Genomic DNA, 144,179 nt, shown 5'->3' on the forward strand with positions numbered 1-144,179 from the left:
TTTGAAAAAAATGACGAAATGACAAAAACAAAGGGTTATAGCCCATGTTTTTTGAAATTTTGAAAAAAAAAGTTAGCCTCGTTTCTCATCATTTTGGACCGTGGGCTATAGCCCATATCGTACAGCATACTATAGCGCGCAGTTTTTCATCATTTTTGAAGATTTGAAAAAAATGAAAAAATGACAAAAACGATGGGTTATAGCCCATGTTTTTTGAAATTTTGAAAAAAAAAAAGTTAGCCTCGTTTCTCATCATTTTGGACCGTGGGCTATAGCCCATATCGTACGGCATACTATAGCGCGCAGTTTTTCATCATTTTTGAAGATTTGAAAAAAAAGACGAAATGACAAAAACGATGGGTTATAGCCCATGTTTTTTGAAATTTTGGAAAAAAAAGTTAGCCTCGTTTCTCATCATTTTGGACCGTGGGCTATAGCCCATATCGTACGGCATACTATAGCGCGCCGTTTTTCATCATTTTTGAAGATTTGAAAAAAATGATAAAATGACAAAAACGATGGGTTATAGCCCATGTTTTTTGAAATTTTGAAAAAAAAAAGTTAGCCTCGTTTCTCATCATTTTGGACCGTGGGCTATAGCCCATATCGTACGGCATACTATAGCGCGCAGTTTTTCATAATTTTTGAAGATTTGAAAAAAATGACGAAATGACAAAAACGATGGGTTATAGCCCATGTTTTTTGAAATTTTGAAAAAAAAAGTTAGCCTCGTTTCTCATCATTTTGGACCGTGGGCTATAGCCCATATCGTACGGCATACTATAGCGCGCCGTTTTTCATCATTTTTGAAGATTTGAAAAAAATGACGAAATGACAAAAACGATGGGTTATAGCCCATGTTTTTTTAAATTTTGAAAAAAGAAGTTAGCCTCGTTTCTCATCATTTTGGACCGTGGGCTATAGCCCATATCGTACGGCATACTATAGCGCGCCGTTTTTCATCATTTTTGAGGATTTGAAAAAAATGACGAAATGACAAAAACGATGGGTTATAGCCCATGTTTTTGAAATTTTGAAAAAAAAAGTTAGCCTCGTTTCTCATCATTTTGGACCGTGGGCTATAGCCCATATCGTACGGCATACTATAGCGCGCCGTTTTTCATCATTTTTGAAGATTTGAAAAAAATGACGAAATGACAAAAACGATGGGTTATAGCCCATGTTTTTTGAAATTTTGGAAAAAAAAGTTAGCCTTGTTTCTCATCATTTTGGACCGTGGGCTATAGCCCATATCGTACGGCATACTATAGCGCGCCGTTTTCATCATTTTTGAAGATTTTAAAAAAATGACGAAATGACAAAAACGATGGGTTATAGCCCATGTTTTTTGAAATTTTGAAAAAAAAAGTTAGCCTCGTTTCTCATCATTTTGGACCGTGGGCTATAGCCCATATCGTACGGCATACTATAGCGCGCAGTTTTTCATCATTTTTGAAGATTTTAAAAAAATGACGAAATGACAAAAACGATGGGTTATAGCCCATGTTTTTTGAAATTTTGAAAAAAAAAGTTAGCCTCGTTTCTCATCATTTTGGACCGTGGGCTATAGCCCATATCGTACGGCATACTATAGCGCGCCGTTTTTCATCATTTTTGAAGATTTGAAAAAAATGACGAAATGACAAAAACGATGGGTTATAGCCCATGTTTTTTGAAAATTTGAAAAAAAAAGTTAGCCTCGTTTCTCATCATTTTGGACCGTGGGCTATAGCCCATATCGTACGGCATACTATAGCGCGCAGTTTTTCATCATTTTTGAAGATTCGAAAAAAATGAAAAAATGACAAAAACGATGGGTTATAGCCCATGTTTTTTGAAATTTTGAAAAAAAAAGTTAGCCTCGTTTCTCATCATTTTGGACCGTGGGCTATAGCCCATATCGTACGGCATACTATAGCGCGCCGTTTTTCATCATTTTTGAAGATTTGAAAAAAATGACGAAATGAAAAAAACGATGGGTTATAGCCCATGTTTTTTGAAATTTTGAAAAAAAAAGTTAGCCTCGTTTCTCATCATTTTGGACCGTGGACTATAGCCCATATCGTACGGCATACTATAGCGCGCAGTTTTTCATCATTTTTGAAGATTTGAAAAAAATGACGAAATGACAAAAATTATGGGTTATAGCCCATGTTTTTTGAAAATTTGAAAAAAAAAGTTAGCCTCGTTTCTCATCATTTTGGACCGTGGGCTATAGCCCATATCGTACGGCATACTATAGCGCGCCGTTTTTCATCATTTTTGAAGATTTGAAAAAAATGACGAAATGACAAAAACGATGGGTTATAGCCCATGTTTTTTTAAATTTTGAAAAAAAAAGTTAGCCTCGTTTCTCATCATTTTGGACCGTGGGCTATAGCCCATATCGTACGGCATACTATAGCGCGCAGTTTTTCATCATTTTTGAAGATTTGAAAAAAATGACGAAATGACAAAAACGATGGGTTATAGCCCATGTTTTTTTTGTTTGTGCTTTGAATCTGTAGTCTATAATTCCATGGGTACAAACCCCTCTGATGTTTTCCCAACAACCACGGATTACTTGTTTTTGTGAGGTTACTGTTAGGGCTAATTTGACATGAATTGGTCCACGGACCCCCATACCATTTAATGGAATTTATATCTCTGGGACCCCCAATTTATATTGTAAAATCAAGGAATTAATTTAACTCTAAGGGTGTACAAATGGAACTTTCTGGCGGATTCTTTAGCTCAACGGCCCTATAGTGCTGATGAACCACTTCGAGGTAATGACATTTCTCAACGCGCTGTGGCGCTGTTCTGATTTTCACTGCCAACAGACTTTTGTGTTTTTCCTCTGCTGTTCTTCTTCATCACCTTGTAGTTCCTTTATCCAGGGCTTAAAGCCAAAAAGAATCCCAAGACTGAAAATGTTTTTTTGCAAATCTACACTGATGCCATTAAATGACCCCTATGAAATCCTCAGGACTGAAATCAGTCCCCAGGACTGAGAGCTTTAAGCCCTGCCTTTATCACAGCGAACAATCAAACCAAGCCAATGACTAGCTGACTATCTCGCGTTTTTGGACGACATAGTAAGACCTGGATTTATATTATATCTACATGTTGTACCATATTATTGTACCATATTATACTTTTGAGTATGTTTGCACATTGCACGTCTTTATTAAAGTAGCTTCTCAGTCCACCTTAAGTCTTAAGACAAATTATAATTTTAAAAAACAAATATTGTAGGGATTTGGAAACTTTTAAATTAGCGTTTTATTTCTGATTGTGATCATTTGCAGAGTGATTTTTTCTTCTTCTGTGTAACAGTGAATGAGAAACACTGTAAGCAAACTGTATGCCTTTTTCTTTCCATTGAAAGTGTACACTGTTATATTAGCAATGATTAATTATTTTTTTTACTTCAAAGCCTAGTCTGTATTATTTTATTATTTTATAACTTTGATGCTATATGGAGAGGGCCACTATATTTCCACAATCACTCCAGAGGGGCCACATTGCATATAACCTACTGTCGTGGCAAAAATAGCCGATCTACAAGCTCAACCTGTTTTGACCCCTGAGTCGCATTGCGACGCATTGCAGGCTTGTAGATCAGCTATTTAAAAAAATGTCTGTATATTATACATTTCAAAACTTTAAATGAGACATACAGCATTTATGTACTTTTATGCACATTTTGAATTCTGGATTTTTACTTGTAACAAAGTACATCTATACGCAGTATTGATACACAGCAGATCTATTTTTCAATAGCTAAAGCATAACATGATGCTAACACCAAAATGGGTTCCCGTTCAGAATGGGTTAAATAAATACTTTTTGAAAAGTCTATGAGGAAAATGAACGTTATTCTTTTCCGGGTCTCTCGTCGTCATGAAAACTGCAACGCTCTATAAGGGTTCATTTGGTTACCAACTATCCATCATTTAGCTTGGGACCACCTAGCTGGAACCCTCTCAAGGACCACTGGTGGTCCCCGGACCACTGGTTGAGAACAACTGATTTAGATCATTAGTACAAAACACACATCAACCACATTAAGCCCTATATACAATTCGAAGATTGCTGATCTACAAGCATGCGATGTGACACATTGTTGAGTTTGTATAGATCTGCCATTTTCAAAATATCTGTATACAATTTATACATTTGAAAAGGTGTGTGAAATGGGACATTCTGCATAATAATTGCGACCGTAGATTACTTTGAAAACCTGCAAAACCCGTGGCGTGACCCATCAGTCACTCCACCATTTACGGGCATCAGTCCGTCACGCCTCGTGACACAAGCGAGAACAGAGCGACACGGAGGCTGCTGTGACACTCCATATATGGGCATCGCATTGGGACTGGATTACCAAGAAGCCCTGAGAATTAAAGCTGCTAGAAGCAATATATCTCAAGTAAAAGTAAAGTAAAACGCAAAAAAAAAGTCTCTCTGACACATCTAGGAGCCACAATCCTCATTCAAAGATGCTCCTAGAAGCTTTGTCATTGGTCGAAAAGGCAGTGGTAGAAAACACATTTTTCCCCCAGTGCCCACCACAAAATGACTGGAAAATGAAGGGAAACTTCACCCTTTTTACAAAACAATATATGTTTAGAAGATTTAGAACACTTTCCTGGGGGTCTTTATGAGTGTAATATGTGGTTTTGGATATTTTAGATTTTAGAAGTGAACCCAGTGTCTCTGATGTCATGGACACTGGGCTCACTTACTTCCTGGACTACATGTTGTCTCAGTAAGACAGCCCTCCCTCTATCCACATGGAGGAGCGGTGCACAAAGCATTATGGGAATTGTAGTCCAGGAAGGAAGTGAGGTGTCGATGCAATCAAAGACAATGGGCCCACTGCTCAAATATTAAAACCACATATTACACACATAAAGACCCCACGGAAAGTGTTCTAAATCTTCTAATCGTCATTAACATATTATGTTTTTGCAAAAAAGGGTGAAGTGTCCCTTTAATATTCACCAAAACCAGAGCAGAACTCCCACCACGAGACTCTGGCAATCAATCAATACAGTTGCAACAACTATATTAAAGGCAAGTATTTCATACAGCTCAAGTTAAAACATTGTGAACTATCCGTTTTTTCTTAAACGGATATCAATGCTTCCAAGTTCCATGTCGAAATATGGATTTCAAAATGTACTTGATTAAAACAGCGCAGACATGTTATTTATTATGAGCTACTTTCTGTCAAGAAATTATGTGCAGGACAGGTAGCTCTTGTTTAAGTCACTGAACGGCCCTGCATACCATTGCACATAATGCAGGAGGCAGCAGCACGGCCAGTTAACAAAAACGAGTGCTTCCAAACTCCCAACACTTAAAAAATAAACTCTGACCCGTCTGAAGTGAGTGGTACTGTAGCCTACTGTACTGTGCTGTACTGTACTGTATCTGTCTGTTAGGCTGTGCAACAGTGACACCTGGTGGTGAACACACTATATATTTTCGTGCTCACACACACACACACAGGCCATCTTACCAATACCATAATATGTTAATGGCAAGGTGCTAACAAGGTGCAACTTCCCATAGACAGCCCATTCATCCAAACATAAAAGTCCTGTCTGATTGTATTACACAACATTTTTTCAAGTGCTGGAGTTTGGGAGTGCTCGTTAGATATCACTCAACTGTCCTGCGTACGACCTGTTAGCACATAATGCAAGAGGCAGCAGGACGTTGCTTTACTGAAAACGAGTGCTTCCAAACTCTGATGGAAACATGGCATCTGCAAAAGGTCAATTGACCAGACCGCGGCCATCTTGCCATCAGAGTTTGGAAGCACTCGTTTTCAGTAATAGGCTGTTGAGTGATATCTAACAAGCACGGTTTCGATGGTCGAAACTGTGTCTATCGGGTCGCAACTCGAACAGGGCTGAGTCGGCTAAGCAAACTCTCGCAACGTTCGACGTGCGCTTTAGCCCGCTCTGTGGTGTCTCTCGTGGCTCACTTGAGACGGCAACCCTCCGTCACGGTCTGAAACTGTACTTTATCCCCTACTACTAGTAGGAGGCGGGCGGGACCATTACTCAAACCCAAAGAAGAGTCCATGTAAGTGTCCCCATCTGGTCCGTTAACTGAAGTACTTCGTCCTGAAGGCTGCAGCCAGATCTCTGTAGGGTGTGGCAGAGTGGGTGGAGCCAGGAGTTTGTAGTTTCAAGAGTTTGTGGACACGAGGAGAGCGAAGGAGTAGGTTGTGGCTCAAACCTTCAACACTAGAACTTAACCAATACAGAGACAGACACTGGAGAAGAGGAGGAGGGGAGGGGTGAGGAACAGACAGGAGAAGAGGAGGGGGGAGGGGTGAGGAACAGACAGGAGGAGAAGAGGAGGGGAGGGGTGAGGAACAGACAGGAGGAGAAGAGGAGGGGAGGGGTGAGGAACAGACAGGAGGAGAAGAGGAGGGGAGGGGTGAGGAACAGACAGGAGGAGAAGAGGAGGGGAGGGGTGAGGAACAGACAGGAGGAGAAGAGGAGGGGAGGGGTGAGGAACAGACAGGAGGAGAGGAGATGAGAGGAGAGTTAAGTCAGAGAATACAAAGAGCTTAAAGAATTCAAAGTAAACATTCATTTGATAATGAAAACAAAAATCTGTTCCAAGTCAAACACAAAAGCCTGTCTGTCTGTCTGTCTGTCTGTCTGTCTGGTGGTGTGTGTGTGGGTGTGTGTGTGTGTGTGTGTGTGTGGGGGGGGTGCCTGATTGCTCTATCCGTACTGTATATCAGTTTATCAGAGTTGGAAGATCGGATAAATAAGAGCATGGAATAAGGGTAACCGTTTTGGTTGGCACATTGTTGATGGGGCGAGACGCAGCGTGAAGCTGATAAACAGTGTGTGTTGTGTGTGTCAGTCCCACTGCGTAGCTAGCTTAACACACACATCCACTTACCGAGGGCACTGTGGATGCTATAGGGATCATGATGAGGGAAGCTCCTCTGAAGATGTTGGTGACAATCTTCTGAAACCTGGACATGTCCTTCCTCTGAAGAACAAATACCTAGGAGAGAGAATGACATTAATATACTGTAGCAATACCCCCCCCCCCCCCCCACACACACACACACACACACACACACACCCCAGTTCACCTTTATCACGATTCTTGGGCCATGATTCAATAAGATCACTATTCTTTGTCACGATTTTGTGATACAGTACATTGCTATTTTGATTACAGTGCGTTTCAAAAATCCATAGCCATAATAAAAAAGAAAGAAAACAAGAAAAACATTTATACGTGTTATAAACGTAAATCAATACAATATTTCACTTCAGGATGGAACTCATAGCTGCCGTCATTGCTCTACTACAGTGCGAAAAAACCTCTCTTACCTCCACTATAAAAAGGCAGACAGGAAGTATCCAGGTGGGATCAGGAAGTGTCAGATTAGTCAACCACAACAAAGCCTCCTGTCGACAGCTCGGACCACCATGGTGGTCCGTGGCTCAGATACTGAATCATCATGTGTCTTCAGCTATCTCGATTCCCCATACAGTACACCTAGCGATTCTAGCCAGTTGTGCTTTCCACATCAGCATCTTTCTTTAGCACATCCATGTGGTTGCAGTGGCTAATCCCATCCCCCTGCTATTGTGTCTGCATGGTTGTCATATTCATGATTTCAGTATATGGGACTCCATAACAGTAAGTAGTACAAGTAAGTAGGTCAAAGTGCCTTCTTATCAGAGTCAGAGGTGCCCAGGATAGACATGGCATAGTCATAGAGGGTATGCACAGGACATCATCATCATACCCGGAAGTTATGCGGGAACGCCTACTGAGTGGGGGAAAAAAACACTTTCTGGCCTTGACAGCTCATACCTCCAAACAGAAATCTGATTGCATTAAACAACGTTAAACTCACTTTGCTTTTGCCACTCGATTTGCCACTCACTTTATGCATGCACATACTCTATTGTGGTTGAAAGTTGAGTGCTCTACTGAGGGTGCCTGCACCAATAATGAGGGTCTAGACGACAACATACAGTATAAGAACATTCCAATGTTTCAAATGTTAAAGAAAAAACATACAAATAGACACAAGTTTGCCAATATACTAGTGTGAAATGTTAAGGTACAACAAACTATTTTATAATATTGCCTCCATCTTGGACATATGCAAATTAGGTGTCCAGACACACCCAATCATAAAGATAAGTATTCCAAAATGTTTCTTATCGTCAAACATCCTGAAATGGACACCAAGTTTGCATTTGTAGCTCATCTGGTTCAGAAGTTATAGCCAAAACCATTTTCAGGTGGCAGCCATATTGGATTTGGCCAATATGGCAAGGTCATCGGCTCAGGCCCCCTAGCTAAATCATTAGAACATGCCCTGGACTACATCTGGGCCAAATATGGTGCTTTTAGACTGATTAGCACGACATATCCCTAAGGGCCTGGACTAAAGAGGACAATTGTCACTATATCAATGATATAAAACTGGTTTCTTCACAATTGATCTTAAATCAGAATATTTCATTGTATTCCCCATATATAAAAACATAAAAGAGGACATTTCAGTCTATTTTCTACCATGTTTAGTCAAACACAATGTCTTTTATTATGTTTCAGCATAGTGGTGGCCGCCATCTTTAAAGGGTCCATTTTGAGGGCTTAGCATCCATTTTTGAGCTTGGCATACAGCAGATTTGGATTCAGCAGACCTTAATACCCCTAGAAAACATGTATGCCATACATTAACACGATTTGCCTTCGGAGTTTATATATTTGGGAACGTGACCCAACCCAGACTATTCCCTTCAACGTATTTTTTCCCACCCTCCACTCCATGGAAAACAAAATCAATATAAACACACAGCAATTAAGAACACATGTTTATTCATTGAATAAAATACCATATAAAAATCTATATTTGTGTCAAACACTCTTTGCTCAAAATGAAAATAATTGGAAATCATTCTCAATAACATAGGCTATAGGCCCATGGCTTTTGTATGATCCAATATAATATGTTAGCCTATACATACACAAATAAAACACAATAGGCCTACAAAACACAATAGGCCTATATTTGGTGTTTGATTTTGGTTGGTGTTTGGATATTTCTTTCCAAAATGTCCCCCCCTCCCAATAAAAATAATGATAATGATAATAAGAATAATAATACATTTGGCAAATGTTTTTTAAGTATAGGCCTAAAGTGTTATTAGGCAACATTCGATAATAAAATTGCTTCAAAACCTGTATAGGCCTAATGGCCTTATATATATAGGCCTATATTCAGTGATTTGGGGGAATAAACAAGAAGTTGAAGGATAACATTTAGTCTGATGTATAATGCATGAAAGTTCATGCAAATTTACATTACTTAAGATAATTTTTCATTTTGGACAAAGTTTATTTTGACTATATTACATCGAGTGCATGATGTCCATCCGACTGAAACAGCAGCCTATACAAACTCGGCTAGGCCAAAAGAATAATAATAATAATAAAAAACATGACAGTACCCCAGGTAGTACATTTGGAATGATGTTCTTACAAGCATCAGGCTTAATATAGTTCTCAATAACACAGTTTTGAAAACAGCTCGGTGTATAGGCTAATGGTTGCTTTGGCATTCATCCATGGTTAGCCTATGTGTCATACATGGGCAACTGGCGGCCTGGGGGCCACACGCCCCCCCCCCCCCCCCCCCCCCCGTCGTCCCCCCCCCCACCATCACTTAATGCGGCCCGTAGGTTAATATCAGAATAGTGATATATTATTGATTTCACCAGTTACAATTCCAATCATGCAAACATGACCCACTTTAATGACTTTTTGTCCAATGTATTTGGATGTAGTTCGCAAAGTTAACATAACTATAACTAAATGCATTTGAAATTAAACGAAAGATTACTTTTCAGGATTCCAATTAAAAACAAATTCAGGTTCTCAATTCAAATGTAGCAAAAAAATTGCTGGTCTACAAGCTCAAAACGCGTCAAAGTGCGACGCGTTTTGAGCTTGTAGATCGGCTATTTTTTTTGCTATGACAGTAATATGCAATGCGGCCCTCTGGAGTGAGTGTGGAAATATAGTGGCCCTGCATAGTCAAAGTTGCCCACCCCTGGCCTATGTTAAACCGTCCCCTGTAGGGCCTGTAGGGGTCGCAAGAGCTCTTCGATTCACCAGCAAGCTCCTTTGAAAGGAGTTTCTCTCCGGGCATGGTTCTACCTCCAGTCGCAATTCTGAAGTCATCATCTCCAAAAGAAACGCAATCTGTGGGGAAACGCATGGAGATAAGTGGACGTCATAAAAACACAAGAGGAAAAATATATAGAAATTAGACCAATTATTGAAATTTTACAGTTTTAACTTCTAAATGATCATCATCCTAATGAAGGTGTCAAGGACCCCAAAGAAAACAAGCCATAGGCCTATATGCTTGTGTTTAAATCACTTTCCTGTGCTTTCTTCTGCCAACAGTTAATAGTATAGGCTATTCATTCAATCAATCATCAACACTTCGCTTAATTGCATTGGGCTATTATCAGTGGTGCATGGGCAATGTAGGCTATAGTAGCTAGACCCAGTTGATAGCCTGGTCAAATATTAGGCTAGGCGGCCTATACTCAACAGAACTATGAAACAATACATCAGATGAATTGAGTTAAATAAAACAGGACAGGAGCATTCCATTCGCCCTATTCAAAAGTACATGCTTTTTAACTTTACCAATAGGCCTAGTATAGAAATTGAAATGTAGTGGTAACTATAGCCCCCAGCCTGGGGGCTATAGTTACCCACTACATTTCAATTTCTACTATTGGTAAAGTTAAAATTAATTTCAAAGCCCTGGGGGCCCCATGGGGCTTTTTCCTTTTTGTGTTATCATTTTAGCACCATTGTATAATCGTACCTTTAGACTACTAGGCTACTATTGCAAACATGTTAATAAAGTAAACTAATCAGGTCTATATATAGGCTATAGCCTACTCAAAAAATAAAAATTGTAGCCTATATAGCGGAGGCAATACCTATACTGCTCACCTTCATCGCTAATTTTTAAAGAAACCGATGACATAGCCGCAGACGCCTTTGAGGGACCTCCAGCAGTACTTCTCAGCAATCTTTTTGGCCCCACTCGGGCCCGCCGGGGCAGCAGCGGTGGTGGTCGTCGTCGACTTGGGTGTTGTTGCTGTAGTAGCAGCAGTAGTGGGCTTAGTTGTTTTCAGCCGCAGCGTTCTCCTTCTCGGAGGAGTGGGTTTCACAACCAGCTGCTTCTTGTTCTGGCGAGAGTTGGCACTCGGTTGCGCAGGTGCTGATGGCGATGATGTGGAGGACGAGACCGACGAATAGGCGAGGACCATGCGCGCGTCTTCGGGCGCCTTCCTGCACATCTGAGGCTTGACCACCCGGGGCCCCTGGCACGCGTTCTGCAGCTTGCGCAGGCCCCACATCATCTGCGAGAAGTAGTGGCGCGGGTTGTTGTTGTAGGTCCGACACGTCTGCGGCTTGCCCACGTAGTCGCAGTAGTAGGTGCGCTGCTTGCCCCAGCACGAGATGCGCAGGCGGGTGGTGTCGCCCTGGCCCGTGACGGTCATCGTGCAGTAGTCGTTGGCCTTGCTGCTGAACTTGATGGGCTCGTTCCAACCCTGCGCCTTGACGACGACGGACGCCGGGAGGAGACAGCAACAGGCGAACAGCAGCAGCGGTTGGACGGTGAGCTGAGTCCAAAACATGATGGCTGGGGCTCTGTGCTGTGCGTATAGTGGATTCTGAAGAGAAGAGGAAAGTATACCGGAGAGACTCCCGATCCCTCCCCGCTATTTATCGTCTGCCCTCTTTTTTTCTTTACAAAGGACGGAATTCAGGTGGGGGGGGGGGGGGGGGGGGGGGGGGGTCAGACTAGAAAAGGCTATATAAAAGGGGAGGAAAATAGTCCCCTGGCCTAACTAACCCTTAACCCCCCCCCCCCCCCCCCACACACACACACACGTCAAGGTCAGGACCCCTCGCATTTGAAAAGATTTTGTGGCCAGGGAACACCACCATTATACGAATATTTACGAATACCCTCCTTAAGGACCCCATGCGGTGCCCAGATACCACTTTGAAAACCACAGGCCTATAGGCTATATACTGTAGTGTACCGTCAGCAGTATGAAGCTGCAAAATGTTAAATTAGAGCTTTTTCTTTTCTTTTTGCCATGCTTATGTGGTTGGTAGTACACTGTGTTTCATTCAAGATGCTTAGAATAAGTTAATGTATATGCAGACTGCCCAACTGCATGCTGAATGATGCAGCCTACAGGGCTATACTTTCCACTCAGAAACTTTAAAATACTCAACCACGAAGTGAAATGTTTTAAAACCGGTTGCCCTTAACATACAGACAGGGGCAATCACTGCCGAGCAAGGAGGAAGTAATTACCGTGCTAATTAAGCCAGAACAAGGAACAGAGGCGTCTACGAATGTGCCACACTTGAGCCAGTGTGTGCCTGCATCGAACTAACACAGGCGTGTGTGTGTGTGTGTGTGTGTGTGTGTGTGTGTGCGTGCGTGCGTGCGTGTGTGTGTGTGTGCGGGTGTGTGTGGGCCGTGGGGTCAGTAGGCTACATGTCTTTGGCAGCTTTATTTTCACAGCAATTAAGTCATAATGAGAGGAAAGGGGTCTCATTGTGAGCGACGTGGGGGGACGGTGGGGGTCAGTGAAAGAAGTTATGGCGGGGAGTGAGTCTAGATAAGATAAAAAGCCAGTCTGTGGACGACCACTTCCTCATGGTATGAGACGACTCACTTCCTCATGGTATATACCCCTCTTAGTTTGCTTTAAAAGCCAAGCCGATTTAGATGTGAGGAATGAGTTGGTATATGTTTCTGTGGCTGTGTTTTTTTGTTTTGTCATTTCATGGGTAGCTTGCTGCAGTGGAGAAACCTCAGAGCCGCGCTTAGGCTACACAGAATAAGATAATCATCTCTTATTGAAAATAGCAACACACCCATAATGCAGTACTGTGCGTCCTGCCCGCCGATGGCAGCACACCATAACAGAGAAAAGAATGCGCGGTCTTGAGTTATAAATTCTCATACGCCGCCCCATGCGTATGCCAGCTGTCATATGGTGAACGCTGTTAGGGGAACTTCTATAGGACTGGTTTTGCCCCCCCCCCCCCCCACACACACACAGCCCTAGGCTATACATCTCACTCTTTTGCTACGCATATATGGCTATGTCTGTAAATGCACAACTGTATGTGTGCACACACACCAATAGTATTGTTTTTTGTTGTCCGTCATGTTAATGTCAAAATAATTCAATCTAAATGCCTAAATCTAAATTCTAATCATGTCACCCCCAAAACAAACTCATTGGCGATTCAGTATTCTCACAAAACATATTGAAAGTGTGGAAATAAAAAGGCATAAGAGAGAATTCAATTGAAATTGAAAGTATATTCACAAATTGTACACAGTTTTCCACCACATAAAAAATAAATTCTCTCCATCCATGCCAATGCCACAGTTCCACTCATTTACCATTGCCTAATAGTGTCCAACTGTCCATTGATAAGTGTGTTTTCAAGCACTTGGTAATGAGTAGAAATTGTACATTTTCAGGGTCTTATGAAGACAATGTAAAGTACTACATCAACGATAGTCCTGTCAAAGTGTGCACACAGGGGAAGTTAAGTACATTTGCTGATCTTGATCAAGACAGAAAATCTGTTCGGTAGAATCTGGCACTGCGATTATATTACTGCCAGTTCCCAAAGCAACCAAACTTCTTTGAGGCAATTTTCTTGCATAAAAAGGGGCATTTACTGTAAACTAACTTTTTTCACGATTTCCAAGAAACGTATATAAAACATTACCTAGATTTGTTTTTCATGATAAAAAGCAAGCAGAGTTTAAGAATCAAATGATCATCAAATCTGAAATTACAACGGTAGATATGTCTTTGCAGTATAAAGGCGCGTAAACCATAAAGCCTTCATTGGAGTTTCTGCATTTTGATTGACGACATATTTGGCTACTTGTCCCAAGTATGAGATTGTCAAATGTTTTCTCATTATTATTCTGCTGACAGTGATACTGCGATAGTGATATATTTTAGTCTGTAAAGTGAGTGGAAGATGGGTTAAGTCCTTGGAATGGCCTGTCCAGTGTGTCCAGAGGACATTGTTAGCGAATAATACACAATATCACATAATAGCTGCTGAATACATTCATCCTTTTCATGGCTTAAAATGTATCCATAGCGGGGATTGCAAAAAAAGCTGAAACAATATATACAGTATGTATATAATTGAAAGACAACTATGACCTGAGACCTACGGTAAAAATAAAATTTGGCTTGGAAAAAAGTACTTCTCCGCTTGAAAAAGTTTGACATCAAAGCAAGAAATATCTTGATTAAAAATGCCTTGTTAGTGAGATTAACATGATATTTTGTGTTACCGTTAATCGATGAAACACCTACAGAACGCGCTTCGCTTCTGACACTGGTTGTCGTGTGGTTAGAGCGTTTCGGCTCCAAATCAAAATGTGGTTTGAAATGTGTGAAGGGCCACATCGGTTGAAATGCTACGGTAGACAAGACATACTCTGAAAGGCATCCAGTTGTTTGCTTTGTGCCCTGAAACCAGCAAAGATAACAAACCCTGGCTGTCGTACAATACTGTCAACATAAAAAAGCATGTTATATTTTTGAAAGTTTCTTTCAAATGATCCCCTTCTGAGCTCAGCTGTAGCACGCAGCTCTTAGCTCACTACACCTTACTGTCAGAACAACTTTGTTTGACCTTTTTAAGACAAAATAACATATAGTCAAACATATTTCATCACTATATGTTGCAATAGCCAAGAGTGACCATCCCACAACGTACAGATTCTGTTCCAGGTGTCCTAACAAATTGTCCTTCGGCAACACAAGACTCCCACTTGCTCCTCGGGTACAACGAGGAAAATATCCAACATGGGGGAAAATGCATTCATGTTGCATTGAAAAGTCCCTCAAATGTGTGCTTCTCCGAACTATAATGTCTGCTTGTGTCTGAAAACGACACACAAAATGGTCAAGTCTGTCCTCGGTCAATTTGCCATGACCCCGCAGCCACTGTTTCCACAGCACAAACAAGTACAAAAACAAAAGTTAAAAAGAGCCTTGATGCGTATTTAGAGTTTTGTCATGTCCTCGCACTGAATGTCTTCTCTGCCTCTTATTGTGTCCAAACTTGTAAACACAGACACCACAGTATCTCTAAAATAATTAAAAATTAAGTGCAGAGGACCACTGGCTCAGATTAATTCCATGGAGGGTGTTGTGGGGGTAGAGTGATGGGTGACAGTGTCCAGTGTCCGGAACCTCTTGGGGAGAAATGGGCAGGTGTACTACAATATGATTTTCTTTTCTTCAGGTGATTATTGAAGACAGTGGAGAGAGAGAGAGAGAGAGAGAGAGAGAGAGAGAGAGAGAGAGAGAGAGCGCAAGCAAGGGACCAGCAGCAGAAAAGTGGGTTTGGGATCGTCTTCTGCAGACTGGGTGTGTTGTTCTGTAGAATCATCATCCGGTGTCATTGTTTTAAAATGGTAATGGGGATAAATGGCTTTGGTTAATAAACCCGGAAACACACAATATATATATTTTTTTTTACAGACTATTTTATACTATTTTATTCTTTGTTTGCGAAAAATACTGTTTTCCTTTGTAAGCGGACAACTGGGAGAGTGAACACTAAATCCTGAATGTTCATTTCATTCTGAACCACAGGAAAGTAAGACCAGTTCAACTCTACATACTCCATACAACCACCTTTTTAGTTAACCACTTTGACCCTGGAGTCCATATTTTGGCCATGTTGTCAATATCGAGGCCACAATTATTTAAAGATTAAAAAAACAAAAGTGTCGCTACTAGCTAGTAAGGCGTAAGTCTTAGTTATTTGCTGTGTGTTTGGTTTTGGTCATGTCTATTATAAACATGTATTGTATTCATAGACGATTGTATTTTAAGCACAGCTGTAAACCACATCTCATTGGGATAATACAATCCTAAACATGAACTAGACAAAATGACAAGAAAAGCTTACCTTCCAGTTTCAGTTCCAGTCTTCGAGGACACTGTGGTATGGCAAATTGTGGGTAAAACAAAAAACAATTTAATCACCATATTTCAGAACATTGTTGCCCATTGCTGTATGTAATGCCACAGTTCTGGCTGGGCTATGAAGATGAAACATATGAAAGTGCAGTGAGTTATGTGTTAGTATTGAGAGGGTTTTCCAAGGAGAACATTCTTATTCACTACATTCTTATTCGCTACACAAATCACTACTGTGTTCTACAGTAAACGCTTTGTTATTTTTAAGATTGTTCAGTATTAAATCGGTTTTGGGAAGAAGCTTTTGTGGTTTATTGTTTAGGATTGTATCGGTATAATTTAGGTTGTTACTTGTTATGGAGAACCTTTAATGACAGGCCTTTATCTTTGCGACAGAAAGGAACATTAAAAGTAAAAAACCAAACAAAAATTCAAACAAAACAGGTTTTTGGTTTTGTTTTTACTTTCCTCAGTCACTTTTAAGCAATCAATCATTAGAATAGGCTTCAAAATGGTCCCTGTAATATTTTTGGTTGCAATATTACTTCAGTTATATGTAGGTTTATTTGACAGCAACAAGACGAAAAAAAAAAAAAACGATGTTTCAGGCAAAGAATATGAGACACAGTTGCACTGTATCCATCCATCTATCTATCTGACCCTAACCTCGGAGACCACAGGCGTTTTAATCTGACCCTAACCCTATCCAAAGCACTGTATATACATCCATATCTGACCACGAGGGCTCAGACAAACTGTAAAGAAAGGTTAGAAGAACAAACATAATGGGAAGGGGGGGGTCATAAGCATATAAGTACAAAGATACCAAAACAAAACAGGAGATAATAGGCATCCATGGAATGAAGAAAGGCTGATGACAAACAGCGACATGAGACGAGAGCTGTGTGAATAAAGTACGGGGTAGGTGAGTAGTGAGTACAGACAGACAAGACACACACAGACATCAAGTCATTATTATGAGGGTGATGGTGGTGATGCAAGCAGATGTGGAGAAAAGGAAAACAGATCCCGGTGTGAGTGAGTGACGACGACGATGGCGCAGTTGTAGTTTCTTTAAAGTACCTTTCCGGAGCGGATGTAAAAGGAACGACTCTCTCTACTGTCACCAGTCAATATGCCTCGGTGGAGCAGATGCCCGAGGGAACCTGTTCATAGTGTCATAGGCAGGGATGCTACGGTTGTGACACACACACACACACACACACACACACACACACACACACACACACACACACACACCATCAAAAGCCAGATAGGGCATTCATTCATTCAACTGAACTGCCTTGATTGTTTTGTTAGGGCAACAGTCATGTGATAATTGTACCAGGCAGGGGGAATTGTTCCAACGACTATGTCATGTGTCGACATTCTGAAATGTCAATTTGTTTTTTGGCACCTGGGACAATTTTCACATTACACACACCGGCTGCTCTCCCATGAGCCTCAGCATGGCGCAGTTGTTATAGGGCGTGCACAGCAGTCGTAGCCATTTTGTGGTGCCACAAATCAAAAGCCCAGTCATTTTTCCCCATAGAGATTTCTGAAAATATTTATACATTTATTTATAATAATTATTTTAAGCCTGGAACCAAGCCACTCAGGCTCTTGGTGAATGGTGGCCATAACACATTTGATTCTGTGTCACCAAAATATTTGAGCCTGGGTGGCTTGTTTCCAAGCTTAAAATAAGTAATGATACAGTACGTAGCTTGCGGAGTTAGTTCAGTCAGATATGCCCGAGGGGTTTCATGCTGTGCTCAAAGGGCGCATACATATACTCAAGGAGATAATATGCTGCATTACTCATTCGCTGATGTGGCAGTCAGCTGACCAATTGGGTGGGGTATTTAAGCTCACTAGACTGCATGCTTCTTCCTGCCTTCCTTCTGCATATGGTTCCTGATTGTTATGTGATGTTTGCTTGTTATTTCTGTTCCCCATGGGGGGGTTGTTATTGTATATCTAGCTCCCTGCTCTTGATTTTGTATCGCATCTCTGAAAAAAATGTAGATGGTTGTACTGCTAGCTAAAGGCTGTGGGCTGTGTTGTTCCACTTCCGAAAGCCCCCACCTTCCTGATTAACCCGGAAACAAATCAATCTCCGTAGCATCGGAGTGAACCAGCAGCAGAGACGCAGTCAAAGTATTTGAACACTAGATGGCAGTAAAGAAGTTAATTGTGCCGAGCAGGGAGAAAAATGTAGCAGAGCCGAACGCCAAGATAAAATATTATATGCACACTTATTGTATTCTCATTCTATAATAAATATTGGTTACATCTATTCGTGAGTTATCCGACTTAACTATCAATATTTTCAGAAATCTATTGAGAAAAAATAATGGGCTTTCGTTATGTGGAACCACAAAATGGCAGTGCTATGCCCTATAGACAGGTCAGAGAGCAGAACACCTGGTCTCTCTATTCCAAGGGCTTAAGAGTGGTTAAACAGCACCTAATTCAAATTGGAATTATTTTGAGGGTATGCCGTGCAATTAGGTTTCATTCCAAAATGCCATACTCTGTACTCTCAAATCCCCCGAAAATGAAAGGCAAAGGTTGCAAGAAGAATCCAAAAGTACCCCCAACACCACAACCACCACAACAACTTTCCATCAGAGCAGACATTGTGGAACAAATCACATCAATCCATGCAATAAAACAAAAATGTCAAAACGCCCAATTAGTCGAAGTGATGGAATATAATTATGGGAACAAAAAGCATCTAGTGACTTGGTTTCCTCAGACATTTTCTGTGTGTGTTTTTGCTCTCTGCCTGCCTGCCTTCAGAGTAATTTGTCTAATGATGCTTAGACAGCCTGATCCAAAAAAAGTAAAAAACATGTTAGAACAAGTAGACAAAACAAGCCGGCATTTTAAGTTGTCACACCAAAGCATTCAGAAATGCTTGCCTCTCTCTGAATAAAAGGACCAGGTGTACATTCATTGGAGTTTCAGTTTGTCTGACTCTGGACAAGAGGAAAACAGGAGGATCGATTTTCATTCCACGTGCAGAGCGAGCATGCAGTGGTTAGTGATGCAGCAAAGACCCCAATACACACTTAATCGATTTTTGCAATGACATATTTGGCAAACTGAAAAAGGTGATTGTCAGACCAAAAAAGTGGGCCAACTATAAATTCATAGCAAAAACCAAACATGCCGTATACTGTGGGAGTGTAGTGCGATATTTTGTACAATAACTAAAGAAAATACCAGGCACGTCGCCAAAGAAAAACACTGGCATGTACGTGTCTGCAAACAACAGATACATTGAATGTATGTTGACTTTTCTGGATGTAAAAGAATGGCTGCATATCAACATTTCCACATATGTCGACTCAATCCTAGATGTCTATATCGCGTACTACTGTATATGCCATTTCAAAATAGATTATACAAACAAAGTACATTTACTGTACTTGAACAAGAGTACCGGTATCTGCATTTTACTTTAGTATTTTCTTTGGGGGGGAAACAAGACTTTCACGTTTCAAATACAAATATTGTATTCTGAATTGACGGCACCCCCGATACCAACACTTACATAGACTAATGACTTGCAGCTATATATATTGGAAATAGTGAAAATAGCAGATCTATAAAGGTCACAGCGTGTCACATCGCGAAACGCCAGCTTTGAAACCCTGAGGATCAATGTATCTGTGGTTTGAAATTAATCAATACACATACAGTGGCAATGTTTCTTCTGTGGCATTTGGATTGGAAAATGAAAAGAGACACCGTTTTCTCATCGGGGGGGGGGGGGAACTGTTACTTTTTATAGTCTGAGTGTTCCATGGTTACAGCTGTCTTATTGTTCCATGGTTGAGGAGTGAATAAGGATGCAAAGCATCGCGCTGACCTCCAGATGTGTGTGTGCTTGCGTGATTAGTAAACCCCCTGTGGGCATGCATTGTTTGTGTATTCATCTGACTAACCCATTAATAAGACCCGAGGCCGATTCTACAAAATGTCTTCTAAATCCCAACAGTACATATATGTTGACTCAATACTCAAACAATTTCATGTCAATGACCGCCCAAAGCATTTGGCCACGGACCACCCTCCCTCCGCGGGGGGGGGGGGGGTCACTGGAACAACATATTTTCAGATGGTTTCAGATGGTCCTCAACATGAAAATGTTTGAGAATGACTGACATAGAAACATGGGTTTTTCTGAAAACTCTCAGGATTTAGAAGACATTTGTAGAATCGTCCTCAGGTCTAAATGGGTCAACACATGGCCGATCCCCAAACTATCATGCATGCCCCCACTTCCAAACAACACGCATGCAACACCATTATACTATAGTATTTACCTTGTTGATTATCAGATTTGGGACACCTTGTTGTAAAGGCTTATTATGATAACCATTATTACCAATTTCCATACTGAAAACACAACATTGTATACAAAAAAAGGGAATGAAAAAAATGCATGATATACAGTATGGCATGCTGTCAAACGCTTATTTTTTCCTTCTCCTTTAAAAATCACTATAGGACTAGTATCAAGTGTCAGGACATAATAAAGGACATTTATAAAGCCTTTAAATATAATCTATAATATTAAAAAAAAAATCTTACACCATCTTACAAAGACAGGCGGATATGGTGCTTTCGTAAGGTAATGATGATTATAAGAGCCCTTGTTGAGTTCAGTAAAGGGGGCACCTTTTCCAAAGATAGCAAACGACAAGAAGCCAAACCACCCACCCAGTTAAGAGCAATATTACTGTAGCATAGAAAACAAAGACATTAAGACCAAGACCAGCACCAAGAAGAGAGGTTCAGTAGTTATATGTACAACACACAACACACCCAGAGAGAGTACCAGTCACTGACGCAACGATGCGCAAGAACGGAAGCAGAGAGAGAGGGAGTTGGAAATCGTTTTAACGAAGCTTACGTTTTCATGGGTAATGTCTCAATGCTATAATGATACAACAAAAAAAAAGAAAAGAAAAAGAGATGTAAACATGTTAATGAGATGTTCAGCGACAGACGTCATGTACTACCAACACATGTTGCTCTGATGTGCAGCAGTATTGATAACGTCATGGATCAGCAGGTGACGTCTCCATTGTATTTGTGCACCGGGGGGGGGGGGGGGGGGGGGGACTGGAGGGCAGAGGGAGGGTCAACTGCAGCAGGAGGACCCATGATGATAAACATGCAAATCCATCAACTCCTTTCTTTCTTTTTATAAAGTGCAGAGTGCTTTTGAGAGAGAGAGGAATGAAACAAGAACAATATGAATGCAAAAATAAATAAAGCCACGTCGGATGGAAGATGGAACCGGTAGAAAATGGTTATCACAAAGTGAAATGCCACGTCCCCGAAACAGAGGAACTACAAAGAAGAAGAGTGGAGGAGAGAAGAGATTAAAAAGAGTATACACGTCTACATGGTACACACACACCTACGTCAGTGTTTCCCAAACCGTTTCATGTCAAGGACCCCCCATTTGAAAAGATATGCCAGGGACCACCCATAAGAGATGATTTCTAGCAGTGATTCTCAACCCGTTTAATTTCAAGGGCCCCCTGTTTGACATGCATTAGGCTACGGACCCCCATTTAATGCAAATTCTATCCCTGGCACCCCCAATTTATATTGTAAAATCACTTTTAATTTACAGTTACAGACCCATAAATGTCCATTTGGGTCCATTCAGCTGGGGACCCCCTGGAACTCCCTCAAGGACCCCTGGGGGTCCCTGGACCCCACTTTGGGAACCACTGATCTACATAACATCATCGTCAAGCAGATTCTTTTTATGCAAAGCTTGTATAGATCTGCTATTTTCAACTAATGTTCCCCTCAGAATAGGGATGCGAGGGTTCAAGTGAACCCTGGACTTTAGGGTCCAGGGTGAAGTATGAAGCTGGACTTTAATTGCCAAATTGTTTTTTTTGTTTGGACAAAAGTGCAGTTAGACTTAGCCCTAGAACGGCTCTTGTTGTTACATACAGTAAGTACAGTATTTCACATACAGAGCCATAGAACACCCAGGTGAATTTCTGTTCGGGTTCAAAATGGGCAGCCTAAATGTGATAAATGCTCCGTTTGTACCATAAAATAATTCCAAAGACGTGGTGTGAAAAATGGTCCTCTAGTTTTATATCCATGTGAAAGTTCTGGCACAAAACGTGTATTTAGTGAATTATCTCCACTTTTTCAAGAGATGCACACGGACATCTTTCTCTCCGGACGAGGGGGGCCGGAACAATCGATGAACTGATTTTACAAATACGTCCTGTTTACGTCATCACCAATTGACCAGGGAAACACAAAAGTTTGCGGTCACACAATTGGCAGGTGCTTTGCGATAGGTGCTGGGTAATTAATCACACCACCTGCCAATTGTGTGACTGCAAACTTTTGTGTTTCCCTGGTCAATTGGTGATGACGTCTGCGGTAAACAGGACGTATTTGTAAAATCAGTTCATGGATCTTTCCGGGCCCCCCTCGCCGGAGAGAAAGGCGTACGTGTGCATCTCTTGTCTCGTTTTGTGCCAGAACTTTCACATGGATATAAAACTAGAGGACCATATTTCACTCCACGTCTTTGGAATTATTTAATGGGTGAGTACAAACGGAGCATTTATCACATTTATGCCGCAAATGTTCATATCTACCAGGATCTGGTGCAAGCGATCTATGCCTGAGATACATGACAATTTACGAAGTATAATTAAATGATCACAGGCATTCTAGGTCTAAGTTAGACTAAGCCAGTGGTTCCCAAAGTGGAACGCACTGCGACACGTTGTGGGCTTGTATATCGGCTATTTTCAGAAAGCGAAAAATCTGCCATTAGGATGGCACAAAGGCCCGCCAAAATACATTTTAGTCGACTAAAACCTAAAACACTAAAACATTCCAGGTGACTAAAATGTGACAAAAATTAATGAAAACGTTTCAAGAGACTATGACTAAAACTAAAATGGAAATTTGATGCCAAAAACAACAACACTGGGTCCAGTGTAGCGTATTCATTTACAAAAAAATTAACATTGAAATATGGATATTAAGTTTCTTTTCAACAGCAACAATATAATATTATCATTGAAGAAAGATAGGTAGAGTGAATGCAACTTACTCGTCGTAAACATCCTCCGTGTCCATTCGGCGGTAGTACTTGGCTAGTTTCACTCCCAGGATGATGCTGGGCAACAGGAACAGAGTACTGAAGCCCAGGCCCATCCAAAATGTATTCTGTTACAAAAAACATACACACACACATAAAGATGATGACACAAGTGACATGATGCCCTCTCGTCGTACAGTATAAGGCCTCACTCACACCTAAGAGACACGCAAGACACACTTGTGTCCTGTGTGTCATGGCCGCCTCAATGCATTTCCAATGGGAGTCACATGGTTTGGGGAGGGCAGAAGACATCCATGCAACAAGGTTGTGTCATGAAACCATGTCATGAAGCCATGACACAGGACAAAGTGTGTCTTGCGTGGCCCAAGGGCTACATTTTCGTCACCGCTAAACCCCTTATCCCTTCAACTTCTTTGCCTTTTTTTTTTTTACTATTTTGAAAAACATTTTTGAATAGTTCAACTAGCCATGTCATGTCATCCACCTCTTTCACGTATCTACAATGTACTGTCTAATGAAGCACTTTACTTTTTTTATAAATCCACATCTATGTCAATTCATATTTCAAATGTTATATCTGTCAGATACTTAAATATAAGCCGTATAATTAGTTCTTGCAATATAACACAACAGCTTCTGAACCATCTGTTTAAATTACTGGTTTTGTCTTTAGAAGGATTGCTTTGTGGGTTTTACAGACGCATTCTGTTCCAACTCAATGTCAATTAGCCAGAGGTGGGATCTGTAGGGGCTGGAAGAGGAGGGGGTTTAATGAGCAGCTTCCTGACTCTGTAGACCCCCCCGGTCTACAGAGTCAGGTCTGGGCACCACTTATCTAGGAGGTCTCACAAATCTAGGAGAATTTTCCTGCAGAGCGCTAATAAGAACCTGATAAAAGAAAAAGAGCTCGCACATCCACTATAAAAAAACCAAACCAAAATGCATGAGGACAAACTGATCAAAGGGCAGGTAAAAAGAAATAGAGTCTGCACACTGGAAAGTGACTTTCTCCCGGTCGGTTGAATACGTTTCGACCGACATTATATGCATGGGGTCTTCACCAGAATTCTGATGACGACCCCATGCGGGTCGAAATGGCAATAAACTGACCGTGAGCGAGTCACTTCCTTTCCAGTATGTGTGGACTCCATTTCTTTTTACCACCAGCTAAGGACTTGACCCCTTGACTTGCAACTTGACATAAAGCCAGGGCCATTTTACATAACACTTAAGTTAACTGGCTTAGGAAGGAAGCTCTCTCTGTTTATGTTTGCAGTGTGCATAATGTATGTACATATGCATGTGTTCGTATGTGTGGAGAAAGTGTGTATATGTTTATATGTGGTCTAGAGTAGAGGTCAAAATGTACAGAATCTATTCTGCACTTTCTCTGTAAGCAAGCAGTGTGTGCTTTTCTGGGAGGGAAACCCCCTTATCCGTCTCTCAAACCACACACCACACATACCATACATACATACAGTACAGTACATACATACTGCACACAGACAATCAGCTTGCAGACACTTTGTGATTGCCACACCAACTGTACATGCAGGAACCGACCCATCTTGGTTTTAAAATATAACATAACATTACATAGGCATCTACTTAACCTATAGTTTCTTGTTACCATATCTGGCTAGGACATTTGGAGGTAAACCGTGTGTGTGTTTTCATGTCTGCAGAATGTACATGTGTTATGTCTGGACCTGTTGTTGGAACACGCTGTACTGTACATACAGTTTGAACCCTCTCTAGGAGACTTGTGCCTTTGACTTAAAAACACACAACGCCTCCCGTTACCATAGACGGCGATATGGGGGCCAGTGGAAACAGAATGCACGAAAAAGGCCGCGAAGAAGAGCCATGATCGGACCGTGTGAACCGGAAAGTGCGCACACACACACACACTTGATGTAATTTTAACGTTTTATGACTGATCATAAACACAAGAACATTGAAGTGGACACAACAAAGCACAACACATGCATTCCTTTCCCTTCTAACCACTAGCAAATCTGTCACTACTCTGCCATCCAACCAAAAGCACCACAATAGATGTTTTCGTCGAATAAAACTAAGACGAAAAATGTTCGTCGACTACGTTTTTCCACTGATGAAAACTAAATGGAAACTAAATGAAAATTAAGCTATGATGACTAAGACTAAATGTATTGACAATTTCGCGCTGTGACGTGTTGTGAACTTGTAGATCTGCTATTTTCAGCAAGTGTAAAATCAGCCATTACGACGGCATCAAAGCCAAAATACATCTTAGTCGACTAAATCAAATGTAGATTTAGTCGACTAAAATCTTATGATATTTAGTCTACTAAAACTAGACTAACACTAAAACATTACAGGTGACTAAAATGTGACTGAAATTAAATTAAAACTATTGAAGAGACTATGACTAAACTACAATAAAAGATTCCTGCCAAAAACAACACTGGTGACTATAGAGCTGTGCTTCTAGAAGTTGGGATTCAGAGGATCTCTGAGGTCATTAATTATTACCATGGAATCAACCAGGAAGCTGCAGGCTATGATCTCCACCGTGTCCATCATGTTGCTCAAAGGCTTGCAGGCTGCCACCTCCATAGCAAGCTGGAGCAGAACAGGGAAGAGAGAACAGTCATACATAATGGAGATAATATTTTGTGCAGAAGTCAGGTGTGTTGTGATGGATTTCTAGTGTAACTGTACTGCATGAAAGTCCTGTTTTGGTATTTGTCATTATTCCTACTGCATACCAGACCGCGTTAAAGGTTTCATGACATTAATTTTTCATGTATTAATGTTTTTTCTTTTAGGTTGTATGACCTCAATTACACCCAAAAACCTGAACTGCTGAACATTCAGTGGATTTTCTGTGGTCTGGAGTTTTCTCTGGGGTTTGGAAGCATTTTGAGCTGCAATGAAAACAGGCAAAACAGTGAAAACAGTGACATCTGCTGGCAAATCCCATTGACATATATGGGATTTGCAGGCTGTGGCATCACAAACAGCAGGAAAAACTGAGCACTCGTTTGTTTTTGGGTGCAATTGAGCTGAGAAAACCTAAAAAAATAAAAGAAAAATTATAAAAGCTTTCTCACAATCCCTTTAATTTCTTCGACTAAAAGCATGATAGCTGACTACTTTTTTTTCACTGACGAAAACTAAATAAAAACTGAGCTATGACGACTAAAACTGAGACTAAATATATTGACAATTTCGTCAACAAATAAAACGTAGTGTATAGACTAATGTTAGGGAGGGACTAGTAGAGAAGAGATCCAGTAGAACTAAAAGACAAGTCATTTTATGTTTCGTTTTACTCTGTTGTTGTGCTCTGGAAATGGCTGATCTACCAGCTCACAGCTAGCTTCGGCATGCAAGTGTGAATCAGGCATTATGACGCCATCCATGCCTGCAAAAATGCATTTTAGTCGACAAAATAACTGTAGATTTACTTTAAAACAATTAACAAACATGTTTTATTCAGACTACGACGATTGTGTGCACATCTCAATGCCTATATTTAGGCTGCTGGATGTCAGGCATCAAGGCAAACATCAAGGAAGAGAAAGAGCATCCGCACACTATAGTTCCTAGAGCTCAGAGACTTACTTTATTTAGAGGCAACAAATTGCAACGTTTCGACCTACAAGGCAAATATCATAGTCATCATCATTATCATATTTATTTTCCTGATGAAGACCTAGTAGGTGGAAACGTTGCAATTTGTTGCCTCTAAATAAAGTAATTATCTGAGCTCTAGAAACTGGATGTTCTTTTTCTTCCTCAAAGTGAACACTGCTACCAAACCAGTCCTATACTATGGACAAAGCGTGGATTCTGTGAGGTTGAGCGTGCCGCTTTCTCCCCGCAGACAATTGCCTGCAAACTTGGCACAACATCGGTCATGGACTCATGGTCAAACTGATTACACATACTGACGGATTCATTCTATACCCCAGAACAACTGAACGGAGCAAATATATTCTGGGTAAACAGCTCAAGATGGCCTTTTTCAGATTTGTTTTGCATTTTTGCAGCAGGATTTAGCAGAAACCATCATGCCACAAAGCCAAATTCCTGGACTTTATAGAGAGTGACATTGTTATTGGCCCCACTCTATATTTATACCCAAACATGCAAAGCAGAGGGCGTTTCCAGGAATTACATGTTGGGCAGGCAAGATGTGTTATCGTCGTCGTCTTCCCCCACAATCAAAAGCACTCTTTGAGTGCATTTGATATATACCTGCCAGACAAGTACGCTACAAAGGCTGAAAGGCATGCATTTGCATTCCAATGGGTGATTGAGGGTCGTGCTCTACGCGCAACGGCCAATCAGCTGCCCGATAATAGTTCTCAGGTCTGGTGTTTGTCCTCTCTTTTTCCTCAATGTATGGATTTTGGACCTGTCCTCGCCTTATTGTAGATACGCCACTGAAGCAAAGCTCTTTTACCACAACACACAAACGTGCTATATTGCAGTAATCTGTGGGCACAACATGCATGTTGTACATCTTTTGTGTCGTTATACAACATCATAGCTAGGCCTGTCACAATTATTACATAATCGCCTAAACACAATTATTTGAGATACAGTAATCATAATTATTTGACGTTTTCCATGTTGAAACATTGTCATATATTTTCAAACATTTTCCAAAAAAAGATTGCAGATCTACAATCTCAAACTGAGTTTACAATTTAGGCATTTAGCAGACGCTCTTAATCCAGAGCGATTTACATTAAGCAAGAACAAAAAGCATGGGAATACATCACATAAAACATTTATCATGAAACATGCGTAAGCTAAGAAAGTAACAGTGGAATATCTATATAATGAAACTATACATGTAAACTATACATCTATACTACTATGCTATACATCTGTACTATGACTACATACAATGCAATTATAGTGCTGTCTACATAACATGCTATAAGTCTGTATCAAATGCTATCTAAGTCTACAGAAATGCTATCTAAGGGGGTGGGGTAAGTTTAGCTCATATATTAGCTATTTTGATTACGAAGCCTAAAAGGCAAATATATTTTATTCATTCGTTCCAATGACCAACGCGAAAAAACACAATTAAATCGTCAATCGCAATTAATTGTGCGACAATTAATCGCCAACTTAAATGTGTAATGGTGACAGCCCTAAACACAGCCTGCTTTGTTAATGAATTACTACTCCTGGTCTCTATACTGCCTCCCCCTGGTCAGCCGGGGCGCCTGCTGGAGGGGAAAGGAACTGGTTGGAATAACGTGTCCAACCAGGGAAACTCCTCAGGTGTAAAAAGGAGCGACTTGGTCACTCATGCATGAAGGAGTTCAAGTCCGCTGCTCTCCCCAGGTTGGCAGAGGGTGTGTACTTAGAGTAAAGTTCTCAACGGGCCCAAAAATTGTGGCCCGGCCCGACCCTACCCTACCCTACCAAAAAATTACCATAATGTTAAGCCCGAAGCCCGAAAAAAGCCTGAAAGAAATAAAAGAGAGAAAAAAAGCAGCACTAAATTGTGGATCAGCAGCGCCGTGTTTCAGTGTGAAAGTGAGAACGGACATCAACGGATTTATCAAAATAAAGGATGTATGTAACTCAAGTTAGAAGAGGCTATTAATGTTCCATAACTTCCATTTCCAATCATTCTAATGAATTCCATACAGTGGTGGTGGTGGTGGTGACTGGTGAGTAAACACGAATAGCTGCTGCAGCTCCCTCCCTTAGTTTCCTCTGAAGTGAAGTTGCTTTACGTGTAGCGCTATAAGTTATATATCACCATCATGGATCGTTTGGTGACATTGATTAATAATTAGGTTTTATTCATCGCAGCCAGCTGTGTTAACGAGAGTCAGTGCAACATGACGAAAACCCGACTCTTCTTCAGCTGTGATAATCCGATTGATTTTATAAAATATTTAAGCATTTGGCAACTTGGCAAGTTAACTGGTGGAAGTAGCTCGTTTTGTGCGCAAACCAGAGGGAAACCAGCGGTAGCAAGGCTGTTCTCTCTACTGTAGGCTACTGCCTGCGCGCAGTGCAGGACTGCGGGGCAGCTAGCTACATGCTGCTCTGGCCTCGTACACACATGCTGGACAGACATGATCTGTTCTGTCTGTGTTTCATGGCCGCCTCTGGCTCAATGCTTTTCCAATGGAGTCACGTGGTTTGACATGCGTGTACGAGGCCTCTGAGTCTGAAATGCCAGTGCGATGCAACCCCCGTCTCCAGTCCTCCTCCTGTCACAAGTGAATCGCCTAGCGCAGCCCTCTTCATAATAAATACATACAGTACATGCATACACAATCACGTTACAAAAATAACAGAATTGCTATTTTTAATATAATAACACTCTTTTAAAAAAAGAAAGAAAAAAGAACAAATTCGCGGAAAATCACAGAGCCCGAGGCTCGGCCCGGCCCGACTAATTAGCACATTTTTTGGGCCTGGCCAGGCCCTAAAACATCGGGTTGGGCCGGGCTTGGTCGGGTTCGGGCAGAGTTTGAGAACTTTACTGTAGAACCCAGGATCACATTAGATAATTGATACAGGGGTGGAAAAATGGGTTCCAAAATCGTGGGATCAAATTTATTAGAAACGAATTAATTACTACTAGATACTTACGGAGGTCATGACCCAGTCTACGTATTGACGGAAGTAGCCACGGATGGTCTCTTTGTATTTCCCTGTTTCCTGAGGAAGATTGGGAAATATATCAGTGTTGTTTTCGTCGACCAAAACTATGACAAAAAAATGTTCGTCGACTACCTTTTTTCACTGACAAAAACTAAATGGAAACTAAATGAAAACTAAGCTACGATGACAAAAATTTAGACTAAATATAGTGACAATTTTGTCAACAAATATAAACTAGACTAAAATGTTAAGAAGGGACTAGTGGACAAGAGATCCAGTATAAGTAATTTTACACTTGGTTGCATGCTGAAAATAGCCGATCTACAAGCTCACAATGGTGAGCTTGTAGATCCGCTATTTTCAGCAAGTGTAAAATCAGTAATTACGACGGCATCAAGGCCAAAATTCATTTTAGTCGACTAAATCAACTAGATTTAGTCGACTAAAATCGTATATTTAGTCGACTAAAACTAGACTAAACAATAAAACATTCCAGGTGACTAAAATGTGACTAAAACTAAATGAAAGCTATTCAAGAGACTATGACTAAAACTAAAATAAAAATGTGCCGCTAAAAACAACACTGAGTTAAGACTTTATCCCTGCATTGAATGGAATCATTCTTTACTCCGAAATCAAGGGTAATGGAATGGATGATGCATACCTGGTTGATCAACTGCGTTGCATTTTGAGAGATGAGATACTGGGCGGCATCAATGGCATTGAGGACGACCAAGACCTTATTCTGGAAAATTAATACATGAAAAAGAGAATTATGTGTGTTGACCTTAAAGGAGTAGCCTTCAAAATCGCCTTGAATTAATTGTTTTGTTTTTGTCATATTCCTAAATCAATAATTTGAGGTCATCATCGGTCAATAGGAGACTCAATGTATGCGAGTTAAATATAACTAAATATATTCAAATTATTGGCTTATAGGAATGCAACAAAAATAAAAAACATCTATATGAATTCAAGACGTCATGGAATGTGTAATTGATAAGAAATAAGTCATTTTAAGCATAACTATAGAAAAGTGTTGGGAAGCAGGTATTTCTTTATCTCCTACTTTTGGAATTATGTTTGAAGATAAAGCAATATTACACGAGAGGGGGTGGTTTAACGTCATTAATGCACGCCTGCGATGCAGCAGGAACGATCCCGCAGAAGTGCATTAACATAATCGGTGCCGAGATGCCTTCAAAATAGGAGCTCTGGGGTGCCGGAAAGACATGGCCGCCCTTAAAACTAAGAAAATCGCAGACAGATGTAGTCACTACGACCACAAATGTCCCAAGAAGCTAGCTAGCCTAGCCACCGAGTTTGCTGCGCTCTGTGAGAACAGAGCAGCTGAATTCTTTGTTTTGATTAGGTGTGGAGTGGTGCTCGTTTGAACCACGGCTAGAAGGCTGTTTCAATCAAATCAGAATGCTTCCTCGAATCGACCCATTGTATAATGTACTGTATATATTATTTTTGCACAATGAATTTCACACTAACCGGCAGATCTGAAGCAGTCCTCTCCAGAAACCTCATGCTCTGGTTCAGTGTGCTCTGTAAGAGGACATTATGAACACAAATAATGCAAATTAACATTACATTAGACCTGCTAGGGAAATTGATGGAAGGAAGCAGTACTCCTCACATTCTCTTAAAAGGATCCCTGGCTAATAAGACAAATATGCCTTAAAACATTATATACTTGCCATCTACAACAAAAATAAAATAATAAAAACACCTTAAATATTTTATTTCTTTCATAAATAAAGAATCTTTCACTCAATAGGAATCGCTCCCGTCGCAAGTTGATGTCATATGCCCATTATGGTCTAGTGAAGTCCTATGGAATGCATGGAATGCATGTGCTAATAAAAACAACTTTAATACTTCCTAAGGTTAATATGAGCATCAAAGCAATATTGTAAATGCTTTTTATTAGCGTGTGCATTCCAGATATTCCATATAGAGCTGGACTACGCATGGACATATGACATCATCAACTTGCGACAGGAGCAGTTCCCATTGAGTGAAAGATTCTTTATTTATGAAATAAATAAAACATTTTGTAATTTTAGTTATAGAGGGCAAGTATAATGTTTTAAGGCATATTTGTCTCATTAGCCAGGGATCCTTTTAAAGTCAGCTTTCACTAAAGACATGTAGAGCAAAACCCGTTTCTGGTTGGTTCCAATAATGAGAGATGTCCATGCAGGGACTTCCCGTACACATGCTAATTGGTTTCATGCAAACACACAAAATACAGCACAAGACTACATCGTACAGCACAACTGTCATACTGTACTGTATACCTGTACATAGTGTAGGTTTCATTATGCAACACACGGTGGAGGGATTACATAATGGAATGGAGGGGACACCGAACACAGTTTGACTCAGGATATAGCTGCTTACCCTCGCTCTGACATATTTCTGGATGTCGGAATGCGGTTTTAGCAAATAACAGAAACGAACAAAGAAAACATCTGAGATGCAATGCAAATGTTGAAGTCCGTAACTACTTAAACCCTATATATGCGAGCTTAAATATCTTCAATATCCTCCGAATGTTTGCCTATTTTCGCAAACAAGATAGTGGAAGTACTACAGACCCCTCGGAGATGTCCCCAAATGTGCAACCCGCTTTTTGGGGACAGACCCACGGAATGAGAAACCCATCTCAGAAGTTAAGTCAGTCAAAAAGCGGATTACTGATAGGTCCGGACACAAACAGTGGTGGAAAGTAACTATAAGTACTTTTACTTAAGTACTGTACTGTACTTAAGTACAATTTTGAGGTATTTGTACTTTACTTGATTAATTTCCAGTACTTCTACTCACAGAAGTAAAACAGAGCCAAGATTTTTACTTTTACTCCTCTACAATTATTTGAAAATGTTTCTAGTTACTTTGGAGATTTAAATTTCTATTAGAAAACTTAAATTAACCACTTGAACCATATACATTTCGGCCATTTGAAAATAGCAGATCTACAAGCTGTGAGCTTGTAGATCTGCTATTTTCAAAAGATTCTGTACACATTCTGAACTTGTGAAATGGCACATTCTGCACAATGAGTACTTTTAGTACCTTTGTACTTTTACTTTGTACATTTTCAATTCCGTACTTTTACTTGTAACGAAGTTCTAAATTGCAGTATTGGTACTTTTACTTAAGTAAAAACAATTGAGTACTTTTTCCACCACCGGACACAAACATCTGCCAGCTATTAGAAGATTGATTACCATGGCCTTCTCCATCGGGAGGACCTGATGACTGTGGATCTGCCGCAAGCTGTTGGCATGGTCCTTCAGAGCGCTCTGCAAACTTCCCTCGGGCTGTCAATACAAAAACACACGCACGCACGCACACACACGCACAGACACAGTTCATGTAATTTTAACGTTTTATGACTGATCATAAACACAAGATCATTCAAGTAGACGACAACAAAGCAACAACAAGATGCTTTCCTTTCCCTTCTAACCACTAGCAATCTGTCACTATTCTGCAATCCGACCAATAGCACCGCAAAATACGTCATTTAGACTGAGTGACTAGAGAGCTGTGGTTCTAGAAACGTGGGGTCCAGTGCAGGGACCCTAACTAACTAGGAAACTACCGGTAGTTGAAAACTAAGCCACGATGACTAAAACTAAGACTAAATATACTGACAATTTCAACTAAAATGTTAGGAAGAGACTAGTGGACAAGAGATCCAGTATAAGTAATTTTACACTTGGTTGCATGCTGAAAATAGCCGATCTACAAGCTCACAACGTGTCGAGTTTGTAGATCGGCTAGTGTAAAAACAGCAAGTGTAAAAATCAGCAAGTGTAAAAACAGTCATTACGACGGCATCAACTAGACGACACTCAACTATATCTATCGATGAAACCGAACGAAACGGACCAATTAGTCAAACTTCAAGCATGTCTTAAAGACATAAAGAGTTGGATGGCCTGTAATTACCTACTCCTCAACTCTAACAAAACGGAAGTTATCGTGATCGGCCTATAAGCCCCTAAGAGACAAGCTAGCCGATGAGAACTTTTCTCTATGGCATTACCTTGGCCTCCAAGGCCACTGTAAAGAATCTGGGAGTTACCTTTGATCAAGATTTGTCTTTCAAATCTCATATCAAACAAATCTCAAAGAATGCCTTTTTTCACCTGCGAAATATTGCAAAGGTCAGGCACATCCTGTCCAAAAATGACGCAGAAAAACTTGTCCACGCATTTGTTACCTCAAGGCTGGACTACTGCAACTCGCTATTATCAGGCTGCCCAGGCAAGTCTCTGAAAAGCCTACAGTTAGTTCAAAATGCTGCGGCGCGTGTGTTGACAGGTACCAGAAGAAGAGACCATATCACTCCTTCACTGGCCTCCCTACACTGGCTCCCGGTCAAATACAGAATAGAGTTCAAAGTTCTTCTTCTCACTTACAAAGCTCTCAATGGTCAGGCACCACAATATCTCAGGGATCTCATTGATCCCTACAAACCGAATAGAACAGCAGTGCGTCTACAGTATGCAAACATGCTTACTGTCCCAAAAATATCAAAAGTTACAATAGGAGGCAGGGCGTTTAGGTCCCAGGCACCGCAGCTGTGGAACCTTCTCCCGGCTTCGGTCCGTGGGGCTGACACGCTCTGCACATTCAAGACTAGGTTGAAAACCTTTCTCTACGACAAAGCCTATAGCCAGACTTGTCTCCGGGTCTAGCTGGATACCATGGTCGTACATTGTTGTGTGGGTTTGTCTCCCAGCAGTACTTGTAATATACACTATATAGGCTCCAGTAAGGCCTGCCACTAATCCAACATCCGGGGAATCTCTCCCCGGAGTCTCTTTTCGTCCTCCCCGTCGCAGTTCTGTGGACCTCTAATATTAACCCCCAACTGACTGCCGAGTGTGACCGTGGATCCGGCCTCTTCATGGAGCCCACCAGAAGTGTGACCAGATTTGTGGACCAGACCCCACCTGCCTATTCTCTGTCTTTTTCTCTCTCTGTCTATCTCTCTCTCCCTCTACCCCCCCCCCCCCCCCGACACGGTCGAGGCAGATGGCCGCCCACCCTAGAGTCGGGTTCTGCCTGACGTTCCTTCCTAAAGGGGAGTTTTTCGTTACCATTGTCGCAATATTGCTTGCTCTGGGTGGATCTTTGTTGGTTGTAAAGTGTCTTGAGACAACTTGACACTATAATAAAATTGAATTGAATTGAACTAAAACTAGACCTTAACACTAAAACATTCCAGGTGACTAAAATGTGACTGAAACTAAATGAGAACTATTGAAGAGACTATGACTAAAAACAAAAACAAGATTTGCTGCCAAAAACAACTGCACCAAAGTTCCAAATGCACCCTTTACTCTCAAAGTTATAGTGGGTCCCCTGGGGTCAAAGTTGTTGCCACTGCTATGCCACCAGAATGTGGAATGCCTTACCAACAGCTATAAAAAAGTGTGACACCTAAGCAGTCACACTTTTATATGAGTCCTTTATACTGATAGCTTTTGTTGTTCATTGTTGGTTTGTGAATGGTACGACATGTTCCATCTACGTCTAGTAGTCTACTATAGTTCACATTTACTCTGTCACCCATATTTGCAGGTCGTTCTGAACTCTAAACATTGTCTCACTATCTCGTTTAGATAGTTTTGTTTTTGGCACATACATGTATCAAGTGTGGCAGCACATTTTGATTTTAGTTTTAGTCATAGTCTCTTCAATAGTTTTCATTTAGTTTCAGTCACATTTTAGTCACCTGGACTGTTTTAATGTTAGTCTAGTTTTAGTCGACTAAATGTCATAAGATTTTAGTCAACTAAATCTACAGTTGATTTAGTCGACTAAATTGTATTTTATCGCAATGTAATGTATCGTAATGACTGTTTTTACACTTGCTGAAAATAGCTGCAACTAAGTGTAAAACGACTTATACTGTATCTCTTGTTCAGTGGTCCTTACTGTACTTTAAGTACATTTTGATGCCGATACCTTTGTACTCAAGTACATTTTCAATTCCGTACTTTTTACATCTTGACATTTTTAGATTGGAGAACTATACTGGACGAGAGGCCATGCGGGCCAGATGGACAGCAGATGGACGCCAGCAGGGCGTATACTGTAGGTATAGGGGAGGATGAGGACGAGGAATGAAGAGTGGAGGACACACTTTGAACAGGGAGGGTTAATAGCCCTGACAGGACCCTCGCTCTGGACTCAAAACGACTTCAGGAAATGAACCAGTGCCGTGTTTGTTGCCCCCCCCCCACCAGTGTCACCTTCCCTGAAGGCACGGAGCATTCAAACTGCTCCCAGAGATTAGGTCTGCTTTCCGGTCAGTATACAGCAGTACAGATCACGGAGGCACATCAAGGACCCCCACATTGACCCACGGGGGTCAAATACATACTGTGGGAAACAACATAAATCTTCTCTTTTGGGTGTCCTCGCACAAAATCTTTTCAGAACGGTTCATGACAAAACACATGAATTTGGGGGTCCTTGACGTGCAAATGGTGGGCAACCACTGGGCTTACACCCCCAAGTTAGTGCAGAAGAGAGGTTTGTTTGGTAACAAGGTGGTCTCACCATGAGGTCTGTCTGAGCCTCTAGCTCATTGGCAAATGACAGCAGGTCCACCTCTGTGACTCCTTTGTTGACCTGGATAAACATTGAAAATAAAGCAGAAAGAGGTCCATTTTAGTTTTAGTCCACACAGTGCAAAGAGAGAGCAGCACATTCACACACGTTCCAACATTTGACCCTACAGCAGTGTAGCTTTCGTAGACTAAAACTATGACGAAAAATGTTCGACTACCTTTTTTCAGACGAAAACTACATGAAACAAAATAAAAACGACGACTAAAACTATGACTACGTATACTGTCGATTTTGTCAACAAATAAAAACTAGACTAAAATGTTAGGAAGGGACTAGTGGACAAGAATCCAGTATACCGTAAGTGAAAGACACAAGTCATTTTATACTTGTTTGCATGCTGAAAATAGCCGATCTACAAGCTCACAATGCGTCGCAGCGGGACGTGTTGTGAGCTTGTAGATCGGTTATTTTCAGTGTAAAATCAGTCATTACGACGGCATCACCTGTCCTGTATCACCTGTAGATCACCTAAATCACCTGTAGATTATTATATGACCATGACCATGACTAAAACTAAAATAGAAATTTGCTGCCAAAAAACAACACTGCCCTGCAGTACCGTATGTGTCAACGTGGCCACTTGAACTTTAGCAACAAACCGTAGCAAAAATAGCAGATCTTGTGAATCGGCTACACTTTCGACAAAGATATTTGGAAAACAAAAAAAAAACCCAAAACATTAATATTTAGTTTCATCCAACATACTCTCACCCTGAAGTGGGAATGAAAGGGTCAAGATTTCTGACATTTTGTTCTATGAACAAAACTACCGTATACCAAACTATGTCCCTGTGTCATAGCACAGGGAGTGACAAGTCCCTCCCTGCCCAGTCTGGTCATACAGTATACTCTCTTTGCTTTGGCAGAGATATACTTTTGGATATAATAATCACGTGTCAGCATTCGTGGACACATGGCAGTGTTGCTGCAGCATGATGCAAGCTGACGGGACGCAGAGCATGTCTAGTGTCTGCTGTGTGTCAGTGGAACTGACAGAATGCAGTGTTCAGTCACTGGCAGGCCTTAACCTACGGACTGCTAAAGAGCATGATATCACATAATTACTACTCATTTTAGAGACCTGTCCAGTACCACTAAATGGGCTGTAAGTTGGCACAAGTTTGTGTGTGTGTGTGTGTGTGGCAGTGTTCATTTTGACAGCAGATTTTGATTTAGTTTAAGTGTACATAGTCATAGTTTTTTTTCAATAAAACGTTTTAGTCATGTTCTATATTCATCTCGAAATCAACACTGGTGCGTGCATGCGTGCGTGCGTGTCACCTCCTCCAGGTAGTCTGCGTAGTTGATGTCGGACAGGCCGGCGTCAGAGAAGGCCAGGAGGTTCTGCCTGCCCTCTGCCTCCAGCAGCACGATTCCCCTCAGATCCACCCTGATCCCATCCAGCCGAGCCACCACATCCCTGGTGAACTGGACACAAACCACAGACAATCAGTCATTACTTGATGATTAATTGCCATACTAATTAATTCATTTATTAATTGCAATTAACAATTGAACTGTGAGCCTTTTAGGCCTTGTAAACGATAGGTATAACACGGTAGATATGACAATAACTTAAATACACAAAGAGGTTACTGACAATGACCGATACCAATAATTAAAATAAATATATATATTATGGCCAAAATACAACAGGTCCATATTGAATATTTTACACCTGAAATGCGTAAGAAATAGTAGGAGTAAATAGTGTAAATCTACAAGCCCACAATGTGTTGCTTCTCTTCTGTGGCAGAAGAGCATAAAGCCAAAGAACACCTCGGTAGTCGTGTTGCACAGGTCGTTAGCCATTCTTCTTTTTGGCAACAAAACAATGTGAAAATGTTCAAAACAACAAAACAAATAGAAACCCCGCCCCGTGCTTAACCATTTAGACCTGAGGACCATTCTGCAAAAACGCCTGAATTGTAAATTGTTAAATTGTACGGCAAGTCGCAGGCTGACCAATTTGACTGACTAAGCGATATGCAATTTCACCACACACACAAACAAAACATCAGTTTCCTTTCCCCACAATAGAAAAGTCAGCCCCGAGTCAGGTTTTTGCCCGACACTATAAAGAGAAAAGAACAAAATGTTGGCATCAGTTGTTATTTACTTAGATGACAGTGTTGTATAACCCACGAGTCATGCACTGCAATTCCTTTTACAAGCTGCCAATTAAATATCTTCTACCACATGTACAAATCGTCTGAAACGTCCACTTTGCAGAAACCCTAGTAGCAAAGATGAAGCCAATGGCCTAAATGCAGCACAGCAGGGGTCCTCATCCTCGACAGGGAGCCTGGGACCCCTAGGGGGTCCACAGAGTAACTACAGGGGGTGCACCACGAAAATAGACGTTCTACCTAGAAGCTTGGCTATTTTCGGACAGTTGGTAAAAGGAGCAGATACAAGTACAGAACGGTCAAGTTGACTAAATCTTGGCGGGGTTGAAAGGTTAACCGTCTGAAAATACACATCAAAGCACTGGGGGATGCACAGTTGTGAACACCGGCCCGCGTAACTATAATACAATCTCCACCACACATGATAGTGAAAATGACGGGAGCCCACAGCAACTCTTGCACCCAGCACTCCCTCGGGCAGTCATTTCGTCAGGGCATAGGACTCACATTCTTCAAGTTGTAGGTTGTTCTGGCTTCGGAAAACAAAACTCCTCATATGTCATGTGTATAAACCGATGACAAATGACCAGTGTTGACGTAGCATCAGAAATGCCAGCCGTTAGCTATGACTCTGTATAACCAACAGAGACATTTTTTAGCAGACGGTACTATCGACTGGCGTCCTTTACAATAACAGAGGCTGGATAATATTTGCAAACTGGCAAAGACCGTTGCTAAACGTCTTTGGTGAACAGATTAGAGCTGGCTTTGAGTCAAGTAAACACTCTAATGAGAGTGTGAGATTAAGAGGTGAAGGTAATGCTATAAATGTTTGTTGTTTTTGGCACCAAGGAGCTGTTAATTCATCACCAGAGACAAAATGGAGAATGTTGTCTGACTCACAGACGGTGCCTGTTGATTATAATACTTGTCTATACTTTCACCCTGCTGTCCATTTCATTGAAGGTGTACACATAATAACCCATTTAAAAAAAGTCTTCTAAATCCTTAAAAGTTTTCAGAAATGTTTCCGTCAGTGGTGCTCAACCTTTTTCATGTCAAGGACCCCCAGAATTATATGTAATTGGCCGCCAACCCCCATCTGAAAATATGTTGTTCCAGGGACCTCCCAGAAGCAAAGATTTTAGTTAAAAACGTTCACTGAAAGAATATATATTCAAAGATTTGTGCCACATTTTCACGATTTTTCAAAAGCTTGTAGATCTGCTATTTTTCCAATAGATAACGTTTAAAAGAATGGTTAAAACACCAAAAGGGGTTCCCGGTTAAATCTTTTAATCAATTCAATCAGGCTGGCAAAAGAAGAGAAGCAAACAGCGCCACAGTGCATGGGACCAAGTGCTAGTCACTGCTCAGAACTATGCACCGTGGGGGTCACGGTGGCACAGTTGGTAGTGCTGTCGCCTCACAGCTAGAAGGTCCCGGGTTCGATTCCTGCTGGGGATGCTGTGGGCGCTGAGGGCGTGTTCCCTCCTCCGTGTCATCAGTGCCCATACCCGAGGCGGGGTTGGCGAAAGGGCCTTTCTGTGTGGAGTTTGCATGTTCTCCCCGTGTCCCCATATAGGGTAGGTACCCTCACAAAAACATGTAGTAATCCTGGTCTCTAAACTGCCTCGCCCTGGCCAGCCTGATGGAGGGGAAAGGAACTGGTCGGAAAATAACGTGTTCCTTCCACGCGCTACGTCCGGCCGGGGAAACTCTCCCCTGTCAGGTGAAAAGAAGCAGCTTGGACTCCTCATGCATAGAAGGAAGCATGAGGCCAGTCCGCTGCCCCCCCCAGGTTGGCAGAAGTGTAGCGCCCAGGATTACATTAGATAATTGACACTGGGTGAAAAAATGGGTTACAAAATCGTGGGATAAAAATATATATATATATATATAAATGAAAAAAACTGTGTGTGTGTCACTGACCAGTGTAGCATTGAGGAAGGAGGAGATATTGAAGATCTTGTCCAGTCGCATAGCTGAGTAGATACCTTTGTTCTCCTTGCAGTCACTGAGAATGGCGAGCACACACACACACACACACACACACACACACACACACACACACACACACACACAAATGATAACAGAAAGAAAGCATTGGTAGTTTCCATATCTGCCGTTGTATTGTAGTCAAATATCTGCTGCCACCCAGTGGAGACACACAGAATACACTACAGGCATAATTATGATCAAACCTTTCTGTCATAAAAGAGCAGAATACACTAGCATGATGAACTTTGACCCCAGGTTATAATAACTCATTACTGAATAAGTGAATAGGAATAACTGGTGCGGTAATCATACAAGCAGTATCGAGAAGAATCAACTTCCATTGTTAATTAAACATCACACATCCAAACTTTAGTGCTGGTGTCACGCATAAATGTACATCTGGGCCTCCGAAGCACAGTGGTATAAATGTTAGCGTTCCTCTGTAAGCGATGACAGAAGCAGACTCATTATTTCTCGTAGATGAAATGAAAGATGCTCGGTCACTGTAAGCAGCCTATTAATCCAATTCCTAATGATGAAAAAATATTTGACATAGGGAATATTAATTAAGTATTCCTTATATGTCACTGTATTACGACTGGAGCTAGTCTCATCTAAATGTGTATTAAACCCATTCTGGGCAGGAATCCCTTTTGGTGTTTTAAGCATTATGTTATGCTTTAGCTGTTGAAAAATAGCAGATCTACAAGCTATGAGCTTGTAGGTCCGCAAATCTTTGAATATATATTCTTTCAGAGCGAATCTTTGCATCTGGAGGGTCCCTGGAACTACATATTTTCAGATGAGGGTCGGCGGCCAAATACATGTATATAATTCTAGGGGTCCTTGACATTAAATAGTTTGAGAACCACATAGGGGTTTTCAGAAAACCGTCAGGATTTAGAAGACATTTAGAATCGTCCTCAGGCCTAAATGGGTTAATTTATTTGGACAAATAGAAGCGCCTTCTCTCTGTATGTGTACAGTATTGGATAATGATATGTCCATACACAGTACAGTGTGTTTGTTCACCCATTTAGAACTGGTACCTAATACGTTGTTGTTATACGTTTCAAGCTTTCATTTTTGTTGCCGTTATTGGACAGAAACCTCACATCTCCAATTCTACATCATTATTCTAACTTTTTGTGTTTTTTCGAAAATGCGCTCGGAACGCGGTGTGAGCTTGTAGACCTGCTACGTTTGATGCTGTATGTGTGACGCTGTAGTAGCTTTTTTTATCACATTTAGACCTGAGGACGATTCTACAGATGTCTTCTAAATCCTGACAGTTTTCTGAAAAACCCATGTTTATATGTCAGTGGTGCTCAAATTTTCATGTCAAGGACCCCCAAGATTATATGTAATTGGCTGAAAATATGTAGTTTGCTATATTATATAGCAAACAATTCCTCCGAAAACTTGAGTTGCTACAGTATATTACATTACAGTACATGAATATATTTGGACGATAGTTTGAGTGTATTATTGGATATCAGCTCCAGTGCTACAGTATTATGTTCAGGTAAATGGGACACTGAATCTGACCTGTACAGACTCTCTAGTGTCAGCTCCAGATCAGAGTCGTTGTACATGTATCCAGGGACAAAGTTCCTCCACTCAGGTTGCACCATGTATGGAGTGTCCACCACCTGGGAGGAGGAGAAAAACAGAAAGAAGATCATGTCATTTTGATAAAGGTCAGGTGGCTTCTTCCATTAACAGCAGATCATCATCACCCTTGCTGAATAGAGCAGCACTATAGTTAGGTTCTGTCAACGATACTTACAATTTAGGTATTTAGCAGACTTAACTCATTTAGGCCTGATGTCAAAATTACAAAAACAGTAATCATGACAGTTTTCTGAAATACCTATTGTATATTTCTATATCAGTGGTGCTCAATATTTCATGTCAAGGACCCCAAAACATTTCTGTATTTGGCCGCCAACCCCCATTTGAAAATATGTTGTTCCAGAAGCAAAGATTTGAGTTAAAAACGTTTGCTCTGAAAGAATATATATATTCAAAGAGTTGTGCCGCATTTTCACTTTCACCGCAAAAATAGCAGATCTACTTCCACTTCCCACCCAGAATGGGTTAATCCAGAGCGAGTACAGCACAAGGTAATACATCATACATAGTAATTAGTAAACCAAGAACCCATCTAGAAACGATATACAATCGAACAATCTATAATCTCTTCACTGAAACTATACACAGTGACTATAGGATGCCAGGTCTACAGATGACCTGGCATCTGTCTAAAAAACGTGCTATCTAAGTTACATTTTAGCCCTTTGCATAAGCCTGCAAGGTCGTCAAGGCCAGGGCAAGTGCCACACTTGCTGTACATAGCCGATCTACAAGCTCACAATGCGTTGCACTGCGATGCATTGTGAGCTTGTAGATCGGCTATTTACAGCATGCAACCAAGTGTAAAATGACTTATACTGGATCTCTTGTCCACAAGTCCATTCCTAACATTTTAGTCTAGTTTTTATTTGTTGATGAAATTGTCAGTATATTTAGTCATAGTTTTAGCCATCATGGCTTAGTTTTAATTTAGTTTTTATGTCGTTTTTGTCAAGTGAAAAAAGGTAGTCGACGAACATTGTCTTCTTAGTCTCAGTTTTAGTAGACGAAAACAACACTGCTTTGAAGCTCTGGTAACCTGCCTGGAAGAGCTGCTTTGTGTGGAACGATTCACACACCAACTTCTCCATGTTGCCACCGACCAGGAAGATGGCCGTCACCACTCCCATCAGCACCCAGGAAAATATGAAGCTGAACCCCACACCGCTGCGGGGATATAAACGCACAGATATGGACCCTAATTAATACATTAAAATGTGCTATATTATAAATACGTTTGACATGACTTGACTTGTTGACCATTATGCATGCGACAAACCTCATGGATCAAAGGATAGCTGAGATCTAGTTACTGTAAGATGTCTCCCAAAATACATGCTTAATCTTTTATCTTTTTAATCTAGCACTTATCTTTTATTGATATAGATTTTTTTTCTTACTTGATAAAGTTGGCTCCATCCTTTTCTATACGTGAAGCGACTTTGGGAAAAGCGCGATATAAATCTGAGCAATTACTATTATGCTCTTTAGTTCAATTAAACAGCGGATTTCCCATGTGTAGTGATACTTTAACGGATTTATGAACTGTACTGTAGCCTGTTTGCAGAAGTCTGTTGAATGCGTCTACTGAATTGAGAACCAAAGTGGAACTTTGATTCAGAGTTCAATCATTTCACAGTCAAATAAAAGAACCAACCATTCTTCTGGCAACAGTTATGTAAAATCTTATCATAAAAAAAAGAAATCCCTCTGGTAACTTCTAGTACATCCACTAGTCAACCTTGTAGGCCTCAAGATCAGGTAGATGAATGCACACACACACACACACACACACACACACACACACACACACACACACACAATAGGTAGTTCGACTAGTCAACTAGTCAAAATAACTAGAAGTGAATGCCCTATAACTCACGCCATAATCAGTGTTCCCCCCGTGTTGGAGATGCAGCCTCTGGTCGTGGGCGAGGCGTGCTTGTCGTATCCCAGGGTGCCGCAGAGGAGGCCCAGGTAGTTGAAGGCCAGGACCAGCACCACCATGCAGCAGAGAGCGATGCACCCGATCCACCTGTGGTAGCACAGTAGCTCACAATGTTTTATCTTTTGCCAGGAATGTTAAAAAACGGTACTTGAAGAAGATCCACATATTTACCTGTAGAAGTCTATCTGGTCGATTTCCGGATAGTAGTCTTCGATGGTGGAGTGAGTGTGGCTGATGAAGACTGTAAAGTTCCCCAGGCAGCGCTGCAAGGGGAAGACCCTGGTGACGTTGCTGACGTTACCGCCAATGTCCTCGACCAGTTCCCGCACACCTGGGAAGACATGGAGGAGCGCAGAGACGGGGGACAGACAGACGTGCATGGGCGGGGGGGGGGGGGGGGGGGGGGGGGGAGAGGAGGAGGGGGACGGAGACAGAGAAATAGATGCAGAGAAAGAAAGAAAGAAACAGACGGGGGTTGGGGATAGAAAAATAAGGGGGGAAAAAAAGAGGAGAGTTAGTACGAGAAACAGACAAGATTGTGCTCCGAAGGTTTATCTCCACTTAAAGGAGAATTTCAGACTGGAAGGCTTTTCTTAGCTTTATTTGTAGTTGTTACGTCCACACCAAAGAGGTCCAGGTGTTATTTTGTGCAAAAGCGCATTATTGGCTGTTTCCCCTACCATAAGCCCTCAATGAATTTAATTGCATTGAATTGAATGGGGCATTGGGGTGTTGTGCTAATTCACTCAAAAATCTATTTACACTTTACTACTTATTTCGATGGAAATAAGCGAATTAGCACAAAAACCAAGCACCATTGAGGGCTTATATTAGAGGAAATACCTGGACCTCTTTGGTGGGGACATAACAACTACAAATAAAGGTAAGAAAGCGTTCTAGCATGGAATTATCCTTTAATGCACAACGGAAATATGCAGAAGAGACCACTTCCGCCCGACCAAGGTTTAAATCAGGTTAGGAAGCGAAGACCGTACGGTGGACTCCAAGGAAAGAAACATGCGCAATTGAGACCAGAAAATAGATATGGCACAAATGGCCCAGCAGATGGCGTGATGCCACTGAAAGGAGGGATGCTTGTACATATGTCACTCATTAACCTAATCAATCATTGCCTTTTACCTTTTATATTAAAGTTTTAACAGCAAGTGGGTAAGTAAGTCCCAGCATGGATCATCACACAGACAGTAATGTTGGTCGGTACATGACGTGACATACCGGTATGTACAACTACAAGGCAAGCACCCCTCCTTTCAGTGGCATCACGCCATCTGCTGGGCCATTTGTGCCATATCTATGATTTGTGCATGTACAACTTCCTGGTCTCAATTGCGCATGTTTCTTTGCTTCCAGGGAGCAACATGGAGTCCACCGTACGGTCTTCGCTTCCTAACCTGACAGCATGAGTACAGTACAGCAACACTCACTTCAGACTGGTCTGATTTTATTTTTTGAAGCACATTGAGTCTGAGCTTGTCTTGTGAAATGTGCTGCTATATATAAATAAATGTGACGTGACTTACCTCCTGCAATACTTCTGGTCTGGTCAGCCACCATGGTCGGGGTGTTGTTTAGAGAGGAGTAGCCCTGTGGTGTGTACAGAAGGATATCCACATTAATGTGCTGCCAGGACGGAAAATGTAATGCAGAGATTAAGGATTAATAATCATTTAATGTTGCATAATGTCTTTGAGCTAGACTACACACTATTTGTGTACCAGTATTATCTGTTCTGTCCTATGTGTTTTTGTTCTTTAAGTATAGGGAGACCAATTCTGTTATTCCCCCATAGTTAACATAATGTAATATTTCCCCCCCCCATCATCATGCATGTTTTAGTTTTTTATGATCAAGGACTCAGTCATTTCAGGTTTTTCTTGCAGTGTGTGCTAGGTAACGCCTCACCTTCTGGATGATACTGGACAGGTCAGTCCTCAGGAGGTCAGTAACTCTTCCCAGCTGAGTGTTCAGGTTGTCTAACTGAAACGCAAAACACACTGGTCAGTAGGGATGGAGCTCAATAACTGATAAAAACCCAATAACCCAATTGAAAACTCTAGTAAAAGATACTGGTTCTGTTCAGTATCGTCTCCCGTTTTTCCACAAAATGTAGGCTCGATAAGAACCCGGCTCGATAAGCCTGATCGATAAGGTGCTTGTTATCAATAAAGATCTCCATCCCTACTGGTCAGTGGTCCATCGATGTAATACAACGTTCAAGCTCAGAAACAAAACCATGGCGAGACATTTTTAGGGACATTCATTATGTTTGTTAGACATCAGTCATTGTAGCATTGATTGTACTATCTGTTGTATATCTGTCATTGTTAACATTGATTTGATTGTAATGTTTGTTGCACAGTGAGGTAATAGTGGTCATTTTCAGAATATTTTGATGGTCAATCAATCGATTGTGTGTTCCGGCTTGGATCAATGGAACTAACGTGGTATACTTTAACCCATTAAAACTGACATTTTAAGATTTTAGCTTTTAAAAAAGTTTGCAAATCTTTGAATATATATATTTAAGTGAACAACATTTCAACTCAAATGTTTGCTTCTGGGGGTTCCTGGAATGAGATCTTTTTAGATGGGGGTCCGCGGCCAAATATATATAATACCACTGATGATCTCATTTTACATTATCATTATTATTATTGTTATCCATAAAATCTTTGTTTATTGCCAAATATTTGTGGGCCCACTTGCAATACCCTCACAGCACCAGTGTTGTTTTTGGCATTGATTTTAGTTTTAGTCATAGTCTCTTGAATAGCTTCCATGTTGTTTTAGTCACATTTTTAGTCACCTGGAATGTCTTAGTGTTAGTCTAGTTTTAGTCGACTAAATATCATTAGATTTTAGTGAAGAAATATGTGGATTAAAGGACCCAATGCCAGTTTTCGATGGTGACGTAATGACGATATGTTTTAGTGTTAGGAGGATTAAAGGTAATACTCCTACAGTATGTATACATGTATGTAATCTGGCACCCTGCCGTATCAGCCACAAGTAGTCATTACTGAGATTTGACAGTTTGTAGCGGTCGAAAGTACTTGCACGCTCTGCTTGCGCACTAGTAGGCCATTTATGGCCTACTAGTGTGCAACAAGCAAGTATGCACTCGACAGAGTGCAGTTCTAGTTAGTATTAGTTTCAGTTGTCATAGCTTAGTTTTTAATTTAGTTTCCATGTAGTTTTTGTCAGTGGAAATTGAAAAAAGGTAGTTGACAAACATTATTCGTCTTAGTTTTAGTCGACAAAATCAACACTGCACGGCACTTTTCCATCGATCCTTTGTGGAGAGTGCATTGACATTTTGTTTTGTTTTCTGGTATGGCTCATTATCATTGGTCAATAAGAACAAACTCCATAAAATCATCAACGTGTCCAGCAAAATAGCTGGGGTACGATTTGAGAGTATGACCTCAATGTATGTGACCCGGGTACTCAGGAAGGGGAAAGCTATTACTAGGGACAATACACACCCATTACACAGCCAATACCATATTTTACCATCAGGGCGACGGTACATGGTACCTTCTCTGCAGGCTAGAGCCTCAAGATCGTTTGTTCCCATAAGTATAGGACTTATGAACAAGCAGGGCCCATCTTAGTTCTGTGCATAAAGTGTGATGTGATGCCTCTTGGAACTATGACTGGTGGCCTTCTGTTGGCATTGTTTCTTTATTGTCAATGTACTGTGTGATCTGTTTTTTCTGTATCCTGATGACTGCTGTGCACAAGACAAATTTCCGAAAGGACAAATAAAGTATCTATCTATCTGCACAGCCCACAGGTTGTGGGCTGTGCTACGTGTACTGTACCACTAGCAACCCTGCAGTGCCGTTACCCGGGAGAAGTTGGCACCGATGTGGAGCTCCTCCAGCGAGCGGCGGATGCCGTCGCAGAGCTGGGCGGTCGTGGTGTCCGACTCCTCGTCGCGGCAGCCCGAGTCGTTGAGGGTGCGGCTCAGGCTGGAGCGCAGTACGCTCAGGTTGAAGTTCAGCTTCCCCGTCACTTCCTGGAGAAGCTCCAGGGACACGCTGGCGTTCTCCAGCGCCTCGTTGCTCTCTCGGATGGCTGCACGGCACAGGAAAGTGTTACTTTATAATGATGAAAGGATCACATTATACACGTTTCCTTTGTGGCTTCAAGACTTTTCTTTGCAACTGCATTGGGACAGAACATTTTAATTATTATCTCACAACACATCATTATTATTACTATGTTTTTTTATTATTTATCTGGGCAGGGGGGCAATTTGTTGAAGAAACATTACTTTCGATGGGACCTGAATGCAGTGAGCTGCCACAAAGCAATGCATAGTGAGCAAAGAATGTTTGACGAAGAAAGAGAAAGAGGGAAGAATAGGAAAGGGGAGGAGGGTTAAAGACAGACTCAGTAGATTATCCCCCCCCCCCCCACACACACACACACACACACACACACACACACACACACACACACACACACACACGTCACACACGCAGGTACACACACCCTCTAACAAACACACAATAAACAACCCGCAAACACACACAGATGCACCTAAACCTTAATTAATGCGTTATTTACACTTAGTGGTACGACGTGGTCGCGATGTAATTTTGTCGACTAAAACTATGACGAAAAATGTTCGTCGACTACCTTTTTTCACTGACAAACTACAGAAAAATCTAAGCTATGACTAAAACTAAATATATTGACAATTTTGTCAACAAATAAAAACTAGCGCTGCAACTGCAACGCGTCGTGAGTTAGTAGATCTGCCATTTTCAGCATGCAACCTAGTGTACTGTAAACTCATCATTATGACACCATTAAGGCCAAAATACATTTTTTATTGACTTTCTTATTCAAAAGACTATGAACTATGACTATAACTAAATAAAAATGAACACAGCGTCGTACAACAAAGTTGAAATACGGCATTACGGTCAAAACGCCACAGAAGGGTAGTACAACTGGGGCCTGGTAGAGAGGGTCTGGCGTGTCAAGGCCATTGTTGTGTGGTGCTATATTTATAGTTCAGTGTTGTGTGGTGCTATATTTATAGTTCAGTGTTGTGTGGTGCTATATTTATAGTTCATTGTTGTGTGGTGCTATATTTATAGTTCAGTGTTGTGTGGTGCCATATTTATAGTTCATTGTTGTGTGGTGCTATATTTATAGTTCATTGTTGTGTGGTGCTATATTTATAGTTCAGTGTTGTGTGGTGCTATATTTATAGTTCAGTGTTGTGTGGTGCTATATTTATAGTTCAGTGTTGTGTGGTGCTATATTTATAGTTCATCGTTGTGTGGTGCTATATTTCGGCTAGATCTGGTGATGCCATTAATGTGGAAAGAAATGCCTGGCGTGCATTAAGATGGCACAATGGGCTCTGATAGGCCCCGTCAGCCTTAGGGAAAAACCACACGGGAAACCAATCACAGCAATAGCACTAGGTGTCAAAGGTCACAAGGTGCAGAGGTCTGAGGGGATGACAGGTCACTGTTCCGTGACCGTTATCGTGTCGTTACCTTTCAAGGCACTCTGCAGTTTTCCTTTTTGTTTGTTTTTTTTAAACCACAAAAAAATATTAGGAAAAATAATGAAAAAAGAAACGTGGATATTTCTGCATTCCGTAACTCAAATAAAACAGTGGTTCTTAACCTTGTCAGACCCCCCCCCCCCCCAAAATAAATAAATAATAATAATCATACTTGAACTAAGTACCCCCCAACCTAACAAGGGTTTGATTCGGTTCCACAGATAAATATTTTGAAAATAGCTGATCTATAAAGATCGGCTAATTTTCACAAAATTGGCCTCTTTCTTATATTATTTGACAATTTGTACAATGTTTGAGCAGTTTTTATAGTATACCCCTCCTCCCCCAATCAAATCAACCCACAGGCTGAGAACCACTGAAATAAAGAATAAGCATAATATGAATAAGTATGGAAATGTAGAGACTTAGTTAACTGTGGTGGTACCTCCAGCTACACTGAGTGCTCCTTCCAGGGCGGGCAGCACTTCCTTCTCCAACTGGTCCTGTATCCTTCCGCCCAGTACTGGACCTATATCTGTAGAATGGAAAAAATCTCGTCTTTAGCGAGGACGTAACATAACGGCAAAAACACACATGCAAAACCTCAATTATTTTGGGGGGTCAAATTCACACAAATTTAAAATCTTGTGATGAATGTCTAGAAAATGTTTAATTTATTATTGTGAAAGATATCCCCCAAATGTAAATTAAAAATGTATTATTTTAACAATTATAAATGTGCATACAATTTGCATTTTTTTAAATAGTAATATATTTTTTTACATAATTTCCTAGTAGTCCTAGTAGTAAAAACTTAAGTAGTAGTAAGGATGAAATTTGCAAGTAGAAATTCATCCGGGTTTTACAGGGTTAATGATTATATCGGGTTTGAGTATTAATTTATGATTTATTTTCTCTAATATTAAGGTAATTTTTGCAGTCAGTTTTAATTGGGGAGGGGCGTTTCCGGCGGTCCCCAGCCAAAAACGTTGAGAACCCCTAGGCTAAGGCACCCTGGGCAAGACCTACACTGTAGAGGCTATCATTCGTTTGGGGTGGAAGTTGCGGGATTTTAGCTCAAGTATCGCCCAAGGAAATGACGTTGATGCTTTACAAATCAGTTTTTCTCCACGAAAGTGCTGTGATTGGTCGGAAATATATCGTATCCGGGGGAAATACAGCTGACGGATGTTCCGGATGATACATCCGCCCATAACTTCTCTGCCTTACGTCGTGACCAGGTTTTTCTTTTCGCAGATAAGTAAGCCTGGGCGGCGGCGGCGGTTCAGGGGTAGAGTGGCCGGATGGTAACCGGATGGTAACCATTAAGGTTGCCAGTTCAAACCCGGGCTCCCCCAGAGTTAGTGTGGAAGTGCACTTGAGCAAGACACCAAACCCCTAATTGCTCCTGATGTGCTGGTTGGTGCCTTGCATGGTTTCCGCCGCCATCGGTGTATGAATGGGTGTGTGAACGGGTGAATGTAATGCACAATCTATGTAAAGCGCCTTGGATAAAGGCTCTATATAAATGCACGATTTACCATTTACATGATTCAATAAACAGTGCCCCGTCAGACACGAAGAGAAGCCAGTGAAGGTCTACTTACTATCAAGGTCATATATGACTTGGTCCCGCGCAGTGGCATATTGGGATATTAGGTAATCGATTTGCTGTAAATCAACACAAGAAAAACAGAGCAAAACAGGGTTTAATGATCGACAACGTTGAATAGTTCTGTTGTTAAGAGGCATCTGATTTGCATCCTCTAGTCTACAGTATTCACATGTATACACACACTTCAAACATGTCGACGCAATACAGGCTGAGCCTGCTTTTCACTCTCCCATGTGCCATTCAGACAAACAGACGGACAGAAAAACATGACGCACAATACTAAACAAAATGCAGGGGTCTTCAACAGGGGGTCCGGGACCCCTAGGGGGTCTGCCAAATATGTGAGATTTTGTCTCTTTTACTTTTACACTAACCATGCACTTGAACACCCCTATTCTGGGGGGAACATTCACAGGAATAAGCAGCTCTACAAGCTGACAGCATGTCACATGCGTGATCTACATTGTAGATCTGCTTTTTTTAGGGAAGAAGTTTGATGTAGAGCTAAAAAAATAAAATACCAACACCAAGTACAGAGCCAATGTCATGTTTACTAAGTATTGAGGTTTTATAGGTGGTTAAATATAAATAAATATTAACATGAATCTAAATATATAAACACATACATTTACACAACACTGATGATAATGCTGTCAAACAGGTCTATGAAGCCATCTATGAAATCTATAAAAGAAAGTTGAATTTGCAACACAATTTTATACAATATGCAGTGGGGGTCCCTGGTTCATCGCTCTCTCAGCTAAGGGGTCCTTAGCCTGGCTGAAAAGACATTGAAGACACCTGATCTAAAGGATTCATCACATTTTAGTGTACTTGAGTGAACTTTTATTTTGTCTTTTTGAGTGGTGCAACCACTCCTATAGACAGTGGCTGGCTGTGTCCGAGCAAAGAAAATAGTGTTCTAGCGTTTGTTCACCACCAAGTGTCACTGTTTCACAGCCTACCACACAGACAGACAGACACACACACACACACACACACAGGCCAGGGAGGAGGGCTTGTACAGTACATTACAGTACAGTGCAGTACAGTACAGTACAGCTAACTCCAGACGGGTCTGATTTTTTACAACCAAATTGGATTACTGAAAAACTATGGAGCCCCTCCTTGCATGTACGTATAAATGATAATGAACCTTTGGATTTAAGATCGATTATTCTGGTATGGGTCCCCTGCTGTCATCATTAGCACCATATGTCCTGGAAGGAAAGCATTACTGTGCAGGGAACATTCATACTATCTGAAAATAGATTAAAAAAAAAGGCAATACTGAAAATAGGGAAGCCCGGGCCAGGCCGTACCATTGGTGTGTCGTTGGCGAACGTATGCAAATCTCTCATGTTGGTGTTGACCAGTCTTCTTATGTTTCTCATCTGAGAACTCAGGTTCTGGTTGGCAGAATACGCAATTAGCACTCCGATCCTGTACCCCACACACACACACACACACACACACACACACACACACACACACACACACACACACACACACACACACACACACACACACACACACACACACACACACACACACACACACACACACACACACACACACACACACACACACACACACACACACACACACACACACACACACACACACACACACACACACACACACACACACACACACACACACACACACACACACACACACACACACACACACACACACACACACACACACAAAAAAGAGATCAAAAACAGGTTACATTTACCTCAATTCCTCTTCACAATAATCTCAATCATAAATCCTCCAAAACTATTAGGACTATCTGGAGCTGATCCATTTGTCTGAGGTTTAAGAGAGTTAACAGTTGAATTCAAACCTCAAAGCAGCAGCGAGGAGGCCGGCCTCCTATTCCATGTGGTGTTAAATACAGTTCAGTGAAATCATGATGCAAACCAACAGCATGTGGCCCTAAAGCCTCTAGCAGGAAACACTGCTGGTGAATAATGGAAAGGTTTCCAGGTCACAGAGTTATACTTATTATGACACACAAACAGCGGTGCAGTGCAGTCCATTCACCAGCAGAGATCAGCATGCACCATCACACTAAAACTCCCAAAAACCACCTGTTCGTCCTGCCTAGAGAAGGATGAATCACACACACTACAGCAACATTCATTACCACCTATCCCCTTCTCAAAGGAGAATCCTATCTCACATGCACTACAACAACAAGCCCTTGAGCTGTTACTGCTGGGTGGCTGGATGAAGGATGCTGGACCAAAGGGAACCTGCGCTCCCGAATCATACACAGTGAACACACATTGATATATGTGACTCTTTTTGATACAGAGGGCTGTATTTTGCGTGTCTTAAGTACCAGGTCTTATTCCCTAACTTGAGTAAACTAAAGACCTGGAGGCGTGATCAATGCTCTTTGGACACTCAGAATAGCCAAATGGCATTGATCACGCCTCCAGGTCTTTAGTTTACTCAAGTTAGGGAATAAGACCTGGTACTTAAGACACGCAAAATACAGCCCAGAGAGTCACGGTGGCAAGACTAACTGTTCAGGAGAGGAGAAAAACTGTTTTTTTTAATTCCCTGCTTTCATATGACATGAAAAAAACAAAAAAGAATAATAATCCAATGACTGTCTCCCATTCATGGTGGGTCACATATTTGATTTATTTTCAATAAGTCATGTTGAAATAACACTAACATTATCCCAGACTGTCGGCAAGTAATCATAGATGTTTTGTTTCGATATACAGCAGAAAAAGTAGTCAGGAAAAAAATATATATATAGTTTAGTTATTGCTGCTATCTGTAGAATCCAAAGCCCCTGAGAGAGTGAACACATTCAAATGAAATGCAGACACACATGATTGCATAATGCACACCATTAAAAAGGCCTACACTTCAAACGGACCTGGGGAGCTCGATCGCTGCATTGGCTTAATTAGCTTCAACAACATCAAGGGAGAGAAGACAGCCCATACTGGTAAGCAGTTTCTATGACTCACACTCTCCCATCCCTGATCCCAGCCCAGCACCACCTCCCAGCCAGTGCTTGCTTGCGTGGTGCGCGTTTGTGAGTGGATCCGTCCGTAGGCACTAGGCAGGCACATACCTCATACTTTAAACTAAGCATTTAAAGTATGAGGTATAAAGTACAGCAGCCTTGTGTTCATAAAACAGAAAGATTGGGTATTGGGTAAGACTGGCGTTATGTATCTTTCAGGACCTTTCACTGCTTCGTCTCAACCATTACTCAATGGCTCTGGTCTCAGCCACCGCGGTGGATATTTTGACATTCCGTTTTTTTCCGTTAGTAAAAAGCAGGTACAGTAAAAGAGGCAGACTAACATCAGTCACTCTGCCGTTCACTATAGTAGAAGAGGTGGGCCTGGTGAGGGTTTAAACCAAGGGGCCAGTGAGGCTTTCCAACGTTGACTGCAGGCTGACCCGTGGATTCATGACGAGGAAACCCTGTGCAGCTGGGCTTTAACATTGAGTGCTCGGTTGCACTTCCGCATTTGGGCATTAGACGGTCCTCCCGGGTGCTTCAAAACGCCACTGAGCAACTTCCACTGACATGAATAGCGGGGGGGGGGGGGGGGGGGGGGCTACGTCGAGTCCGCCTACAGGAAATACGTAAGCCATGAGACCCGTTCCTGGATTTGTATATAGGCCCTAGGTAAAAAAGGTGAAAAGCTGCCTCATGGTGGCGCTTTAACAGGCCGTTCTGGAAAATTTGGGGCAGAGGTTCATCGTTGGCATCCAGGGAGTGAGTGAGTGAGTGAGTGAGTGCGTGCGTGCCTAATTCTCTGTGTTACATATGCTCTGTGACAAAACTTAAAAATGAAAAATACTGGTTCGGAATGTTTTATGCACGAGACACATTATCCCAAATAGCCTCCAAATCCAATTCCCACCCCTCATGAGTAATAGATACCTATTCCAGGCACGTGAATATATTCTACGTCCGAGCATAGACATGGTAACGCCCCACCTGCCTCTGATTGGCCTACCGACACTGTCCGTCTTGCCCCCATGGTCTTGCCAGACCTGTCCTGTCCTCTGAGAATGACAGCTTGGCACGCGCGACAGGCTGCTGCAGTAAGTTACTAAAGTTAATAAAATCCAAGCTGTCATTCTCTTGTATTATATCGTACTTATCGTATTATTTCCCATTCCCACCACGGAGTAAAAGTAACCTCGCGGCATGTATCCTCCACCTCGGAGGATGGTCTGGTGCGTGGTGCGGCTGGCAGTGTCGCTAGGCCAATCAGAGGCAGGCGGGGCGTTACCATGTCTATGCAGATCTGATACTTTTTATACTTTTGTGCAGCGTTGGAGCACGATCCAGTTGGCATTAATTTACGACAAAAAAAACCCCGGAAAGTTACAAATTATGGAGATAAACAAACGATAAATGATGGTTTTGTGATATGCTTGACTTGTTTAACAGGATGACGCTCACTTCTGGAGATGCTGAGGGGAATAAGCAGCTTTATGAATTATGTCAGATGACGCACAGACAGGAATAACAATAGCAATGACTCAGGCCCCATTGGGGCTTTGGAAAGCGCAGATCAATTGGAAGATGAATCATTGTGTATGTAAACAAGGTTTAAGTACGCTTGTTTGTGCATGTCATTGCAATGGGGGGGGAGGGGGGGGTTAAACAGTTAATCAAAGGAATCAATTAAATCGGTTATGAAATGTATATTCAATGTTGTGAGCTTGTAGATCGGCTATTCGATTTGTCAGTGGCGGCAGTGGCTTAGGGGTAGAGTGATGATGTTTATAGAACCTGTCGTTTCTGTAAAGAAACTATTTATCATTTGGTCGATTTAATAGCCAGATTGATACGGTCGCGAGTCACCGCAGTGGGGGCAGCCATGTTTGTTGTTTGATGCCAGGGGGCTGATGGCCAATCAGCTGCTGTGATCAGATTTTCGATCGAAACTGACGCCGCCATAGGCAGCGTCACCAGACCTGAATCGCCAGGACATATTATTTTTAATGGTAGCGATTCAGGGCTGGAGCCAGGCTAGCAGTTTATCCCTTTAAAGAATCAATAAAGTGTCATTTATTTGAGATATTACCTATAGTATAGCACATTGGTTATAGATAGTTGAAAAAATAAGTTTTTCAGAAAACTGTTAGGATTTAGAAGCCATTTTTAGACACCGGTTCAGGTCTTAATGGGTTCAATTGATTATTTATTTTGCCCCTATACAACACGAAATAGGCCTTGCCTTTTGCCAGGCTGCATTGTGTGCGTGTGCGTGTGTGTGTGTGTGTGTGTGTGTGTTTAATTTCATTATGTAAGTGTGTGTGTGTGTGTGTCGGTGCGAGTGTGTCTAGGGGTGTGTGTGCAGGACAAGCAGAGTGCAAGGCCAGTTGATTCACACTCACAGGTGTGTTACACCGATAGAGCCATCATTCACAGAGCGTTGCTGATGCTGAGGTTTTTACTTTTCAGTTTTCACACCCGCAGACTAACTTGACGCTACTGTACATTTAAAAAAGCATAACATGACTGTCGGGTGGAAACCTCATATGTCCAAAACGGTTACGTTTCAGGTACTTGGGAGAGGTCGCACAACTCGTAGTCCCGGTGCCAAAAAATACTTTTAATTTACCTTCCCGTGGTCAGCGCCTCCCTACTCTTGGTGTGCGCTCCTACCTTTTTGTTTGCTTTGATGATTTAGTTACAAGACACAAGTTCTAGATATTACTTTTTACTGGTTAAATATTTATAAAACCCACAGACAGAATTAAACATTTTTTTCGACATGTAAATATGAAATAAATGCTTAAACATGTAGCTAGGTGTAATGTTAGAGACCACAGACGTGAACCTTTCAAGCCTGTTTTCTCAACCCGCTGTTTTCTGTAAGACAGTCACATTACTCTATAAGCCACATCTCCAAAACTGGCGGGTCAAACTGAACAACCAATATGTCAATTTGAAGCTATGATTCCCTGCTTTCATATGAAAATGTAATTAATGAATTAAAAAGGAAAATCCAATCACAGTCCCTCATATCTGGTCAAATACTGTATGATGCTAGAGAGAGCAGTGTTCATTTTCAAAGCACATTTTTGAATCAGCTTAAGAGTTTCAGTCATCTGAAAAGTTTTAGTCGACTAAATATCGTACGATTTTAATCCGTCTCGACAAAAATATATTTTGACAGTGCCGTGACAGCGTAGAATAATGCCAGACGTTGTTGCATGCTGAAAATAGCGGGCGTACTGTACAAGTTCACAAAGCGTCACATGTTGTGAGCTTGTAGATCTGCTATTTTCAGAGGCAGCACAACACCCAAGCAGCAGGGTTTCTTGGAGCAGTGCGTGGGCCCCACACCACAGCCAGGCAGCCATGCAGACACTGGAGTGGAGCCATCCCCGTCAGGGCACAGAGGCAACATGGCCACCGCACAACAAAAAGACTATTGTGAGCTTTTTCTGTCCCCCTTTCTCACATACACACAGACGCACTTCATACAACCACATCCAACTATCACACTCTCAGCCATCGTCTTTTTCTGTCACACATGCACAAACCTCCCTCCCCCTCTCTCTCTCTCTCTCTCTCTCTCCCCCCCACCCCCCCCCAGAATCGGGCACGCCGAGTGGAATCTGCTATGAAACAATGGCTCATTGAGGAGGTGCGTGTAACTACAGTAGTTGTTCCTTTAGTACAGTTACATACAAGTAAGACGCACGAAGCGAACTCAGCTCGTAAAAAAACAACAATTAGAATAAATGACATACTTTTTTTTTTTAAGTTGTATTTTTCTTCTTTATGTGTGTGTGTGTGTGTGATCTGCGCCCTCTGGTGGTGGGTGCCCTCTGGTGGCGGGCGGGTGGTGTTACAGCGTGACACACAGACAGACAGTTCTGCCTGGGTTATTATAGTAATCGCTCACAGATTTTCGCAATCAATGCATTCGCAATTACATTTAATATACTACCATAGACTATAATAAAAGTGAAATGATACAAAATAATAAATGCAATGGAACTAGAGCCTGGGTGGGTGGCCTACCCAGGGCTACGAGCTTGTAGGTCTGCTATTTTTGAAAAAATCGTGAAAATATGGCGATTTAGAAGACATTTTATAAATTTTGACGTCAAATAGTAAATGGGTTAATCCTTCATCTGTAGCTGACAACTGATTTGCTCAGCCATATGGAGTTATAGGTGCATGACTGTAGCTGCTGGCTGTTGATCTTAATAAGTGCCCAAGGGAGTTCCTCTACAGCAGGTCGCTCACGACAACAGACCGTACTCCCAGAAAGGAACTTGACACATTTAGATGGAGGTATAGGAGGTCTGTCTGCTCATTGCTTTATTTTATTTTAATATGAACTACTGTACTTGAACCCTCGCATCCCAATTCTGGGGGGCGAACATTAGCCGGGGGAAAAAAACAGCTCACAAGTTAACGCATCTGGCTATTTTCTGTGAAGAGGTTTGGTGTAGAGGGGGGAAAAAGAGCAGACCGAGTACCGACTGAGCCAAGTGGTCAAGTATTGAGGTTTTAACTGGTTAAATGTCTGAAAACACACATTTAACATGAATCCAATATGTAGTCCCTGTTTCATCTCCTCTCTCAGCTAAAGGGTTCTTGGCCTGAAAAACATTGCAGAGCACTGATCTAGACGGTCAGTGTCCAGTTTGATCCACTGATCTAGACGGTCAGTGTCCAGTTTGATCCACTGATCTAGACGGTCAGTGTCCATTTTGATCCACTGATCTAGACGGTCAGTGTCCAGTTTGCCACAGCCATATAGCACCGTGGCTGCCCACTTTTGCGTGCCCAGTGTTGATTTCGTCGACTAAAACTAAGACGAAAAATGTTCGTCGACTATCTTTTTTCACTGACGAAAACTAAATGGAAACTAAATGAAAACTAAGCCATGGTGACTAAAACTAAGACTAAATATATTGACAATTCCGTCAAAAAATAAAAAACTAGACTAAAATGTTAGGAAGGGACTAGTGGACAAGAGATCCAGTAAGTCATTTTACACTTTGTTGCATGCTGAAAATAGCCGATCTACGCGTCGCGCTACGCGTCTACACGTCACGCGATGCGTTGTAGATCGGCTATTTTCAGCAAGTGTAAAATCTGTTATTACAACGGCATCAAGGCCCGCCAAAATACATTTTAGTCAACTAAATCAACTGTAGATTTGGTCGACTAAAATCGCATGACACATAACACTGAAACATTCCAGGTGACTAAAATATGACTAAAACTAAATGAAGACTAATATGACTAAAACTAAAATAGAAATTTGCTGCCAAAAACAACGCTGTTTGCGTCCAACACTGGCGCACTTAAAATGGTGCATTTATATAGCGCCTTTATCCAAAGGGCTTTACATAGATTGTGCATCAATTCACCCATTCACACACACATTCATACACCGATGCCGATGGCGAAAACCATGCAAGGCACCAACCAGCACATTAGGAGCAATTTGGGGTTCAGTGTCTTGCTCAAGGACACTTCCGGGTTCCCGCCACTCTACCCCTGAGCCACCACCACCCCACTTAATAGGTATACGCTTTATTTAATGTCTCTTGCAGCCACTGTGGGGACTATGAGCCGAATCATATTCGGGCCTCAGTGCTGCTCTGACAACTTTGAGAATTATTGAATGAATGCCCACAACATGGCACACGAAAACTCTGCACACAATACCTTCAGCATCCAAGCCAGAGCAGCCCCCTTCACCCAGAATCTAGGCCACCAAACTGGAGGCTGGGTACCGTTACATGGTCTGGTGGGTCCATAGCTTTATTTGCCAACGCTATAACAATGGCCTGCATTCAGCTGGGCCGCTACTCTGTAGGTCAGGACAGTGTGCTGACTGAGTGGCCGTTCCACCACCTCTCACACTGCTGCAACAGGCCAACTGTTCTCTCACTCTCAGGAGGAACATTGTAGTAATCCCATTGACAATTACAGTACAGGGCTGCAGCCAGTGATTATCTTGCCAACTGGTTTTTTTTGGGTATTATTTGATTACAGGTATATACCGTTGGCCTACTGTATGAGTCTAATTTAGACTCATTTAGAAAATAAATTCAAAGCATTTTCTTCAAAGAATAAAATGAACCCATTTAGATCTGAGGACAATTCTCCAAAATGTCTTCTAAAACATGACAGTTTTCTGAAAAACCTGTTTCTATATAATATAAATATTTCTCAATGTCAAGGAGCCCCAGAATTATCTGTATTTAGCCGCCGACCCCCATCTGAAAATATGTTGTGCCAGCAAAGATTTTAGTTAAAAACGTTCGCTCTGAAAGAATATATATTCAAAGATTTGCACCACATTTTCACGATTTTTCAACAGCTAAAGCATAACATAATGCTTGAAACACCAACAGGGGTTCCCGCTTAGAATGGCTTAAGAAGACAATCAAAAGAAATTCCATAAATTGAACAAAACTACAAGCTCAAAACGCTGTGAGATCTGCTATTTTCACTACTGTAGCTTGGGTCCCGGGACAAATCAAATTTGTCTTTTTGGTCACAGGCTAAAACGTTTGGGAACAACTGATAAGACTACAGTACAAAATTATAGTAAAATGCACTAATAAAGTGCAAAATGATGGTAATGTCCATCACATGTTATCAGAGACCAAAGACACATCTTACAACCTCATTAACAACCAAAGCTATATTTAAATCATTTTCAAAAGGAGCCGATCTCTCTACAAGTGTGCTTAGAAAATTGGGGGGGGTGACATTTTTGCCTATAATGACATAATAAGGGATATAAAAAATAAGGATGCCAGATTGAAAGTGCAACATTGATATATGGGCCTGGACGGTTAGCTCAACCGACTGGGCACCCAGTCTGACGGCGTGCCGCAGGTTCGACTCCCGAGCCTTCGCCGTTGAGTATTTGGCCCAAGACAAGATAAGACAAACAGTGAAGAGTACATAGTTCATCTTTGTCTGAATCTTATGCATGGCATACTTTTTTGTGCATTTTGTGTGAAATACATTCGAGCAGAAGAGTGCATATTTTGTTTAATAATAGTAGCAGCAGGCCTGGGCTATGGCTCAATGGTCCAGGCACCTTGGCTGGTAATCCAGTCTGGCAGTGTGGCCGCGGGTTCGACTCCGGATCTCGACGGCCTTTACTGCATGTCTTCCCCCCCCATTTCCTGTCAGCCTACTGTCTGTCCCTCCATATAAAATATAAAATAAAGGCGAAAGCCACAAAAAGAATAGTAGCAGCCATGAGAAAGCTGTAGTTAGTAATATAGCCTTTAACTCGCATCCAATGTTAAAATGGAGGATAATGTTTCAGCAGTTACAACTTGAGCAATACAAGTTACAAAGCTTTTATTGTATGCAGGTGGACAACTGAGACACTTGGCCTGTCTATATACCACAGAAATACTTGCACACAATTGATATTCACGGTCATAGAATAGCTGTGCTTCAAGCATCAGAAATGAAAAAGGAAGTAATAATCAATCCATGGGGTCCTCTGAGATCTGTTTGTTCAACACTGAAGATGCATTGTTTATGGTATCCAATAGCAATGAGCTGGGTCAGCAATTAACTGAACACAACCAGTGTGCTGCTGATTACAAAATGTATTGTTGTCTGGTTGAACCACTGTTTAATTATTCCCCGTAGCAACCTTTTTTTTTAACTGGCAGCAGTTAAGATTACATTGGCCTTACAGTGCATTGCATGGTGATGCGCTGTGAGGCTGTACGTGCCTGGGGGACCCCGGACACCACTTTGAGAACCAGTCTTTTAGAACACTGGGATGATTAGGCCATTAAAAAGTGTTTCTCTTTCATAGCATTTTAGACGGTGTGATTTCTCAAGTCATATCAGGTCACACAGCCTAAACGCCTTCCCTTCAGTGTACCATCGTCTCCTATTAAGAATTCAACTGGTGGACAAGGATACATAATTTAGCTTGAGCCTTTCCGTTTGGACAGAAAATAACTATTTAAGCCCCTTGGCAGTTGGCACAGTGCCACACGACGAGGATGCCGAGTATAGCTTGTTGTCCGTCCTCCTTCTGTGTGGTAGCTTGACTGGAGACATTAAACCCACAATGCACAGCCCAGCACTGACATGAATACTGACTTCTATACCGACCTAGGCCGATTTAAAGAAAATGTCTTCTAACAGTCTTCTGAGAAACCTACTGTATGTCTCTCATTCCGTCATCAGGACACTCAAGAATCTGGGAGAAGCTGTTCTCAAACCTGTGCTTGCTCAAACCTTTTTCATGTCAAGGACACCACTAAATTATATACAGTATTTGGCCACCGACCATCTAAAAAAAAATTGTTCCATGGAGCCAGAAGCAAAGATTTTAGTTTAAAATGTTCGCTTTAAAAATGTATGTATTCAAAGATGTACACATTTTCACAATGTTTTAAAAAACAGCAGAGCTTGTATATGCAATTTTTCAATAGCCGAAGTACTGTAGGCCTATGCTAAAGTGTGTTATCTAAAATTCCCGGTCTGAAAGGGTTAAAACGTCCTGGACATTAAGAAGTAACTGTCTGTATTCATTGATTGTCCGAGTCCTGTGGGAGTTCTGCTCTGGTTTTGGTGAATATGAAGAAGTTCCGGTCATTTTGTGGGGGGCACAGGGGGCCACGCATTATTAAATTAATCTACAAAACTAGCGTCATTTGTGTTGATGGCCTATATTTCTAAAATATGAATGCAACTTTCACTCAATTTGACCCCTCTATCACAAGGAACTATTTTCTGGGCGTAGTGATATGGACACAAAAAACATACAGTTCTTTGTGACAGAGGAGTAAAAAATGAGCGACATTTGCACTAATTTATATTATTTAGAAATAGGTCAACAATACAAATGACGCTGGTTTTGTTAATTCATTTTGAACCAAATGCATTGTTGCGAACGTGCATTTGAGTTTAATTACCGGTATTATATATTCATTTTCTTTGTTTAATGGACAGCTGAAAACTGTTTTTGCAAGAGCAATACTTTCTAGTATCTTGAGATGTTATTTATTGCTGTCGAGGCGTGTCAACGATGGAGCTTGCACAAAAACTTTTTTGCACCTGTAAACCTGTGATGTGAAAATAAAGCAGATTCTGAGTCTGTCGTTACTTTGGTTTCTATCTGCGGATGTGTAGTTTTTCATTCATTTATTTATTATCATATTTATTATTTGGTATGCAAGAAATCTGTTCCTCTCATGCTTCTCGGCACATGGAGAAAGATTGTTATGTTGCGTAGAAAGATGTTTGATATGAAAGAGAATTATATTAAAGCAAGGCATGGCATTGCATAAATACTAGTAATTATTTTGTAGAGTAAATCGTAGTAGACTGTAATTATAGGCAGCAAATCAAGTTATCTCAAGGAGTTTTTGATGTAAAGTTCAGTACTGTAGGTGTAGACAGGCGGGCATATATCATGTTAAACTAGGTAGGGATCTCCCAATCAAATCACCCAAAATATATAAATTATTTTCAAATCTACTGTAACATACTCTTTTGGCAACTCTAAGTACTGTACTGAACATGTCTTTGATTTGAAGACAGTATTAGTTTCGAACGGTGCAAGCTTTGTTGGCATCGGAAATTGACGGCTTAACTATTATTTGGACAGGATTGGATATCAAATGGAACACCATCTTCATTGTTCAGACATCAATAATAATACTAATAATCCTACTAATAATAATGGTCACCTTTGAGATGAACAAAGTAACAGTACAGTGCATCGATTTCATCTATTATCTTACTTCTTTCATACACCAGCCAGACACTGGTATAAATTCTAAAAACATTGTTTCAGAGCATAATATACAGTACATACTTGAGTCTATGCCAGCAATAAAATCAACAGTCTTTGTGAGAATGAGTCCTGTTCCACTTGGATGGGCGCTCTCTTTGCCTCCCTCAGGCCTTGCATTAGCAGGTCACGTCCAGCCACAGTGACATGTATACAGTCGGTCAGTCGCGGTGGATTCTTCACTGACAGACTGAGTTAATGCTCATCACAGTGTTAAGAATCACACTCTAAATAACCCTGCATGGAATGACTCCCTGGGGTTGGTGCACAGGAAACGCCAGGGAGAACACTTCACAACTTTCTACCTGGCGTCACGATTTGAGCAAAATTAGCAGATCTGCATGTGCACGTAAAATCTGGCGTGCTAATAGCTTCATACTTGCACACACATGAAAGCATACACAAACACATTATTGGCATTACACTATAGTGCAGTGGAGAGGACATTGCTTTCTTTTAAAAACTAGCTTACATTTTATAGGATTTAAGTACATTGCTGGGTGTTTTAATTACGGTGTTTATTTATGTATTGTCTTATGTTGAATGCATGCATTGACCAAAACGATTCCCCCTTGTGGATAATAAAAACAGCAGATATATTAAGCACATTGTATTGTGAATGCATTGTGAACTCGTAGATACACCATCATACAGCAAATTATAAAATAGGGTTAATGTGAAAGTGTATGGCACTGTGTGTGGTGTGGGCATGTGTGTGACAGGGAGAGGCATGTGCAAGATAAATATTGCATGTTTCTATCTGTGCGGACGGGCGTGCGTCCGCAACTCCGCATGCACACTGTACATCGTCACTGTCGGGTGGAAATTTTGAGCGTACAAAAAAGAATAATAATAACTGAAATCATGAGAATAGACAATCTATATTGATTGTGGAGCTTGTAGATTGGCTTTCACTACTTTTGTGAGACACTCTTGTACGATGAAGCAGGGCATTCATTTACACGAACATCTGAAACATGGGACATACGAGATCTCTGCCCGACAGCGGCAATATATTTGGTTCCTGACACCGTGGCCGAGTCAGCACTCTGCACTCCAACGGAAAACCTGCTTCCATTAACTTTAAGTGAGTCACATTTGATTTGAGTCACATTCTGTTAAATATCCAGAGCTATTCAAGCTCTAACATGTAATTTATATAATCACAACAGCTAAAAACTCGGCATCGTAATTAAAGATACTCACTCACTATTATATTAAATAGTAAATATAGCGTGCAAGTGCTGCCATGACTCACGGTGCTGGCTCTGCTGTCACTGAGACAGCCCCGTGTAGCATTATTACTTCTGCCCATATGATTAGTATTACTTCAGCCCATATTGTAAGGACCCCTTTTGTGCTAATAGCATTAGACACTTCAAAGACGGAAATAGACCGAGTGAAATGCACGCTGGGTAATGGCATGAGGCAGGGGTCTCTCCTCTCAGCTGTAACAAAGAGAGGGATCTTCTCACTGTCATCTTATCGTTATAAGTCTGCGTGGGGGCTAGGGCGAATCAGAGCCCTTTTCTGTTGGGACAAAAATAGGCTCCCCCACTATTCTTTTTAATGATGTGTGTGGCTTTTTACAATGGCTGGCAGGCACAATGTTGTACGTCCATGTGTACTCTAAAAAGTGTCTGCGAGTATGGATGATGTTAACACACAAGTAAGACTCGCGAACATGGGAAGCGAACACAGCTTGTAAATTGCTGTAACAACACACACGTTAGACAGCTATGTGTGGTACACACACGTTAGTAGTTAGACAACAAAGCGCTGTTGTGGCAGTCTGACAACAACACACACACATGTTAGACAGCTACACACGTTAGACAGCTAATTGCGCACACATTAGACTGCTAACTGCGCTGTTCTGCCTGGCTTCCATAGTAACTGCGCCCTCTGGTGGCGTGACACACCGTGACAGACAGACAGACAGACAGACAGACATGTTCTGCCTGGCTTCCATAGTTAGGGCTCACTGAATATAGACTTAGCCGTCATATGACATAATTTTCCAAGGCTGGCGCCCCTCAAAAACACAGACGGGCTACAATTGTTATAGTGAACGATACAACACCATCACTGGCTCTGTAAGAGTGCTGTTGGTTTCAAGTCTGTGGCGGGCTGGACATGGGTGTACACTGTTTTAAAGCCCATCGTTCCCCTTTGAATTATTCTTTACAGTGTGGAAGCAGTTGGTTCAATGGCAGGACTCTTGGGGAGTGACAGGGCAGGGAGGGAAGAAGGCACACTGGCATAGTTCAATCCTAGGCCAGTAGGAGTACTAGTCTGTACTGTACAGTATATGTGTGGTGCTGCTGGAGACAAGCCTTCAGTCAAATTCACAGTTCATCTGCGCTAGACTTCACATGACTGGTTTCTAACATCAAAGTGGGCAGATTCATACTGTACATACCCTGGCTACCAGTGTGTGTCATTGTGTGCCCACTGTCATGTATTAGGCCTATAGGGTAATAGGCCTGATACATGACAAAATAAGCTTTTCAGGAATCAAGTAAAGAATGCTTATACAAAAATACATGCAAGTCAGTGAGAATATTATCGTCTCACTGACAATGGCTCAATATCAAAAATTGCAGTCAGGTTGTTTTCTACATGGCAGTGCCTATACACTGAAACAGAACTCCCTCACATTCTACATGAGTAATTTTTGGGTATTTTAAGTACCGTTACAGTATATTCTGATGCCAATACTTTTGTACTTTTACTCAAGTACATTTTGAATTCTGAGTATGTCTCTATATTGCAGTATTGATATTTTTACTTAAAAATACAGTTCCGTCTGATATGCAGGACTTGTTTGACATCATGTAAGAGCTACTGAAACACAATGCCAGGCGGGTACTAGCCTGGCATGGCCAGACCAATATCACTGCTGGGCCATTATTTTGTATTCTTTTTCAGTTCTGGCAGAATCGTCTGGTTTCTAGGCCAGGCGTGTACTCGGATGTCCCAGCGATGTGGGCTCATTTGAGATGAGCGTTCCCTGAGATATTTCTCTGTGAATCAAACCAACTTTGGTTCAAGACGGCGCCCTTCAGTCACTGCCGTCTTCCCTCATCCTCCCCTTCTGCCCACCTTGTGTTTATCAATACGATCTCCTCATTCCTCTGAAATATAAATACCACCCCCCTAATTTGTCTGAAAAGCATATGTCATCCTGGAGAAGTCTGAGCTGTCAGGTGTCGACTACATGGGGTGTGAAAATCAAACCTTCCTGGGCTTGGGACTGGGGCTCTCTTCTGCTCATCTTTCGTCCTGCCCTGTAATTGCTTTATTACAAGTGCTGCAGTGTCCTGCATGTGTCTGGGCGGGCCTGTGTCTGGCCCTGGTCGCCGAGGGAGATTAATAACAAGCGATGTAAAGCAGAGGCTCACAGGCCATCGGCGGTCTGGGCGGCTAGGATATTGCTGTGGAATTTCTAATAAAGCACCATCTGAGCGATAAAGACTTGACAGCACACAGTGTCAAGCTAAAAGTCCTCTGTCTAGGATCTAGGACTGGACCAGGGGGTGTTTAGCCCTTCAGAAATGCCTCCTCTGTGTGCTGGAGCACATGTGAGAGTCCATAAAACATGTGGACACTGTGGGATTGAGTTTGCCGAAGCCCGGCTACCTCTCTGAGTGATGGCCTTTTAATGGGGCCGAGGACAGAGGGAGGTGATGGAGTGAATTTGTAAAAGGGCAGACTGTAGAACAGTGGAACCGAGCTTAAATGCTCCTGCACCGCTCCACTTAGAATACTGGAAAAATCTGTTGAAATCGGGTTTGAAAATCGTATTATTTTCGCCAAGTGACGGTCATATGATGGAGTCTAAATTGGGCTTCTCCCCTTGCAGCCGTTGCAGGCCCACCTGGCACATAGTTGACACCTAGCGTATGAGGTACGTGTCAAAACGTTCATCTCTATATCATTACGTAATATCATTACATTTTCTTCCTGGATCTCTCAAGTCTTTGCTGAGCGAGCGTTCATGTACCACATGCTACGTCTTTGCCTGCCATACAACAGCCCCATTTATAACAAGGACCTACGTAGGCCCCACACTTTGAGAACCGCTGTTCTGCAGCATAATATTATGATGTCTAAATCCCCACAGAAACCATTGTGTCTCAGTGATGCGTTGGAAACGCGCCTTGTCTCTGCGGGATAGTGTGATGATGTATGAAGGTTTCTGCCACATACTGTACTGTCTCTACTGTATGACTTTACTATATATAGCGATCAGTAAGCACCCATGGGGGATGGGAGCATACAGCATGCTGGTTGTGTGTGTGTGTGTGTGTGTGTGTGTGTGTGTGTGTGTGTGTGTGTGTGTGTGTGTGTGTGTGTGTGTGTGTGTGTGTGTGTGTGTGTGTGTGTGTGTGTGTGTGTGTGTGCGCGCGTGCGTGCGGTTCTAACAGCACGCACACACATAGAATATATGTACGTGTTTGAAGACGTGTATGTAGCACGTGTTTGCGAGCACGTGTGTGTGTGTGTGTGTGTTTTGACTCACGTGATCAGCAGGGAGGTGGCGAAGAGCAGCGTGCCCAGCAGGCCGCGCTGGCAGTCGGCGTTCTTGCGCTGCCGCTGGTGCATCTCGCCGCCGCAGTTGTCGCAGCAGCGACACATGCAGAAGAACAGCCCCACGATGGGCAGGATCACGGCGAACAGCAGCCCCAGCACCGCGCACACCAGGAAGCCTATCTCATAGTAGATGGCCTAAAGGGGGGAGCGGAATGGGAGACGTGAGATTAAAAGGAAGAACAGGGGAAAGGGACATGAAGAGAAGAGATGGGGAAAGGAGTATTGGGATGGAGAGAGGAGAAAGATAAGAGGATAAGAAACGACAGGATTTTTTTAGATTGGGAGACGACACGTAGAAGCAAGGAGCCAGGGCGTACGGGGAGCAGGATTAGATTGACCTCGTGTCAACCAGGTTTTCCCACATTCCAAACTGGCCGGTGTATATGTTCGAGTCTACAGGTCGAACCCATTTAGAAGGTTAAGTGGTGGTTTCTGGTTGGATGGCAGGACGACGAGAAAACATCTATGGAAAAGAGACATGCTTTTATCCATGATCGGATATTGTGGCGATTGAGGCCTGCACAATAGTATTATGCAAATGCAATGCAATCAAAATAATCAGAGAAAATAAATAGATGTGCACTTCAGGAGAGACTACGCCAAAAAGATGAAGCACTCGACTGGTCTGCATGTTTTGCAAAACGTACGTCACCCCTGCAAACACAATACAAAACGTGTTCTCTGATTCAAGTTGTGCCTGTTGAGGATCAACGAGCCATTCTAGCTTCTACTGGCTGAAGCATGCTGGACTTATACTGGAAAATAATGTTACAGACTTATGCTTATGCTTCAAATAATTTAGCTGTATTAAACTATTGTTTTACTTGTTTCAAAATAATGCAACCCAATACAAATGCAACTTCATCTGACGATATCATCGATAGCCTATACAATACAGTACATAACTGCATCCACTTGAAAATATAATTGTTGCCGTTGCAAATTCTAGGAACAAAATGTTGTGCGTCTTTGAAACAAGTGAAACACACGCTAGCAGTTGGAAAAGTAGGATTGTACAGTTCGGGGACAGTTCCGATGATAAAAGTCTTGACAATAAGTAAAAGCTATTTTCCGCTTTGTTGGAGTGCTACATTTTCAACGCCGCTGTTTAACATTATGGCCTTTTTGTCAAGAGACATTTGTCAAAAACAAAGTATTGACCTTTATAGGGCAGAAACGAGAGTTAGGCAGTCCTTACTAAGAGCTTGGACAGTAAAGGAGACGAAAGGTCAGAGACAAGGTGGAGGTTGGAGTAGCAGCGTGTAAAATTAGTAGACATTATGGTTTAACCCCATGATTCTGAACACTTTACCGAGGAGGCTGAATGCAGTTTTAGTCTAGTTTTAGTCGACTAAATGTCACAGAATTAGTCCACTAAATCTACAGTTGATTTAGTCGACTAAAATGTATTTTGGCGGGCCTTGATGCCGTCGTAATGACTGATTTTACACTTGCTGAAAATTGCTGATCTACAAGCTCACAACGCGTCACAGTTGTGGGCCTGTAGATCTGCCATTTTCAGCATGCAACCAAGTCCACTAGTCCCTTCCTAACATTTTAGTCTAGTCTTAGTTTTAGTCATCATAGCTTAGTTTTCATTTAGTTTCCATTTACTTTTCGTCAGTGAAAAAAGGTAGTCGACAAAAACAACACTGGTGGTTCATTCCCTCCCGTTTATCTCGCTCGCTAAAGAAAAAGATACAAAGAGAAATGGTCCGCAAAAACAAAAAGGATTACTGTCAGTGACTGACAGCTTTGGTGTTAGATCTATTCTACAGTAGTGTCGACTGCACCACCGCTATCCATTATTTATCAGAGCTCAGACAATCCGTGACTTTGATTGAACGCGAGAAACATCCCACATGACTCGACGAGAATTCCAAAGGCCCCCAGTCTCATAACATATTACATAAATCCCCCGACCCATGAGAGCTCAACCGCAGCCAGTTTGTGGCAGGTTCTCAGGAGCATGTGACACCTCCTTCCGTCATGTTCCCCCAACATGCGCGCACACGCACACGCACACACCCTCTTCCCTTAATCTTCTCCTGTCTGAACCAGCTCGGCAGGGGCTTTGGAAATTGGTGAAATTGAAAAGGGGGATTGGTCCTTCCCATGGCATATGTATACTGTAGGTTGTCATAACAATGTTTTAGTGGTTTCTACTTGTGGATGGGGATCAAAGCTGGGCTATGCTATCATCACCACACACAGTGAATGGACCCACTCAGTCTCTCTCCCTCTCTCTCTGGCCCCTCTTCCATTCCCGATGTGCATCACCACTTCCTGTTCATTTGAACAAATCTTTGTGCAAACGTTACAATCTGCAGCGGTGCGGGATGAACCAGCGTGCGAAGCCGCCGTTTGGCTGAATAAGACTCTCACAACATGGCTGCCTGTCAGGTAGTTTACAACAACAGACAGGCGTTATTCTTCCTAATTAACCAGGACGGGTACAGTAGGCGGACTGAAGAGGAAGAGGGGAGGAGTATAGAGAGAATGTATTAGGCACCATCACAACTCGCACATCATGTCCGCAATATCAACCATACCCCATACGTATGGGTCCAGTTTACACTTTCAGAGTAAAAAAAGAAAATATATATTTTTTTTTTACATTTATGATTTTGGTGTTAACTGCTGGTAGAGGTATAGTACAGTTGACGATGTACTGTACCTTAAATGGTTGCCTTGTCCGTGTGATGACACATGCTTCTATAGATGATTTTGGATTACAGTATATTCTTGAGTGGTGCAACCACTACTATAGTATAGACAGCTATGTGTGTGGCTGTGTCCGAGCACGAAAATGTGTGTGGCTGTGTCCGAGCACGAAAATGTGTGTGGCTGTGTCCGAGCACGAAAATGTGTGTGGCTGTGTCCGAGCACGAAAATGTGTGTGGCTGTGTCCGAGCACGAAAATGTGTGTGGCTGTGTCCGAGCACGAAAATGTGTGTGGCTGTGTCCGAGCACGAAAATGTGTGTGGCTGTGTCCGAGCACGAAAATGTGTGTGGCTGTGTCCGAGCACGGAAATATGTGTGGCTGTGTCCGAGCACGGAAATATGTGTGGCTGTGTCCGAGCACGGAAATATGTGTGGCTGTGACAGTACAGTACAGTACAGTACAGTACAGTACACTCACTTCAGACGGGTTTGATTATTGTTGATTTTATGTGCTTTTCATTTTTCTACAACTTATTTAGATTATTATTATTTAGATTTGGGCATTAAAGTTGTCTAAATCTAGCCAACTGCTAGACAACAAGGTGTTCCGTACCACATTAACTTATGTTAGCCAACTAACATAAGGTATGTTAACATACCTAATGTTGCCAACATGGTGTTCCGTACCACACAACTAGCGCTATATGAGCATCATCTCTGCATGTGAATATGGCCTGTTTTTCTGAATACATCCTTGGAGATTCTCTGTGCAGAATGTAATATCTGAGATTGCATATAGGCTGTAGCAAGTGCTATATAAATCACTGCAGGCTCAGGTCAGTTTCATGGGAATTACATTACAGGGAGGATTCTCGGCGCATCAGCACACCCAAGATCAAGTGTGTGCACAGTGTGCATGTGTGTGTGTGTGTGTGTGTGTGTGTGTGTGTGTGTGTGTGTGTGTGTGTGTGTGTGTGTGTGTGTGTGTGTGTGTGTGTGTGTGTGTGTGTGTGTGTGCGCGTGTGTGTGGCTGCGTCCGCAAGCTTGGTTCATTTCAACGGAGCATTGAGCGGATATTAGCCAGAAATGCAGCTGAGTAATGTCCTTTAGCATAAATGAGCTAGTATAGCCATACATACCGTTACCCATATACAGCAGTACACTATGTTACTTTTTTTTCCTGATTATGTTGGCTCAGTTTGTTTTGGCATGAAAGAAGTCACCTTGGCTTAAGAAAAGACATCCTGGCTAAAAGACGTGTCATCCTTTATTCACCTAGAAAATAATTAATTCTCAACTAGAGAACTGGGACCCTTTTCTTTTATATATTAATTATTTAACTGCAATTGATTAATTTCCCTCTCTTCCTTGGCTTCTTTTATATGGTCATCTCTTGCCTACAAGTTTCTTTCCCAAACATTTTTTGTAAGTATTGTTTATTATCGTACATGTGTCTATAAGTATATTCTCCACTCAGGGCTAGCGGCTGGGTGGGTATGTGTTATTTTCTTATAAAAAAAGAAAGAGAAGAGGACGCACAGCTCGTAGTCACGATGCTAGAAAATTTAATAAACCAACGTTTCGGCAAGCACATCTTGTACTGTACCAGAGAGCTGAGATAGAAACCCAGATTTACACATTGCTCTCCAACACAAACAGAACCTATCATTGGAAACCTATAAAGGCCTGATTTATGCTTAGTTGGGGCGGCAGTGACAAGGAAAGTTGATCTACAAGCTCACAATGTAGCACGATGTGACACATTGTAAGCTTGTAGATCAGCTATTTCTGGTGTTACTGTACTGTATGTTGGCAACAAGTATAATTAAAATCAGGCAAAAATGGAAGCTCATACTGCATCATAACCATGTTTGGACCAGTACAGTAGCAGAGCTATACTCTTGGGGTATAGAAAACCTCAAATCAGGTTTAAAATGCTTTGCCTGACGCCATAACATTCAGATTACCGTACATTTTTATTGTGTTCTTCCAAAAGCCAGAACATCTTGAATTATGTCCAACTAACTTGCCTTTTGCTGTTGTCATAGTGACTAGAAACTCACGTTTGGCTCATTACCATGCCTTGTGCTTCCCCTGTCTCGCTCTCAGCCTTACTGCTGTTCTGTTCTCATCTCACACAGAACATACAAATCCAACTCAGGAATGTAATGCATGATATATCAGGGCGGCTGTGGCTCAGGAGGAGGTAGAGCATGTCGTCCAATGATCCCTGGGTCGACGGTTTGAATCCCGGCTCCTCCTGTCCACGTGTCGAAGTGTCCTTGGGCGAGACACTGAACCCTACATCGCCTCCAATGAGTTGGTCTGTGTGAGCTCGCCACCATCGGTGTGTGAATGTGGGAAGTGAGGACGCTGGTGTCGACTGCTCGCCGCTTCACCTCCCAATGTATGAATGAATGAACCATTGTAAAGTGCTTTGAGCGCTAAAAAAATGCAATTCATTATCGTTGCTGTCAGGCAGAAACCTCTCATCTCCATATTCTAACTTTTTGTGGGGGTTTTTTATACAGTAAATAAGCGGCATACTTGATCATACTACAGCGATTTGGCACGTTTCAAGCTTGTACATCTGCTACTTTTGAATTTGAATCCTGAATCCTTTGACATCCAGTATGAGGTTTACACCCGACAGACTATATAATAATAATAATAATAATAATAATAATAATAATAATAATAAATTGCATTTTTTTAGTGCTTTTCCAAGTGCTCAAAGCACTTTACAATAGTTCAATCATTCATACATTAGGAGGTGAAGCGGTGAACAGTCGACGCCAGCGTCCTCACTTCCCACATTCACACACCAATGGTGGCAAGCTCACACCGACCGACTCATTGGAGGCAATGTGGGGTTCAGTGTCTTGCACAAGGACACTTCAACATGTGGACAGGAGGAGCCGCTGGGATTCGAACTGCCGACCCAGGGATCATTGGACGAACTGCTCTACCTCCTGAGCCACAGCCGCCCGGTATATAGTACAAGTAAGACGCGCAAACGTGGGAAGCAAACGCAGCTCGTAAATTGCAATAACAATTAGAATAAATTACGTACTTTTTTAAGATTGATTTTTAAAGTTATTTTTAAGAAACATTTATTTACGTATTTAGTTCGGTCATAACTTTTTGTTTCTTAAAAAAAAATACACAGCTTGGACACGGCACATTTTCGCAAATCTTCCCCAATTGCGGAGCTCGTCAAAGTACAGTAGTATGTACAGTACACATCTTCATTGACTGCAATCACACATGTGAAACACAGCATACACAGTATAATGGCTGCATTACATTACATGGGGCATGGTGGGAGTTGTGATAGGAAGGGCAAGGACGTGCAGAGGGTGTTAGAGGGGCAGGGGCTGAAATCCCGTAAGAGGGCAGTTTTGGACAAAGATAGCAGATCTACTAGCTCTCAACGCGCCGCACTGCGACGCGTTGAGAGCTTGTAGATCTGCTGTATTCGGGGCACAAACCCAGCACTGTAGATTGGCTATTTTCGGGGCGCAAACCCCACACTGAATGCGGCCTTCCGGCATGGCATGGAAAGGAGAGGGAGGGGCGTTCCTTTCACCGTAGTGAATGCTGCATTCATTCGTGGTCTGGGAAAAGGGCAGTTGATTTAAAGACAGGGTAAAAGGGCAGGGGCTTGAAGCCCCCTTTGATGTCTATGTGTGCACGTCCCTGTGGAAGGGAGACTGTGATTAGGACACTAGAGGATGATGGTTAAAGATGGCGGGTTTGTAGTTGGGGCATGGGTCTATTGGGGAGGTCAGATGAACGAGACTTTACCTGAAGGCTCAGCACTATGTTCTCTGGCTGTGTGTGAGGGCAGATCAGATCAGAATCAGATGGAAGAGGGCATGCAGAAGACAAACGCAACGCAGAGTCAAAGAAAGAGCAAAACAAGGGAGAGAAAAAAAGCCACAGATTCAAAAACATACAGTACGGATGAATTGAATAAAACAAAACAAAAATTAACTCAGTCCGACATGCATGCCCATAATACTAGGCATGTAACGATTCATTGTACTTTTCAAATAAATTCTAACTGGTTTAATTTAAATTGATTTCAATACAAACACGATGCAAACAGCAGCTCTGGGGCGCATACAAAAAGAGGATCTTTGTAGTAAGAGAATTGATGAAAAACATTTGCTACTGTATTGAAAAAGAGGACTTTCGGCTTTTGAAAAATAAACAAAAGATAAGAAAATACTGGATTTGTGTAAGAGAAAATAATATATATATATATATATATAAAAAAAGTCATATTGTGAACCTTTTTTAGTGATTGGAATCATATTGGGGGCTGCATGAATCGTTACATGCCTGCCAGATACCAGTGCATGGAACATTACAGCAGTGCACACAGAGAAGACAGCACAAATACATATAAGCTCTCATGCACCGTGCTGCTGTGTGTCCCAGTGTTTGTTTGCATAGTGGACAATAGACTCAGAGAGCAGGCTGAGAACAACCCATGGTTGTCATTTATTTCTCCATCCTCTAACAACTCTCTCTGCAGCCAGCTGTCACCTTCTAGTCTTTTTAAAGGCAGGTCTGTGCTGTGGAAGAAGGTTACAGAGCTTCTAAAGTCTAAATGGTGGCAATTCGAGCTCCAACGGAAAAAAATGAAACATGATTTATCAAGTCTCACAACTAGTCTGTCACCATCTCATTCATTGTGTTTGTTCACAGCTTCTCTTCACACATTGTGCCGGAGAAAATGACTATTTCATGTGCTCTCACCTTGGCTTTGGCAAGTATTTACACACTGCTTCAAAAGCAAGCTGCATAGTACAACCTATACAGAGTATAGCGCCGACAGATCTATACGTAATTTGTATCTTCTTAATTAGTGCATTTTATCAGCAAAGCTATGCAGCAAAGTAGAGAAACACACACACACACACACACACACACACACACACAACATTTTCAAGTCGTACCTTTTGATATTCGGTCTGGAGGGCTCCAAACCTATCCTTGGCCAGGTTGGTAATAAGGTCTGTAAAAAGAATAAAAAATAAACACATTAAGAGCCATGTTGTTACTGGTGGTTATGGGTGACTAATCATGTCAAACATGATTAGTCATGATGATTATCACGTACTTCACTCCCACCATTTAGAAGCTTTCATGTTGAAATAGTGCCATTAGAGTGCAAGCAATTGCGTTGATGGCAGTTTCCCGCGTCTGAATAAAATTTCCACTTTTCTCTGACATGCAACATGATTTGTATTGACCTGGAACACTGCCTGGAACCAAGACGAATCTGCCAGTGCAATTATTTTTTTTTACAATATAATAATATGAATATATACTGTATATACCTCGGTAAGATTTTTCTTTTTTTTTAATATATTTTATCCCACGATTTTGTAACCCATTTTTCACCCCTGTGTCAATCATCTAATGTGATCCTGGGCTCTACACACCCTCCACCAACCTAGTCCCCATATATGGGGGACAAGGCGAGAGCAACGGACTTGAACTCATGCTTCCTTCATGCCCGAGTGTCCAAGTTGCTCCTTTACACCTGACAGGGGGAGTTTCCCTGGTTGGACGTAGCGCGTGGAAGGAACACGTTATTCCAACCAGTTCCTTTCCCCTCCATCAGGCGCCCCGGCTGGCCATGGGGAGGCAGTTTAGTGACCAGGATAAGATTTGTATATGCCAGTTGTTTTGCACCATTAGGTATACAATAAAAATATATAAAAATGATTAAAAAAAATGTTTTATAGCTAATTATTTTCTCCCCTGGCAAAACACATAAATGTTTTTTTTTGTCACTGTTTTGTGTTTCTTCAGACAAAGTCATTTTACACTTGGTTGCATGCTGATAATAGCCGATCTACAAGCTGAGGTTGTAGATCGGCTATTTTCAGCGAGTGTAAAAAGAGTCATTACGACGGCATCAAGGCCCGCCAAAACACATTTTAGTCGACTAAATCACCTGCAGATTTAGTCGACTAAAATCTTATGACATTTACTTGACTAAAACTAGAACAACACTAAAACATTCCAGGTAACTAAATGAAAACTATTCAAGAGAGTAGGACTAGGACATCAAAATGTGCTGCCCAAAACAACACTGTGATAAAATCCTCATTAGAAAACAATGAGCCTACAGTATTTCTGGTTGGGTTCATGTCCTCATCATGCATGGTGTTCTCCACTGTCTGCATGGTATAATAACACAGCCAGAGACAGACATACTTCTCAGGGGTGAGAGGCTTTAGAAGAATAAACATACAACACACAAGAGGGCTTTGCTCGCAGGAACACATGACAGCATTGTCTATTTGATATTCAAAGCATGACATTTTGTATTAGGAAGAATGTCCAAAAGCTAGGGGGTTGTTGTGGTTGTTTGGACATTTAATGCATACTCCTTTTGCTTCATGGAGACTCTAAAGAGAAAGGGATAGTGCTCATTAATTTAGGAAACAACCAGTCACATTGTTGAAAGGAGCAATATTATGTAGCATCCATTTATGCAGAAGCCACCATTATGTGTCGTATCAAATGTTTTGTCTCTCTCAGACTTAATGAACAAGTGATGTAATGAGTCAGGAGATGCTTACGGCTAATTTACTACAAAAGAAAATCACACGTGTGAAATCAAAGTGATGCAACTCCATGTGGGGGTCCCCGGGGGTCCCCGGAACTGCAGTGTGAAGTGTGCAGTGTGAAGTGTGCAGTGTGAAGTGTGCAGTGTGAAGTGTGCAGTGTGCAGTGTGAAGTGTGCAGTGTGAAGTGTGCAGTGTGAAGTGTGCAGTGTGAAGTGTGCAGTGTGAAGTGTGCAGTGTGAAGCAGTGTTGTTTCTGGCAGCAAATTTCATTTAGTCGGCTTAAATGTATTTTGGCGGGCCTTGATGCCGTCGTCATGACTTTTTTTCACTTGCTGAAAATAGACGATCTATTTCTATTTTCAGCATGTAACTAATTGTAAAATGACTTATACTGGATCTCTTGTCCACTAGTCCCTTCCTAACATTTTAGTCTAGTTTTTATTTGTTGACGAAATTGTCAATATATGTAAGTCATAGTTTTAGTCATCATAGCTTAGTTTTCATGTAGTTTCAGAGCCACTCTGACATAACAGTCAGTATATGAGAAGCATTTACTTTGTGAGATAAGTCCAGGATCATTTTGTTTTTGAAGGATGAAAGCAGCGCTGCTCCTGGAACAGACCGCTTCACTGACAGCTCAGAATACCCTCGGACAGTGTTGTCTGCTTATTATAAAAAATCTGGCATCACTGCCCCCAGAACGTCCTCAAACCTCCAACTGAACCCGACCAGCGAAGGAATGCTGACCAACAGAACCAAAAACAGCGGAAACCCAACAGCCTTTTAGTTACACAAAACAGCTCTCTATATATCTTTGAGGAGCTAGGAGGCTCACTTCAAACAGCAGTACATAAATTAGAATCAGATATCATCTTAAAATATCCCTAAAGCAGCACTGTTTTTCTCCAAGCACACACATCTCAAGATGTATTCTTTTATTCATGATGTGCTAGCTGTGTCAGTCAGAGGAAGAGACGGAATGCTAAAACATAGCGGGTGACGGCGGGGGGAGTCATAAACATACCGGGTGATGGCGGGGGGAGTCATAAACATACCGGGTGACGGCGGGGGGAGTCATAAACATACCGGGTGATGGCGGGGGGAGTCATAAACATAAACATAGCGGGTGACGGCAGGGGGAGTCATAAACATACCGGGTGACGGCGGGGGGAGTCATAAACATACCGGGTGACGGCGGGGGGAGTCATAAACATACCGGGTGATGGCAGGGGGAGCCATAAACATACCGGGTGACGGCGGGGGGAGTCATAAACATACCGGGTGACGGCGGGGTGAGTCATAAACATACCGGGTGATGGCGGGGGGAGCCATAAACATACCGGGTGATGGCAGGGGGAGTCATAAACATACCGGGTGACGGCGGGGTGAGTCATAAACATAGCGGGTGACAGTGGGGGGAGTCATTAACATACCGGGTGACGGCGGGGTGAGTCATAAACATAGCGGGTGACGGCGGGGTGAGTCATAAACATACCGGGTGACAGTGGGGGGAGTCATAAACATACCGGGTGACAGTGGGGGGAGTCATAAACACAGCGGGTGACAGTGGGGGGAGTCATAAACATACCGGGTGACGGCGGGGGGAGTCATAAACATACCGGGTGACGGCGGGGGGAGTCATAAACATAGCTGGTGACAGTGGGGGGAGTCATAAACACAGCGGGTGACAGTGGGGGGAGTCATAAACACACCGGGTGACAGTGGGGGGAGTCATAAACATACCGGGTGACAGTGGGGGGAGTCATAAACATAGCGGGTGACGGCGGGGGGAGTCATTTAAAACATACCGGGTGACGGCGGGGGGAGTCATTTCCATAAACTGTTCCCCAAGTTCTTCAATCAAACCTCTCCCTCTTCCCACAGCAAGGCGCCTACTAGCTTTTACACTTTTGCAAAACACATATATTTACTAATACAGGAGAGGATGATGATGGACCCCCGTCCTGGAACTAGGGGTGTCCAACCGACAACCGTTAGCCGTTTATTAATTTGTTTACCGACAACACTAACGGCTAATGGTTCACCGATAAAAAAATATATATTTTATTTTGAAGCGCCGAGAGCGGGCGCCGAGAGCGGGTGCCGAGAGCGGGCACCGCGGCCAAAGCACCAAGCACACACACACACCCCCTCTTTCCACCTTTACTGTCAGTGCAACCACGCATGTGCCGTGACTTACTTCCCCCAAAACAAAAACACCAAAGCAACTGCATGTAGTACTAGTGGACTGTGGAAGCAGGAGAGAAAAAGAAAAAAAGACGAAAACACACACAGCATTGCGCACCCGCAGATCTGCCCTTCATGCAACGAACGTTGGTTCCTTAAACGGCAGATCTGTCGTTTTATGGATCATAGAACGAACGTACCGGTATGCTGTTAGCTTGTTGCTAACGGGACCCCCCCCCTCTCTCTCTCTCTCTCTCTCTCTCTCTCTCTGACGTTCTCTCTCTCTCACGCGCGTTAGAGAGACGCTCTCTCTAACACGTCTTTCTGTCTTTCTCTCTCTCTCTCTCTCTAATCCTTCCTGATCGGTCCGCGATACATATGTGCGTATAGAAGACTGTAGCCTACGCACTAGTGCACTGATTGACAGCAGGCCGCGTGTAAACGGTGTATTTGTCTATTTTTAATGCGCAAAACAGCGCTTTTTTTTTTGTAACGGCTAACGGTTAATTAGCCGGCAAGTGCTGGCGGTAACCGGTTAATACAATCTTTCCTTTTGGTCATCCCTACCTGGAACTGCGTAGAGATACACCTGCCGTGGATTGTAAGGAGATAAGCCGATGTGTGCGAAATAATATGATAAAGGTGTTTAACTGGTTCAGACCGTATACGTGTGGGCACGTCATAATGTGCCCACACACATAATGTGCCAACACGTCCTAGCAACGACGGGTTGCTAGGACGTGTTGTGTACACTTCACATAATTTTTTGAGTTGGCCTCCAAGTTCACCATACTCCTTGCTCTTCGCTTATCCTTGGCGGTCCTGTGTGTTGTGATTTAGTTTGACCAACCATGTGGTCCATTAAAAATCACTCTAACTAAAGGTGGCGAGTGATGTTTCAGTCGGGTCGCAGTGTGTCACACGGCAAGTTCTGAATTTAATGTGCACATGGAGAATATACACAGTATACAGTAGTGGACACATGCCGTGACCAGATTATATGAGACAAGGTCAAGAACAGAATGAATAGGAATAGAACATGCATCTTGTTGCACAGTATATAATTGTGGACAGACGTCAGTCTATCTTTTATTTATTTTTTTATAGATTTGTTTTTGGCTTTTCTGCCTTTATTGATAGATACAAGTGAAGAATGTAATGGAAAGAGGGAGAGAGAGAGAGACATGCAGCAAACGGGACTCGAACACGCGACGCGCTGTCAGGCCAGAGCCTATGATGTGGCATGTGACTAGAACGCTAGGCCAGCGGGCGCCCCGGAGATATCAGTCTATGTGACAAAGTAGTTCATGGTATCAAGGGTTTCAATAATGCTTACGTAGATGAGTGATTCACCACATGTATACACAGGCAGATAAGGTCATAATACATGACAACCAGTCCATGACATCAGTCATCATCAACAGCGCACGCACGCACACGCACACACACACACACACTTAATGTCAATGGGTGGTGCTCATACATAAAGACAGACACGGTGGTGCTCATATACATACAGACAAACTCACTTAATGGATGCTGTGGCTCTGTAAGAGGCTAAACATCTATGAGAGGTGTGTGTGTGTGTGTGTGTGTGTGTGTGTGTGTGTGTGTGTGTGTGTGCTCGTGCGTGCATGCGTGTGTCATCAAATATGTGCCCTTTTGGGGGGGGAAATATATTATATATTTTTTTGTACAGTGTACACTGTACAGTATGTTGACCATGGTGACATTGGTCAATTCTTGATACAAAGCTTCTAATATATTATTTATGCGGCTGCCCCAAAATCTATAAATCTCACACTATTAAGGCAACCGGCCGGTTCCACGTGCTGCACAAGGTGCCCTCATTTTTTCACTTTTTGCACCTGCCCCTCTAAATGTCTGTGCACGCCACTGTACCATAGATACATGGATAAGATGTTCTGTAATTCTGTGGTTGGTAAACATGATCAAAAAGCTGTTATATAGGACAATTACCTAACTTTTCATTCAAGTCTCAGACCAGTAGGTCACCCCTCCCTCCACCCTGCATTTATCTTTCAGTAGGTTAGCAGCCATACCTTCAAACGGCCTACGGCAAAAGCTATTGTGCGTTAGTGGGTCAGTGCAAAGCGATGCAGACATTCGCAGAAGAAAATAAACAGGCAACGTAGACAATAGAAGGCGTACTAATCTGAGCACTTTTCGGGTCGGGTTCCATTAATTCTGGGCGGGAACCCCTTTTGGTGTTTTAAGCATTATGTTATACTATAGCTATTGAAAAATAGCAGATCTACAAGCTTCTATTTTTCAATAGCTATAGTGCTGCACTACGAGCTTGTAGATCTGCTATTTTTTAATATATATTCTTTCAGAGCGATCGTTTTAAACTCAAATCTTTGCTTCTGGTCCCTGGAACAACATATTTTCAGATGGGGATCGGTGGCCAATTCCATAGATGTTTTGGGGTCCTTGACGTGAAAATGTTTGAGAATGACAAATATGGGTTTTTCAGAAAACGGTCAGTGTCCCCCCACACGGGGAGAATATATAATCTCCACACTGAAAGGCCCTTTCGCAAATCCCCTAGGTTCCCCCGGCGGGAATTGAACCTGGGACCTTCTAGCTGTCGAGACGACAGCGCTACCGTTTTTATTTTCTATCAATTACACACCCCAAGAAGCCTTGAATTCAACTCATTCAACTACTCCTATAAGTCCTAGCTATCCTATTAGCAAGACTTTATCTTATGTTTATCTTCATACATATACAAGACGACAAAGAACTACAACAGACTAAAGTATGATGCCTGATGGGTAATCCTCTCAACAGGCCCCCTGGGTGTCCATGTGCGGGCGGGGTTAATAATTGATTTGAGCAAAGCATCCATGCAAGCCCACGCATTGAGATAAAATACAACTTTAAATACCCAGTTCATCTGTTGCATGAATTGTCTGAAGATTAGCGCTGAATGGTTCCTGTGTTGGTGGAACAAATAGGCCATTAGACTTGTAATGCCTTCCTCCCTCCAGCATATCCACCTCAGAGTAATATAGCAAGAGAGTGGCGACACTAGCGTTGACTCTCATTGTAACAATGGAATGCGGAAGTGCTCATTCTATCTCAATGGGATAGTTACAGCCATAGGAGCAATGTTTGGAACTATAGCCCATAGGCACCCACTTTGCGGCGAGATCAAAGCGTGTCGCTACTCTCCTACTCTACACTCTGATCCACCTGACAGTTGAATACAGTAGCTCAGAAAAATGTGATGATTGAGTCACAACATTGCTCGTAACATTTTCTGCTCTTAAAAGAGGCTGGTCTGTTCCCCCTCAGTGAGAAAGAGGTGCATAGACAAAAGGCTCTGGTTGGATTCAATTCTAGGCAGTGTCTAAAACCAAGACGAAAAATGTTTGTTGACTAGCTTTTTTCACTGACGAAAACTAAGCTATGACTAAAACTAAGACTAAATACGTTGACAATTTCGTCAACATAAAAGTAGTAGAGTAAAATGTTAGGGACTAGTGGACAAGAGATCCAGTATAAGTAGACATTTTACAAGTCATTTTACTCCATGCTGAAAATAGCAGATCTACAAGCTCACAATGTGTCGCACTACGACGCGTTGTGAGCTTGTAGATCGTAAATCTTCAGCAAATGTAAAATCAGCCATTACGGCAGCATCAAGGCGCGCCAAAACACATTTTAGTCGACTAAATCAACTGTGGATTTAGTCGACTAAAATATTATAACATTTAGTCGACTAAAACTAAGTCAAAACTATTTAAGAGACTATGACTAAAACTAAAATAGAAATTTGTTGCCAAAAACAACACTGATTCTAGGCCAGCTCGCAGCTTTGTGGATTTAGACGGGGCCCTGCAATATAGTGTCTCTAGGCACCGACTAAGCCAACACCATTATCACCGTCTGACTAACGAGTCAGCAAGTGGGGGCGCAGTATTTGCCTTTGGACATGGTGGAGAATGGACATTCCATGACCCATGGCTGTATGTGGTGGAGAATGGACATTCCATGACACATGGCTGTACGTGGTGGAGAATGGACATTCCATGACACATGGCTGTACGTGGTGGAGAATGGACATTCCATGACACATGGATGTACGTGGTGGAGAATGGACATTCCATGACACATGGCCATGGCTGTACGTGGTGGAGAATGGACATTCCATGACACATGGCTGTACGTGGTGGAGAATGGACATTCCATGACACATGGCTGTACGTGGTGGAGAATGGACATTCCATGACACATGGCTGTACGTGGTGGAGAATGGACATTCCATGACACATGGCTGTACGTGGTGGAGAATGCGTTGGTTCCTTCTTTGTTTTGAGTGGTGCAACCACTCCAAGGAACAGCAATGTCCCCATGTCCCGATGTTTAGAGTACCAGTAGGGGCATAAGTGGCGCTGTTGTGCTAGAAACAGAGAGAGAGAGAGAGAGAGAGAGAGAGAGAGGGAGAGAGAGAGAGAGAGGTGTATGCTAAATGCTAATTCCCCCACACAGTAACTCTGTCATTTCGGGAACCGGGCTGGCACCCTGGGCACGTTCCCGAGGGTCTGGAAGGTCTGGAAGTTCCGGGGACCCCCACACAGAGTTGCACCACTCAGTTCACACGGGTGTGATTATATTTTTAGAGGATGGACTCTTCAGCTTCATCCAACAGAAAAATGCATCATAGAGGGAGTATAAGAGGACAGTCCCTGTATACGCACTGTGGAAGACACCGTGTTGTCCAAACCGGTCAACGTCTAGTGGCATTTCATTGCTTTTGTACTATGTATACTGTAGTACCCTGTCAACATATATTAACCCATTTAAACCTGAGGACAACAAAAAATGTCTTATGAATCCTAAAAGTTTTCTGAAAAACCTCATGTTTCTATGTCAGTGTCAGTGTTCCAGGAGCAAAGATTTTAGTTAAAAAATGTTCGCTCCGAAAGAATATATTCAAAGATTTGCGCCACATTTTCACGATTTTTCAAAAAATAGCAGACCTACAAGTTCATAACGCGGCACTCGGTGCCGCGCAATGAGCTTGTAGATCTGCTATTTTTCAACAGCTAAAGCATAACGTAATGCTTAAAACACCAACAGGGGGTTCCCGCCCTGAAGTCCTGTTCTGACTTTGTGAGCACCTCAACAACACCTGGACTGGAGTCGTCACCCATGTGAACTCTACGAAGCACTCCAACGCTCACCTTTGTTTGCTTGAAAATGCATCAACTGAGTACTATGCGTTACCCTTTATGTCTCTCTAGGACACGTGACTAAGAGATGACAGACATGACTCTCGCTAATCCGGAGCCGCAGGAACATTGGGATATACAAAGTGCAGGAAAGTCTCAATGATAACATCACTTTAACTACAGAAATCCAGATGTATCACACCACGCGCCTTAACACATTTTGTACGGGAACCCCTTTTGGTGTTTTAAAGCATTACTTTTTTTTATAAATCGTGAAAATGTGCCTCATATCTTTGAATATACTGTATATTATAGAGTGAACATTTTAACTCAAATCTTTGCTTCTGGGGTGGTCCCTGGAACAACATATTTTCAGATGGCGGCCGGCGGCCAAATTCATATATTTTTGGATGTCCGACATGAAAATGTTTGAGAACCACTGATACAGAAACATGAGGGTTTTTCAGAAAACTGTCAGGATTTAGAAAGCATTTGTAGAATCGTTCCCAGGTTCAAAATGGGTTAAGGGGAAAGCTTATCACCTTTTCCGACAGGAGATTGGAGAGCTTCCTCTAATGGATACTTCCAAGATGTCATCTCTTAATGCCTGCCGGGGGTCAACCGGGGAGGTGTCATCGTGTCATTATCCCGACGGCCACATTTGTCCCGACATCCTGTTGGTCTGACTAACCCCAGTATAACGAACGCTATCCCAATAACCTCACACTAACCTAATGGTCGGAACAATGGGAATTATGAGTCGGGATGGGCCACGTGTGAGGAGTTATAAGGATGGACTAGGACTGACAAAACAACAAACCAAAGATCTGCAGTATAGCACAAACAATCTCAAATACAAATAACCATCTTACTTCATTTTCAAGGTATATTCAGTGATTTCACTAATTCAAATACCACTTTTTTATAATGTATAATTTATCCTTACTATAGAGTGTGCTGACCATATAAGGAGTTCCTCCCTGTCCCCAATTAACCCCTGGGGCCAAAACACCTTAGGTTTCATTTTTGGCTAGGGGGCCCAGCCATCATCCAATCAGGATGAGAGGGGCCTTCCTCCAATCATGAACACATCTCCGTTATACATGTTTATTCTGACCTCAGGGACCGTGTTGAAAACAAATGTTCTTCTGACCTCAGGGACCGTGTTGAAAACAAATGTTATTCTGACCTCAGGGACCGTGTTGAAAACAAATGTTATTCTGACCTCAGGGACCGTGTTGAAAACAAATGTTATTCTGACCTCAGGGACCGTGTTGAAAACAAATGTTATTCTGACCTCAGGGACCGTGTTGAAAACAAATGTTCTTCTGGCCTCAGGGACCGTGTTGAAAACAAATGTTCTTCTGACCTCAGGGACCGTGTTGAAACAAATGTTATTCTGACCTCAGGGACCGTGTTGAAAACAAATCTTCTCTGTTATACATCCTTGGATGTGTTGTCTTATTCAGCCATAATATCAAAATATAAAATCAATCAGACTTAGACACACACACACACACACACACACACACACACACACACACACACACACACACACACACACACACACACACACACACACACACACACACACACACACACACACACACACACACACACACACACACACACACACACACACACACACACACACACACACACACACACACACACACACACACACACACACACACACACACACACACACACACGTAATATCACTGCGTAGATATTAGTCTGGAACGTTGATGTGGAAGATACAATTCCAAGGAGTGGTTATACAACTGAATAGTGGGCTCCGATTGGTCACCCACAACTCTGGGATGAGCCAAATGTAAATCAAAGCCGAGGAGTGCCAGATCGACCAATCTGCCCAGGGCTACATCATGATTCGTCTGGTTTCCAGGCTATATGGCAGGTCACCAACATCAGTAAGTGACAGATGGAGTGAAGTGGCAGTAGTTGGTTCAAATGTCAGACTCATTGACCCATTCTGAACGGGAACCCCTTTTGGTGTTTTAAGCATTAATTATACTTTAGCTATTCCGCGCTATGAACGTGTAGGTCTGCTATTTTTTGAAAAATTGTGAAAATGTGGCACAAATCTTTTTCAACGTTCTTTCAACGTCTTAACTCAAATATTTGATTCTGGGGGGGTCCCCCTGGAACAACATATTTTCAGATGGGGGTCAGCGGCCAGATACAGATAATTCTGGGGGTCCTTGACATGAAATAGTTTGAGAACCACTGACATAGAAACATAGGGGTTTTCAGAAAACTGTCAGGATTTAGAAGACATTTTGTAGAATCATCCTCAGGTCTATTTAAAGAGAAGGGGCGAGGGGGAGACCGGGAGAGAGATGCTACAAGATTGATGAACAACCTTCATTTCCCTTTTTTGGGGTTGTGGTTGTTGTTGGTGATAGTAAATCACTGGGAGACAGCAGCAGCTAAATGCTTATTCGGCCGTAAAGGTCCTACGTGCTGAGATAGTACGAAAAACAGAACAAATGAGCAAACTAAAGTCTTTAGTCACCCTAATGAAGGCATTGTTGCTGCAATGCGTAGGTGTATTCATTTCATTCTTGCTATGCATTAACCATATTATTATAGGCTTTTACATTTTTTTCCCACAAGAGTGCCTTGGTCTCATCACTTTCTCTTTGAATAAATATATATATTTTAAAGCAAACAATGACATTTCCCTAGTATACAATATTTTTATATAGGGGTTGGTGGGCAAATACATATAATTTTGGTTTGAGCACATAAGTGATGTATAGCAACATAAGTTTCTCAGAAAACTGTTTTTTGGTAGAATCAGCCTCAGGTCTTAAACTCAACAGCTAATTACACCCATAAGTGCTGCTAACACAGGAGACGTTTTTGTCTCCTCAGCGCAGAATGAAAACTGTTCTTGTGCCTGCAAGGTTCCTCCTCGAGTGCACTAAAAAACACCTTCACAAAAGGTAAACACATTGTTGCCACGGTACCCGTAGCTATGGAGACGGGAATCAAAGCTCAACTTTACACTGCCGCCAGAGATGGAGAGGGTGGGGTCAGGGGGGTAGACCAACAGACAAAGAGAAAGTGTATCAAAGTGACTGGAGTGGAGTGCACCAGAGAGAGAGAGAGAGAGAGAGAGAGAGATAGAGAGACAAAGAGAGTGAGAGAGAGAGTGCTTGGAGAGAGACGATAAGATAGACTCCTCTGCATTTATGCTGCTGCAGCTTAATAAAAAAGGTATTAGGTGGTCAAGCCGACTTAAACTTATTAAACCCAGTGAGAAACGAAACCCAAAACATTTCAATTAACAAGGTGTTGATATGCTTCGAGGAGAAAAGGTTGCTGCATGCTGAGATAATATGGCATCGTTAATCTTCTTCTGGGGACATATTGCTGTGCAGATGCAATGTAGTAGTAGAGCTTCTGGTTGTGCTTAAGGACATCATTCTGTCCCAGATTTGCGTTTGCGCATGTGCGAGTGTGCATAGCATGTGCGAGTGTGCATAGCGTGTGTGTATGTGTGCATGTGTGTGTGTGTGTGTGCATGTGCGTGCGTGTGGAGCCCCATATGGGTTTCGCATGCATTTGTGTATACACATGCACATGAATAGAATATCTTCTTAGTGATTATTGATTCTATAAATCAAATAATTGAGAAGTGAACAATAAAAATATATACATATTAGCGATTCAATGCGAAAAGATAAAGCACTATTTTATACTGTATCGTACAACTGTGTCAGCAAAAAAAAAGCCTATCTACAAGCTCACATCAACACATCGCAAGAATGTTATTTTATTATGTTATGTAATTGCAGAGGAACGTTAATAGGGACAAAACGTTTCGGTCAGTCGGACCAAAATCACTATATCGGTTGCATATCGGTTATCGGTGATTGCCAGGGAGGCAGCGTTGTTGCAAGTTACATAGTCTACAGAAGTTACAAATGCATCCATGCACCTACTACATTGACGATGGTAGTTACAGCAGAGCAGTTTAACGTCATGCCCCAGGACGCACGCACACACACACACACACACACACACACACACACACACACACACGCGCGCGCACGCACACATGTTGACCCGGTCATATAGTACTTTTCACGGTCATTCACACAGAGTTGTAAAATGAGGCTCACAAATCCAGGACGTTTAGCATTCCCTGCCTGTAGGCTATAAGCCTGAGCATGCATTTAGTCTCAGAGTAGAAAAATTGACACTTTTGCAGTTTGTGCTGAACATACAGTACATTGCATTATTACAGCATATTCTTAGTTTGTTTGTAGATAATGTATCATCGTATTGGTGTATTTCATTTTAATAGCCAGGCTAATAAATTGCTTTACGGTTTACTGAAAGATTAATGACGAGTATTAAAAAGCAACAAACATCTTCATGCTACTGCCACTTGCCAGGACAAACTAGTCAACAATGCTTCCACCCTGGCTATCCCAAAATGATACATTTATTAGAGTTGTTGTTCTACTATGGACCCACAGTTCTGTTCATTTTGCCAAACACAAACTATTACTCATGGTCTGTCTTAACAACCCATTCAGGGCGGGAACCCCTTTTGGTGTTTTAAGCATTATGTTATACTTTAGCTAATAGCTATTGAAAAATAGCAGATCTACAAGGTCATAGAGCGGCACCGAGTGTCACGCTACGAGCTTGTAGGTCTGCTATTTTTGAAAAATCGTGAAATGTGGCACAAATCTTTGAATATATTCTTTCAGAGCGAACATTTTTAATTCAAATCTTTGCTTCTGGTGACGTCCCTGGATTAACATATTTTCAGATGGGGCTCGGCGGGCCAATTACATTTTTGGGTCCTTGAGATGAAATATTGAGCACTACTAATTGTCAGGATTTAGAAGACATTTTTTAAATTTTGACGTCAGGTATAAATGGGCAAATTCACTACGATGGCCCAGTTATAGCCGCTTCCTCGGCAACCTGACAGAAGGCTATTATTTGTAGTGGCATCTTGAAGTGAGCTAATTGGGTCGGATAAATCGTGTTTCATTCATGTGAAATCAAATCAATAAACAGGCTACCACACAGACATCTGGTGTGAACATGCGAACATTACATTCGGGTTCGTAAATCTGGGACAGGGTTTCCTAGTTTCCAAGTTCCAGCAACAACGAGGAAAACGTTTAATTTCACACTATCACCTGGTAAGGGTTAAATCGATAGAATAACTTATATAATAATGACTATTATACAACAGGTCGTTTCGAGGTTGAAACAGCCTTCTAGCCGTGGTTCAAACGAGCACCACTCCACCTAATCAAAACAAATGATTCAGCTGCTCTGTTTTCCCCAGAGCGCTCCACACGCCCCAACATTTTATTTACCTGCCATAGTGTCAACCCCTTATCCCTGTGTCGGATCTGTGGTTAGACTGGCATATGGGCCGATACCGATATGACCAAATAGAGGGCCGATCCAATACTTCTTCCGATACCGATACAGTACCGGGACATCTTAGTCAGAAGAATAAGTGTCTGCTCTGAAACCATGTCTGCCAGATGTGTTTGGCTATTAGTGAACCCAGAGAGGTAAACACTCTCCCTGATTACCTTATCAGCTTACTGTGGCTAAAGCCATGCTGCCATGACGACAATGACAGACTGATCACATGACCCGCTGACGGAGGAGGAGAGGAGACTATTCAACCAGACGTGGTGCTGCTGAACGGTGTTGTTTTTGGCAGCAGATTTCTATTTTAGTTTTAGTCATAGTCTCTTGAATACTAGTTTTCACTTAGTTTTGGTCACATTTTAGTCACCTGGAATGTCTTAGTGTTAGTTTAGTTTTAGTCGACTAAATGCCATGCGATTTTAGTCGACTAAATCTACAGGTGATTTAGTCGACTAAAATGTATTTTGGCAGGCCTTGATGTCGTTGTAATGGCAGATTTTACACTTGCTGAAAATAGCCGATCTACAAGCTCACAACGCGTCGTGCTGCTCTGAAGATCACTCAAGGGTATCCAATCCATCCATGCTTGCCGTTGGTCTTGGTGGCTCAGTCAGTCAGTGAGTGAGCGCACGAGACTGCATGAGCGCACACTGAACATGCCACATCTCGGCTTCTTCTAATATGGCGTATTGGTACACACATCAAGTGGGTACTGAGACACGTTTGACATTTTTTAAATACAAAATTCAACAAATAAAAAACTGTGACCCCCCAAAATAAATAAAAACCTGAGTTTGAGTAAAAGAAAATTCTGGCCCGGGAGATTCCTAATTAAACGCAGCTCCAATTTCGTTGAACTGCATCCCAAGCTCATAGCATTTGCTATGAAATACATGTTGACAGTGCCTGTGACTGTAACGCCTGGAGAGAGGGAGGTTTCTCACGCTTCAAGCTCATCCATGTAGGCATCATGCTCAAGGCCAAGGGGGGGGGGGGACTGTCAGCTCTTGCTCAGATCTCAATATAGCATGCAGCTAGATCACTGGACAAAGACAAAGTCATCAGAGCGCAGCCCTCACACATACGAGGCTGCAAGTTGTAGAGAGGCCGGGACATCAGATTGAATAAACTGTAAATCTTTTTTAACATGTTCAACAGAAATAGTTTATAATAGATATTTTGTATACATTCAGTGATTTGGGTGATTAGGAAAACCCCCCGGTCCGCCCCGGTAACAAGATGTGCACATGCACGCACTACAGTGGGGGGACACGACAGGCCAACAGCACGCACAACAAGACCCCACTCGATCATGATTGGAGGAAGGCCCCCAGACACTTGTAATTCCAAAGATAATTGTTTAAGCTGTTTTTAAGTTTTCTGTGTGGAGCTCTCCATGGTGCTGAAAGTGCACCTAATGCGTTTAAGTCTGATTTGTTTCTCCGTTTGTGGGGGAGGGCAGCTAATGTGCGCTTTACATAGATTGTGCATTACATTCACCCATTCACACACACACACACACACACACATTCATACACCGATGGCGGAGGAAACCATGCAAGGCACCAACCTGCACATCAGGAGCAATTAGGGGTTCAGTGTCTTGCTCAAGGACACTTCGACACCAACTCTGGGGGAGCCCGGGTTCGAACTGGCAACCTTGCGGTCGAAATGGACCCCCAGATTCCCCCCCACACACACACACACACACACACACACACATACAAATATCAGTAAAGCAACCTCCAGCTGCCTCCTGCATTATGTGTAAATTCCAAACAGGTGGTACACAGGGCTGTTGAGTGATATTCAACAGGTGGTACGCAGGACTGTTGAGTGATATTCAACGAGTGCTTACAAACTCTTGACACTTGAACGGTGGATTTTTTATGAAACAAACACTTTGCAGATTTAAAGAGGATAAATCAAGCTTTTCGTACAGCTGCAGTGTTGGTGAGTTTGACGTTGTTTAATATAATCAAAGATAGGACTTTTCTGTTTGGATGTATGGACTGCAAATGTAATGAGTCCTGGGATGCAGGGGTGGTCTTTTAAAAATAAAGCTAGCAAAAATAAATTAGAATAAAAATCACACCCTTGTGAACTGAGTGGTGCAACTCCCCTCCCCCCCCCTCCTCTCTCTCTCTCTCATTAGCAGGCAACTTTACAGCACTATCTCTATCTCTGTTTCTGTACAACAGCACCCCTACTGGTACTAATAGTCATACTCGTGCTCATCAACACATACATAGGCGGACAACACAGGCGGGTCCTTGGAGTGGTTGCACCAAAACAGTACAGTAGTGCATCCCATGGATGCAGGGGTCGTTGTTTTATTGCGTCCCTTAATTATAAACTGCGTTTTGGGATGCAAAATGCACCCTATTTTAATCTCAATGGGAAGTTGCACCTAGTTAGCACCTTGCTGGCAAGATGGCCGCGGTCTGCATAAGGTCAATAGCAGCTGACCGTGTAGTTTGATGTTTTGCTCAGAACACTGGCAACACATTATGATAAGGATCCACCCTTCAGTTGCAGGTCGGTGTCTGTTCCAACCACCACTGGTGTCCAAGTGCATCATTTAAAATCACGATGGGCTCAAGAGATAGCATGGATCCTAAACCACTTAGCATTAATGGCTGGAATCTAGACTAGAGGCCTGTTACAGCTCCAGTCGATCGGAAAGTGCCGAATTACTCACCCTCGACTCCGTGCTGCCCTCATACCCCTGACACTCGTTCCACTCAGGTGGGAGAAACATGGCTCTGAAGTGCAGCAAAGGGCCTGGTTTCTCTGACTACGTGGCAAGACGAGTGGGTTTGAGGCCAAAAGCCCCCTAAATGTAAGACTATGCAATGGCTACTTGTGGTTAGTGATGGGAAATTAATAGGCAAACACATTGGTATCGATTTGAGTTGTTTTTAGATTTATCGGCATCGGTTTGATTAATCAATCAGACCGATTAATTAACCGGTCTGATCAATCGGTCTGTCTTTACAGATAAACAAGCCCAAAGTACCAGCTTGAACAGATCTACAAGCTCACAATATTAAATATAAAAGGTATTTCAGTTAAATCTGACTTGCCTAGAAGCCTGCAGTGCAGCAGATACCCTTTTACATTTTTTCAGAATGGACAAAATTATTATATTTTTTCAATAGAGAATGAGATCATATCGACATCGGTAATATCGGTTATCGGCAATAACAGCAATTAATTATATCATTATATTATTATATATGAGACGTGTTAGCTTTGAATTTGGTCTGCCGTCTACATTTCTAAAGTCTCCCGTTTGAATGTTCTGTATCGTCCTGGACTCCTGGTGCACCATTATGTAAAATGGTAAATAGTGCATTTATATAGCGCCTTTATCCAAGGCGCTTTACATAGATTCACCCATTCACACCCACACATTCATACACCGATGCCGGAGGAAACCATGCAAGGCACCAACCTGCACATTGGGAGCAATTAGGGGTGCAGTGTCTTGCTCAAGGACACTTCGACACTAAATCTGGGGGAGCCCACAGGGTTCAAACTGGGAATCTTGCGGTTCCCATCCGGCCACTCTACCCCTGAGCCACCGTTCTGGGCTACAGGCAGAATTAACTTAACCTCATCGTTCTCAAACAAAGTATCTTTGACTCTGATCTGAACCTGGTGAACCTGTATCACGTTCTTGCTGTGTGTCTCCACGTGCAGCCACTGGGGACTACCAATGAAGCAGGACAAAAGGCCGGGGAGCGGGGATGCATGACTTGTCATCCATTCACGAGGACAGAGGATATTGCTTCATTCGCCCAATGCCACTGCTCCAGTCCTGCTTGGCTACCCAGGCCTGACCCAAATAGCATGCCCCAAAATATGACACTGTACTGTAGCTTTAGTTTTAGTAGCAGCTACTTCCTCTCAAAACAACCCCCATGCCTTTGACGTCTTTGTTTCTTAAATAATCTTTTATCTTTTAGTTTTTTCTTTTGCCCCATCTTGCTCCTGGAATCTTTAGATTTTCTCCCATAGCCCAGCAAGGCCCCCTGCATGCTTCCATTCCCTCTGGATGGATTTATCAGTGTTTCTCTTGCCTGCTCTGTCAGATAGCACAGAACCCTAAGCTGGCAGTGGCATTATAATATTACCTTGAAATGTCTAAAACGTTAAAGCTATCTTAATGCCACGGCACTTATCTTCCCTTTCTCGCTCAGCCGGCCTCTGTTAAAGCAGGCTTTGTTAATGATATGCAGTGCGTGCCTCTGTGAGCATCTCTCTGCATGACTCCAGAGAAATGCCTCACTAACCGTTGAACTCCTTTCCCCTTTTAAAGAGTACACATCAAGGTACAGATTTAGTGGCCTTCTTCGTTCAGGGCTTGGGGTGTAGTGGGTGGTGGTGGTGGTGGTGGTGGTTTGGTTATGCAACACATTCCAGGAGACAATTAGCAGTCTGTCAGAGCCCTCTGCATTCACAGCTTTCTTTTTGTCTTTTGGATAATTGTAGCCTGAAGTCTGTGTAAAATAATTAAAAACAGTACGAAATGGATGTTTGAGAATAGGTGTTTTGGCTGCCTTCCACGACGAACTAACACTTGTTGAGCCGCAAACTCAAACAGCAATGTCGAACATCACAAGGGACGATGCGAATGTTGATAAGCTAACCTGCATTTGACGGAGCATCATTTGAAATAAGCAGCGAATAGACTGAACTCTACTAGCCGAGAATGTTTTTTTTTTCCCCAAGGAGACAATAATACCGTCAGTCTTGTGAGAGTTCCTCTGCATATTAAAGAAAATATGGCAGCAGGCAAGCATTAATGTACTGTATTTGCAAGTAAATTGTTACTTTCAGTTGCGATTGATTGAAATAAATATCAAATGTAAAAGCTGTAATTGTTTCGACTGGAGGCTGGGCTGCAGTCCAGGGCTTTAACGAGAAAACGAATACGTCCGAAAATATATGGCAAATAAACAGGATTGCCTAGTGCTTAGATGTTAATTCATTAGAAGTTTTTCTTCATAAGAGCAAAGAGCATCAGCTAAATGTCCATAGGGTAAAATTCTAAGTGAAACTAATTTCACTTGGGTAGGAAAAAAACAACATTTTTTAATCAATCCAAGTGTAAGACTCCATTAAAACTAAATGTCATCTCGGGAGCAACACAGACACGCCAAGAGGCTCCTAAGAGCTGATGCACACTAATGGCTCAGGAAAAGGACAATCAATGTCATGGGCCATAATTCAGGACATTTCCTCAATTTGTTCAACATGCTACCCAGTTTACCATTTAAATGTCACATAAATCATCTTATCCTCCACTTTGGTTGTCCTTTATCTAAGGCAGCAGCGACTGGCCAGTGGCCATGCACACTTTGTTTTTGTAATTCAAGTACAGCGACTACTTCCCTGCTGATTAGCAGGGCTGTCAAACAACATTTAATCCTTGGTTTGTGTGTGGATCCATTTAAATGCATTTGTTTAAAGCATATATATTTTAATATGCGTTCTCAGGCTTGGAGAGAAGGGAAATAACAGTGCATTCGATACGTTATATATATATATGCACAAATAGACAATATGGTTGGCAGCTATTGAAATGACTCATTCATTAAAAGTCTGGATTCATTATTACGAGTCAAGTTTCGACATTATTTCCATGTACTTTCAGTTAGTGAGAGGGCTGGTATTTGATGTTCTCATCATTTAGGGGATGTCATAGTATTGCAAGGCATCAACCATGATTCAGCATATTTTACTGATATCTTGACTATTTTCAATTGTCAGTGAAAATGAATGCTATCAAATATGCCAGACACAGTACTCAAACAACAGTGACATATACAATTACATGCAGTACACTTAATTGGTGCAGCAGACAGCCCTAGAAATATATGATAATAAACGTCTGTGTCAGTGACCGTGCATGCAGTCTCTCAAGCCAGCCTATCTGCTCTACAATCTTCAAATGCTCTCTAGAGGCAGCCTTGTACAGTAATTCAGCCTGTTTAATTCGAGAAGAGGACGCTGTCATCTTCCAAAGCAAAAGCTATTTAGACCGCAAGGTATTGGAACAATCATGACATTGTGTTCCCGAAAATGTATTTTAAAACATTGTATATTTAATCAGGACGACGTCGTCTGTCCCCCAGCAAAGTAGGCAGCTGTGAGCATGGAAATAGGGCGCACACAGTGGTGGAACGTACATTTACATAAGTAATGTACTTCATTATTATTTTGAGTATTTCCAATTTACAGTACTTTTACTTCTACTACACTAGAAATCTCGGATCCAAATATTGTACTTTTACTCCACTACATTTATTTGAAAGCCATTTAGTTACTAGTTACTTTGTAGATTTTGATTATTATTACAAAACATACCCATATCAGCCCTAAATATAATTTGGCCATTTGAAAATAGCTGATCTACAAGCTCACACAATGCTTGTGAGCTTGTGGACGGGCAATTTTGAGTTCCGGAACTTTTACTTGTGACCGAGTATTTCTATATTGCTATACAACTGGGCGCTCAATCGGCTCATGACTCATCTATACAACTCCACTCCAACAGTCTTGTTCTTGAGCTCAGTAATTTCCTAAACTAACAAATCTGTGGATTATTAATTGTTATCACAAATTGAAACAGCTGTGTCATTAAAAACAGATCTTAAATAATACGAGTTGTTTAAGCAACTGCAATATGTGGTACTATATGGAAGTGGGAAATGACAGGATATCTGCCATATTTAATTTATTAATGCACAATTACAGATGGGTGGGCGGGCGGGCGCCGGCGGAAGCATTTGTGAATTGCAGGAGCAATGTGCCAGTCTGTCTGCACATGTCATTATATCCATCGCAAAAACAGTTGTTTAAATAATATGTGCACAGACGTGTAAATTGTGAGCAACTGCAACGTCCGGCTGTGAAAGAATATATATTCAAAGATTTGCGCCACCTTTTAACGTTTTTTCCAAAAAATAGCAGATCTACAAGCTCGTAGGGCGGCTCGTAGGCACTTGGTGCCGCGCTATGAGCTTGTAGATCTGCTATTTTTTCAATAGATAAAGTATAACAATGCTTAGAAACACCAAAAAGGGGATCCCGAAGCCCGTCCAGATTGTTTTAAGACATTGGTACATTTTGGCCTACTCTAAGACTGACACTTTGCCTTTGGTGATCATCACTGATCAGCCAGCATTGTGTTGAGGAGAGAAGGGCCATACACCCTATGGGTGTCCTGGAGCAGTGGCAACAGCCCACAGGCATCACAGTCACCACGCTGACTTGACTTTGTGTGACAGTCAGCTCAGATACACTTCAGAAGAGAACACTAATAGGGCAGAAATCTCTTTATCTAGTCCGCATTTAAATCGCTTTTTTTTCTCCGTAAAATCGACGCTCCCTATTTGATGGTATGCTACCGCGTCACACGGAAGTAGCAGATTCAGCATGCACAACATGTGCTGTGAAACGTGGTCGTGTAGTAGATCTGCTATAACAGTAGTATTGCCTTGGACATGAGATGAGATTTGCTTGTCCTTTCTACGGAACACTAGGGGTGCAACGGTTCAGTTAGACCACGGTTCGGTTCGAACCTCGGTATGGGGGCCACGGTTTCGGTTCGGTTTCGGTACAGTAAAAAAAAATACCCCCTTGTGAAGTGATCCCCAGGAACGCGCCCTACTGTACCCTCTACTGTACTGTACTGTACTGTACTAGTGTCACTGTACTGGCACACACGAAATCATCATATATACAGTTAATAATGTGCGTGTGTGTTAGGTTGTGCACAGGTGGTGAAAAACAACCACGCTGTTTTCATGCTCATACCCAGCCAGCCAGCCAGGCAGTGGCTTGCACCACTCAAAAAAGTTTATTTATAGCATTTTCTTTTCTTCTCTTTTTTTAGCATATATTATTTTATTAGGCATTTCTGCCTAAAGGGGGAAAAATACCTTATATTGCTATTTTAATGTGCCTTATCATTATTTTCAAGGGGAAATAAATGCACCTATGCGCTCACACGGGGCATTAAGCACATGCAGGAAAGAGGAGAGGAGAGTGCCTCCTGGGAGGGGAGTCATTCACAGTGAATGCGTCGTGTCTCAGAAAAATAGCCTACAAAAGTTTACAATAAGTCTACATGAGGATTTAAGGATATTATGCTTATATTATTAGAAGAAGGGCTTCTATCTACAGTCATGGATTGGACATGGGAGTATTTTGTTGGTACTTTTCTGACGGAATGAATGTCCTGCTGCGGGTTGTTTATGCTCTCACTCTCCCTCTTAATTAGCACTCAAACAGCGAGTGCAGATGCAGAATCAGATCTGAACAAACTTACAACGACCGTGCTTAGAAGCCTGTTGGCGCGAGGTTACTCCGCTGTGTGTGTCTCTGTGTATGACGATCAATAATTATTCCAAGAACGACGTTTAAAGACGAGTGCTGGATTCTCCTCATCATGCCGTCTCTCTCTCTGTGTGTGTGTGTGTGTGTGTGTGTGTGTGTAGGGGGTGGGCCGACAGAGTGCTACACTTCTGTGACCGAAAGAGTGCTAGACTTCTTAGTAGGACGGTGTGTGACCGATAGAGTGCTAGACTTCTAAGTAGGCCAGTGTGTGACCGAGAAATACATTCTTCGCAGCTGTAATAAATGAATTAATGCAAACCGAAATAGCGCGGTTCATTAGAGCGCATTGAACCGTGTATGTGGAACCGAACGGTTCGGTTTTCGGTTGAAAACCGTTGCACCCCTACGGAACACTATACATCCATGTCTCACAAGGATGCAGGGACGTGCAGAGTGTGTCAAAGAGAGGCAAAAGGCTGAAATCCCGTAAGAGGGCACTTTTGGACAAAAATAGCGAAAATAGCAGATCTACAAGCTCGCAAACCCAGCACTCTTTAGCTAGTGGAGATGCAGGTGTTACGACATGGATTTCTAAATAAATTTGTTCAACGCAAAAATACTGCGTTCAAGTTCAGGATACTTCGGGGGGGGGGGGGGGGGGGGGTTATATACAAAGGAACCCCCTCTCTCATAATGTAACCTAATTTCATGCTATTGAGTAACAGATGGAAGAGGGGGGGAATACATGATCAAATATTAAGGGCATGGGTGCCTTTCTAACACAGGCAGACATGTTTGAGCCCCAAGGCAGTGGGTTGCTGCTAGTAACAGTTTATGGGAGATGTTGAGACTCTGCTTCCTCGCTGTATTAAATTAAAAACCACACACACACACACACACACACACACACACACACACACACGGTACAAAACAGTTTGACTAATAATCGCATTGCCTCAAATGGCTTCGGTTTAATCTACTATAGATAATGTTTCCGTCATCTGAATTACTGGAAGGTTCCAATTCATTCTGCATGCAGCAGCATGCATAGATTAAAGCAAAAATAAATTACTCATGACTGAAAAGGTTTACTTTAGATGTCCTTATGTGTGATTGTGGCTTTAACCATTGCTTCTATATGAAATATCGGAGACCGTTTTTGTGGAAGATGCTTCTGAACATAATTATCGTTAGTTTGACCACTTCAAAGGGCCGATTCATACTCCTATTTTAGAGCCGAATAAAAGTCGGTTCGGCTCTGTAGAGCCTACGATGTGGGTTCAGGGGGGCGGGTACCGTCCTAAAGTCGACTCTTCGGTGCTACTGACGAGCTGAAATCGACTGAGAACTTAACCCATTTAGGCCCGACGTCGACATTTAAAAAAAATATTCTAAATCCTGACAGTTTTCTGAAATACCTAAGATTCTATATCAATGGTGCTCAATATTTCATGTCAAGGACCCCCAGAATTATCTGTATTTGGCATCAAGTGCCGCACTACGAGCTTGTAGATCTGCTATTTTTCAAAAGCTAAAGTGTAAAATAATGCTTAATTCCATGAGCATGCCTCAGAAGACATCATGGAATCCTACACCAGCACACGCAAAGTTCACAAACTAATGAATTTCTAGTCTGAGCCCATCAATGAAACAAACTAATTTAGCTGACAAAGCGAGTCATTGGTGTATTCCCCTATCAGCAGAGAAAAGATTTAAAAAAAAATGCCAAAACATAATTAAGTAAAGCCTTTTGGGAAAATAAGAACAACTGTACCCTATGGTGGTTGTTCCAGCTGGTTTCAGCATTACAACTCTTAAACTGCTTGGTATAATGATGGAAGATCAGCATTTGAGCTATTTCAAATGGACCATGGATAATAAAAACGAAAAAAATAAAAAAATAATAACAGGTCAAATATTGTTTCAGAGTGCACCCCTTCAAGCACAGTCATTTTGGTGCGCGCGCACACACACACAATCACCAATTTATCATTGATCGCAATTATTGTATGCAATTTTAACACACACACACACACACACACACACACACCTGTCGTCGTCAGTGAGGTCAACCAAAATGAGCCAGCAATGATGGCTGCTGCTGGGTTCCCCTGGCAACCACTGCTTGTCTGAATGAATGTTACAGCTATACAGTGTTGTTTTCGTCGACTAATACTATGATTTTCACTGACAAAAACTAAAACTAAGCCATGATGACTAAAAACTAAGACTAAATATACTGACAATTTCGTCTAACAAATGTCAGGAAGGGACTAGTGGACCAGAGATCCAGTATAAGTCATTTTACACTTGGTCGCATGCTGAAAATAGCCGATCTACAAGCCCACAAGTGAGCTTGTAGATCGGCTATTTTCAGAAAGTGTAAAAACAGTCATTACGACGGCATCGAGGCCCGACAAAATACATTTTAGTCGACTAAATCAACCACAGATTTTGTAAAATCTTATGACATTTGGTCGAGTGAAACTAGACTTCACACTAAAAGCATTTCCAGTTGACTAGTAAAATGTGACTGAAACTAAATACAAACTATTGAAGAGACTATGACTAAAACTAAAATCTAAATGTTCTGCCAGAAACAACACTGCAGCACACCAGCCTTTTCAGAAGGTGTCCAATCACATCCCATCATCAGGCCAGTATTGAGCGTCGCAGTCCCGCCCCCTACCAGGGCCCAGGAAATGATTCCCCGTTCATTTTCCTCATAGACATTTCAAAAAGTATTAATTTAAAGACCTTTTAAGCCTCGTACAAAGCCAACTCGAGTTGGGGGGAATCACGACAGTAAACACAATGTTTTGGGCCAAACAAAGAATTAGAAAGAAGAAAAGAAACGGCAGGTTACAACACTTTGTGTTGTTTTTATTCTTTGAAATTATTCGTTTGGACCAAAATATTGTGTTTGTTGTCATGATTTGTCACAACTCAAGTTGGCTTTGTACGACCTAATTACCTCAAAAAGGTTAGAGACACCCACAGCCACAATACTGGAGGGAGCAAGAACACAGATCTGTTAGCACCCACTAAATTATCCTTCTACAGCACTGCCGCCCAAGAAGTGTGGAATATGCCCTGACCCCTTCCATCAAAAAATGCAGATCACTGGCTTCCTTTAAAACACCTTTCAGTAGACAGACCCTGTTTACACCTCTTTTCTTCCACTCCGTATACATAGTGTTGTCATCATCATCATCATGTGATGACATTGAATTTGTTGTTATTTTTCATGTCATGTTTATGAGACGTGGAGCATTTATAGTAAGACTAGACCTGTGGTTCCCGTCGCAGTCGGCTACTTGGGAACGATGCAACTTGGGAACCTAATGATCAGTGGTGTCATGCTCGTAGAACGCAGTACCACGCCGTGGTACCAGTACTCGTTTTGACGGGCACACAGAGACGGAACGGAACGGTGCACATGTGTGCACGCTAGAACGCGTCCCCCTAGATTCAAGACAAGTCACCACCAAGACGCACCATGAAGTACCCAGTGTTTACTGGCGCCTACCTCCCCCTATTTTCACACTGTGTCAAGTACCGTGCCGAATTCAAATGGCCACTACTTTGCATAACAACAGCTTTAACTGTTTATACCTGAGCGGTGACTGTATGAGCGCATGTAGCCTATACGCATGCACACTTGACTTACAGCAGTATGGACTGCTATGGCTCCAGTAGCAGGCTACTGCTGGTGGTGTTCTCCTCCTCCTTGTTTCGCTACCTGATGACTGATCAAGGGTAGCTACTGGGACGTAAGTCAGGTTTTGATCAACCCCGGCTGGGTCGCCTGAGTCAACCCCGTTGACCTCAGGAAACATCACTGAAGATACGTCCCAGGTGCATCCAATTGCCATCTCTCAGTGGTGGAAAAAGTACTCAATTGTTTTACTTAAGTAAAAGTAACAATACTGCAATTTAGAACTACTTCGTTACAAGTGAAAGTATGGAATTGAAAATGTACTTGAGTAAAAGTACACAAGTTTAAAATGTGTACAAAATCTATTGAAAATATTATATCAAATGGACGAAATGTATAGGGTTGAAGTGGTTAATGTATGCAAGTACAAATTTTGGCTCGAAGTAAAAGTACTGGAAATTGGAAAGTCAAGTAAAGTACAAATACCTCAAAATTGTACTTAAATACAGTACTTAAGTAAAAGTAAAAGTGGAAGTTACTTTCCACCACTGCCATCTCTACTGTGCTGTTAGCGCTCCAGCAGTGATCACCCACAGCGGAGGCTACTGTACTATCTACACCCAAATGACTGGAAATATGGTATAATAATGAGTAATGACAAGACGAAAGAAACAGAAGCTGCTTGTAATTCCAATCACTACTTGAATGACTATACATCACTTTGGATTGCAGTGGCGGAAAGTTCTTATAACGGCAGGGGGTTCATGCAGCCACGCCCCCCCCCCCCCCCCCCCCAAGCGGTGGGAAAAAAAACGAGTTTGTTTTTTCGGTTGGTACTTAATTTACAGTTTGTTAATGAACACAGTGTTTCAGTTCACAACGAAGAACACATTAAATTGTTTCAGCAACATTTCAACATGATCAATGATAAACAGTAATGCAGTCGCTTTGTGGCGGTCGCTTATTGACGTACCATTTAAAGTACGAGGAAAGTGTTTTCTTTTTCAGTGGGTTCAGTCGCGCCTTTGCCAAAATGCCAGGGGGTTCAGTCGCGCCTCTGAACCCACGGAGTTTCCGCCACTGTTGGATTGTATGTTATAAAAAAAAACAACAACAAACTAATGTTGGAATCACTGGGTCTCTTGTCAAAGCAAAGCCTCACTCTGAGTGTGCGTGTGCGTGCGTGCATGTGTGTGTGCGTGCGTGCGTGTGCGCACACACACACACACACACACACACACACACACACACACACACACACACACAGGCAGGGAGGATGTTGAGTCACACACTGAGCGATAAGAACAGCAAGATATACAGAATACCACAACATCCGCTGTGTCCTTCAATTACCATGGCATATAGTGTCCTTGAGACAGGACCCAGACCCAAGGCTCACTTTAAACCACTCTGGCGTAATACCAGCAAAATGCCTAGAAATATAAAACGTGGAATTACTGCATTTTAATACTGAGGTTTTTAATGTACAGTGAGGCACCAATAATATAGTCTACTGTATGTCAACGTTGAGGGGTGTAAGGTCTACATCGCTTTGTGGCGTGTGTACATGCATGAGAGTGGGTTGTTGCTAACAGCTCTTGCAGGCTTTAACTCAGCAGAGAAACAGAATAATCATTGGAATATGCCACTGTTCATTTGTGGGTATATCGGTGAATAAGTGAATAGTGATGATCTGTTGCTTCACACAGCTAACTAATGCCTCCTACGCACTGCCAGCCGAGGCAGCACACTTCACAGTCTGTTTGATGCCAGAGAATAGCATCAGTGAGGCAGCATCAAGCCATGCTGAGATTATTCTTTATTTGAGCATTACATTAAGCAAGAACAAAAAGCATGGCAATGCATCACATCATACGTAAGCTAAGAACTGTAATTTGAAAGCCTACTTTCCTTAGTGGACGCACTTTGAGCCCCACCACCAAACGTATACAATGCACTTTTTCGCCAGAAACAAGGGATTGTTTTTTCACCCGAAGGAGAAGTCTATGAGACTTTCTCTTGGCAATATCGGTAGAGGGTGCAGTGGAGTAACTAAAAGTATATAATTTTTCCCTGGTGGAAAAACAATCCCTTTCTGGCCAAAAAGTACATTCTATACGTGTGGTGGCACTGGTGGGGGGATCAGAGTGCGTCCACTAAGGAAAGTAGGCTTTCTAATCACACAAGCCGCCTTTGTATTGGTGAGTAGGTAAAACGTTCTTTATATTCCCGCTACAGAGGAGAGGCTGGACTAGAAGCAAAGAGTGGCAGAGCCTTAATGCAACGGCAGCAAAGAGCATTAGGGCTATGGACCAGAGCAAGCAGCACCCTAGCTCTGGTCCATAGCCTCCTGCACTTTACTGCTGTTGCATTAAGGCTCTGCGACAGCTCTATTTCCTGGCTCGCATGAAACGCGGACCAACCTCTCCTCTGTTACAAAAATAAAAAGAACGTTTCACCTACTCACCAATACAAAGGCGGGTTGTGTCATTAGACATTTTACTTACCTTAGTGGATGCACTCTGAGCCCCACCACCACACGTATAAAATGTACTTTTTGGACTTAAAGGGATTTGTTTTCCAACGGAAAAATACTTTGTTATTCCACTGCGCCCTCTACCGATAGCCAAGAGCGAACCCTCATAGAGAAACAATTTCCTCAGGTGAAAACAAATCCCTTTCTGGACAAAAAAGTGCATTTTATACATGTGGTGGGGGGCTCAGAGTGCTTCCACTAAGGAAAGGCTTTCTAATGACACAACCCGCCTTTGTATTGGTGAGTAGACCTGTGAAACGTTATTTTTATTTCCATAACAGAGGTGAGGTTGGTCCGTGTTTCATGCGAGCCAGGAAATAGAACAGTCGCATAGCCTCAATGCAACGGCAGTAAAGTGCAGGAGTCTATGGACCCGAGCTAGCTGCACCCTAACTCTATTCCCTCAATGGCTGCACACTTGTGCACAGGCTCCTATTAGTATATCCACATATATCCACCTGACACAACCAAAAGGGCCAGATTGACACCCCTGGGGGTCCCTGGGCACTGAGGCTCCAGAGGGCCCCCTACTACGTACATGCACCCGTACAAGCACACAAGCACGCACTCACGATTTCCAATCTTAATCATTTTGAGCTTGCAATCAGGTGTATCAATAACCAAATCCAGACCATTTTTACAACTATTGCTCATTCTGCAGTCCAGCTGAGCAGATATGCTTACGTATATGACAGTCTAGTATACAGTAGAGTCCAGTGGTGACAAACTACAGTAGAAAATAAAAGGGCAGCAGCATATGGCAGGTGGAGAGTTTATATAATAAGATTACCTCATTAACAAGGTGACAGAGAGCTACTAATCCATGTTCCAATTGAGTACAACAACAGAGAGACCAATACACATACAGCAGTATACATTTTAAATATCCACGACCCATGCAGTGAAACACACCTCACATGGACAAGCAATAATAAAGCAGAGCACTGCTGTAAATGTAAACTCTAATTGCATTAAATAGCTACATAGTTGTGCGGGCAGCAGTCCTATTCCACCTCGAGGTGGAATAGGACCCCATGGCTACTGGGTCTTCAAAATGTCAGAAACTTCAGTACCATTGGGTTCTGCTTGTGGGGCTAGGCCTACATAGTGATCAGACATCCATTCTCATTACTTTAGTGTTGCTAGGACTTGTCACTTGCCAGCATTGATTGGACATGGGTAGTTGTAATTATTCTGACATGGCGTGCAGCCGTGCACCACACACAGTATGTATGAGGCGGACTGCGACCATCATGAAGTGCATTCTGCATTGTCAGCTAAACGCAGATCATAAACTTCAGGTGGAGAGGAGACGTCTCCAAAATATGCGCGGTTTTTACGCATTAGGGTGCATGCCCAAATACTATAGGCTACAGTTTCAACACCTGTGTTGCTTCAGGCTTAATTATGTTCAGACAGAAGAAGATATACTGACGTCAAGAAGATACTGACGTTTCGTATATTAGTGACAACGAATATTCTCCGAGATTCAAACAAATAAGACACTATAGTTCCAGACCGGAGGGGGAAACTATAGCCTAATAGACCCATCAGTCTTGTAGGCTATAGGAAAATAGTGTACATTTCTATTTCGGAACACAGACATGATTATAGAACCCCATAGTTATCAAACCAGCTTAGAATCTGAAAACGATCCGTGCAATTATAGCTACATTGGCCAATCCCTAGCCCAACATTTTCGATTCTCGTGGAGGTTTTTTTCGATTCTGACGAATCTCTCAAAAAAACCTCTACGAGAATCTAAAAATTTGGGCTAGCCTATCCCCTATAGTAACAGCCTCAGCTGTCTGATGATTGGTCCTTGAATGTATCATTAAATATATATATAAATCATATAATTATTGTAGTTAAGAGTAATCATTGCGGATTCTTTGAGACCCGATGATCATGGCCACGATCGATCCTCACCTTGGGGGAAATGGTTGGGTTGCACGACGTGCAGAAACGCGTGGACCATGTGGAACAGGATCCCGATCGGTCCCGGTTCGTAGTGGGTCACGGTCTCGTAAACTCCCGCGGGCACGTAGCCGAAATCCAACTTTTCCGGCGACGGTGGCGACGGCGTCTCCGCCGCCGGCGGGGGTCTCCTCCGGGACTCCTCCGTGTGTTGCTGCTGTGTGTGTCCGGAGGGCAGCCCCGCCATGCAGAGGAGGAGGAGCAGGAGGACACCTGTCTTCTTCCACATGCTTCCAGATCCAGACGAGGAGGACATCATGGTGGTTGGTGCGTCCCAAACAGTACAGGGTTAAATAGACGAGGGAAACACACACAAACAAACTGTCTGTAGATATTCTTTCTTTATCCCTATAAACCTACGTATCCCTAATGGGACATAAATGAAAGGGAGGGAGGGGAAGAAGAAAGGGGGCGAGACAAATAAAAGTCCCAAAAAATAAAAGGGACTGATTGAGTCTTTTTTTAGGTCGGGCTTTCCGGGGAAACACTCGTGAGGATCATCATCGTTCCCACCGCGGCGATTATGGCTCCTGATGGACGCGATCAAAGCAACCGGGTGTTTCTTTCTCTTTCTCTCTCTCTCTCTCTCCCTCTCTCTCTGTCCGTCCGTCCTCTCTCACTCCTATTCTCTGTGTGTGTCTCCACACAGTAGGATGAGATGAGGAGCGCTACTAAAGCCTGGGTACCGAGGCTAGAGAGCGCTACTGACTGCCTGGCTCTGGCTGGCTGGCGCGTCAACATGTGCGCGCAGGAAGGAAGATGCGCGCCTCGATCGGGACCGCGCGAACCGACGTGAACGCAACGCGCGCGGCCGGCTGGCCATGACAGGTTGAAGGAAACACAACTTGTGTCCAGTTCATAGACTGTAACAAATATGGACAAAGCGTTCCCCGGGTCTAACATGAATGTAAAATGAAGCCTGAAATCCCTTGCACTGTAAGTCGCCATCTTTCAAGATCCTTTTGAGCCCAGTTTGGCCATTGGCTGGCCCAGACAACGAGGCGGGACTTCCCCCCTTCTTCTTCGTTGGTTTTTATTTTGACTCGAGTGGGAGGGGAATCCCTATCATAGACTGTAACGGTAGCCACGCCCCTCAGAACATGCGCGACTTTATGGTCATTTTTTTTATAAATGGGGCCATCATTTTCCAAAAAGAATATTATGACATTAGAAATGAGACTTTAAATGACTGGAAGCGAAAAGTATTCATGACCATGTTTATTAAGGTAATACAGTCTAGGTGAAGTTGGGCCCAAATACATGGACTTCTATGGGGCTATGGGTTTTTTTTGAGCCCTTTCATTTCCTTAGTGGCTTCACAAAAAATCTGTCTGACTGCCCCCCGTCCAGTTAGTAAGGAATAAGCGCCGAAGCGCTCCTCCTGCCGGGGAGACGGCTGAATATCCCCCCCAATGATAGGCTACAATAGCCAGTGTTGGGTTTTTTTGGCAGCTAATTTTGATTTGAGTTTTTAGTCATAGTTTTTTGAATAGTTTTTTTATTTAGTCTTAGTAACATTTTAGTCACATGGAATGTTTTAGTGCTAGTCTAGTTTTAGTCGACTAAATGTCATAAGATTTTAGTCGACTGAATCGAAGGTTGATTTAGACGACTAAAATGTATTTGGGCGGGGGCCTTGATGCCGTCGTAATGACTGATTTTACACATGCTGAAAATAGCAGATCTACAAGTGAACTTGTAGATCGGCTACTTTCAGCATGCAACCAATTGTAAAATGACTTATACTGGATCTCTTGTCCACTAGTCCCTTCCAAACAGATTGTCTAGTTTTTTAGTGTAATATTTGTTGACGAAATTCTCAATACATTTATTCTTAGTTTTAGTCATCGTAGCCTAGTTTCAATTTAGTTTTCGTCTTAGTTTAAGTCGACAAAATCAACACTGATAATAGCCTAACTTAATTGCATGCAGGAGATTGAAATTGTATTATACAAAATTAATGAATGCATCTCATTAAACCAGCTGGTTTTCAAAGTGGGGTCCGGCCAGGGTCCGACCAGGGTCCGGAGGTTCCAACTTCCAAACGGGTCTGACTCTCTATAACTCTGAGATGATGACTGTACGTTATTTAAATTTCAGACACAATAGGTCCATATATAAAACACAGAGATAGATACAAAACAGACAATAACACTTGAGAGTTGAGTACCAGACTGATAGTGTGAGAGCGTACAAAGGGTAGCTTTCTCATAAAGCTGTACACTCTCACACTATCAGTCTGTGACGGTCCTTGAAATGGAAAAGTTTGAGAACCACTGCATTAAACTAGTGGTAGAGTCTATAGACTCCTTTGTTTTAGTTTATTCCAGCATGGCACAGTGTAATAACCTCCTCCAATAGCATAGCACAGCCAGGAGGAGGACACAGGTGCATGCTCTGCATCTTCCCCATGACCACACTGACCTGGCTAACAACCTGCCCTGAAGGCTGGGACGACAAGTCAGACAAGAGGACACTTGTCACGGTCCCATGGCGGGGAGCTGTGATCGGAGGAGCGGAAGAACAGAGGACAGGTGGGGTTCACATTTTGAGGAACTATACAGGCACAATGAGGACTTTGTGTATTATGCAGGCTATATTAGAACACACAGAGGGGCTTTGCTTGAGCCCCCCAGATGGGAATTCTATGCGTCTTTGATCACATATCACACACAGAGGCTTTTTTTTCCTGATTAGACCTGCTATGGTTGGAACCTTACATCAGCAAGGCCATAGGCACGTGCACACATCAAAGGGGGCTTTTGGCCCCTGCCCTTTGACCCCTTCTGTAAAACAACTGCCCTTAACCAGACCACGAATGCAGCATGGCGAAAGAAATGCAAATGCCCCTCCCTCTCCTTTCCATGCCATACCGGAAGGCAGCATTCAGGAGAATTTAAATATTTATGTATTTATTTTAAACTAATTTGTTTCGAAATCCATGTTGTATACAGTTACACGGCATCTCCAGAAAATAGCTGATCTGCTATTTTTTGTCCTAAAGTGCCCTCTTGCGTGATTTCAGCCCCTGCCTCTCGAACACTCCCTGCACGTCCCTGAGCAAGGCTGTGTGTACAGATCGTGCTTTAGCACCGTTGTTGTGGTGGTGGTAGACTAAACATGAACGCTTCAGAGTGGATGAGAACATGGGCTTTTATACCAGAGCTGGCCGAAGAAATGTGGGTAGACGTGTTCAAATAATTTATGGGGAATTTCCTAAAACCTAAACAATTTTTTCACAGATACCAGTAAAGGAATTTGCAACAATACAATTTAATCAGTTTGTTTTCTCAATCAAAGCTTTTTTTTGTTTTGTTAACCTTAGTACTATCATTTATGATTTTTTTCTGGCCATTTTCATCCTTGTTCATTTTAACTGGCATTTAGTATAGTATTCATATTTCTTATCTATAGTATTCTATATCTCTATCATCTGTTGTAATTATTTTAGTTTCGGGTAAGAGTATATTCTGTTTCAGGTGAGACTATATGTTCTTTTTAAACTATATACACACCGGTAATCCGGTATATAGATTTTTTTCCTCAGTATATAATTTAAAATTTCTCTCAGTTCTGTTTCATTTATATGTGCATTTACAGTACACACAGTGGAATATCACTCATAGTAGTAGTAGCGGAGTAGAGAATCATCCTCATATCATCCTCAAAGCCTGTTATTGACCACGGTTCAGACTACTACAGGCTTACTATACTCAAGTCTACACTACAGAGGAAGGGCTATTCTTATACTGTACGTTTGTTAAGGCAGTTTACCGGAAACTCTCAAGAGAGAAAGGTACGACAGGTCTCAGTGATAAGGAGCTTATAGTCCTGTGTGACAGTCAGACAGATTTACTCCACCTTACCTCACCTCAAGAGTTATCCCTCCCTTCTCAGGTTACCACTGGAGTGAAGCACAGCTACAACAAAAGAAAATCGCTTTATATTCAGTCAGATACATATTGATTCTGGCATCTACAATTTTACGATTTAAGCATTTGCCAGACATTCTTAACCAAAGTGGCTTAAAAAGTGAAAAATCAAATGGCATGAACCCTATAGTCAATAAACGACAGGTTAAATTGTCACAGAATTAAGTGCAAAGAAAACAATTAAGCCCACGCGAGGCAAAAATAATTATAATGCCTGATAAACGTCAAACCTAGAATCTAAGTAAACATGCAATTGTATCTCAAATGTAAACATTCTTAGCCTTTGTAGTCCAGAAAGATCTGCATAACTAGCGCCAATCAAAAACAAATGGGCGACAACAACAGCAATAATAAACTTTGGCACAATACAATTCTGAGTTTTAACAATGAGAGGGTAAAAATGTACCCTTGGTACCCATGGTCATTTTATTTTGACTCATTAAAATGAGTTCGGTCCAGTGTTGATTTTGGCGGCACATTTTGATTTTAGTTTTAGTCATAGTCTCTTGAATAGTTTTCATTTAGTTTGTCACATTTTAGTCGACCAAGTCTAGTTTATTTAGTCGACTAAAATGTATTTTGTCGGGCCTTGATGTTGTCGCAATGACTCTTTGTACACGTGCTGAAAATAGCCGGTCTTGTAGATCTGCTATTTTCAGCATGCAAACAAGTGTAAAACTTATCTGGATCTCTTGTCCACTAGTCCCTTCCTAACATTTTAGTCTAGTTTTTAATTTGTTGACGAAATTGTCAGTATATTTAGTCTTAGTTTTAGTCATCATAGCCTAGTTTTAATTTCGTTTACATTTTTAGTTTTAGTCGACGAAAACAACACTGGTTCGGTCCATCTCTTCCAGATTTATACTTTTCCAACCCTTACATTACAATATCAGACAACGCTTAAAAAACAACAACTTTAATTAATTCAAACTGGGGGCCATTCCATACAATATAAATAGGAGAATAAAAGTTATGAACCAAAAGTGATTAAATAAAACAAGTATAGTGCAGTGATCCATCATTTCCTTATACATTCATCAAGAACACTTCAACCTCAACTCCATTGGCTGTGTTTAGCCCAGCTAGTGTTGTGTACAGTTCCATCAATAACGTTTAGTGTGCTATGGGTATATGGAACATAGTCTGGTACCTGCTACTGTATATTGTACCGTCAATGCCATATAGATTGCTATGGTATGAAACAGACTGGTACCAGCTATATTGTACAGTACCATCATTGCCTTATGGTATGGTATGTACTGTAGCATAGTCTGATAAGGCATGTCAGAGTTTCTCGACCAGCGGGCTGGAATCCCAAATAAGTGGGTGTGGCATTTCTGGCAGAATCGGGACTTAATATCCCCCTATATTAAGTTAATTAGGCTACTTAATGTTTGAGAAACAAGAAACCAATTGAGAGCCACTGGTATGATGCGACATTTGATATTTTGCAGGATTTGTGTAGGTTCCCATTGCCAAGTGGTTGGCCCAGTTCGTTTTCTTTTTTGTGCCCAAGGTTTTAAATACAGATCACAGCATGGTAAACACTGGCCACTGGAGACGAGATATATAACAGAAAACTACATGTAGGCAGAGTGGAGATCATGCACAGATTATTATATTTTGACATATTATTTATAATTATTATAGCCTACTATTATTACAACTGGCAGCTCAAGATAGCCTACTATTATTACAACTGGCAGCTCAACAAATATAATTGTCTTTTTATTACAATGTAAAGAGAATGTAGTTTTCCAAAATAAAATAAAAGGTTTTGCAATAACAACATCACATGCCATTATTGATAATTTTTCTATCAAATAACTGAAGCTAAATTAACTTATACTGAATTAGAACACAGACATGTACATACGTGGCAGCTCCAAACTTATGAACCAGCATTAACTTGCATCTAAAAATGTGATGCAATTGATACATTTGTCAATGTTTTGTATATTACTTTCTTGTACATGGTCATTATACAGATCATCAGCAAACAAAGTCAGCGAATGAAACGTCTTTAAAACAAAACAAAACAAAACAAAAAAAAGGCAGAAGGCCAAAGGGCATGTGATTTTGGCAATATTGCTTCTGTATTCATAACATGTAAACATTTAAAACATTACTTGACATTAAACGAACGTACACGGCTACTCTGTAGCAAATGCAATGCTACCGCACATAGCATGTTTAAGACAACGTGGTCCATCAGTGCAAAACATTCAAGACAAATCCCAGCAGGTTATGTTAGACAACGAAGGGCTTTTGTCCTGGCGACATCACCATCTAAAATGTATTGAGAGTAATTAGTTTGGTATAAGTATAAGGAGATCTTCAGATATACTCCCATTTTCTTTTTCTTTTCATTTCTTTGGGGGGGGGGGGGGGGGGCTCTTTCTCTTACAAAACAACAGAAAACACAATAATACAAATTATGGTCACAAGGATGAGAAATTCTGTACATTATTCATTGATAAAATAAACACTTTTTTGCAGAACGAATCAGTCTAGATTGTCGACATATTGAATAAACTAAATGAAAATTTGAAATGTACTTTTTGAATGCATCATATAGTGAAAAGTAGGTACAGTTCACTTTTCCCCATACAGTGGCCACTGATGTCATTCTAAAATTAACCAGCAGCCACCGCTACTATTGTACAGTATTTGCAATAAATCTTGATGATGGTTAAGCACTTAAAACCAGAGTCACCCCAGGCAGGGCTCTATATTAGGTCCCCCTCCTGTTTTCACTCAACACTGAAATCTCTTTTCAGAAAAATCTACAAGCTCACAATGACCTGCCATTTTCACCAAGAGTACAGCTGCAACTCAAGTCCGTTTCTATAGGGCTGTCACAATTATTACATCATCTTGAGATAATCGCAATATTTTAGCATAATCATCGTAATCGTTTCTATGTGAAAATACATTTTCCAAAAAATAGTGAAAATATATAAAATCTAAGAGCTTGGACGGGCCGTGAGCTCATGTACTGTATATATCGGCAATTTCCAAAATAGTTTGTCAGACAAAGCTTAAAATGCCCGAACAGAAATGTTATTTTTATTCATATATTCCCCGTGTTCAAAGACAGAGAAAGTGTCAATTATTTTGTGTGACAAATTAATCGTCATGTTAAAATGTCATAATGGTGACAGCCCTATCCGTTTGGCTATAGTAGGGTTTGTACTGTACTGTATAGGATGGTTTGTACTTTACTTAAGGTAAGGTGGTTATTTAAATCACCTGCCAGTGTTCAGTAGCTGGTGACACAGCAGGAAAACTCACCAGTTCACCTGCTGCATCTGGTCGTTGCTTGGCTGATGAGAAGTTCCCCTGATGATAGTTTTTTTTCCACTGCAACTGGCTCTCACACTGAAATGTACTCCAAGAGGGAAAAACAAGCTGCGAAACATTCTGCAGTGGCGACACCCGTTTGCTGTGGAAATGAAGGCTCTCTACTTATATTAAGGCTCTATTTCAAATGCAGCTCATTAAAACAAAGACCCCCCCGGGGGAACACTTCTTTGTGTCCCCCTGCACGAGTAGAAATTCTATTTTACAAGACATACATGTTCTCAATTGCTGTTAAAGAGTTGGAAAATAACCAGGAAATCAAGAGAATACGGGTAAGTAGACTGTAGTCATGGGACACGTTAGGGCTGGAGTTGAGAGCCGTAGTTCCGCATTACAGGTACTGTATTATCTGTCCGTGTGGCGCATGTGACAGCAGCTGTGCCGTAAAGACAGTCAGACAGACTATCAGTCTTCAGCTGTCGATTTTTCTTCACAACAAATAGGACAATGGTCCACAAACTGCATGAAGCACGTAGTATTTTCTAATCGACACTGAACATTATAATTATTAATATTTCCGCCATACTTTTACAAGAGTTTTCATTTTGCTTAGCAGTTGAGCTGGTTGTGAACCTATTCACTCATGGTCCAAGTAGTACTGATCATACAGGAAGTGCTTGTGTGCTCTCTCTCACTCTCTCACAGACACAGACACAGACACAGACAGACACAGTCACAGACACACACACACACACACACACACACACACACGCGCGCAGCAGCTGCCTCATGTGCTCACAAGAACAGTTAGGCAGATACATAGATACTCACACAATAGCCATATGAGGCCATGTTGCCATAGAAACACACTCCCTCTCTCAAACCATAGCTGAGGCCGCCATCACCTTGCCAACCCCAACCTTGGGAGAAAAAGGAAAAAAAAACAGCAGGATCGCCTGATGCAGCTGTTCTGAGTCCACAAATAACGTAACATATTATTGTCAATAAATATTCTGCTTTCTGCATGCTCTGGCTGCCAGAGCTGGGCTTGAGGTATAGGCAGTCGACTCGCTGCAACTCCTGAGTGGTTATCGCTGCACTGTCAAAGAACCAACAAAAAAAAGGCAGAGGGGCCCCGCCGCTCACCGAGGAGTTAGTCAATGCGATTCCCGCAGATTGTGAAGCGGTCGATTTCCAGCAGGTCCTTTTTGGGAGTTCTGCGTTTCAGATCGGTGCCCGCCACAGAGACCAGCCCATCCTCCCCTTCCTCCTTGTCCTCCTTTTCGGAGGTGGAGGAGGGCGCGGAAGGCTCTGGTTCTGGCTCGGGCTGTGGGCTAGAGGGCCGGCTGGTGGGTGGAGTAGGGGCACAGGAGGCTGCGGTGGTGGTGGGTGAGGCGTTGGTGGGGGACCCGCCTGGTAAAGTGTCAGTCCTGCGTGCAGGCTGGGCAGTCACAGACGAAGAGGACGAGGGTGACGACGAGGAAGATGAGGTTGTCGGGCAGGGTGCAGCAGGTGTCCGTTCCTCCCCGGGTTCATCTGAAGAGAAAAGATTGCTATTGCAAAGTGTTTGTCCATAGACGGGCTTCATTATTGGAGTTCTGTGGCACAAACTCAACAGTTTGTGTCCATCAGTCACTTAATTAAACCCTATACTTAGTTGACAAGAGTCCCTCAGGGCTCTATACCTAAAAGAAAAACATATTTCCCAATTCCTATGGTTAAAAAACCGTCTCAGGCAGACAGGGTTCATGCCTTCTTCAACAGTCAGCTATTGTTGGCGAATGTTTGCCACTGATTGGGGAGGCTATGGTTCAAGTGGTTAAAATCAAAACAAATACAAAAATGTGACAGGTGAACCTAATCGACTAGCTTCAAACAACCTACTCCTCATCCTACACCTGCAATTGACCTGCATAGATTTAAAGTGCCGTGATCCCCCCGCCCCCCCCCCTTAAACATGATCATGATTATACTAGGAGGAAGATTTCTTTAAAAAAAGTGTACAGAAAGTGTTCAAATTATGTTCTTATGTGGCCACACACACTAGTTCATTAAGTATACATGGTCTCCACCTTAGCACCACCCACCTGAACTTAAGCCTCGCCCACAACTGTTGTTGTATGATAATGTGGGAGGGGTTAGGCTTATATCACTAAAATTGTGTTGTTTTGATTGGGTTAACATGAAAAACAGAAAAAGTACAAAAATCACGGAACTCCATCTTTAAGGACGTGTCAATAGAGAAGTTAGGGAACATACAGTAAGTATGGCAGATGGTCTAATCATGGATTATATCAAGACTCAAGAGACTCTTAATATAATCCTCTCTTGGTAGTGTTTCAGACCCTTGTTTCTGGAACACATACTGTACTCCATCCCCCAGAGTTTGCTCTGGTGTTCCTTTTCTCTAATTCGGTTCCCTCTGTTATATTTTCCACCATCTGTAGAGAAAACCTTCATCTCTTGCATAGTAGGTGGAGGACGACATTAGGGGGAGCTGACCAAAGAGAATAATTCATAATTCCCTATATCCTATATAATTTCCTCTGGAGTGAAGAGCACTGCATTGAATATATAAACACTGTGGTTCTACAGAGAACTATGAAGCCTCCGGACAGCAGCATGAGGACAACTTGTACACCTCCAATAGCAGGCATAGCTTCACTGACAATATTGTACCGTATAATACAGGATAACTGCAATCTATTGCATTTAGCATAAAGGTTGGCGTGTTTAGCAGTGATGTATAAGGTTAGTGCTATATATTTAGGGAAATAAATGCACTGGACAAAAAAAATTAGTAGATAGTTGTCACATTGCAACAAACAACTAGAGTGCATGTTTGTGTGTTTCTGCGTTTGAAGTTGCTTTTGTTCTCCACAAAGCCCTGCAGCAACATCCCGACTAGATTCTGGGTTCAATGCATTCTAATAGGATTCTCTAGTCGATTCTTTGCTGAATTATTCAGACTGAACCGAGGGCAAATATGCTCTTCGTGCAACCCAAAGATGTGTTATAATGTGACGCTCTGTTGGCCTGCAATGTCTATGTTTTTTCCATTTCCTCTAGAAAGTTCTATTTATACTGTATATATATTCAGTTAATTTAGTTGATATATGTCCGGGTGGCACAGGGGTAAAGTTCCTGCGCACCACTGTGTATTCGGAGTTTGATTCCTCCACGGAAAGTCTGGCACAAAATGATCTGAGGGGAAGCCGGGAGGGGAGGGTGTCCTCTGTCCTCTACATGCAACTACACATTCCTCACTCTTCATTTCCATTTTCCTTAATGTCAGGAATTCAATCCGTTACGAATCAATAGTGTTTTTCAAATTGGCTTTAACCCAAAAAAAATCTTCTAAATCATGAGTTTCCTGAAAAAGAAGCAAAGATTTGAGTTAAAAACGTTCTGAAAAACGCTCTGAAATAATAATATATTCAAGTTTTTTTCAAAAATGGCAGACCTACAAGCTCATAGGGCAGCAGAATGGGCATCAGTCATTTTAGAAAGCTGTATCCCATACTGTAGCCCAGAAGAAGACCAATATCTGCTGCTGGCTGAGCAGTAGCAATACAGTACGCACATTTTTTTTTAGGATCCGGTTTCCCAGTGGGGGAGAGGTCAAAGTTGGGTGAATAATATTGAATAATATAATATTATGTGCACAAGCCTAAAGGGCCTTGCAAACGGGGAGCGATAAAACGCACATATAGAGTGAGAATGAGACCTGCGTTTTTTGCTCAGAGAAGTCGCGGTGCGACAACGCAAGCGTATTTACGTGAGCGTGGTACCGTGAATTTGTTGCGCGCGTGCACCTTACACGCACACGCCCGCGACTCACCAGACCTGGATTCTGTTTAGCTTTTTTTTTAAGCTTGGGTTGTTGTGTCCCTCTTGAGGAGACCTGGAGGAGACCTGTGTTGATGCAGGCAACAACGCCTGCATTCCTCGCTTCACGTTTGCAAGGCCCTTAAAACTTCCCATAGCCAGGGGGGAATTCTCTTTTGCATGAGCAGTAGATTATTATTAACGCTGCGACGTATGAAGAACTCGCCATGGCGGATTCTGTTCTGCCATGGCGGATAATGAAGAATACGCCATGGCGTAAAACACGAATTGATCTCGCTCCACCTGGGATGATGATTGGTTGGTTAAACATGTCATGTGGCAGACATGAATGCAGGTGGTTACATACAGTATATCGTTGTTGTCGGGCAGAAATCTTTCATGCCCAAAACGATTACTTTTCAGGAAATTGAAAAAGGAACCCGTGTTCCAATGTGTTTATTATCATAATCGGCCTTTGTCACATTTTCAGTTTCTGTTCCAGTTTTGTTTCATCACAAGGTATCTGACAAAATAATGTCAGTATTAATAAGATAGGAACTCAAAGGACTTTGAAATGAAGGGTCTTGCTGGCAGCCCCGTTAAGGTATAATTATATTAGCTATTCTTAGCCAGGCAAACCAAATACACCTCTGTGTCACTTTCATCCAAATGAGAAATATCTCTTAATGTTGCTTCCATCGGCAGGGAACAGGTGGCCATGCATAGATACTGTACTTCTCAGTACAGTACAGTACAGTATGTGCTGAGAAGTACAGTATGTATGCATGCAAGCCGATATAAAAGCTTGTATAGATTTGCCTCCCTCGAGTCCCTCCAATGCAATTCATCTTGAATAATGTATAGCTAAGCACTATGACATACAGTACTGCATGTACTGGACAACGTACTGTATACAGCATTGCATGTAGCGACAACGAGAAGTCCTGCACGATCAGTTTCACCACATGGATATTATGTAAACAGGGGGGGGGGGGTTTATTACGATGACGATCATAAACGGTGACAGAGAAAACATGCAGCTCACATGAACTTAATACTAATAGACGCTCAGCTAAGCTGCATTAGTATTAGAACACAATACAACTGTAAAGGATTCTAATATCAACCCACGGTTTTAAAGTGTGTCTTAAGTCCAACACATAGTTACACATATTTACGATTCTTACGAATGACGCGAACACAACAGCTATATAGTAACACCGGTCGCTTACAAGCTACCGTTTGGCCGCCAGGATTTATTAATAACTTCGATATAATTCACGCCAGCATTTTCCCCAGTTCAACCCTTATTTTGAAGAGCCAAAAGAATCTGCGACCGGATGTTATGTGCGCGTGTTGTCGCATATCACTTCTGGTCTCCTGCTGGACGATCAGAAACCGCGGCCGTGGAATAAAGCTTGTTTTGACCAGAAATGCCATCTGGGACAAGGAATTGGGAGATAAAGGTGATGGAACAAATAGAACAAATAGAACGGGTGTGGGTCAAGGGGCCAGTGAGGCTTTCCAACGTTGAAGCACTGGGCCCTAGCGGTAAGAGGAGGGACTGCAGGCGGACCCGTGGAAGTATGACAAGGAAACCCTGTGTAGTAATGCTAACGTGAGTAGCATTACGACTTGATCAATCAAAAGTACTATAAAAGACCAATTGCCGAAGATCTCCCCCAATGGCCTTAAATGTGTAAATGTAGGCCTTTTCGGACAGGAAGCCAATTTTCAATGAGAGGCAGGCGGCATTTAGATTGCATTGATTTGATATGTATCGTTCATTAATATGCGGTGTCTAAATAAGCAAATAATGTAAACCATGATCAAACTTGCAACTCCCTTTGAAGGAACGCGGAAACCATAGCTCCAACTATGAGCTATTATTACATGGATGGATTTAAAAATACATATCATTTTCACGAACACAACAGCTCTCTCATTACCATCCGCCCGGTGTGCGATCGTAGTGAAGGTTGATATTATGTGACTATTTAAAAAAATGTAAATAATTACAAAATAAGATGGCAGTGAGAGTTGACAGGGGGAGGATAAGTCAGTTTGGTGTCTAGGGACCTTAAAGATGGCGTGCCATGATTTTAGATTTTTTTTGTGGTGCAACCACTCCTATAGACAGCTATATGTGTGGCTGTGTCCCTGGCTGTGTCCGAGCACGAAAATAGCGTTAGTTCACCACCAAGTGTCACTGTTGCACAGCCTAACACACACAGGCCAGGGATGAGGGCTTGTACAGTACAGTACAGTACAGTACAGTACAACTCACTTCAGACAGGTCTGATCTTTTCCTGTTTTTCATGTGTTGGCATGAGGTGACAGTACTTTGTTAGACTCCTTGGTGTGGTTGTTATGTGCAATGACATGAAAATGTTGAGAACAACTGACATAGACACATGGGTTTTTCAGAAAACTGTCAGGAATTGTGTGTGTGTGTGTGTGTGTGTGTGTGTGTGTGTGTGTGTGTGTGTGTGTGTGCACGTGCAGCTGTGCGCATGTGTGCGTCTGTGTATCCATTTGTGCTAGTGGCAGGCAGTTTGTCAAAGTATTGACACAGGTCTATTGCTGACACAAGTATTAATGTAATGTACTGTAAAAATGTAATAACGGAAGAAAATGTAAAAATAAAGTTAAAAAAATAAAAAAATAAATGAAGGACTTTTCTCAAGAACATTTGTATGCATATCTCAATCAAAATGATTTGAGGTATCCTGGTTCGTGTGCGTACTGTATAACGAAGACGGACCCAAATGTTTAGTCAAATCTCTAACATTGCGTATATGTGTGCAGTCCGTGCACAGAAAACCATCACTGGATAAAATAAACTAAAGCAGAGATGCCATGGCTTACCAGAGGGAGGAGGGCCTTTGGTCTTCTCCGTTCTACTGGGACTCTTGGCCGAGGAGGAGGAAGAGGAAGAGTTGGGGGGCCTTTCAAACAGCTTGTCCTCCATGTGGGCTCTCTTGACATAAACGCACGACTTTCCCAGCAGCACGATGCTGTTCAGCACCTTCAGAGCCACCAGCCTGCATAGACAAAAGACCAGGGCCATGAGTTATAGGGCTGTGTCACAAATTATGACATTCTATTCTACGATTGGCAATTAATTGCCATACAAATAATTGCGATTAATGATTTCATTGCGTGGCTTTTAGGCTGTGTAAAGAAAAATCGCACACGGCAGAAATGATTATATGATATGACAAACAACAATCAAATTAAATAATGTATTATGGCCAAAAGACGCCAAATTTCATATTTTATACTCAAAATGTGTTACAAAATCGTGGAAATAGTCTCGAGCTTATATATCTGCTATTTCCACAATTCTTTGAAAATGTAATTTTTTTTCCGAATATCAACCTTTCGGCGGCCAATTACATATCATTTTTGGGGTCCTTACCTTGACATGAAATATTGATTGATTGGATTTAGATAGTAGTATTGTCTCCTTTAGGCGGATTTGGCTGACCCCCTGCAGTTACTGGTACTGTAACCACTGTAAAACCAATATACTTTGTGCCAAATTTAGAGGGGAACACGGTCAGAAGATCTCCCCCTGGTATTATACATGTGAAGATCTCCCCCTGGTATTATACATGTGAAGATCTCCCCCTGGTATTATACATGTGAAGATCTCCCCCTGGTATTATACATGTGCCCATAAAAATAAAAATTAAACTCAGTTCCCAACAATCTGCTGAAATGAAATCATTCAACCACATGATTGTGTTGTGATTGTGATCTCCTTATCCCACCAATGGAGCCCTGCTGTGTTTGGAGGCTTAGGGTGTGTGTGTGTGTGTGTGTGTGTGTGTGTGTGTGTGTGTAGTAGATAAGTTACGCTCATTACAACAAGTGCAGTAAATAAGAGGAAAAAAAGGTGACATGCTGGTGTAACTGCTCATCCCCGTCCTATGAAATAACCATATTTACATCCCGTTACACAGTATAATGAAGCCACAGTATATTAATAATCAAGACTATAGTCTTACCCGAGATAAAAAAGGAAGACACACGTTGACGACAGAGCTCCCTGAACCTTGACCGAACTCATCACCACACGGATCAGCTGTGAAAACACACAACAGTGAAATACATAACTACTGTAATCCCCCTTAAGTTAATTTGAAGGCATAACCAAATATGCATTTAGTTCGGCAACATTAGATGCAGTTAAATGGGGAGTTCATCATGGCAAAATGTGTCTTTCCCTGGGGTTCTGGTCGCTGGCATCAAATAGACGCACGTTAGAGATGGAGTTTTTTGTCACCCGCAACAGCAAATTCATTATCCGCCCGTTATCCAACCGCATCATCCTATTTATATTAACTGCAACCATCCGCCAACCGCGGTTACCCAACGGCTACGGGCTAAGTCTGCCATCTTCTGGCCTGGGACACCACAATGGAAATATATGACGGCATAACTCATAACTCACCCACCGCATTAATTATATCATCCTATTTATATTAACCGCACCATTCACCAACCACGGTTTAACCACGGCAACCGCGGCTAAATCCGCCATCCGCACATCTCTAATGCAGGGGTTCTCAACTTTTTGGCTGGGGACCCCCGCCCTCCCCCCTCCCTACCACCAATACAAACTGACTGCAAAAATAACCTTAAAGATGGAGTGCCACAATTTTTGTATGTTTGTATTTTTGAGTCTATGAGGTGACAGTACTTCATTAGACACTCTGGAGTCCTTTTTATGTGCAATGATGTCTTCCCTTTGTATTTGGGGTTTCTTCCTGGAGGCTGAACCCTTGACAGTCAAACGTGCCAATGAAAAAAAACAGTAATATAGTGACATCACATCCCCTTCCCGGCACTAGCTTAGATCTCCTATTTTTCAATAGCTGAAGTATAACATAAGGCCAAAGGGGGTTCCCGTCCTGAATGTGTTTTAAGAGGTACACGTACGTCTGTCTTGACATTCATGACATAGCTTTGCCACACTCTTGATAAGCATACTGTAAGCATGTTAAGAATACAATATTGTGATAAGGCTATAATTATAGTTTTGCATTTTTCATTCGTTTGTTTTTTATAAAGCAGATTTGCTAGTTTAGTTTTCTATATTTGTTGTATATTTTTTTAAGGTTTCGTTTTTATTGGTTTAGTTGAGAAGAGTAAAGTTAAATGGGGGTATTTTCATATATATTTCATAAATATTATGAAATAAAAACAAGACATCATACGATTAAAATAAATATACATGGTTAAAAATGGCAAAGCTAAGGGTAGACTTCATAGACGCTCAAACTACTCGGCTTATATGAACAAAAAAATGACAAAGATGGACATTTTCATCAACAAAAGTTCTGTAAAGAGTTTTCAGTTGACAGCTTGCAGTCTCCCTTACCAGAACAGCCAAAGGCAGAGGGATGAAGCCCATTCGTCTTGCCACAGAGTCACTGTAGTCGGTACAGGCCTATGCACGAACACAGGCACAGAAACTTACTGTATTAACCCTGAACAAGTATAAAAGGCTGCTTATAAGGGACAAAAACAGAACAGGTGCCTACGTTCTTCTGTCGACTGCTGACGAGCTCGAAGGCCAAGCTAGCTCTGTACTCACTGTACACCTGGAGAGAGAGAGAGAGAGAGAGAGAGAGAGAGAGACACACCTTGTAAATGTTGTAAATGTACAAACAGGCTGGTTTTAACCCATTTAGGCCTGACGTCGAAATTTAAAAAATGTATTCAAAATCCTGACAGTTTTCTGAAAAACCTCATTGGTGCTCAATATTTCATGTCAAGGACCCCAAAAGTGATATGCAATTGCCACAGACCCCCATCTGAAAATATGTTGTTCCAGGGACTCCCCAGAAGCAAAGATTTGAGTTAAAATGTTCACTCTGTAATCATATTGAAAATTTTGAGGCATATTTTCGCTATTTTTCAATAGCTAAAGTATAACAAAATGATTTAAAACACCAAAAGGGGTTCCTGCCAAAAAATAGTTTTAAAATAGCAGTGACCGATGAACACTGCAAGGTGTAGCTCCACTGGTGGTGCTGTAGAATCCTTAAGAGTAGACCATACCAATTTTGTAAAACGTGTGTGAATTACTACAGCAAACTTGCAGCACGTTTACGTTTAATGTTCTATACAAACACAAAGGGCGATGTATACAGTATGTATATTAACCTATTCTGAGCGGGAACCCCTTTTGGTGTTTTACGCATTATGTTATACTTTAGCTATTGAAAAATAGCAGATCTACAAGCTCATTGAGCTATTTTTGAAAAATCATGAAAATATGGGACAAATCTTTGAATATATATTTTTTCAGATCGAGCATTTTTAACTCAAATCTTTGCTTCTGGGGGGGTTGTCCCTGTAACAACATATTTTTAGATGGGGTCGGCGGCTAATTACATATAATCTTGGGTGTCCTTGACATGAAAATGTTTGAGAACGACCGACATAGAAACATGGGTTTTTCAGAAAACTGGATTTAGAAGACATTTGTAGAATCGAACTTAGGTCAAAATGGGTTAAAGCCCTAACCACACCAAAGGGGTCACCATGCAACTCCTTGTGTCCAAACGGTTGCAAGGAGTTAACGCTAAAACCGTCTCGACCCTTTGGTGTGGTTTGGGCCATTGAATTCCATGCAGTGAATCACTAGGGTCAACGTGGGTCAACGTGCAACAAGACATATCACACCGCAGGGACAACACTAAAACTGTCTTGACCCTTTTGGTGTGGTTAGGGCTTTAGGCAAAGAGAATTGGTGTAGAGGTAAAAAGCAGTGGACTAAGGCTTTAGTTCCTCCACCAAAACATCACATTTTGCACACAATAATGCAAAACATGTTATGGCACACTAAAGAGAAGCATGGACTTAAGCCACCATGAAATCAAGTGACAGACAGCCAACAGCAGAAACTAATCCTTTGGAAGGGAAGAGTGTTGTTGAACCCACACACTTCAATCACGACATATGTTTGTCTGAATCTCAAGTACCGGTAGTATCTCGTGTAACCCACTACACGAGATAAATAAATCACATCCGTCTCCCATATACAAGGTTGCGAGCTTTAGGTGCTCCAATATGCCCTTGCCTTAGGTGAACTTCACTTCCCTCCATGATACTTTCTGTCTATTCCAAACACAATCATTCAGTGACAACTGGATTGTTGTCAGTGTGATAAGATCTAAACAGATTTTTCATTTTACAGAGATCAGTCAGTCAGTTACTGCCATCGCCGAGTCGAGAGCATATTTGGCAGGCAGTTGTTGGCAAATGTCCCCTACATTCCAGGAAGTGTGAACATTTGAATGCACTAGGCTACTAACCAAACAACTGGGGGGGGGGATTATTTTAAAACGAACAGTTCGGTCCTCAAGAGTGCAGATCTCCAGCAGGCCAGGTTGCCTACCCAGAGTTGAGTCAGTCGTGCCGTAATCTAACAGATTCCGAGAAAAGCGGTATATCCGTGCTTATACATAAAGACCCAGAGACAAACATACATACACACATTGTGCGTATGAGTGACTAGCACCACTCAAAAACAGCAGAGGGCACTGATTTTTCCTTTTTTTTTGGCATTGGGTTCCCAGATTGGTCGTCGTGGGGGTTCAGCCACGAGGGAAACTGCGGCGCGCCATCCAAAATGCTGGAAAATCTTGACATGTGGGAATGAGTGGGAATGGGATATATACAGTACAAGTAGTTTTGTTTCTGCCTCTTGGCCAGTTCACACTTGTAAAAGAGACTCCGTCTCAATGTGTTTTTACTGGTTAACCCATTTTGGGGAACCCTTTTTGGTGTTTTAAGCATTATGTTATGCTATAGCTATTTAAAAATATCAGATATACAAGCTCATAGCGAGCTCAGGAGGGGGTGGGGGCGGGGCAGAGGTGAGTGGGCGGGGTCGACATATGCCCTTACTGGGCTGCATTCAAGACACCTGACTTGTGTCTGAACACAGCTTTGATGGATGTGTTCTGCTCCCCTCCCCCCCATCAAACAAAATGTTTGGTCAAACCATATGGGCTTCCATTTGAAATGCATTGGAGCGGCCATTAAACACAGACACAAGACAGACACAAGACAGGTGTCTTGAAGGTGTGAACGCAGCCCAGTAAGGGCATATGTCGACCCCGCCCGCTCACCTCCGTCCCACCCCCTCCTGGTGCTGCAGCCATCTTGGAAACTAAACACAATATAAACAATTGGAGAGGGGTGGGGCCGAGAAAGGCCCTTATTCACTTTATCCTTACATCGGCGGTGATGTCGTTGAACTTGGTGATGAAGGCGTGTTTGATGATGTCCACGATGACTTCAGAGATGACCACCATGCAGAAGTCGGGGACCAAAACCCATAGGTGGTCTGGAGAGAGGGGAAAAAAGAGAGCTACATTGATGGCGTGTGTATTTAAGAAACAATTTCTTAAAGGGGGGCGGGGGGGCGGAACAGGCAATTATTTTTTATCAGCAAAAGGATGAAATGTTAATTTATCACCATTAGTGATATCCACCCTGAACCGAGTAGCAGCTTTTCGTGCAGAGGTATATCATCACTTCTTAACGGAGGGAATGGGAAGAACAGGACCGTTTAAAAAAGGGTGATAAACTGTCAAATGTCCTGCAAGGTTTGAGAGTCGTATGCAACTGTGGAAACACAGCATTTGGGGCGAGGGAGTGATAAGTAATTTGGGGCGAGGGAGTGATAAGTCATTTGGGGCAAGGGAGTGATAAGTCATTTGGGGCGAGGGAGTGATAAGTCATTTGGGGCAAGGGAGTGATAAGTCATTTGGGGCAAGGGAGTGATAAGTCTTGTGACTTTGCAGAGGGTGCATGGAGCAAGGTGATACAGGGGGATTACGGGTGGCCATATATTCAGTTGTTGGCAGTGCTGAGGTCAGAGAGGTGATGTGAGATCAGTCTGTCTGTGTGTTGGCAGCTTTATGTGCTGAGGTTGGACATGGAGATTATTGTAAAACCATTATTTACGGCTCACTTTTTTTCCTGCTGCGCTCAACTGCTGCTGCACTTTTGAATTCATCGCCAGTGAAACTACAAGAAGTCATCTTGTGGGGGTGGGGTCAGATCAACATATCCACCTGCGTGACGTCAGACTGCTGGGCGCGTGCTGGCGTTTTGGAATGGGGGGGGTCAGATCAACATATCCACCTGGGTAACGGCAGACTGATGGGTGAGCGCTGATGCTTTGTCATATATTTGTTTATTTGAAAAGGATCCCCATTAGTCTTTCTGGGGTCCACACAAAACATATTACAAAACACATAAAAATAAAAATAAATACAGCATTAATTGCATTAATTCAGTTGCATGGGGTGTCAGATCAACATATGGAATGAATTCTGTACTGGCCATATATGAAGCGTGTCGCAATTATCGGATCGGTACTCTCTGTATCGAAGTTATGGGTATCAGAATCGGTATCGTGAAGGGAAAAACATATGGGAACATCTCTATAAATAATAAACCCATTGTAGTGGTTCCTCACCCCTCCAATAGCTGCCACTGTCAGTATTACTAACCTTCCAGACAGTGTTGTGATTGCTTTGGACGGGCCAGGTCTGTCTACTAGTGTCATGTGTACTAGACATGGCATGTGGAGCTGACTCTGTTCACAGGGGCTGTCACAGCGTACGTACGCTGACACACCGGGTCTCCTTGCATCATCCTCTTTCGTTCACTAAGAGCTCATTATAGAAAAGGCATTACGGAGCCTCATCCAGACGGCAGCATAAAGAGCCCACTCAGCAGTCAGCACAGCTGTTTATACGTTTTCATTTTCTTGTGCCAACCAAATGTTGAGGGCCTAACCCATTTTGGGCGGGAACGGACCCCTTTTGGTGTTTCAAGAATCATGTTATACTTTAGCTATTGAAAAATAGTGCAAATGCGGCACACTTTTTTGAATATATATATTCTTTCAGAGCAAACGTTTTTAACTCAAATCTTTGCTTCCGAGGGGTTCCTGGAATAACATATTTTCAGATGGGGGGGGGGGGGGGGGGGTCGGTTACATATAATCTTTGGGGTCGTTGACATGAAATATTGAGCACCACTGATACAGAAACTGTCAGGATTTAGAAGTTTTTTTTTCTTTTTTTTCTCGACGTCAGGCCTAAATGGGTTAAATTAAATGGTACGGGTAAAAAGAAAACCTGCCGTACCCTTAACAGTAGTGGTAAAGCACCATAAAATCAGACCTGTATGAACTTAGTATTACCTGTGTGTGTGTGTGTGTGTGTGTGTGTGTGTGTGTGTGTGACACTGCGCAACAGTGCCATCCAGTGGTGAGGTGTCTCAGCTGTCCGTGCTCAGACAGACACACGTACTGTATACATAGGGAGGGACGGACACACATAGCTACGCAATGGAGTGGCTGCACCACTCAAAAATCTGTCCTGATAATCTCCTGAGTCTCCTCACACTCTCACACACACACACACACACACACACACACACACACACACTCAGACACACACCATTCTTTATTTAAAGCAATATTACACCCTCAAGTGTAATATTGCAATTATAACAGTTACCCTTAAAACTAAGAAAATCACTGAAAAAACATATATTTTTAATGACAGATGTAGTCACTACGACAACAAATGTCCCAAGAAAATAGCTAGCCTAGCCACCGAGTTTGCTGCACTCTGGGAAAACAGAGCAGCTGAATTATTTGTTTCGATTAGGTGTGGAGTGGTTCTCATGACATTTAGTCGGCTAAAACTAGACTTAACACTAATACATTCCGGGTGACTAAAACTACGTGGCAACTATTCAAGAAGACTACGACTAAAACTAAAATAGAAATTTGCTGCCAAAAACAACACTGATCTACAGTATATATATATATCACACAATGTTTACCTCTTAAAGATGAGTTATGGGAGTTACCTGGGTTCCACGAGAACTGCTCCATGTTCCGCAGGCAGACAATGAGCAGCAGAACGTAGTTGGTGAACCGCTCCTTGATGTCTGTCAAAAAATACATCAGTGATATGATCAGGAAATTAGACATGCCTTCAGAGGATATTAAGCCATTTAGGCCTGACGTCGAGAAAAAATTGTCTTCTAAATGTTGACCGTTTTCTGAAGTTTCTTTTGTTCGTTCTCAAACATTTTCATGTCAAGGAGCCAGAGGCGGAAACTCCGTGGGTTCAGAGGCGCGATTGAACCCCCTGGCATTTTGGCAAAGGCGCGACTGAACCCACAGTAAATTATGCACCCACTGACTGTCCACTGAAATTTCCCCTCCCCAGTGGTCATGTTGTCATGCACGTAATCACATACCTTTACGAGGGCTTACAAGATAGGTGTTGGGCCGCATTCAAATGCTAATAAGTACCAACCGAAAAAACATCGGTTTTTTTCCACCGCTGGGGGGGAGGGGGGGGGGGGCGTGGCTGCTTGAACCCCCTGCCGTTATAAGAACTTTCCGCCACTGCAAGGAGCCCCAGAATAATATGTAATTGGCCGCCGACCCTCATCTCAAAATATGTTGTTCCAGGGACCCCCCCCGAAGCAAAGATTTGAGTTAAAAGCATTCGCTCGGAAAGAATATATATATATATATATATATATATATTCAAAGATTTCCGCCACATTTTTGCGATTTTTGAAAAAATAGCAGACCTACAAGCTCGTAGAGCTTGTAGATCTGCTATTTCAATAGAAATTATTTTTCAAATAAAACATAATGCTTAAACACCAAAAAGGGTTCCCGTACTTATCAAGCCCAGGCTACAAAGTGGCATTTACTTAGCCTGGAATCCAGACTGATCTCGCTCTTCTTTTATTTTTTTATTTTTTCTCCCCGCTTCGCTTCTCAGTGTATTGGAGGCCCTCGGGACATGAGAAAGTCCACAGAAAGCATTTTTTAAGCTGCCAGCGGAACCTCTTGGTTACGAAGCACTGTGACGAGTGGTGGTGTGACTTTGCAAAAGGAAGGGCATGGATTTTCAGCTTGTAAAATGTAGGATGACATGTGGATGATGGATTGTTACGATAATAATAAACTTTATTCATAAAGCACTTCATAAAACAAGGTTACAAAGTGCTTTACATAATTAGCAACATAAAAAACTAATATAAAGTATTAAATCAAAAGCCAAACATGCATTTTTCCACATCTAATCCTTTCTGAAGCTTTTAGCTTTGTTTTACATTGTGCTGGTCTAGGAGTGTAATGCTGGTCTGCTGTGCCTCAAGGCTGAATAATGTTTCTCTGTAGCAGAAGTTATTATTTACCAGTAACAGCAGAGATGTGTTATAATCATCATTAGCCATTTCCTTCCATCTGTCTACCAGCCTCCTTTAACCCATTTTGGGCGGGGACCCATTTTGGTGTTTTAAGCATTATGTTATGCTTTAGTGATTTAATATTAGCAAGCTCATAGCGCGGCACCGAGTGCTCTTTGCTTCTAAGAGGTTCCTGGAACAACAATTTTCAGATGGGGGTCGGTGGTCAATTACATATGATTTTTGGGGTCCTTGACCTTGACATGAAAATATTTGAGAACGACTGACTGACATAGAAACAGGGTTTTACAGAAAACTGTCAGGATTTAGAAGACATTTGTAGAATCTCATCTGGGGGAAAATGTCAGCTAAACTGAGCCATTGTCCTATAGGCAGCACTCAAACAGTGAGAGATGCTGGCCTAGAGGTCCAGGCACATAGTACCTAATGCGTGTCGCGGGTTTGAATCCCGATCCCAACAACCTTTGCTGCTTGTCACTCCCTGCGTCTCTCTCGACGTTTCCTGTCCCACCTAGCCTACACTCAACTGTATACTATTGTTTTGTTCTGTTCTATGTTCATACCAAGGGCTGGCATTATAAGCTGAGGCTTCTGCCAATACTCCCTTTTGGTCAACAAAAAAACTGAATACACTTTTAAATGACCAATAAACTTTAACTTGAATAAAGACCCCCAAAAAAGACATTTTGCTGACCTGCTGATCGAAACATCACAAAGCAACGTGTTGTCAGTGTGCAACTGACAACACATTGACAACTGACATAATAAGTTGATATAAAAGGTGACGTGCGGTCGCAATCAAGCTTATATATCAGATATAGCCGTTTTCGATTCAACATGGATCGTCTCACCACTGTTGGACATCTGGAAGAGATTGTTTTTCTCAAACTTCTTGAACACACTTCCTTTGATCTCCACAAACTGCATGGAGGGAAGCAGACAAAGAGGGAAACAACCGGAGCAATGTATATTAGGCAGGGAATGTGATTAAAGAGAAAGAAAGACAAAAGCAACAGCACAGCGAGCTACCAACGGTGTTTTGTAGCCGCATTTGCATACAAACTATTTTCTCAAATGTACCGTGTTGTGGCAACTGACTTTGCATAATAATACAGCTGTTATTGTTGAAAGAAAAAATATGTATCAACACGCTTCTACGTGTTCACTGTCAGTTGAATAAAACCTTTCAGAACCACGGTCCATTTGTCACCGCTAAACCCCTTATATCCCTACAAAAGAAAATGGCCAGTTTACAAGCTCACAACGTGTCAATGTAGATTGGCTAGTTGAACTATTCAAAAAAGTTTTTCAAAATAGTAAAAAAAAAAAAAAGTAAAAAAAAGCGGTGACATACTGTACATACGGTCAGTAATTGGGGCCTTATGATCAAAATAAGAACATTATAGGCCAATTATATTACATATAATGTGCTTACATTGTTGGACATCATGATGGTGAGCAGGGACTTGTTGTGTGAGTTGAACGCTACGTTGAGCGTTGACGCTTGGACCATGATGAGGATGGCGTGGAGAACTGAGAAACACAACTCAGGAAACCAACACAGACAGACGAGCAAAAAATAATAAATGGTACGACCGTAATACAATAGTGTTACTTAGCCAAAAAAAAGAACACATCATGAATAATGTGTCGCACATTATCTTCTTGGAAAGCAACACCCGCCTCCTGCAATAGACTACTAGTCCGGGATTCGAACCCGGGGTTCATGGGCGGGAAGACATCTTAACCCATTCTGGGCAGGAACCCCTTTTGTTTTTTTAAGCATTATTTAGCTATTGAAAAATAGCAGATCTACAAGGCTTCTACACACACAGACAGAGAAGGATACAGACGTAGGAGACCGCCATGAGGAAGTGAGGGATGACTCCGATGCTGTCCCTCTTCCTCTCTTTGGGTTCCGTGGCCGTCCAGTAGAGGGCATCCAAGATGTCCTGGCCGAACGAGGAGAAGAGGCGGTCCGCCACCTGGGAGAGAGGTCAACAACGCTTTAATTACAGGAGTCTTCAGCTGGGAGGGGGTCCGGGACCCCTAAGGCAGTGGTTCCCAAAGTGGGTCCCTAGGGGGTCCTCGAGGGAGTTCCAGGGGGTCCCCCAGCTAAGTGATAGTTAGGAACCAAAATGGTCTGTAACTCATTTGTACACTCTCAGAGTTACATTAACATTGATTTTACAATATAAATTGGGGGTCTTAGAGATAGAAATGCCATTACGCGTGTGTTGGTTTGTGGTTGTGCTAATGATAAACGGACACCTGCTGCCAAAGGGATCCTCCTGCTGCTTAACGACTACAAATGTGAACACAGCATAACGTTGTGGCTAGGATAGGAACGTCCGTACCGCCGGCCGGAGCTGCTCTGCTGTGTGCGTGCGCCAGTGTTGTTTTTGGCAGCAAACTTTGATTTTAGTTTTACTCATAGTCTCTTCTATAGAGCACCGAAGTCTGACGACACTTTCAGTAGAGGGCGCCAGTACACAGGTCGAGAAAACGGCACAATCGAGAAAACGGCACAATCGAGATAGTGGGAGAAAGTGGGAGAAAACGGTACAATCGAGAAAACGGCACAATCGAGATTCTAGCCACCTGGAATGTTTTAGTGTTAGTCTAGTTTTACTCGACTAAATATCATAAGATTTTAGTCGACTAAATTTACAGTTGATTTAGTCGACTAAAATGTGTTTTGGGGGGGCTTGATGTCGTTGTAATGACACTTGCTGAAAATAGCAGATCTACAAGCTCGCGACACGTTGTGAGCTTGTAAATCTGCTATTTTCAGCAACCAAGTGTAAATGATTTATACTGGATCTCTTGTCCACTATAGTCCCTTCCTAACATTTTAGACTAGTTTTTATTCATTGACAAAATTGTCAATATATTTAGTCTTAGTTTTAGTCATCATAGCTTAGTTTTCATTTGGTTTTCGTCAGTGAAAAAAGGCAGTCGACGAACATTTGTCGTCATAGTATTAGTGGACGAACACCAACAGTGGCGTGTGTGTGTGTGTGTGTGTGTGTGTGTGTGTGTGTGTGTGTGTGCATATACCTCCAGCATGTTGTAAATGATGTAGAGCTTGATGACGGACTGTCCCCTGATGATGTGGTACATCATGGAATAGTCCACGTAGTGCATCATGGAGTAGCACAGCACCATGATCAGCCCCTTCAGCACGTCACACACCTGGGCAGGCTGCAGGAGCCGCGAGCCGCTGGGGACACGGAGGAACACACACACACACACACACAGTCACACTAGGGCAGCGGTTCCCAAACCTTTTTGGCCATGCACCCCCTGTTACCTCCTGACCTAACGCACCCCCCCGACATGGAAATATCAATTGCATATTGCTACATAGACATACATTTCCCATTTATTCACATACGCACATAACCTGAATATGGCATTTATATGCAATTTTGTAGGTCTCAAGATCAAATATTTGTACATTTAAAAACTGTGTACTTTGGTGACTATAACTATAATCTACCTGATCTTGAGGCCTACAAAAAATAAATAATAATAATATCAACTAGTACCAACAAGGTTGACTAGTGGATTTACTAGTCGACTAGTTCATGCTTAATGCCCTAAGTCACACACACAGTGTATGCATCCATGCCCACCACAACATGCATACATAGTACATACACATAAAACCACACATACAGGATAATTAGCTAACCGTGTGCATGTAAATGCATACGCAGGTCATACAGTCCCCCTACCATCATTATTATTCACAAAATGGTTGAGTGCATACAGAGTTATTGGAGCGGGCACAACATGCAGATACATGCATGAAAACAGACATCCTCGCATACGCGCGCGCACACACACACATGGGGCTCATGCGCACGCGCAGACACGCACGCACGCACACCACGCACGCACTAACCCATCCCCCTCTGTGGTTTAATTAAACCACCACACTTATGTCATTTGGAATGAAAGTCTTCTCATGTTGTTGGGGGGGAATGAAATGGGAGGAAAACATGCCATGTTCATAAGAAATGGAAATAAAATGACACCGACGGATTTATAGAGGGTGCTCAGCCAAAGGAACGGAGGCCAAATCCTCAGAGCTCGGTTGGTTGGAAAGAGCGGGAAAAGTGGGCCACACAAAGTTAATCTGACAGGAACCCCTTTGATACAGGAATATTACGTGTTTTAAGTCCCCGACATCGCGATCGGTCGCTGCAGAAATGTGGGTCAGTGTGGAACCACTGAACTAGATGTCTGAGTAATATTCATGATGTTTGCGAACGTACCACTAACAGGGTGGGACGTTACCATCAGCCACATGGCAGCACATTCTAATGTGGCATCAGAAATGACACATGTGCTTTCCCGGTTGGGTTAATACTAGCCTACATAATCGCCCTAATCGCAATTATTTTTCATACATTTCCAATGCAATGTGAGACGTTGTGAGCTCATAGACCGCTTATTTCCACGACTTCAAATTATATATAAAAGTTGTGTCAGTCATTTCTTTGCATATTTGAAGTTATTTGGTAAAAGGACGGGAACCCCTTCTGGGGTTGTTGTTGCCATGTACAGTATAACAACATAATTTCTTTGTCATTTTTGAATAAATATCTAAAGAAAACCTAGGTCAGGATTTAGAAGGAGTTTTCAGGTACACTACTGTATCTGCCCTTTTGCAACTTTTGTTTACGAAGGCCAGTATATTGGAAATACAGCACAGTATATAGATACTGTGAGACTAGATATAGTCTGGGATTTTGGAAATTGTAAAATTGTGTTATTATGCCAATTAAGTGATTAAGTAAATGTCATCTTGTGAAACCAATTGTCATTCCCGCCACAACATTGATAAATGTATTCGGTCAAATACAGTATATCGTGATTTGAGTGAGATATTTGATTTGGTCCATATCGGCCGGCCCCAACATCCGGTAGGCTAGACTTTGACCTACTTAGTGGACTAAAGTAAAAGACATTGAAAAACCATGACAACCAACTACTCGAAAAGCTACCTCTCTCCTACAGATGCAGCCCAAAATTAACTTTCTTTCACTGCAAGCTTGCTGAACAAAATGCTGCCTTTATGCACCAAGAGGAATTTCTTTTTCTCCCTTTCAAGCCATCAGAAAAGAATAGGAATGCTGAAAAGTTGGCGTAGGGACACTGGAGATTTTGTTCTACTGCTTTGCATTTGAGGGGAAAAAAAACACAGTTGCCTGCAGTTAGAATACGAGATAAATGCTCTCTGAGATTGAATTTACATTAGCCGTTGGTTAAATCTGGTTTACAAATAATCTAGCTAAAAACACAAGAGGGGGGATAATAAGTCATGCTTTAACCCATTTTGTGAAGGAACCCCTTTTGGTGAAGAAAAACAGATCTACAAGCTTGTAGGTCTGCTATTTTTGAAAAATCGTTAAAATGTGGCACAAATCTTTGAATATATACAGTAATATATTCTTTCAGAGCGAAACGTTTTTAACTCAAATCTTTGCTTCTGGGTGAGGGTCCCTGGAACAACATATTTTCAGATGGGGGTCCACGGCCAAATACAGATAATTCTGGGGCTCCTTGACATGAAATTGTTGAGCATCACTGACATAGAAACATGGTTTTTTTTAGAAGACTTTCAGGATTTAGAAGACATTTCGTAGAATCTAGTGTCAGGTCGAAATGGGATTAAATGACTGAACAATCTGCCGTTGGGAAAGGAGAGCTGGAAGGTGTAGATATTATCTGGGGTGTTTTTAGTAGCTAGCAAAACACTCACGGCTCTGGGCTGAGGAGGGAAAAAAAGAGAGGGACTTGAGCTCAGCAAGATGTGTAAATTGACCTAATAATAGTGTTTCTGGCTTTGTGCAGTCAAGCAACGAGCTGTGTGTGAGAATTGGAGAGGAGTGAAACACAACCAACAATCTGTGCGTTCACAAGGCATAAGATCGGTGAAATAAGATTACAGTTAGGGTTACAAAACAACCACACACGGTTCAGTATTATGATTTTAATGATAACTCCGACTGTGTTAATACTGCACCACAGTAGGGTCAGTACAAGTGAACAGTATACTGTCTCATGCAATGGGAACACTGGGCCCAATTCCTTTTTTTTAAGCTTTAGGACTGCACTGAGTCTGCATTATGTTCCTGATGCTAGGGCTCCATCTAGTGGCCAAGTCTGGATACACCCTCAATTTAGAGGAGTTTTCTCAACAGATTGATTCAGGTTCTTACACTTTATCTAATTTCTATAACGAGAAGCAGAAAGACAGAGAGACAGAATAAAAGAGACTGGGGGGACAGTGGGGAAAGTCAGACAATGAATGAAATAAAAATCTTTAAAAGGTGAGATAGTGACTCTTGTTAGGTCCTGGCAGGCAAAAGACATGCAGCACAATGAACACGACCCACCAGTCGACCCACAGAATACTGCAGCCATTCAGCACCAAGGCTCAGAAAGCAAAACCACACCAGTACGTCAACACAGCATCAAAGCTCAGGCTGGGGTACACCAGACATCTACTATACCAAGCACCAACCAACCAACCAACCACAAAGTCAAGTGTCTTTTTCTGTTTACCAAATACATTTTGAGACGTCACAAAGCATTGAAAAAGCATTCAATATGTATAGCCTTCCCAGTTCCCACACATTTTATTACATTTTCTCTGTAACATTTCTAATCTATTTAAAAAATATAACAGCACGAGAACATAATTTACTGTGACGTCCGACGACATACGTTCATTCAGCATAGAAACATATTAGGCACAAGAATGGGAGTCTAAACTAAAATCCCCACTAGTAACAGTCCATTACATATTTATTTATACTTCTTATCCCACGATTTTGGACTGACCTTTTGGACTGACCTCATGCTTCCTTCAGTGCATGAGCGTCCAAGCCACTTCTTTTCACATGACGGGGGAGTTTCCCCGGCCGGACGTAGCGTATGGAAGGAACAAGTTATTCCGACCAGTTCATTTCCATTCCGACCAGTTCATTTCCCCTCCATCAGGCGCCCCCGGCTGGCCAAGGGGAGGTAGTATAGATACCAGGACTACAGCATGTTTTTTGTGAGGGTACCTACCCAGGGGACACGGGGAGAACATGCAAACTCCACACAGAAAGGCCCTTTTGCCAACCCCACCTAGGGTATGGGCAGTGGGGCACAGACGTGAATTCAAAGGAAAAGAGGGTGCTGTTTTTCCTTCATTTTTTGACGACGGGTTGTCAGATTGGGGCGACTGCTCCACCGTGCCCCCCCGCCCACGACTAGTTTAGTCCTTATGGACACTGAAAATCCGGCTTTGGTGGAAATTAGGGCTTTCGTCCTACCAAGGTCTCGATATGAATGCAAACTTGTGTCAAATAATGAAGGTAATACACCCATGATAGATGCACAAAATCTGTATGTTTTTCTCCATTATGTTAAGGCAATTTTTATTGCACAAAATCTACAAATGATACAGGCTGGTTAAACCAATCAAGGATAAAACAATGAAGAAAAATCTGACTTATGTATTAAACAAACTTTATGTGGTATCACTTTGAGTGTGACTTGCGTTGAAATCACTACTGCGTTGCTCTCTGCAGTGCATGTGCCACTTTGCTCAAATGGGGCAGAAAACAGTCCTTACGAAATAATGGAAAGAATTGGAAATAACGTTTGTGCTTTAATGCTCAGTAGAAAATAATCACTAATGACCAAAGCAAGCGCGATTCATGGAAATCTGCAGCGCAGTAGATTTTGAGAACTGGACAAAGTGGAGATTTTGGCTTTTTTTGTGGCCATCCTCTGGGGAGCATGAATCGAAGGTGCACAGAACCTACCAAGGCAATCCAGCCTGTAGCTTTTGAGATGTGTTGTTTTGGAACAATGTGGTGAATGGTGATGAACAGACCGTCCGTCTGCCCTGAGTTGACCAAACAATCCTGTAAAACCTTCCGCTAAAAATACATATTGTTTTAGAACTAAATGATGTATTGATAACTATATTGAGCATGTCTTTAAAGATGCTGCAATAATCTGAACACTTTCTACTAGTGACTCAACCAACCATGTGTGCACCCAGCTCCAGTCATATTTAATCAAATCTTTCCGCTGTCTTTTCTAATGAAGTGAGTAAATAATGGTTCAATTTAAAATCTCACCGAACACCGAAGACAACACTGAACTAAAAATGAAACCAGGCACGAGGAACACTTAACAAAAATCACACGTTTCTCAAAAGAGGTCTTGCAATTGGCTAATATTAGCCTTACTTGCTTTTGTGAAAGGGGCACACATTAGTTCAACTGGAGGCAATGAGAGCAAAGCCATCTGCCCACACAGCATCTGCATCTCAAACGTGCTTGCGCACACACACGCGCACACACAAGACTGTAGCTGCAAAGCTGGCTGCAGCTGGCTCAGTTAATGTAGCCTGAGCAAAGCAGGGGCCACCTGCTCGCAATGAGCTACCTTATCAGTTCCTCACAGGTGGTGCACGATACCGTGCAGTCAGCTATGTCACTGTGTGTGTGTCATTCAGATTGCTCTGCATTTCTAGCCTTTAAGATCTAGAAGAGAACAGAGGAGGGAGGAAACTTCAAACTTGGACTTGTGATACAGAACATTGTTAGGGGAAGGCTGCTGGTTCCAATTCCCAGACCGACTTGGGGGGGAAAAAAATCTGGGTTTGGGAAAGGGGGAGGGTAGGTAGGTCCATGTCACCTCAACAACTTAGAACTATCAAGATGCCCTCAAAGCAAGGAACCTATAAGCCACAGCCCCGTGAACTGCGGGGGTGGGGTGGGGTTCTAACTTCCATGGTGGGTGGGGTATAGGCATGTCATTTTATGAACTAAAGCGAAACATTATCTACCACGGAAGGAATTTAAATAAAGAAACCCTGACGGTTGGCGCCATTTGAAACCAACATGGCCACTCTTGCTTCAACAACCAAAGAGAGTGCCAGTCAGACAGCGGATGTCAACAAACAATATAAGTGGAGATGGGTGGTGGGGGCTGCTGAGACTGTGACATGGAGGATGTGTGCAGCAGCAGCAGCAGCGATGTTTTTGCACGACCATACAGTACCTGCTTCTTCTGCAGTAGGGGCATGTGTGTGCCCTGCGGCGTTGGGAAGCAAAAGGAAGAAAGGAGGGATAGTAAAGTGAACAAGGCTGCAGTTAAAGAGGGGGTAGGAAACGGGCGTGGACTGGACAAGTGGACGACATACACCTGGCTGGTAGATGTTTAACTCTCCCTCTCTCTAAACGCATCTTAATAAAAGATATGAGACGTTCAACATTAGTGAGATTGGAAATTAGTCCCACTTTAACTTTCTACCCTAAACTATAACCCAGAAAGGCTGTTTGAGCAGAGGATAAATTGCATGCTTAGCTTCGAACAATAAGGGGCCTTTCTCTGCCCCACCCCTCTCCAATTGTTTATATTGCGTTTAGTTTCCAAGATGGCCGCAGCACCAGGAGGGGGTGGGGCAGAGGTGAGCGGGTGGGGTTGACATATGCCCTTACTGGGCTGCGTTCACACATTGAAGACACCTGTCTTGTGTCTGTGTTTAATGGCCACTCCAATGGAAGCCCATATGGTTGGACCAAACATTTTGTTTGATGGGGGAGGGGGGCAGAACACATCCATCAAAGCTGTGTTCAGACACAAGGCAGGTGTCAGACACAATGCAAGGCAAGTGTCTTGAATGCAGCTCAGTAAGGGCATATATCGATCCAGCCCGCTCACCTCCGCCCCACCCCTTCCTGGTGCTGCGGCCATCTTGGAAACTAAACACAATATAAACAGTGGGAGAGGGGTGGGGCCAAGAAAGGCCCTTATACCACTTGTCAACCAGCAGTATAAAACAAAAGTTATGAACTGCAGCGTTAATCTTTATTTTCACCCACTAGTAGCACAGGTTCTAGCTGTAGAATGTTGAAGAGAAATGGAGCAACAATTATAAGATGGCATATAAGCATACAGTACGCAATAAACGTATATAGAACGTGGTGGGTACACTGTAGTGTTGTTTTTGGCAGTAAATTTTGATCAATAGTTTTCATTTAGTTTCACATTTTAGTCACCTGGAATGTTTTAGTGTTAGTCTAGTTTTAGTCGACTATCATAAGATCTTAGTCGACTAAAATTTATTTTGGTGGGCGTTGATGCCACTGTAATGACAGCCGATCTACAAGATCGGCTATTTTCAGCATGCAACAAAGTGTAAAATGACTTCTACTGGATGTCTTGTCCACTAGTCCCTTCCTTTTTAGTCTAGTTTTTATTTGTTGACGAAATTGTCAGTAGATTTAGTCATAGTTTTAGTCATCATGGGTTAGTTTTTATTTAGTTTTTGTCAGTGAAAAAAAAGGGTAGTCAACGAAAAGAAATCGTCATAGTATTAGTCGACGAAAACAACACTTACACTGTAATAGACCTGTGTGTCATTACAATATCGGTGTCTGTTCACTGATCTATGGCTTGTATTGATACGTTGTGGCTGTGTGCATGTGTCCGTGTGTACAGTATGTGTGTGTGTGTGTGTGTGTGTGTGTGTGTGTGTGTGTGTGTGTGTGTGTGTGTGTGTGTGTGCATGACTGTGTCCAACCTGACGCCGCAGCAGGGCAGGCTCAGCAGGCGGAGCAGGGCCAGCAGCACCCTCAGGGGCAGCAGGGTGAACACGTAGAGGAAGGCGTCCACGCACAGGAAGAAGCCAAAGATCATCAGCTGGAAACAAACAACACGTGCCACACATCAAACGAAGACCAACATCCAGGATACATAATAATGTACACCACATCTCTCCACGCAGTGTTGTTTTCGTCGACTGAAACCATGACGAAAAATGTTCGTCAACTACCTTTTCGCGGACGAAAACTAAACGGAAACGAAATGAAGACCAAGCTATGATGACTGAAACTAAGACTAGTATAAGTAATTTTACACTTGGTTGCATGTGGAAATAGCCGATCTACAAGCTCACAACACATCGCACTGTGACGGGTTGTGGGCTTGTAGATCGGCTATTTTCAGCAAGTGTAACATCAGTCATTACGATGGCATCAAGGCCCTCCAAAATACATTTTAGTCAACTAAATCACCCGTAGATTTAGTAGACTAAAATATTGTGATACTTAGTCGACCTTGCCTTGTACTAGCAGTTACTCTTATGACTGTGTGACCTCTGTGTCTTCTGCTGCAAGCTGTGCCCTAGTTTTGTTCTGCTTTTAACTGTGTTTTTGTACTGTTATTTGTACTGTTTGTACTGTTAAAACGTCGGGTCGGGCCTGGTCGGGTTTGTGCAGAATTTGAGAACTCTACAGAGAGTAAAAGTGAAACGCCAGTCAGCACCATCGTCATAATAGATAAATACACAAACAGACAGAACCCGCCCCCCCCCCCCATCTGAATTGTTTTCTTCCAAAGAGACATCCCAGAAGAGAAGATGTTTTTTTTTTAATCAACATATTTTAAACACAAGATGTTTAAAAAAAATGTTTTCAAATTCATAACATAAATCAGCATAATATATGATCAAAATGTGATGAGAGAATTCAGCACACTGTAGAATTGTATGGATAGTGAAGTGTTTGTGCCTGGTGGTGTTATCTAGACTGGTGCAGTTATAGGTAAGTGGCAAGCTAATGTCCGTGAAGTGACCTTTGAGGTTGGAAAATTGATAACGAGAGAGCCGTGATACTGATACTGTATGTGCGTCACATACACACGGTATATGTGCACATGACATACAGCATGTGCACGTGACATACAGTATGTGCATGTGAGGGTCCGATAGAAAAAGACAGATTGAGAGATAAAGAGTCTAAGGGGCAGCGCTGGCCTAGCGGTTAAGGCGCATACCATTATAGGCTCTAATAATCCGCCTGAAAGTGAGTCACAGGTTTAATTCCAGACTGACAACCTTTGCTGCGTGTCAATCCCTGTCTCTTCTGTTTCCTGTCTCTCTCTACTGTGTAATATCATTATTATTATTTAATTTTTTTAAGAAAAGAGAGATAAAGGTTTATTTACCATGCAACACTTTCTTGTACTTGGAACAGTGGTTCTCAACCTTTTCTGAATCAGGGTCCAATTGAAAAATCTCAAAAGCATTCGCGGCCCACCCATTCTGACCACTTAACATGGTAGCTGTCTGATGGGGGCTTACATTTTCAGAGCATGTTATTTTAACCCATTTTGGGCGGGAACATTGATATAATTTAGCAATTGAAAAATAGCAGATCTACAAGCTCATAGCGCGGCACCGAGTGCCGTCCTACGAGCTTGTAGGTCTGCTATTTTTGAAAAATCATGATAATAAAACAATTGAGTACTTTTTCCACCACTGCGTGTGATGTCCTGATCACGTTTATTTTTACGGTGCACCGTGACCGAACCGTAGAAAAATCCAGATTTTACAGTTGTATGTAATGTACAGTATACCTTCTCCAGCTCCTTTGGAATCCGCATGCACGTGTACACTCTCTCACGGCGCTCTGTGTACTTTGCCTCGTTGTGCTCCAGGAAGTAATCTCTGGTGAGCTCGGCACACATGAAGCGCCCCAGCGAAGGGTCTGGAACAACAACATTTATTATAACAACACACTGTCACCACAAGGCCCTTTGTCACCACCATTCTCTCTCTCACACATACACACACACACACACACACCACACACACACACACACACACACGTGGTTCCCAAACTTCGTAGCTCAAGACCCAAAAGAGAAATAATATGTTTGCTGGGATTGACACTGAAAATAGCAGATCTACACTCTGAAGCTTGAGCTGCCTGCGCTGCAAGCTTGCTGCAGATATGCTATTAAGACTTATTTATTTGACAGGGACAAAGCTCATTAATCAACATTAACAGTTTTCACCTCAATGCAAATGGACCAGAGTTAGCCGAAGCTAAATTTCATCTGTAGTCCCTGGGCAGGCTCTTAAAAAATAAAAGACAAAGTGTAGTGTGCCTGCACACAACACCATGCGTTGATGCCATGTGTGCATATGTGCAAGCACCCAACACTATGTCCATACAAAAAATTACATGATTATTTTTCTTTTCATTCACAAAATTAGTTTTGAAAAATGTTTGAATTCGTTTTTCAACTCGTGAAAATGTGTGCTTTTTTGTGGGGCAGCGGTGGTTCATGGGTAGAGTGGCCGGATGGTAAGCACAAGGTTGCCAGTTCGAACCCAGGCTCCCCCAGAGTTAGTGTCGAAGTGTCCTTGAGCAAGACACTGAACCCCTAATTGCTCCTGATGTGCTGGTTGGTGCCTTGCATGGTTTCCACTGCCAGTATGATTATTATGTGTCTGAATGGTTGAATGTAATGCAGAATCTATATAAAGCGCTATATAAATGCACCATTTATCATTTACAATCATTGTTCAGGTGT

The 144,179-nt window shown here is 42.2% G+C and overlaps 3 protein-coding genes across 7 annotated transcripts in view; all 3 read right to left on the reverse strand.

The window, feature by feature from the left end:
* Nucleotides 1-9,717: 9,717 nt before the first annotated feature.
* Nucleotides 9,718-11,788, reverse strand: fgfbp2a (fibroblast growth factor binding protein 2a). Its single transcript, XM_080773965.1, has 2 exons — nt 11,029-11,788; nt 9,718-10,257 (listed from the first exon to the last, which is right to left on the reverse strand). Exon 1 carries the CDS (start codon nt 11,718-11,720, stop codon nt 11,037-11,039), a length of 684 nt encoding a protein of 227 aa, XP_080630091.1. The 5' UTR covers nt 11,721-11,788; the 3' UTR covers nt 9,718-10,257; nt 11,029-11,036.
* Nucleotides 11,789-13,445: 1,657 nt separating this feature from the next.
* On the reverse strand, nt 13,446-107,975 carry prom1a (prominin 1a; the record flags this gene model as incomplete). Of its 5 annotated transcripts, XR_013964713.1 has the most annotated exons (27): nt 107,383-107,975; nt 76,459-76,517; nt 75,299-75,325; nt 68,757-68,962; nt 52,727-52,847; nt 51,397-51,460; nt 50,235-50,324; nt 48,107-48,336; nt 46,159-46,233; nt 45,777-45,840; nt 44,407-44,566; nt 44,170-44,322; nt 43,331-43,454; nt 42,201-42,304; nt 40,584-40,668; nt 37,804-37,950; nt 36,451-36,522; nt 33,099-33,191; nt 31,357-31,410; nt 30,521-30,601; nt 29,845-29,913; nt 25,738-25,827; nt 23,209-23,324; nt 21,013-21,036; nt 17,166-17,275; nt 16,072-16,102; nt 13,446-15,534 (listed from the first exon to the last, which is right to left on the reverse strand). XR_013964713.1 is itself a non-coding variant. In XM_080773624.1 (24 exons), exons 1-24 carry the CDS (start codon nt 107,687-107,689, stop codon nt 21,009-21,011), a joined length of 2,619 nt encoding a protein of 872 aa, XP_080629750.1. In that variant the 5' UTR covers nt 107,690-107,975. The 5 variants fall into 5 exon arrangements, 2 of the variants coding, with proteins under 2 accessions (XP_080629750.1, XP_080629751.1); XR_013964711.1 differs by lacking the exon at nt 75,299-75,325; XR_013964712.1 differs by lacking the exon at nt 21,013-21,036.
* Nucleotides 107,976-113,742: 5,767 nt separating this feature from the next.
* The window catches only part of tapt1a (transmembrane anterior posterior transformation 1a), a gene marked incomplete at its 5' end in the record, with an annotated part of 31,846 nt that continues 1,409 nt past the window's right edge, over nt 113,743-144,179 (reverse strand). The window contains 13 exons of the mRNA XM_080774564.1: nt 113,743-116,201; nt 121,362-121,537; nt 122,507-122,583; nt 123,883-123,951; nt 124,046-124,105; nt 126,752-126,861; nt 129,411-129,491; nt 131,627-131,696; nt 132,211-132,308; nt 132,625-132,760; nt 133,836-133,998; nt 141,382-141,500; nt 143,217-143,347. Of these exons, the coding sequence (XP_080630690.1) occupies nt 115,819-116,201; nt 121,362-121,537; nt 122,507-122,583; nt 123,883-123,951; nt 124,046-124,105; nt 126,752-126,861; nt 129,411-129,491; nt 131,627-131,696; nt 132,211-132,308; nt 132,625-132,760; nt 133,836-133,998; nt 141,382-141,500; nt 143,217-143,347 (1,673 nt within the window). The 3' untranslated portion in view covers nt 113,743-115,818. The remainder of the gene's footprint in view (nt 116,202-121,361; nt 121,538-122,506; nt 122,584-123,882; nt 123,952-124,045; nt 124,106-126,751; nt 126,862-129,410; nt 129,492-131,626; nt 131,697-132,210; nt 132,309-132,624; nt 132,761-133,835; nt 133,999-141,381; nt 141,501-143,216; nt 143,348-144,179) is intronic.

The sequence above is a fragment of the Protomyctophum bolini genome, assembly GCF_963924005.1.
Source record: "Protomyctophum bolini genome assembly, chromosome: 10".
Classification (NCBI taxonomy): Eukaryota; Metazoa; Chordata; class Actinopteri; order Myctophiformes; family Myctophidae; genus Protomyctophum; species Protomyctophum bolini.

What these genes read in the sequence shown, in the direction of transcription:
- fgfbp2a (XM_080773965.1), bottom strand. Translation starts at nt 11,720, where the DNA reads ATGTTTTGGACTCAGCTCACCGTCCAACCGCTGCTGCTGTTCGCCTGT.